General features: G+C 34.6%; 1 long non-coding RNA gene and 1 pseudogene across 2 annotated transcripts; both read right to left on the bottom strand.

Moving 5' to 3' along the window:
- Positions 1-19,162: 19,162 nt before the first annotated feature.
- Positions 19,163-19,920, bottom strand: LOC696268 (putative ribosome biogenesis protein RLP24 pseudogene; annotated as a pseudogene).
- Positions 19,921-44,455: 24,535 nt separating this feature from the next.
- Positions 44,456-131,361, bottom strand: LOC144341324 (uncharacterized). Of its 2 annotated transcripts, none has more exons than XR_013418184.1 (5): positions 131,107-131,361; positions 129,175-129,309; positions 63,426-63,585; positions 62,810-62,927; positions 44,456-48,653 (listed from the first exon to the last, which is right to left on the bottom strand). It is a non-coding gene; the product is annotated as an uncharacterized LOC144341324 (long non-coding RNA). The 2 variants fall into 2 exon arrangements; XR_013418185.1 differs by having other exon boundaries at positions 63,426-63,572.
- Between the last annotated feature and the right edge of the window lie 12,818 nt (positions 131,362-144,179).

The raw sequence follows: 144,179 nt of genomic DNA, 5'->3' as shown, positions 1-144,179 counted from the left end.
ATCAGTGAAATGATATATTAATCTGTGACACCTCAAGGAATTAAGGAACTCACATTGAAAATTTATACAGCCTTTTAATAAATAAATACATACATAACATTGGGGGCTTTAGGAAGCTGTATGTTCAGCTAAGAGGGAGCATTTCTAATCTAGCTAGGAAACTGAGGAATCATAAATGAAACGACAGACTTCTTGTATCTGTGGGCATGTATAACTGGCGGAGCTCAGAACGATTGTTTGCATTCTAGTTTCAAGGGAGGCTGTGCTTTGTAAGCTGGAGAGGCAGATACACTCACCTGAGACTAAATCAGAATTGAGAAATATGAAGAAACTGTTCTTTTGAGGAGCTTCCTATGTTTTTGGTAGTGTCTGCTTTTCAGGGGTGTTAGTAGATGCATGGTGGAGTTCCTGGGGCAGAAATGGCATGGATGGTAGTGGCTGTTGCAGTCATGTGAAGACTGTGACTTTTCAAACTTGGTGTTGAGTGTACCAGTGGTAGCAGCTGTATCATTAGGCCAGTTCTGCAGAATGGTTTTTAGTGTTGTTCCTAGAAGCTCAAATATCTTCTGTTCCTAGAAACTTCTGTTCCTAGAAGTCTCAAATATCTTTCTCGAGCTCCCTGATTATTGTGTGAGCCATTAACTAGATGACCATATAATTACTCATCCACCAGGACAGTTTTGAGAGTGAAAATAAGATGGCATTGTGCATTAACCTCAAGACAACAACCTTAAAAACAAGAATGACCCAACTATACAATCACTTTACCTATTGACTTTTAGTAAATTCAGTTTCTGCTTAAATATACCAGAATGTATTCATTTATATAACGAAGAACCTTTACCAGAACCAAAATGAATTGTGGTATATCCATGGTACAAAATGTTGTATAAACATTGCCTAGAATTAATAAGGCTAAAAAGATTTTCTTTGGAGGGATGTCCATGTTGCACTATTCAGTGATAAATGAGCACAAGTTTATAAGTTCATGTAGAATAACATGGTGGCCTTTTAGATTCGAATGTCCCCCAATTTTCTTCTAAGTTATTTGTAAATAAGGGACATATACACTCAAGACCAGAAAAATTAGCTCCGGATGCCAGCCAGAAGTAGAGGACTTGGGAAATGCATGGCACCAGAGATAGCGGCCCTGAAAAGTCAGTGCTTTCAGGGAATAAAGACACCTATGAAGATGAAGGGGTCCTTAGTGTCCTGAAGGGTGAAAGAAAATAAAAGGACAACTGAAGAGGATAATTCTACTGAGACAAGACAAAAACAAAGAATTAGAAGATGTTAAACAAAATAAAGAAGTGTCACATATTTAAAACAAACAAACAAATGAACATACACACACACACACACACAAACACACACACACACACACACACACAAAGCTGTCCTTTATGGACATAGTAGGGGAAGGAACCCTTTAAATCAACCACCAAGAAAACCACTTCCTCAGTGGCGGTTCCTCAAAAGTATATGCTGCAATTGCCGGTACAGGAAAATCCACACCAAACAAATCTGACAAGGAAAAGTAAAACCCATCAAAGCAAAACCCAGAATCCACAGGAAGATACTCTAAAAATAATAATAATAATAATAAAAGCTCTTTGCCAGGTGAAAGCACATCAGTTAAGGCAGGTCAAGAAGCAGAAGAAAAGCATAACAGAAAACTAAGGTTGAAATTAAGGGAAATTAAACAAAAAATTGCAAATGTGACATAACCATGTGAATCAGAAATTTTAAAAGTGAAAGCAAATGAACAAAGTAAAATGATTATAAAATGTAACTAGCTGATCTAAAAGAATATCTCAGAATGTATCTCATAAATGAAGACAGAATTATTAGTTATCTACAAAAGAATCATACAAATGAAAATACAGTGATAAATACACAGAGAATAAATGAGAAATCACAAGAAAATAAAACAGTAGCACTAATAATAATAATAATAATAAACGAATCAGTGAGAAAGTAATAGATGTAGAAGATAACAAAGATCCAGCATAAGATTTGTAGTATCTGAAGCAGAAAAACAACCAATGAAACCAAATTAATATTTCAAATTGGGGTTAAAACACGTGTTAAATAAGATAATACAATACGAAGATTCAAATTTGCCCACTATATTCCTGAGAATATTAAAACAAATTTTTTTTTTTTTTTTTGGAGACAGAGTCTCCCTTTGTCGCCCAGGCTGAAATGCAGTGGCAGGCTCATGGCTCAATCGCGGGGTTGAGGCTGCAGTGAGCCATGAGCCTGCCACCGCACTCCAGCCTGAGTGACACCTCAGTGCTGGGATTATAATTGTGAGCCACCGCGTTTGGTGACTGAAACAGGATTTTTTACTCTGAGACATGTCATTACTAAGCTTTCATCCCTTCCTTCAGGATAAAGACTAAATCACGTATTTTACATTCCAATTGCTCACTTCTAGTATATACAATAGCAATTTACTTACGTATATTAACCTCGTATCCTGTGATCTTGCTATAGTCACTTATTAGCTACAAGAGGGATTTCTGGGTCAATTCTTTGGAATTTTCTACATAGAAATGATGTCATCTATGAATAAAGACTGTTTCATCCCTTATTCCTAATCTTTAAAATGTTTATTTCTTTCACTTATCTATCTTACTAGCTAAGACTTCCTATACAATATCGCTTAAAGGTGATGAGAAATAACATCCCTGTATTGCTCCCAGTCCTGGAAGGAAAGTGTCCCGTGTGGCAACCAGGAGGCACAGACCGAACAGTTGACATGGAGTTAGTTTAAATTGAGATATACTGAAAGTAGAAAATACATACCAAATTTCGAAGACTTTGTATGAAAAAAAGAAAATAAAAAATCTCATGTATTTTTTTATAATGATTAATGTTAAAATGATATATTAACATAATTTTACTTGTTAGCTTTTAATGTAGGCTAGTTAACACTGAACATTATATATGTATAACAGTTACATAATGGCCAGGCACAGTGGCTCAAACCTGTCATTCTGGCACCTTGGGAGGCCAAAGTGATCACTTGAGCCCAGGAGTTTGAGACCAGCCTGGGTAACATGGGAAAACCCCATCTCTACTAAAAGTACACAAATTAGTTGGATGTGGTGGTGCATGCCTTGGTCCCAACTACTCGGGAGGCTGAGGCAGGAGGATCATTTGAGCCCAGGGATTCAAGGTTGCAGTGAGCTGTGATTACAGCAACCCACTCCAGTCTGGGCAAAAGAGCAAGACCCTGTCTCAAAGAGAAAAGAAAAGAAAAGAAAACCAAACCAAAAACATATAGATATGGCTCTCATTTTATTTTTAGTGGTTAGTGCTAAAATCCTACTTCCTAGAAAGTTGATGTGATAGCTCAATTTGGCCTATGAGAACAAAAGTCACGTCCTAAGCTTGGATAAACGATGAGCTAGAAGGACCTTTGTTCCTAACACTTTGAGGAACGGTGCCTTACTGAACTTACATTAATGAAACTAAAATTCAATTCTATTTGTGTCACATTTATTTTCAACTTTCTGTCATAGAAGTATCTCATTTTTATAATTGTATGTGAATGAATGTATGCATGTATACGTAGGTAAGTAAAATATAGTCACCCAAATCCTATGTTGGTGAGGTGAGTTTTCCTTTTGAGTATTCATGCTTTAAAAAAATATATGAACATCAATTCATTTGTTAAAAATGAAGGTCTGAATAGCAATAGAAAATCTTAAAAGTTTTGTAAATAACCTCAAAACAATGGGCTCTCCAATTTATTTTAAAACTGAGAACTGTTTAATTACCCATGATTTAAATGTCATTCTTGACAAACTGAGAGCAGTGTTGATAGCAGGATGGAATGAAATTACAGAACTGTGAAGGTATTTTCGGTATTTATTATAATTCTGACTCAGTTTTCGTTGAACGGATTCCTTTTTAAAAGATTCGAAATTACTCAAAACCCTATAATGCTATTTTAACAGTGTTTTCTTAAAGTAGTCTGGGAGACAGAAGAGGTCACTATGCTGAAACTCATAATGTTAAAAATAAAGGATCTATTATATTTTTTTCTTAGGGAAAAAAGCCTCTGAAAAGTCACATCATTATTAATAAAATGTCTAGCAGTCAAAAGCCATGCTATATTGAACAATTAATGGGTGTTTATAAAATTTCATGTTTGGAGAAAGTTTGCTTTTTCTGCACGGTAAAATTTATGACCAGATATGTTCAGCACTATAATAAACCTGCTTTAAAATTCCGGCACAAAATTGACATTCAACCATGTTCTAACAGTTCAGATACTGGCAAGGTCTACAAAGATGCCACTGAAAAATATATATAGTGCATAATTTTCATTTCTTTGCTGTCAGGGTAACATGTGTGCTTCATATGCTTTAGTGAAGTCTAGCAGTACAAATGTGTCAAAAAATCATAAAAATTTGTCTTCTATGACTAACATATAGGATTTAGGACCCTAGTCTTTTGGATATTTATCTCTAAGTAGGAAAAGAAGAATTTATTCTTGGACAAACATATATACTTTATGTTTAACACATTTTCCCTGTGGGATTTAATGAAACAACTTTAGCAGAAGTCACCATGTTCCTTGTAGAGTTTCTTTCCCCATTGCTGTAATGGCCTAAAAATTAGCATAAGGTTTTATGTTCAAGGATTTCAAAAATGGCATCCAACAAAAATTAAAAAGGTATTAATTAAACTTATGACCGAGGAAAGGAAACTATCTTCTACTAAATTTGCTTTATAACTCTATTAAGGTGTTTGCCATAGAAGATAAATAAAAGGAATTATTGTATTAGTCTGAATTCCTTTATTGCAAGTGGCAGATACCAAATCCCATTTACTTGAAGTAAAAATTTAGTAACTCCCATAAATGGGAAGTTGCAGATGAAGGCTGGTATGAGATAGATCAGATAGGACAAGAGTTCTGTCATTGATTCCTGTGGTTGCTCTGCTTATCTTTTCTTGTCTGTGTTGGACTTTATATTTCCGGCTCATTTTCTCCACATGGTAGGCAGAATCGTCATGGCCATAAAATGCTGCCAGCCTCGGAAGTCCAGTGGAAAGAGTCTATAACTAATAAAAGATATGGCCTCATTTGTTTTCTGAAATATGAAGGCATCTGCTATCTCAGTTTGTGATGTTTTAGAGCATGATACCCCTGCAATTAGGCCTTTGCTCTAAAACTGTGATGGAAAAAAACAGCGAAGCCCTGATGCCACAGCTTGCAGGACAAAGACTTTCTCAAGAAAAATAGGCACTGTTTTTTTCTTCCCTCTTGACTAATGAGCTTCTGCTGAGGCTCATACTCCTTACTAAATTTCTCATATCTTTGGTCTGTGTTGTTAAATGTATTATTAGTAAGAAACTACAATATACAAACATATTTGTAGTTATATAGTTCTTCTTGGGAAATATGTTTACCTAGGTTATCTTCATACAAAAATATCATATGAGTTATTAAGGGATCATTCTGTTTCCTTTCTCTTTATTTTGTTCCTACTTTTTCATAATTTTTATACTCATTCTTGTCTTTTGCCACTTTCTTTTTTCTTTCTCTTTCAAAATTTATTAAAACTAGTCCAGGTCACTTATCATTTTTAAAATAGATATTTTCTAGCAAATACATTGTAAAACATACTTCTATAAAATGAATACTATGTGTCATTTTATGAAATGACTTCATAAAAATAAAACTCCTGTTTTATTTTTTATATATTATATATATTATGATTAAGGATATGCTAATCTGGAAAAAACATCACTTGTAGTTAACATTAAATTGCATTTAAGAACGTAACAAATAATTTCATGCTTACTTTTTTAAAGTAACTGAAAAAGTCAAATACAGTTTCCAATCCTTTGTATTTGGATATCTAAATGTTCGTTTTGCATCATTGAATTAGTTCTTATCTTGAGCTCAGTGTGGGAATATTTAACACTCTTGTGGTATCGATTTTTATATTTTTAAGGAAATACACAATATGGAGGGTAAGTGAGAATAGATATGATAAAAGAAATGAGTACAAGAAACAAAATCTTTATTTTTATTCAACTATTTAGAGTAATATTTCCAAAAGGAAGATTCCCATGACCTTTACAGGGGTCTTCAAGGTCAAAACTATTTTTATATATAGTATTACTAAGATGTTATTTGTCTTCTTCATGCTCATTCTCACATGACTGTATGGTGAAGTGTTTCAGAGGCTGATATATGATAACATAATTGCTCTGATGGCATAGAATGTGTGCTCATATGCTCCTGTGTCTTCAGAATTTTTCTAAGGTGGTAGGTAAGGTAGGTAAGGTAAAATATGTGTATTTTCAGAGATTAACTTGGTTTGTTCTTGGTACTTTGATCTAGCTGGCCTTAGTTATACTTTTTCTAATCTCTGTGTTCTCATATAATCCCCTCAAAAATCGTAATTTTGAAATCCTGAAGTTTTCCTTATGCCTATGTTGAAACACAATAATTAATTATTAATCGTATTTGGTTATCTTGTTTTGCAGTATATTTAAATTTTTTCTAAATTTATCTAAAACAGTTATCTTAGAACTTTGGAATATTTTATTTAAATAAAATATTGCCATATATTTGTCTTATATTGAATAATAGATCATTTACTTAACACAAGGGAGATTAGAAGACACATTTTATCAACACATAACTGTTCCAGCTACCTCTAAAGATGCTGAAAAAGGTGAAACTTTAACATCAGAGAGATATCAAACTCATAGGAGGGAGAAAATGATTCAAAAGAAACTAGTGAAACTATAAATAAGAAATAAAAATATGATGAAATTTTTATTTCATTTGGGATTATAGATACTAATACTTCAGCTTATTGTGTTTTATGCAACAGAATATTTTTGAATAGTGTTACAATGTCAGTTATAATGTGATGCAATATTAAAATCAAACATTTATAATTTAAGGAAAAAAATTTAATATTTTAAACAGACATGATAAACTCCTGCTACAGAATTTCAAACTAGAAAAGAACAACTAAAGACTCTTAGAGACTAACTTATTGTAGTATGTTGGCTGGAGACCTGTACACAATAGTTAAAAGACTAAAAAAAAAAAAAAAAAAAAAAAAAAAAAAAAAGCTTTGTACAGTTGACATTAATGAATGCCTTCTTGATGAAGAGTCAGTAAAAAGAATTACAAAGTTCCACTTTCTGATGATTCAGTAACTCATTGAATTAAAGATTCATCTATGAACATGAAGACTGTCTCACTTGCAGAATTGTAACTACAAATGAATAAATCTCCAAATGTGGCTGGGCTTTATTATCAACACCAGCTAATCACTGAATGTGATTCTTTATGTAAATGTTTGATAACAAACATAAAAGGAGCAAATAGCTAAAGTGTTAAATAACCTTTTTGACTCTCGTGGCTTATCCTGCAATAACTGTGTTGATATGTACACTGATAGGACAAATGCAATGGTAGGTGAACTGTAGGTGCTTCAGTGTAATTCAAGGCATTAGCCAAACACTATACTCACTATACTGTTTTATCACCATACATTCACAGAAAAATAAGAATTCATTTCCTTTAAGGATGTCCCTGATGATGCAATTAAACCATATTAACTTTGCTACCTCTCAAACCTTGAGTATAGACTTTTTAATATCCTGTTTGAAAAATGGGAACAATATAAAACACTTTGCCACATACCAAAATACAATAGTTGTCTTATAGAAAAAACCTTGTTTAATTGAGGTGTGAGCAATAGTAGTAGATACTTTTTGTGTGGAGCACATTTTTATACCTAAATGAATGGATGACAGAAAGCTATGATTATTCAAACTTGAGCATTTGGCAGACATTTCTTCAAGAAATATCGATATTACATTTACCTGTGACTCCTCAGAATTTCTTTGCATGGTTCATAAATTTGCCACATACAGATGAAACTTCTTATCTTTCCATGTAAGACTCCCTTCATGCACCATCAGTCATCACACTCACCTCTGCTCATCATATTATCACTTTCTCAAGTTCATGTAGATTTCAAACTAAGTAAAATAAGATCCACACCATCAATAACTTGATCTTTTAGCTTTAATAAATAGCCAACAACACAAAATTATTTTGTTCATGATCATTTATAGACATGAAATGAGAAAACAGCATCAGTGCTCCAACTGATAAACAAGTAAGTGGACCAATATTTGTTTACATGGGATCTTATACTTTCTCAAACAACTCTCTAGAGCCTAACGGCAAAAAGAACAACAATAATTATATGTGGTTGTTAAAGCATTTACTTTAAGAGGAAGGTACAAACAGGGAAAATGACTTCTGTTAGTCATGCCTTTGTTAGTTATTTCATATCACTGACTCCCTAAGAAGACCTCAGGTGACAGCTGTCTAACTGGTATGTGAGCAGAGTTCCTTTTACAAATCCCCCCCTCATTCTAGTTGGGCTACAGCAGTCTCAAAATATGTGGATGTCAGAAAATGATCACCATGTGAAGTTTTGAGTGGTCTTTGTAGAAAAAAAAATGAATATATTCAATATGATACTCAAAATAAACATTGAAACATGGCAAAGTTGGCATGATGTTGATTTAGCTTTTAGTATTGTTTTGATAAAGGCTATTATCAAACCCACAAATTGCAATTAAATTTAAACTAGATCCAGCTATTTTTTTTTTGCAGCAGAAGCAACTCTAATAATTCTATGGATATGTATGGTAGAAAGTTCTTTTTAAAAAATGTTATTCTATAACAATGCCTCATTAAAATCACATCTAAAAATGATTTGTTGCAATTTTAGAAATCTGGAAGAGAGTAAAATTTTTTGCAGTGGAGGTTTTAGTTTATGAACATCTATTCAAGGAACTGAGATAGAGACATAGTGTATGTCTTCAATGATAATAGTAGGCGAGGATTGCAGGAAGATTGTTATAACTGTTCACTTAGAATATTCTTATTAACTTGAATAATCTCCTATTGCCTAGAAAACATCATTTCTAGCTGTGCAGACTGTAACCTGTATGACAAATGACCTATGAGGTTTCAGAGATAAAATGAAGTTATGTGATTAATTGCATATTCACATAGTCTTATCATTTTACAGTAAAGCAAAATGATGTTTGTGATTGAGTGGAATGGTAGGATGTAGAGGCCACCATCCAACAATTATGGACATGTAGTATGTGTCAGAAACTTTTTATGCATTATCTCATTAAATCTTCACACAATTGAGGCAATTTGATCATCTGTACCTTTCTTAACTTATCCATGTATTCACTGTGTGACATTTAACAAATTATTAAACTTCTTTGGACTATTGTTTATTTGAAAATTTGGGAGTAATTTAGAATCACCAGGATGATTAACACTAGTCAACCAAATTACCTAAAAAATAGTAATAATTGAGCAATCTTAAAATAACTTTAAAAAACTAGTATGTTTAGAATTCTCTACGAGATAAAGCAGAATCTAGGCCCCCTAAATGAGAATAGGATATTATTGAGCAAGATTAGGAAAATAAAATTTGAAAATTTGAGACAAAGTAAAGAAATAACTATAAATTTCACAAAAACATTATAAAAATAGAAAGGAATAACTCTAATGTCATAGAAAAGGCCACAGAAAACATCAAAAGTATGTTAGGATATAGAAGACAGATTAAAAGCCCAATTACATAAATAGCATTTAAAGAAAAGTGAATAGTTCAAGACTATTAAGAATTCCAAACATGATGAAGCCTGAAATGTTTCCAGACCTAAAGAAAGTTATGTGACATCATATTGACAGAACAGAATAAATGAAACTGTAAAATCTACACCAAAATAGTTCTTTAAAGTTAAGTTAATGAGGATGAGAGTACCAATTGAAAAACGAGCAAAGTACATGAACCAAAAGAAGAATAAGCATATACAATAAACCACTGTCAGTCTCACCAGTTTTTAATAAAAAGAGATTAAAACATTACTGAGATAATTTTTAAACTAATTGATAGATTAAAAATATCATTATGATATCCAATACTCATGAATGTGTTGGGAAGTTGGTTACTCTCATAGATGTAATTAAGGATGTTACTTGGTTCTATCTAATAAAATCTTTGTGAATCATCATATAAGAAAAGAATCTGAAAAGTGTAATATATATATTCATTGTATTTCTGTAATAGGGAATAATTACAAATAATAAAAGTACAACTATAAAGAAATGCATTAAAATTAAATAAATTATGGTATATCTACATAACTGAAAAAAATTAACATTGAAAACAACCCAAAAGAATATTCACTGACATGATAAAATCATCAGGATACACTATTTAAAAGCAATTTACAAAATCTAATGTATGTGTGATACTAATCTGTAATTTATTTAAATACATATGTGTGTATGTGAATCTGTGTGTGTGTGGTGTGTTCATATGTGTATAGCTCTATGTATGCACATTTAAGAATGGGTACTCTGTTTTTCAGGAAAATATACTGAGATGGGAAAGGTCAAAGTGTTCATATCCTTCTAGATTTGCTTTTATAAAGGACCAGATTTAATAAATAACAATTATTTCTTCCAATGCTCTTATAACTGATGTTATATCTGAGCTATTAGCAAATGAACAATTCGAATGTGGACAATTAAAAGATGATACTTGAACATATGTCCTTACTCAGCTATTTTGGATTCATTATCAACAAGAAATATATTCTCTGGATTAAAAATATTACAGCAGAATGCTTTTAATAAACTCAGAATGGTCTGTGCTTAATCATTTTGCTCAGTCTTCACATATTCAGGATTTATTTCCATTTCTGATTACAAAAAAGGCACTTCTTTTCCCTGATTAAAGGAATAAGAAAGAAAAAGGGAAAAACAGAGGAGGAGGGGATGAGTGGTGAGTTAAAGGACAGATTGAGTGTATGTATTTTAATCTGGCAGTTGTCTTGTGTAATTTTTTTTGCCAAAAGACTGCTAATTTCATACAAAAATTTAAATATTGTAGCAGTCACCCAACTTAAACATTTGGCAAATAGTTATCCTATTTTAAAAATGGAAAATATTTCTCAAGTGCTTCTGTTTTCAAAATACTGTCTCACGCTATTCTTTATGTTTGTTTAATCATTCTTTTGGAGGAAATTCTTCTCTAAATTTGGGATAAGAGGGAGATATATATAAATGTATATATTTATATATACATTTATATATATTCACACATACATACACACGTACATTTTTTCCTATCACATTCAATCAAGACTATCTCAGTTTAATCAATTAAAGGTGAAAGAGCCTTTTTGCCTTCCTTCCTTCTTTCCTTCCTTCCTTCCTTCCTTCCTTCCTTTCTCTCTTTCTCTCTCTCTCTCTCTCTCTTTCTCTCTTTCTCTCTTTCTCTCTTTCTCTCTTTCTCTCTTTCTCTCTTTCTCTCTTTCTCTCTTTCTCTCTTTCTTTCTTTCTTTCTTTCTTTCTTTCTTTCTTTCTTTCTCTTTCTCTCTCTCTCTCTGTCTTTTTTTTTTTTATGGATTATACCCACAATCTTTTAAAACACATTTTAAATGTGTTTTTAGGAGTTGTACAGAAAGGAACATCACATTCCTGGAGTGTGAAGTACATTTTTAACAGGAAAATTTGAAAAAAAATTGTACAATTTCTTTTATGTTTGCCTAAATTTGAAACACAAACAAACCAACAACAACAACAAAAAAAACCACAAAACCCACTTTTCACAGATACAGATGTGAATCATTCCAAGGGAATATTTGCTAGATTCACAGGGCTTCAGGCACCATATTCTCAATCCCATGAGTGTCTTTTGTTATATCTTCTGCTCTCAAGCTCACATTTGGGGGAGAAATTTTTTTTTAAATGAAAAACGAAGTTTGAGTGTAAAAGTTACACAATCTGCTCTGCTCCATTTGACCATATTATTTTCGAATCTAAAATAGTTTCCAGAATTTCTATGAAAAACCTTCTAAAATTCTGACTTTATATAGTTAATATGGAATGGTGGACCTGTTTGTTATTTTTCATTTAAACAAATGGACATATCACTTAGTTTAAGAAAAAAGAAAATATTATGTAAAAGTTTACTAAAACTTGGATTCATTATAACTTAACATGTTAGGAAAAGGAAATGATATGATAGATATGTAAAAAAGAGGCAGTTGGATTTTTTTTTTTTTACTCAGAATCTCATGCCCTCCACAAAATATATAATTTTGAGAAGTATCCAAGTAATTCCTTCCAGCACTAAAATATACTATTGTTGGTTTAGCTCATTTAGAAACTGTGCTAATAATCTCAATTAGCTATTTCACCAATACTAGTCAGAAGGATGATTTAGTTCTCATTTATCCCTGCACTAGAATGACAGCTCATCAAAAATATCAACTGACCATAAATCTTTGAAAGAAGAATGATTGCATTCTAATGTAGTAAGGAGCCAATACTCCTTATTTAAGCTTCAGGGATCTTCATTTGCATTGACCATTCCAAGGCTATGGGAGGAACTCCATAATATAGTCTTTTGGTCATGTACTTCTGTAATATTTAGAAAAGCAGACAATTCAACTGCAATCAATTAAGACTGCTGTCTCCTTTCACTCTGCCCTTCCCTCTGTCAGAGTTGACATTAGAGGATGGGAATTTAGTGTGTCTTGCTAGGGAAAAGTTGAGTTGGATACAATCATTTTTTGTTTGTTTATTTGTTTAATGGGCATGTTTAAGTAGTTTTCAGTCATTTCTGTGTATGGTTAAATTATTGCTAGTTTTTCCAATTTCATGACCCGAAGACAGAGAGACCAGAGTTCCATTATATGATGATATAAACATGTTCTTGGCACCCAGTACCAAAATTATGTGGGTAATAGAAGACAGAAAAAAATGTTTTATATGCATGGAGGGAGACCGTAGTCTCTAGAAAAATCTTTCAAATTGTATGCAAAAGACTCATATACAATAGGCAGTTGATACAGTTTTTCTGTAATGTGACAGGAATCCTAAAATGTCATATAATGATGCCAATAATGGTAACTGAAATGTAATTTTCTATGGTATCAATAATAATAAACAATCTATCAGACATTCTAGGGAAAGGAATATCTTTCCATCTCTCTATAGTAAATATTATAAAATTATTTTATGTGAAGAAACAAAGGGCTTATATCTTAACAATTTTTAAAATGCATTACAGAGGTAGATTCAGAAATTATTTAATAAAAATAACTATGTGATTTATTGGAATACTTTGTTGTAGGGATATTTTTCAACTTTTTGACTTTTATGATTTTCATTTTAAATTAATATATTCTTTTACACCTGATGTGGTTTGGCTCTGTGTCCCCACCCAAAGCTCATCCTGAATTGTAATCCCCACATGTCATGGGAGGGACCTGGTGGGATGTAACTAGATCATGGGGCTGGTTTTCCTCATGCTGTTCTCATGATAATGAGAGAGTTCTCACAAGATTTGATGTTTTAAAAGTGGCAATTTCTCTCGCGCGCCCTCTCTCTCTACTCTGACACCTGTGAAGAAGGGACTTGATTCTCCTTCACCTTCTGCCATGATTGTGAGTTTCCTGAAGCCTCCCCAGCCATGAAGAACAGTGAGTCAATTAAACCTCTTTATTTATAAATTACTCAGTCTTGGTTAGTAACTTTATAGCAGTGTGAGACAAAACTAACACAACATCTAATTTTGTAGTTATAACTTTGTATTCATTTTGCTAAAAAGGATTATAATATGTTATGATCTTTGGATCACACAGAAACTAGATTCTTCTTGAATATTTTAAGGCAGTACTCACTACTAGATCTGGAAGTTAATCTAATAAACTCCAACTTAATGGTTGCAGTTTTCCAGAGATGCCTCAGATCTCACATACAAGCAAGAAACAAATTTAGTGCAACACTCTTTGTTTACTTCCATTGAATTACAACTCAAGTTTTCTTTTGAAGAAATGCTTTCATGGCTTAAGTAAAGTATGGAAGTACTTGTTCAACAGTCAGCGTATGATCAGAAAAAACATGAAAGTACTTGTATTAGTTTTCAATTGCTGCTATAAAAAATTTCCACAAACAAGAACAAAAGCCAACACCCACTTTTTATTACATGGTTTCTGTAAGTTTTGAGATACAGTTGTGGTTAATCGGTGGCAAAAGACAAATGAAGGTTTAAGTGGCCTAGGCTCTTATCTAAAGGTTTTTGAAGGGAATCTGCTTCCAAGGTCATTACATTTATTGGCAGGATTCAGTTCCATAAGGTTGTAAGACTCAAATTCCCATTACCTTGGATGCTGTTGACTAGGTGTTGTTCTCAGCTTTTAGAGGCAGCCCACATTCCTGGACTCCTAACTATATCCTCTATCTTCAAAACCAGCAATGGTGGCTGGACTCCTCATATTTTAAATATTTTTGACCTCTTCTTCCATCTCATCTCTCTGCTTTTCTCTTCCACCACAGCTCACTGACTGACCTTTCTGTCTTATTTTTCTACATTTAAGTGCTCGTGCAATTACACTGGCTCCTTCTGGGTGATACAGAATAAACTGCATATTATAAGGTCAGATGACTATTAACTTTAATTCCATCTGCCAAGTCCTTTTGCAGTAATACGTAGATAGGTGTTTAATTGAACAAAGAGTTTGAAGTCTTTGAGGAGGAACATTTTTAGAATTCTGGCTACCATAGTAGTGATTTAGTCCAAACATTTGATGTTAAAATTTGGGTAGTTTAGGTTAAAGTGGTTTATCCAGGGTTTTATCCACAGTTTTTAAATAATATTAATAGATAAATAAGACTACTTTTTAAAAATTTTCTTCTTTAAAAAAGGGATACGGGTGCAGAATGTTCAGGTTTGTTACATAGGTATACATGTGCCACAGTGGATTGCTACACCTATTGACCTGTCCTCTAAGTTCCCTCCCCTCACCCCCCACCTGCCAACAGGCCCTGGTATGTATTGTTTCCCTCTCCGTGTCCATGTGTTCTCATTGTCCAACTCCTACTTATGAGTGAGAACATACAGAGTTTGGTTTTCTATTTCTGTGTTAGTTTGCTGAGGATGATGGCTTCCAGGTTCATCCATGTGCCTACAAATGACATTATCTCATTCCTGTTTATGGCTGCATAGTATTCCATGGCGTATATGAACCACATTTTCTTTATCCAGCCTATCATTGATAAGCATTTGGGTTGGTTCCATGTCTTTGCTATTGTAAATAGTGCTGCAATAAATGTATGTGTGCATGTCTTTATAGTAGAATGATTTATATTCTTTTGGGTACTTACCCAGTAAGGAGATTACTGGGTCAAATGGTATTTCTGGTTCTAGATCCTGGAGGAATTGCCACACTGTCTTCCACAATGGTTGAACTAATTTACATTCCCACCAACAGTGTAAAAGCATTCCTATTTCTCCACAAACTCACCTGCATCTATTGTTTCCTGACTTTTTAATAATCGCCATTCTGACTGGCATGAGATGGTATCTCACTGCAGTTTTGATTTACATTTTTCTGATGATGAGTGATGTTGACCTCTTTTTCATATGTTTATTGGCTGCATAAATGTCTTCTTTTGAGAAGCATCTGTTTATATCCTTTGCTCACTTTTTGATGGGGTTGTTTTTTTTCTTTTAAATTTGTTTAAGTTCTTTGTAAATTCTGGATGTTAGAAACTTGTCAGATGGGTAGATTGCAAAATTTTTCTCCCATTCTGTAGGTTGTCTGTTCACTCTGATGATAGTTTCTTTTGCTGTGCAGAAGGTATTTAGTTTAATTAGATCCCATTTGTCAATTTTGGCTTTTGTTGCAGTTGCTTTTGGTGTTTTAGTCATGAAATTTTTGCCCATGTCTATGTCCTGAATGGTATTGCCTAGGTTTTCTTGTAGAGTTTTCATGGTTTTAGGTTTTAGATTTAAGTCTTTAATTCATGCTAAGTTATTTTTTGTATAAGATGTAAGGAAGAGGTCCAGATTCAGTTTTCTGCATGTAGTTAGACAGTTTTTCCAGCACCATTTACTGAATAGGAGATTCTTTCCCCATTGCTTGTTTTTGTCAGGTTTGTTGAAAATCAGATGGTTGTAGATGTGTGGTGTTATTTCTGCTCCATTGGTCTATATGTCTGTTTAGATACCAGTACCATACTGTTTTGGTTACTGTAGCCTAGTAGTATAGTTTGAAGTCAGGTAGCATGATGCCTCCAACTTTGTTGTTTTTTCTTAGGATTGTCTTGGGTATACAGGGTCTTCTTTGATGCCATATGAAATTCAAAATAGTTTTTTTCTAATTCTGTGAAGAAGATCAATGGTTGGTTGATGGGAATAGCATTGAATCTATAAATTACTTTGGCAGTATGGCCAATTTTGTGATATTGATTCTTCCTATCCATGAGAATAGAATGTATTCCCATTTGTTTGTATCCTCTTTTATTTCCTTGAGCTGTGGTTTGTAGTTCTTCTTGAAGAGGCCCTTCACATCTGTTGTTAGCTGTATTCCTAGGTATTTTATTCTCTTTATAGTGATTGTGAACAGGAGTTCATTCATGATTTGGCTCTCTGCTTATCTATTATTGGTTTAAAGGAATGTTTGTGATTTTTGCACATTGATTTTGTATCCTGATACTTTGCTGAAATTGCTTATCAGTTTAAGGAGTTTTTGGGTTGAGATGATGGGGTTTTCTAAATATAGAATCATCTTGTCTCCAAACTGACACAATTAGACTTCCTCTCTTCCTACTCGAGTATCATTTATTTCTTTTTTCTTGCCTGATTGCCCTGGCCAGAACTTCCAATACTATGTTGAATAGGAATGGTGACAAAGGGCATCCTTGTCTTATGCCGATTTTCAAAAGGAATGCTTCCAGCTTTTGCCCATTCAATATGATATTGACTGTGGGTTTGTCATAAATAGTTCTTATTATTTGGAGATATGTTCAACCAATACCTAGTTTATTGAGAGTTTTTAACACGAAGGGATGTTGAATTTTATCAAAGGCCTTTTCCACATCTATTGAGATAATCATGTGGTTTTTGTCGTTAGTTCTGTTTATGTGATGGGTTACATTTGTTGATTTGCATATGTTGAACCAACCTTGCATCCCAGGGATGAAGCTGACTTAATCCAGGTGGATAAGGGTTTTGATGTGCTGCTTGATTTGGTTTGCTAGTATTTTATTGAGGATTTTCACGTCAGTGTTCATCAGGGATATTGGCCTGACGTTTCTGTTTTTTGTTGTGTCTCTTCCTGGTTTTGGTATCAAGATGATGCTGGCTTCATAAAATGAGTTAAGGAAGAGTCTCTCCCTTTCAGTTGTTTGGAATAGTTTCAGAAGGAATGGTACCAGCTCCTCTTTGTATTTCTGATAGAATTTGTCTGTGAATCTGTCTGGTCCTGGGCTTATTTTGGTTGGTAAGCTATTAATTACTGCCTCAATTTCAGAACTTGCTATTGGTCTATTCAGGGATTCGACTTCTTCCTGGTTTAGTCTGGGAGGGTGTATGTGTCCAGGAATTTTTCAATTTCTTCTAGATTTTCTAGTTTATTTGCATAGAGGTGTTTATAGTATTTTCTAATGGTAGTTTGTGTTTCTGTGGGGTCAGTGGTGATATTCCCTTTATCATTTTTTATTGTGTCTATTTGATTCTTCTCTTTTCTTCTTTATTAGTCTAGCTAGCAGTCTATCTATTTTGTTATTTTTTTCAAAAAAAAAAAAAACACCTCCTGGATTCATTGATTTTTTGGAGGGTTTTTTGTGTGTGTCTCTATCTCCTTCAATTCTTCTCTGACCTTAGTTATTTCCTGTCTTCTGTTGCATTTTGGATTCATTTGCTCTTGCCTCTGTTTATCTTTTAATTGTGATGTTAGGGTGTTGAGATCTTTCTAGCTTTCAGATGTGGGCATTTAGTGCTATAAACTTCCCTCTTAACACTGCTTTAGCTCTGTCCCAGAGATTCTAGTACATTGTCTCTTTGTTCTCATTGGTTTCAAATAACTTCTTGATGTCTGCCTTAATGTCTGCCTTACTTTCATTATTTACCCAGGAGTCATTCAGTATCAGGTGGTTAATTTTCCATGAAATTTTGTGGCTTTGAGTGAGTTTCTTAATCCTGAGTTCTAATTTGATTGCATTGCGGTTTGAGATACTGTTTGTTATTATTTCTGTTCTTTTGCATTTGCTGAGGAGTGTTTTACTTTCAGTTATGTGGTTGATTATATAATATGTGACACTTGGCACTGGAAAGAATGTATATTCTGTTGATTTGGGGTAGAGAGCTCTGTAGATGTCTACTAGGTCCACTTGATCCAGAGCTGAGTTCAAGTCGTGAATGTTCTAGTTAATTTTCTGTCTCGCTGATCTAATACTGACAGTGGGGTGTTAAAGTCTCCCACCATTATTGTGTGGAAGTCTAAGTCTCTTTGTAGGTCTCTAAGAACTCATTTTATGAATCTGGGTGCTCCTGTGTTGGGTGTATATATTTAAATTGGATATCTCTTTTTGCTGAATTGTTCCCCTTACCAGTATGTAATGTCCTTCTCTGTCTTTTTTTTTTTATTATTATTTTCACTTTTTAAATGGTTTTATTTTATGTACAAATAATGAACATATGTTGTACCCACAAATTCTACTTTGCAAAAACAGGAGCTTTTTAAAAGAAAGCCACATAATAACTTTTAAAAGGCGCTGGGATTCCTCTGCTTCTAGATCATTGTTGGGCTAGAAAAATAAAGTTTGTTCTACCAGGAATCACAAGTTAGAACTGAATATTTTCCAAAGTGAAAATTCTAGAGTGCAGTGTCACTCCAGCCAAAGATTATTCAGTTCTCATCCCCAACATCCACAACTACCTATCAGAAGGGTTAAACCAGGTCAAAACAGTCCAGCATAATTTAGGCTTTATCAAACAATGTCGTTATGCTCTTCTAAGGTGCAAATAAACCAATACAGGAAATACTAAAATAAAAATAATATCTGACACTGCCATACAAATTGTTAGTTCCTTTTTGTATCCCCCCCATCTATAACATTAACAAAGGGAATATTTTACTGCCTAGAATATTTTATTTTATACATCACTAGCCATGCATTTTTGCCATTAGTTACTATGCAAATGATGCCTAGTGCCATTATCCAAATGGCATCACCATTTTACATCCACAATTCACTTATATAGTTATAAGTAGAATTTTCATGATTTACTTAAGTACATCTATCAGTGAAGATTTAACACTGAGATGCAATCTAACATCCGTAATATCTGATGTTATGTAGATGGCAATGTAGGAAAGATGTGTTTTAATCACTTTTCATTTAAGTGATCTTATGTAAAAAATAAAATAATTTAGCAGTTCCAAGTATCCAAAGGGCATTTTCAAATGTACACAAAAGAAATGGTTACAGAGATTTTTAAGGAGCATCTTCCACGTCCATATCCTCTTGTAATTGCTGTACCATTTTCTCTTCCAACTGCTTCCCTTTGCCTGCAAGAGGGGCTCGGATAAGATGGATGTTTTGTTTGACTTCTTTGATATCCTGAACTTTCTGTAGCTCTTTATTTTTCTTCAATCTGTTCATTATAAATTTAGCTTGGCGTTTCTGTTTGATCTCTTCAACTCTCTTCATTGTATCAATAGTCTTATTCCATAGCTCTCGCTGGTATTTGATAGGTTCATTTCTACATTTTTCAAATTGAAATGAATTATCTACTGTAAGCTCTTTACCAGCTGCTTTCTGGAATGCTTTGGTCCACCTAACTTTGTGAGGATTGTGCTTCTTTTTAAACTTTTTATGACATTTAGATTTGCAAAATCTGAACACCTTGCAATCGTTGCGGAAGAACGTCATGCCGTGTCCAGGGTATATGGGCCCCGAACAGAAATAACACTTCTCAATACGCATCTTGAACCCGTGTGGGACCCCACCAAACAAACGCCAAGCTTGAGAGGAAGTGACACCTCCTTTGTCTATTTTGACCTTTGTTGGTTTAAGGTCTATTTTTTCAGAGACTAAGATTGCAACCTCTGCTTTTTTTTTGCTTTCCATTTTATTGGTAAATTTTCCTCCATCCCTTTATTTTGAGCCTATGTGTGTCTTTGCAAGTGAGATGGCTCTCCTGAATACAGCACACTGATGGGTCTTGTCTCTTCAGTTTGCCAGTCTGTGTCTTTTAATTGGGGCATTTAGCCCATTTACATTTAAGGTTAGTATTGTTATATGTGAATTGATCCTGTTATCATGCTGTTATTTGGTTATTTTGCACACTGGTTGATGTAATTTCTTCGTTGTATCTTTGTTCTTCATATTTTGGTATGTTTTTGCAGTGGCTGATACTGGTTTTTCCTTTCCATATTTAGAGCTTCTTTCTGGAGCCCTCATAGGGCAGGCCTGGTGGTAACAAAATCCCTCAGCATTTGCTTGTCTGGAAAGGATTTTATTGCTCCATCACTTATGAAGCTTAGATTGGATGATATGAAATTCTGGGTTGAAAATTCTTTTCTTTAAGGATGTTGAATATTGGCCCCCAATCTCTTCTGACTTGTAGAGTTTCTGCTGAGAAGCCCACTGTTAGTTTGATGGGCTTCCCTTTGTAGGTGACATAACCTTTCTCTTTGGCTGCCCTTAATAGTTTTTCCTTCATTTTGACCTTGGAGAATCTGATGACTATGTGTCTTGGGGTTGATCTTCTCATGGAGTAGCTTAATGGTGTTCTCTGTATTTCCTGAATTTGCATGTTGGCCTGTCTTGCCAGGTTGGGAAAGTTCTCCTGGATAATGTTTTGAAGTGTGTTTTCCATCTTGTTTCCCTTCTCCTCATCTTTTTCTGGTACTCCACTCAATCATAAGTTCAGTCTTTTTATGAAGTCCCGTATTTCTTGGAGACTTTGTTCATTTTTTTTCATTCTTTTTTCTCTAGTCTTGTGTGCATGCCTTATTTCAGCAAGGTGGCCTTCAAAACTCTGATATACTTTCTTCTGTTTAGTCAAATTGGCTATTGATAATTGTGTATGCTTTATGAAGTTCTCGTGCTGTGTTTTTCAGCTCCATCACGTTGCTTATGTTTCTCACTAAACTGGTTATTCTAGTTAGCAATTCCTCTAACCTTTTATCAAGGTTCTTATCTTCTTTGCATTGGGTTAGAACCTGTTCCTTTAGCTCAGCATAGTTTTTATTACCCATCTTCTGAAGCCTATTTCTGTCAATTCGTTCATCTGTTCCTCTGTCCAGTTCTGTACCCTTAATGGAGAGACATTGCGATCATTTGGAAAAGAAAAGGCACTCTGGCCTTTTGGGTTTTCAGGAGTTTTTTTGTCGATTCTTTCTCATCTTGAGTTTATCTGGTTTTGTTCTTTGAGGCTGTTGACTCTCGGATGGGGATTTTGTGGGGGCTTTGTGTTGTTGTTGTTGTTGATGCTGTTGTTGCTTTCTGCTTTTGTTGTTTCTCTTTCAATGGTCAGGTCCCCCTTCTGTATGGCTGCTGCAGTTTGCTAGGGGTTCACTTCAGGCCCTATTCATCTATTTGCTCCCGCAACTGGAGATGTCACTCAAGGAAGATGGACAACCACAAAGATGGGTGACTACTCCTTCTTCTGAGACCTCTGAGCTCGAGGGGCACCAACCTGATGCCAGTAAAATCATTCCTGTATAGAGTGTCTGACAACTCCTGTTGGAGGGTCTCACCCAGTTGAGTGACACGAGGAACAGGACCCATTTAACAAAGCACTTTTTTCTTTGGTGAAGGGGATATGCCTCACTCTGGGGAAACCCACTTGTCTGCACTGCCTGGATTCCTCAGAACTACCAAGAGGAAAGGTTAAGTCTGTTGGTCTGCAGAGACTGTGTCCATCCCTCCCCCAGGGGCTTAGGCCCAGGGAGATTCAGATTCTGTCCATGAGCCTCTGGCTGGAGTTACTGGAGTTCCTGCAATAAAGACCCATCCAATGAGGAAGGATGGGTCAGGGTCAGGCCTGAAGAGCAGATGTGTTGGGCTGCGGGGGACAAGTCTTGGGACCAAGCCATTCAGCCTCTCCTGCTCCACCAGGGGAAAAGCGCAGCCTAGAGCCATAGAGATGGATGCCGCCCTTTCCCCACCCAAGTAGCTTAGTGTGTTAGGTAGTTGCTAGTCCTACTGCTGGCTGCTACCCCTCCTGCAAGGAGCTTAAACAGCTTAGACAGCAGATGGCCGCAATTGTGGTTCTGGTCGCCCCTCCCCCTGGGAGTTCAGTGGGCTTAAGCAGATCCCAACTGAGAGGCTGTTGAGAATCTGCTCTTGAGAAAGGCTATCTTTTGCTTTGTGATATGTTTAGCATTCCTAGGCTCTGCTCACGACATGCTAATAGCACATCCAACAAACTGTGACAACCAAAAATGTCTCCAGAGATTGTAAAAGATCCTGTGGAAGGGTTGGGGGCTAGTAGAGAACCACTGATTTATACAGAAAAGTGCACAAGCTGTAAATTAACAGCATTGATTAATTTTCATAATGTCAGTCCAGCACTGTAATGGATACACAGATCAAGAAATAAAACGTTGTGAGCATCCCACCAAGCTGCTCCTTGCCCCATTCACCTTATTACCTCCCATAAAGATAAACACTTTTGTGGATTTTAAGACTATAGATTGGTTTTCTATTTTTGAACTACATGTATAAATGAAATTACACAAAATGTGCTTGTGTTGTTTTCAATCACCATTATTCTTTTGAGATCTATTCATGAGCATAATGATAATTCTTCTATTTTTATTGCCATATGTCATAATTTATTTACCTATTTTTCTGTTGAGGGACATTTTATCTTTCCTAGGTTCATTTGCGGGAATATTTTAATTGAATTCAATTTCCTCTATTCAGATTTTTCACTTCTTGTGTCACTTTTCTTAGATTGAATTTTAAGGAATTTGTATGTTTTATATAATTTTCCAAGAGTATTGGCAGAACATTTTTCAAAATATTATCTTAGTGGCTTTTAATTATTGTAGAATCTATAATTATTTTACCCCCTTTCATTTCTGGTATTAGTAAATTGTGCTTTTTTCATCTCTCTTGAATAATTATGGGTTATCATTTTATTATTCTTTTCAAAAATCACCATCAGGCAATATATATTTGCTATCTATAACTTCACTTTTTTCTCTTCTTAATTTTCCTTATGTTTATTTTGCTGTTCTTTTCCTAACTTTATGATATTATATAATGTATATGAAATCTATATATCACTGAACTTCAACCTTTTTTAAAAAAAATTTCTATTATATACTTTTATTGGTTACAGATTTCTTTGTAGGCCAACTTTAGCTTTATCTTACAAATTTGTTATTTCATATTCATTATAATTAAACTCAGTATTTTTAATTTTTCTCATAATATATTCTTTAACCATATGACTATTAAATAAAATGTATTTCCAAATATTTGGGAATATTCTAATTTTGGACATTTATTATTAACTTTAATTTTACTGAAATAAGACAGCATATCTTACTGAAGTTGCTAGAATTTTCATTAGATTTTCTGTATATTCTGGCATATATTGGATTTTTGGAAAATTTTGATGTGCAGTTGTAAAATGTATGTTCTATTGTGGTTGGCTGCATTGTTTTACAAATGTCAATTACCTAAGATTAGTTAATTCTGTTGCTCAGATCTTTTTTCTTAGTGACATTTTTTGCCTAGTTTTATCAGTATTGAAAGAAATATGGAAGTATTTCACCTAGATTATGAACTTGTCTATTATTCCTTTTAGTTCTGATATTTTTAGCATTATGTAATTTTTAGCTATGCTTTTAACTATATATACATTTATGATGGTTATATTTGCTGGGTGAATTGACCTTCTAGTCATTATGAAATTATCATCTTTAAATCTGACAATACTTTTTAAGTCTATTTTTTTCTGACATTAACACATCAGCAAGAGTTTTATTTTGATTTGTAATTCATTTTTTCTCTGTACTTTTATTTCAATGCTTCTTCATTCTTATATTGGTTATAGATTTCTTGGAACATTGTATAATTAGACTTTTTATTTTAATTGAGTCTGAAGTTTTTGTCTTTTATATTGAATATTTAGCCTACTTACATTTAGTGTAATTATTGACATATTTGGTTTCATATCTCAAACTCACTATTTATTTTCCATTTATCCATCTCTTTATAGTCTCTTTTCTTGTTTTATAATTTATTTTCTTTCCCTTTAGCATGTTAAATTATTTCACTACAGATTAAAATGCATCAATTATACATTACTGTCTATTTTACATTAGAACTTATACTATGTATCAAAAAATAACACAATTAGAATATATTAATTCTACTTATTGCCATTTCAGTATTTGTGTTCTTGTTATATGAATTTTAATTCTTCACATAATTTGGACCAATATATTATTAAAAATATTATTTTGTATAGTCAATTTCTATGCATATTTACTCATTTACTTACTTTATACATTGCTTTTCATTTTTTTCTGTATTTCCATGCTTATTTCCAGCACTATTTCTCTTATGCTTAGAGATTTTCACTAAGTTTATTTTTGTGTATGTGTGCGTGATGGTAGGTAGAGGGGGTGTTCTGGTGACAAATTATCTAAATTTTTGTTTGTCTGGCAAAGTCTTTACCTTGATTTCATATTTAAATGACAGTTTCACCAGACGTAGAATTGTAGGTTGGCAGCTGTTTTTCCTTAGTACTTTCAAGATGGCATTGCTTTATCTTCCAGCCTCCATCGTTTCTACTAGAATTGAACCGGTTGTTAGTCTTACAGATGCTGTTTTGAAGATAATACGTCTTTTTCTCTCCAAGATCTTTGGCTCTTCTACTTTCTTATCTCTGAAAATCCTGATTGCCTAAGCAGCTCTGAACTACAATATTGTCTTTCTAGCTTCTTGAGATTTCCAAATATACACTAATTTTTCTGCCTTTTAGTTTAGTCACCTGAACAGATTATCTGTTTCTTATCCATCACCAAAAAGATTAGCAAAACTTCAGGGGAAAAGATTATCTTCAAAGGTCAGTTTCTTATATTGTAATTCCTTTGTCTTTGAATTAATGGACTCTCAAGTATTGGTTGCCTCTGTAGTTTTCAGGTATCTTTTAATATCTTTTATCTGGACTTTTAGTTGTAGTAGTTGGAGTGTCTGCTTCTTCAGTATTCCTAATACTTAAACTTTTGAATTAAAAAATGTTTTGTTGATTGAAAAAAATTACTTCTGTTTTTGTTTTTGTTTTGTTTCTGAGACAGAGTTTCACTCCTATTGCCCAGACTGGAGTACAATGGCGCAATCTCAGCTTACCACAACCTCCGCCTCCCAGGTTCAAGTGATTCTCCTACCTCAGTCTCCTGAGTAGCTGGAATTACAGGCATGCACCACCATGCCTGACTAATTTTTTGTATTTTTAGTAGAGATGGGGTTTTGCCATGTAGGTCAGGCTGGTCTTGAACTCCCGACCTCAGGTGATCCATCTGCCTTGGCCTCCCAAAGTGCTGGGATTACAGGCATGAGCCACCACACCAGGCCTACTTCTCTTTTTAATTTCCTGATAGCATTTCCGAATTTAGGAGCTTAAGATGTCAGTTGGAGATAACATAAGTGTGAATTATAGTGTCTTCTTACATCAAAACTTTAGGGCCTGTAGTACTCATTTGAGGCCAGGCTTTAGAGTAGTTACACATACATAATCAAAAGTCTTAAGACAACAAAGTGACTTAAGACAACAAAGATTTATTTCTCAACATATAAAGTGTGCTGTGTATGTGTATACCCTCCAGGCTGTCTCCAAGACATGACTCTGGAAGCGAGGGTGCTCTATGCTGTGATGCTATCAAATCTTTACGGATTTTTCCAGGATCCTCAAAGTAGGTGATGATAAAGGGTGAACCCTCACATTTTCTCTTAACTTCTCTGGCAGTGCCATGTGAAACGTGCACTTTCAGCACATTAGCAAGAACTACACACATGGTCATAGGCTAACTGCAAGGGAGGTTGGAAAATATAAGGAAGCACATAAAATATTTGGCATTAGTATCTGTGCCAAAGTAATCATCTATGATACGTTGGCAGTAAAATGTTAGTGGTATTTCTAATAGATCAGACAAAACAATAATAAATCTGTGTGGTCATTTATTTTTAGGGGGAATATTTTTATCAAACAAAGGGAAGACATTTAAATCTTTATTCCCCAAAATGTTGTTTCTCAGATTGCATATTGAGCATTTATAATCTGATAGAACCATAGCAATTGAATTTCTATAGCAGTAACTTATTCTTAGACAGGTAGTAAATGTGATAATACCTGGCTATTCCATTTTCTTAAGCTTTTCTAAATTTTTTTTTTTTTTATTTTGGAGAGACAGGGTCTTGCTTTGTTGCCTAGGCTGGTCTCAAACTCTTGGCTTCAAGTGATCTTCTGGCCTCAACCTCCCAAAGTGCTGGTATTACAGGCATGAGCCATTGCGTCTGGCCCCTTACCCAATTCTTTAATAAGCTATGGAGAAAAACGATTTGGTATTTTTGATGTTGCTTTCATATGGAGAAAATTGAAGGTGAGTAGAAGTACAAATTGAGGAAATGACATAAAATTATTTATAGTCTCCTAAGTAATTTTGAGAAGAATAATTTGAAAACTACTAGTCTGTTGAAATACAAATAAATATTTGAAAATCAGCATAGAAACAATTTCTATTTTATTCAGTTTTATGTGTCATGAGCTTCAGGAGTTAAGTAGTCAAAAACATGCCATTCATAAGTCACCCTTGTTTCTGCAGAAAAATTTTAAAAGTAATAAAACAAACAAAAAAGCACAGAAAAGCACACAATAACATGTCATTCATTGAAACATACTAGTGCTTCAAAGATAAGGAAAATGAGAAAAATTAATGTAATCATTCATATGCTGCAGTAACTTTATGCATAAATAAAGTCAATGCTTAATCAAGAGTAGATAGGGCTAGCGACTTGTTTGAAATTGTCTTTCAAATGTTGGTAATAAATTTTTACTAATTTATTCATGCATATATTGATACCACATGACTACCCTTATGAACAGAAGAATACTTTTCTAACCCATCTCTTGGTTTAAAGAAGTTTATTTTGAGTTATAAGAGAGAAAAATTATCTAATGTTTATATCGATAAAAGGTATGACCTTTGCAATATTAATATCATATTTTAGCCTAAATCTGTTGGACCCATCCAATGCTTCTATTTATATATTGCAATTAGGAATATTCTCACCTTTTAACAAAGGAATGGGGAATATAATATTCTGGAACTTTTCCCAAAGTCCTTTAATGAGTAAATATTTAAGACATACATATTTTCTGGGTAATGCAAATTACAGAGCTCATTTGATTTAAAATTTTTCAACCAGTGCATTTCACTTTGTATTATGTGGATAAAAACACTAATTGCAATCACAGAAATTGGTTAGAACAATGTTACTTATTAAAAAAGACTGTTAAAAATGATGCTCTTAGAAAATATTTGGCTGGGTGCGGTGGCTCACGCCTGTAATCCCAGCACTTTGGGAGGCCGGGGCGGGTGGATCACAAGGTCAGGAGATCGAGACCATCCTGGCTAACACGGTGAAACCCTGTCTCTACTAAAAATACAAAAATTAGCTGGGCGTGGTGGTGGGTGCCTGTAGTCCCAGCTACTCGGGAGGCTGAGGCAGGAGAATGACATGAACCTGGGAGGCGGAGTGCAGTGAGCTGAGACTGTGCCACTGCACTCCAGCCTGTGTGACAAATATATATATATTTGAAAGACTCTATACAAATTATTTAGCAAATACATGTATGTATATGTCTGTGCATGTATATATGTACATATTCATATAAAAGCAAGAGTAAGCATACATACTTTTAAAATAGAGGTATCAGATATAAATAAGTGAGAAATCTAGGAGTTCAAGTTTGCTAACAGATTTGTAGTTGAATAATTATTTGTTTGCAAAGTCTGTATTATGCTCCTCCTCACGTGTGTGCATACAAGTATGTGTTTCCAACTCCCAAAACAAATCTACAAATGTTAAAGATAAGATGATATAAAAACTTCATACATTGTTTTATGAAAACTGTGAAAATCTTTTAAGACTCATGAGAATAAATCTCCTGTTAAAATGAGACTGGCACTAGAAAATGTAAGGGGATGATCAGGGTCGTAATTGAAAAAGTGTAATAAAAGTGACATGTCATTTTTTATGCCATAATATAGGATTCTTATATACCCCTACTCCCACAAAAACATAAAACCCACTTAGTTCAGAATATTCTACCATTTCTTAATTGTTACTCTGGTCACATTTCCCACCCTTAATCCTATTCTTTGAATCTTAAAAAAAAAATCTGCCGAACACTAATTATTTAACCTTGCCTCCTACCTACTTTCCCTCTTTATTCTGAGGTTTCTTAAGGGCTATAATGAGCTGTCCCCACACAAACAGGCCAAATTAGTGGATAATTACTGCTGGGCCCATGAATGTTCTCACTCCTCCTTTCTTACAGTTTCACAACATTACCAGAATGGTCTGTCGCCTCCCTACCAATTAGGAACAATTACTACTTTATAACATTAGTGGTGGCAGGCTTATTATGTTCAAGGATATGTAAAAGCAAGGTAAGGGTAGGAGAGAAATGCAAGGCCAAAAGGGGTCACTGTCACATGAAGGACTTCAAAAGTTTGATACTTTTAACTTCATTTTTTTAGGAATACAGCTGGAAAGATTTATATTAACTCTATTAAATGAAAGTGAACATCATATATTGCCAAGGTTGTGTTTTTCTCCTTTTCTCCTTTTGTTCAGGATATCTCATTTTGATGGCTTGAGTTTTCAAAATCATGGAAATGACTCTAGATCCTTCTATGGGAGCAAAAGGGGTTATTTTTTTTTTTTTTTGGTTTCCTAGTAAACATGTGCGTGTGTGTGCGCGCGCACACACTCACACACACGTGGAGAGTATGGTCTTGGCATCTGATGCCATTGAAAAGTAAGGTACTGTGATCCAGAAGTGTAGGTCACAAACATTCCTTTTCAATCTGTATTTAAAGAGGAAATTGTAGGTCAAGATAAACCTGCATCAAATCTTCAGAATGAAGTGTTTTGAAAGATTTTTAAGACTGCTCAATGGGTACTAAACTACAGTTGTATAGGAAGAATAAGTTCCGGTGTTCTGTCGCACAGTAGGGTGACTATGGTTAACAATATTGTATTGTATATTTCAAAACAGCTATAAGAGAGGATTTTGAATGTTCTCACCACAAATAAATGACAAATGCATCAGAATATGAATATGCTAAATAGCTTGGTTTGAATTGTATACAATGTATACATGTATTGAAACATCACACTGTACCCATAAATATGTACAATTACTATATGTCAACTATAAACAAAAGTTTTAAAATGTCTACTATACATGCAGTTGACTTTTCTCTTTCTGGAGAGATGGAGCATAAAAAACCTGTTCATAAATTATTTCTTTTTTAATGCAATATTCTTATTACTTCTGTAAAACATTTGTTTGAGGTTGTGAGTGATATTTATTTGGCAGTAAGAGGAATAGAAATGAAGTCAGGGTTTTCCCTATCAGCAAAAATAAATAAATAAAATAAAAGGCTTGCGTGGTGCTGGGTATGGGTGCTCTCTTTCATTCAGGGTATATGCCAGAAATTCACTGAAGTGTGATGCATGTTAATGCATCTGGCCTTACTTTCCCTTTTGGCACTTGGTTCCTGTTAAGGTCTCTGCTCCATGGTCAGAGAACACAATCCTAAACCTTTCTTTTGATGGCATCTTAATTAATGTAGCTGATTCATGCTTCAAAAAAAGGAGGAATGTGGAAACCCTCACAGGATGGAGAAGAAATCATCCAACTTGAATATTTATTTCAAGTAAAACAAGAAACTATTCTAGATACCCCTGACAGGAGAAAATTTTTAGATGAAATCGGTAACCAACTTTGACAGTAGTGTCAGAAAGCATGACAATAGAGAGACTGTTATTATTATTATTATTATGGAATAAAAAGACTACTGTTGTCAAAGTTGGAATTGTCATTTTAGGTGAGTGGTAAGAATGAAAAATGCATTTCAGAGAGTTAATAAAGGATTAGCTTGAAAGAAAGTGAAACCTGAGGTTATGAGCCACACATATGAAAGGTTTGATAAAATAAATAAAAATCTTTAAGAGTACTAAATAAAATAATTTTGCAGAATGAGGTTTTGTATATTTGAAGGCAGAAAAGGAGAAACTAAATAAAGAAGAAGGATAAAGACTTATAAAGGTATGCAATCTAAGGTGTGTATTACCTTCCACAATTGGAATGTATTTACATACACACATTCTTTTATACTGGTTAAAAAGTGATAAAAAAATGAGAACAATAATAGAAGTATCTTGAGATAAGAGGACATAAATTGAGTGGGCTGTTTCTTTTCAGTGAATTACAAAGCAAAAACTGTGTCTCATTTAGAAAATTGAAGCACATTCTGGAGAAAAAAAGGGAGAAAAAAATGTTGCATAAAGGATGTAGCCTTGACTGACAAGCAACTTAAAAAAATCGAGATCAATAGTAACTCTCTGGTTGCCTGGAACTAATAGACAATTCAGTTGTTCAATAAAAACATCAAACATTATGTTCTTGTAATGCATTGCAAATAATTAGTAGATTGACTGCATTTTTTGATTGTGTGTGTGCATCAAATGCCCATGATCACAATATTGTCTCTCTAGATAGAACCAAAGTTGATCAAATCAAATGTTCATTATGTTGTAGTTATTAAACAAGTTCTATACATTACCTAACAATACAATACTTATTTTTCATGGAAACTCAGTTTCTTAGATACTAAAAGTTTCCATTTCCGCCAACATTTAATCTTTTAATAGTTCCTTAATATTAAAATCATTTTTTATGGTATTTGTATCAAAGAAATACAAACTTATGTTCACACAAAAGCCTGATCGTTAATGTTCATAATGTTAATAATGCAACTTTTTCATAATAGCCTCAAATGGGAAACAACCCAAATGTCCTCCCATGTGTTAATAAACAGACACATTCATGCCTTGGAATATTATTGAGCAATAAAAAGGAACCACTATTGCTACACCCAATAACTTGGATGAATCTCAAGAGTATTACATTGAATTAAAAAAAAGTCAATCTCAAATGTTTACCTAGCATGTGATTTCATTTATATTACCTTTTCAAATGACATAAAATGCAGAATAGATTGGTGGTTGCTTGGGATTAAGGAGTTAAGGGGAAAAGGATATGGCTATGGCAATAAATAGTAGCACGAGGAGTAGTTAGGACAGAACTGTTCTGTATTTTTATTATGGTAATAGTCATAGAAATGTGCAAATGTGATAATATTACAAAGAACCAAATGCACACACAAACCCAAACGAGTGCAGCCAGGCACAGTGGCATATGCCTGTAATCCTAGCAATTTGGGAGGCTGAGGCAGGAGGATCACTTGAGCCCAGGAGTTAGAGATCAGCCTGAGCAATGGTGACACCAATCTCTACAAAAAATTAGCCGTGCATGGTGGTGTGTGCCTTTGGTCCCAGCTAGTGGAGAGGCTGAGGTGGGAGGATTGCTTGAACCCAGGAGGTTGAGCCTGCAGTCAGCCATGATTGTACCACTGAACTCCAGCCTGGGCAACAGAGTGAGACCCTGTCTCAAAAAGAAATAAATAGAAAAAAGGCATCCAAATGGCCAAATAGGAACAGCTCCAGGCTACAGCTCTCAGCGTGAGTGACACAGAAGACGGGTGATTTCTGCATTTCCAACTGAGGCACTGGGTTCATCTCACTGGGGCGTGTCAGACAGTGGGTGCAATCGAAGCAGGGCATGGCATCACCTCACTGGAAAGTGAAAGGGGTAAGGGAATTCCCTTTCCTAGCCAAGGGAAACTGTGACACACAGCACCTGGAAAATCGGGTCACTCCTACCCTAACACTGCACTTTTCTAAAGGTTTTAGCAAACGGCACACCAGGAGAGTATTTCTCACACCTGGCTCCGAGGGTCCCACACCCACGGGGCCTCCCTCATTGCTAGCACAGCAGTCTGAGATCTAACTGCAAGGTGACAGTGAGGCTGGGGGAGGGGCGTCCACCATTGCTGAGGCTTGACTAGTTAAACAAAGTGGCCAGGAAGCTAGAACTGGGTGGAGTCCACCGCAGCTCAAGGAGGCCTGCCTGCCTCTGTAGATTCCACCTCTGGTGACAGGGCATAGCCAAACAAAAGGCAGCAGAAACCTCTGCAGATTTAAATGTCCCTGTCTGACAGCTTTGAAGAGAGTAGTGGTTCTCCCAGCATGGAGTTGGAGATCTGAGAATGGACAGACTGCCTCCTCAAGAGGGTCCATGACCCCCAAGTAGCCTAACTGGGAGACACCCCCAGTAGGGGCAGACTGACACTTCTGAGAGGAAGCTTCCAGAGGAACGATCAGGTAGCAATATTTGCTGTTCATCAATATTCACTCTTCTGCAGCCTCTGCTGCTGATACCCAGGCAAACAGGGTCTGGAGTGGACCTCCAGCAAAAACTCCAACAGACCTGTAGCTGAGGGTCCTGATTGTTAGAAGAAAAATTGACAAACAGAAAGGACATCCACACCAAAACTCCATCTGTATGTCACCATCATCAAAGACCAAAGGTAGATAAAACCACAAAGATGGGGAAAAAACAGAGCAGAAAAGCTGAAAATTCTAAAAATCGGAGTGCCTCTCCCCCTCCAAAGGAATGCAGCTCCTTGCCAGCAATGAAACAAAGCTGGACGGAGAATGACTTTGACGAGTGGAGAGAAGAAGGCTTCAGATGATCAAACTTCTCCGGGCTAAAGGAGGAAGTTCGAACCCTTTGCAAAGAAGCTAAAAACCTTCAACAAAGATTAGACGAATGGCTAACTAGAATAACCAACGTAGAAAAGTCCTTAAATGACCTGATAGAGCTGAAAACCATGACATGAGAACTACGTGACAAATGCACAAGCTTCAGTAACCGATTTGATCAACTGGAAGAAAGAGTGTCAGTGATTGAAGATCAAATGAATGAAATGAAGTGAGAAGAGAAGTTTAGAGAAAAAACAGTAAAAAGAAATGAACAAAGCCTCCAAGAAATATGGGACTATGTGAATAGACCAAATCTACTTCTGATTGGTGTACCTGAAAGTGATGGGGAGAATGGAACCAAGTTGGAAAACACTGCAGGATATTATCCGGGAGAACTTCCCCAACCTAACAAGGCAGGCCAACATTCAAATTCAGGAAACACAGAGAACGTCACAAAGATACTCCTCGAGAAGAACAACTCCAAGACACATAATTATCAGATTCAACAAAGTTGAAATGAAGGAAAAAATGTTAAGGGCAGCCAGAGAGAAAGGTCGGGTTACACACAAAGGGAAGCCCATCAGACTAACAGAAGATCTCTAGGCAGAAACTCTACAAGCCAGAAACTCTACAAGAGAGTTGGGGCCAATATTCAACATTCTTAAAGAAAAGAATTTTCAATCCAGAATTTCATATTCAGCCAAACTAAGTTTCATAAGTGAAGGAGAAATAAAATCCTTTACAGACAAGCAAATGCTGAGAGATTTTGTCACCACCAGGCCTGCCCTGCAAGAGCTCCTGAAGGAAGCACTAAACATGGAAAGGAAAAACGGGTACAAGCCACTGCAAAAACATGCCAAAATATAAAGCCAATCTATGATAGGAAAAAACTGCATCAACTAACAAGCAAAATAACCAGCTAACATCATAATGACAGCATCAAATTCACACATAACAATATTAACCTTAAATGTAAATGGGCTAAATGTTCCAATTAAAACACACAGACTAGCAAATTGGATAAAGAATTAAGACCCATCAGTGTGCTATATTCAGGAGACCCATCTCACGTGCAGAGACACACATAAACTCAAAATAAGAGGATGGAGGAAGACCTACCAAGCAAATGAAAACAAAAGAAGCAGGGGTTGCAATCTACTCTCTGATAAAACAGACTTTAAACCAACAAAGATCAAAAGAGACAAAGAAGGCCATTACATAATGGTAAAGGGATCAATTCAACAAAAAGAGCTAACTATCCTAAATATGTATGTGCCCAATACAGGAGAACCCAGATTCATAAAGCAAGTCCTTAGAGACTTACAAAGACACTTAGACTCCCATACAATAACAATGGGAGACTTTAACACCCCACTGTCAACATTACACCGATCAACAAGACAGAAAGTTAACAAGGATATCCAGGAATTGAACTCAGCTCTGCACCAAGCAGACCTAATAGACATCTACAGAACTCTCCACCCCAAATCAACACAATATACATTCTTCTCAGCACCACATCACACTTAATCCAAGAGTGACCACATAGTTGGAAGTAAAGCACTCCTCAGCAAATGTAAAAGCACAGAAATTATAACAAACTGTCTCTCAGACCACAGTGCAATCAAACTAGAACTCAGGATTAAGAAACTCACTCAAAACCGCTCACCTACATGGAAACTGAACAACCTGCTCCTGAATGATTACTGGGTACATAACGAAATGAAGGCAGAAATAAAGATGTTCTTTGAAACCAATGAGAACAAAGATACAACATGCCAGAATCTATCGGACACATTTAAAGCAGTGTGTAGAGGGAAATTTATAGCACTAAATGCCCACAAGAGAAAGCTGGGAAGATCTAAAACTGACACCCTAATATCAGAATTAAAAGAACTGGAGAAGCAAGAGCAAACACATTCAAAAACTAGCAAAAGGCAAGAAATAACTAAGATCAGAGCAGAACTGAAGGAGAAAGAGGTACAAAAAAACATTCAAAAAAATCAATGAATCCAGGAGCTGGTTTTCTGAAAAGATCAAAAAAATTGATAGACCACTAGCAAAACTAATAAAGAAGAGAAGAGAGAAGAATCAAATAGATGCAAGAAAAAATGATAAAGGGGATATCACCACTGACCCCACAGAAATACAAACTACCATCAGAGAATAACATAAACACCTCTACACAAATAAACAAGAAAACCCAGAAGAAATGGATAAATTCCTGGACATATACAGTCTCTCTAGACTAAACCAGGAAGATGTTGAATCCCTGTATCGACCAATAACAGGTTCTAAAATTGAGACAATAATTAATAGCCTACCAACCAAAAAAAGTCCAGGACCAGACAGATTCACAGCTGCATTCTACCAGAGGTACAAGGAAGAGCTGGTACCTTTCCTTCTGAAACTATTCCAATCAATAGAAAAAGAGGAATCCTCCCTAACTCATTTTATGAGGCTAACATCATCCCGATACCAAAACCTGGCAGAGACACAACAAAAAAAGAGAAATTTAGACCAATATCCCTGATGAACATCAGTGTAAAAATCCTCAATAAAATACTGGCAAACTGAATCCAGCAGCACATCAAAAAGCTTATCCACCATGATCAAGTGGGCTTCATCCCTGGGATGCAAGGCTGGTTCAACATATGCAAATCAATAAATGTAATCCAGGATATAAACAGAACCAAAGACAAAAACCATATGATATCTCAATAGATGCAGAAAAAGCCTTTGACAAAATTCAACAGCTCTTCATGCTAAAAGCTCTCAATAAATTCAGTATTGATGGAATGTATCTCAAAATAATAAGAGCTATTTATGACAAACCCACAGCCAATATCATACTGAATGGGCAAAAACTGGAATCATTCCCTTTGAAAACTGGCACAAGGCAGGGATGCCCTCTCTCACCACTCCTATTCAACATAGTGTTGGAAGTTCTGGCCAGAGTAATTAGGCAGGAGAAAGAAATAAAGAAACGGTATTCAGTTAGGAAAAGAGGAAGTCAAATTGCTCTGTTTGCAAATGACATGACTGTATATTTAGAAAACCCCATCGTCTCAGCCTAAAATCTCCTTAAGCTGATAAGCAACTTCAGCAAAGTCTCAGGATGCAAAATCAATGTGCAAAAATTACTAGCATTCTTATACACCAATAACACACAAACAGAGAGCCAAATCATGAGTGAGCTCCCATTCACAATTGCTTCAAAGAGAATGAAATACCTAGGAATCCAACTTACAAGGTATGTGAAGGATGTCTTCAAGGAGAACTACAAACCACTGCTCAACAAAATAAAAGAGGACACAAACAAATGGAAGAACATTCCATGCTCAAGGATAGGAAGAATTAATATCGTGAATATGGCCATATTGCCCAAGGTAATTTATAGATTCAGTGCCATCCCCATTAAGCTACCAATGACTTTCTTCACAGAATTGGAAAAAACTACTTTAAAGTTCATATGGAACCTAAAAAGAGCCCACATTGCGAAAACAATCCTAAGCCAAAAGAACAAAGCTGGAGGCATCATGCTACCTGACTTCAAACCATACTACAAGGCTACAGTAACCAAAACAGCATGGTACTGGTAGCAAAACAGAGATATTGACCAATGGAACAGAACAGATCCCTCAGAAATAATACCACCACACATCTACAACCATCTGATCTTTGAAAAACCTGACAAAAAAAGAAATGGGGAAAGGATTCCCTATTTAATAAATGGTTCTGAGAAAACTGGCTAGCCATATGTAGAAAGCTGAAACTGCATCCCTACCTTACACCTTATGCAAAAATTACTTCAAAATGGATTGGAGACTTAAATGTTAGACCTAAAACCATAAAAGCCCTAGAAGAAAACCCAGGCAATACCATTCAGGACATAGGCACGGACAAAGACTTCATGTCTAAAACACCAAAAGCAATGGCAACAAAAGCCAAAATTGACAAATGGGATCTAATTAAACTAAAGAGCTTCTGCACAGCAAAATAAACTACCATCAGAGTGAACAGGCAACCTACAGAATGGGAGAAAATTTTTGCAATCTACTTATCTGACAAAGGGCTAATATCCAGAACCTACAAAGAACTCAAACAAATTTACAAGAAAAAAACAAACAACCCCATCAAAAAGTGGGCAAAGGATATGAACAGACATTTCTCAAAAGAAGACATTTATGCAGCCAACAGACACATGAAAAAATGCCCATCCTCACTGGCCATCAGAGAAATGCAAATCAAAACCACAATGAAATACCATCTCACACCAGTTAGAATGGCAATCATTAAAAAGTCAGGAAACAACAGGTGCTGGAGAGGATGTGGAGAAATAGGAACACCTTTACACTGTTGGTAGGACTGTAAACTAGTTCAACCATTGTGGAAGACAGTGTGGTGATTCCTCAAGGATCTAGAACTAGAAATACCATTTGACCCAGCCATCCCATTACTGGGTATATACCCAAAGAATTATAAATCATGCTGCTATAAAGACACATGCACATGTATGTTTATTGTGGCACTATTCACAATAGCAAAGACTTGGAACCAACCCAAATATCCATCAATGACAGACTGGATTGAGAAAATGTGGCACAGATACACCATGGAATACTATGCAGTCATAAAAAAGGATGAGTTCATATCCTTTGTAGTGACATGGATGCCACTGGAAACCATCATTCTTAGCAAACTATCGCAAGAACAGAAAACCAAACACCACATGTTCTCACTCTTAGGTGGGAATTGAACAATGAGAATATCTGGACACAGGAAGGGGAACATCACACACCAGGGCCTGTTGTGGGGTTGGGGGAGGTGGGAGGGATAGCATTAGGAGATATATCTAACGTAAATGAGGAGTTAATGCGTGCAGCAAACCAACATGGCACATGTATGCATATGTAACAAACCTGCACGTTGTGCACATGTACCCTTGAACTTAAAGTATAAAAATAATAATAATAAATAAATAAAGTGCATGTAAACTGGTGCGATCCGAATAGGGTTGATGGATTTCATTGATATAAATTTTCAAGTTGTAAAACTGTGCTATAGTTATACAAAATATTACCACATAATGATGCATAGACTTTTTCTGTCATATTTCTTATAAAGGTATATAAATCTATAATTATCTCAAAATTAAAATATTAAAAAATAAATATACTGTTCATATTCAAGAGCAAAAGAGGTAAATTCTAGTTTAGAGACTAGGCCAAGACTAATGGAGAGAGTGTTATTTGTGCTACCACTAGAAGTTGAATATGATCTTCGTAAGTGGAGAATGTGTAGGGCAAAATATTTCAGTAATGAGAAGAGAACAGACCAAAGTCCTGCATTAGCAATAGTTGTTCATTATTTTAATAATTATATATTGAGAATTACTAGATGTCATGCATTTTGTGCAGGATATTGAGAATATAAAGTAAGCAAAACTATATTTCCATGAAAATTGTATATTCCTAGAATGTATATTCATGGAAATTTCCTATTGCTAGTTTAATATAATCCTGTATTTTACAAATGTATGTAACATTTTCACTCAAAGTATTATGGAGAACAATCTGGAAGAGAACAATTTTCAAAGATTTGTAATCATGTAGCCAGAGAAACTTTTAATAAATTTAACTTTAATGAAAAAAAAATGGCATGTAGAATAATAAATACAATTAAATGTCAGAAGTTTGTGTTATTGACCCATGTTGCCTAGGCTGGAGTGCAGTGGCACCATCTTGGCTCACTGCAACCTCTGTCTCCTGGGTTCAGGAAATTCTCGTGCCTTAGCTGCCAGAGTAGTTGAGATTACAGGTATGTGTCGCCATGCATGGCAGATTTTTGTATATTTTAGTAGAAATGGGGTTTCACTGTGTTGGCCAGGCTGGTCTCAAACTCCCGGCCTCAAGTGATCCACCTGCCTCAGCTTCCCAAAGTGCTGGGATTACAAGTGTGAGCTACCACATCTGGCTGAATTCCTGGAACTTCAGTGAAAAGACTGACTGCTTTGTAAATCTGCTAACCCACGTAGAACAGAAACTAATTAAATACCAAGAAGATACTTTGCCAGTTTTCATGCTAAATCAGCCAATACTGAAATTGTTTAGATATACAATTTGAATGAACTCCATGGTCTAAGTTAAATTGTCTATGATAAGCCATCAGTTATCAGTGCTATGTACCTAAATTGGGGAAACAACTGGTATTCAAAAAGACATAAGTCCAATGTCAAGCATGGAGAACCAGGATGGCTGCCTTATCCTTCCTGAGTTCTGCATTCCATGACTCATCATAAAAATGATAAAATGACCCAAATTACATGTATATTGCTGTGATAGCTTATAAACTGCTAAAATAGTGTATGACCAATGTTCGGTTTGTCAAACCAATATTCCTGGGAAGACAAAGCTTCAGGTACATTCCATAATGTGATAGGCCCCTTAAACATTTATAGAGGGATATCATTCAGTTGTCATTTTCAACACATGTTTTCTGGTTCTATAAAAGATTTTCCATTCAAGGGAGCTGATGTTATAACAGTAGCTTATTATGCCACTGTGTATTTTCAGCAGGTACAGAAAGCTCTTCATGGTTCACTGAATGAGGACAATCAACCCCTTCATAATCCAAAACCCAAAGACTGAATTTTCTGAGAACACCAGAGAAAGACTGCTCCTGCCATCCACATTGCAGCAAAACTTCAGGACCTTGAACCTTGGGTTAATAATCTTACAACTCAGAAGCATCCCACCATACTCTCGAAACTGGACACCCTTGGGAACCCTTAAGGTAAAGCTAACCAGGGAGGATTTTCTTCCCAGAAGATGGCATCCTTTTTCCCAAGATCACAGAAGCTTTTCCCAAGATCACAGATCAAGATTTCTCTAGTACCATGAGACTCTTATCTTTGAATTTTTTCCCTTTGCTTATAAACAATAGAAGTAAAAATGGAATCTGTTGTGTGCACTCATGGGGTATACTTTTATTTGTGAAGGATGCTGCATCCAGACTTATACATGGATAACAGATACAGTTTCGGTCTGTGTCCCTACCCAAAACTCATGTTGAATTGTAATCCCCAGTGTTGGTGGGGCCTGGTGGGAGGTGATTGGATCATGGGTGTGGTTTCTAATGGTTTAACATGATCCCTTTAGTACTGTCTTGTGATAGAGTTCTCATGAGGTCTGGTTGTTTAAAAGTGTGTGGCACCTTCCCTTTCACTCTTTCTCCTGCTCTGACACGTGCAGATGTGCCTGCTTTTCCTTCAACTTCTGCCATGACTGTAATTTTCCTGAGGCCTCTCCAGCCATGCTTCCTGTACAACCTGTAGAACTGTGAGTCAATTAAACCACTTTCTTTTATAAAGTACCCAGTCTCAGGTACTTCCTTATAACAATACAAGAAAGGACTAATACAATAAACTTATGCCTTGATAGATGGAAGATGAAGGCCCAATGTAGGTGAGAAATTTTAATGGTACGTACATTGCTCTATAATCAGTCAGAAAGAACATTTATCCACTCCTCTCAACCTACATGTGGGTTAAAAAGAACATTGCCAGAAGGTCATTACTCTTCTAGAAGGGCATCATTTGTTAGGTCCTTTTTTCCATAAGTAAAGGAGGCAATGATTAGAAATTCGTTCCTCACCACAGGCTCCATAGAAGATTCTCCTGTAAAAGCTGTGATTACACAACAGAATTTAAATTCTCTCACGAAAGTGATGCTAAATAATAGAATTGCCCTAGATTACTTCCTGGCTAAACAGAGGAGTAACCATGCAGCTGCTGGCACTTGTTGCCCATGGAGAAATATATCACATTTGGTATTACAGAGATTAAATAGTAAGGGATTAATGAAGAGACTGCTTAGTTAAAGCAAGTAGACTCTTTATCTAGCTCATTCTTTGATCTACTGATTTTAGTTTGTTTGCTTTATGGAGGCCCTGGGTAAGGAGCATACTCCAAACTCTTGTTATTATCTTCCTGATAGTCATAATAGTAGTCTCCCTGGTACACTGTGGTCTCTGAAAAGGTTTAAAAGTTTGCATGCAGCCATCTCTAGAATATCAAATGGTCTCGCTTCAACTATAATGACTAGAGTGAAAAAATGTGTGACCATGAGGGCACCATAACCTGTAAATGACATTCTGAGGCTGGAAACCCAAAATGATGGTAACTGAGAGTGGCACTAAGGCCATAAGTTTTGGTCGCACTCTCACTTAAGGAGAACTTAACTAAAGGGGGGACATTTTTTAAAGAAAATTATTGGAGGCCATTGTTTTGGACTGAGCTCACGCAGTAGGCCCCAAAAGACCAGATCAAACCAAAATGGATTCACTTATGCTAAATGTGACATAGTCAAACTAAGACTCTAGGAAAATACATAGATACGAGAAAAGACCAAGTTTTGTGGGTTTTTTTACTGGAACTCTTTTAAAAAAATGACCTGAAGTCCTTGTTCTCATCTTACAGAACCCATAGTTCTATTTTCCAGTGGGTTTCAAAAGCAAATAAGTACAGTTACAATGATGATAGTGCCATCAATGACTAAACTTTTGGTCATCCTCTCAATTTTGAGTCAGAAAGAACATCCTCTCAATTTTGAGAGGATGACCAAAAGGAGGGAATTATTAAATTAAGTTTAGTCTAAAACTGCCTCCTTACATATTTTAACTTTGGCCTAAAAGTTTCTCTGTACATCCTCAATCATAGCCTAAATAGAAGTGTAAACACACTATACTGTACTGTTGTGCCAATCACTGAATTTTGGCCAATCAAATATGGCCAACTGTTTAAATCATGTTCAAATAAGACAAACACCAAGCTATAACCAATCCATCAGTTTCTGTACCTCACTTCTGATTTGTGTACATCACTTTCCTTTTTCTGTCCATAAATCTTCTACCACATGGCTGCACCAGAGTCTCTGAGTCTACCCTGGTGTGGGAGGCTGCCTGAACTGCAAATCACTCTTTGCTCAATTAAACTCTTTAATTGGGCTGAGGTTTTTCTTTTAACATAAGGAAACTTTTTGTATAATTTAAAAATCTTAAAATTATTTTTAATGTTCCTCTGATGTTTGGGTCATTTCCAATTACTAGAGGGTTATGATATGGGAACACATGTTTTAAAAAAATTGTGGAATGTTTTCAGCTATCAAATGCTAACATCTGATAGATAGTTCAGGATTTATTGCTTCCTAGACTTTCACTAAAATTTAAGGTTATAATTCTGTATATAAAATGTGCTAAAGAAGATGTGTTTTTATTAAGGAAAGGAATAATTTTGTCTAATTCAGAAATTATCTGTTTATTCAAATTATGAATTAAGATTTCTTTTGCAATAAAGTAAAATGACTGGTTATCAAAAGAAGAGAGAGAATTTAGGACAAAATAGAAAGTCAAAGCAGGTCATAGATGATCTGTGTAAGTCATATGCACATTTATTCCTGTTTCTCTCTGTGTTTATCTTCATGTACATTCAGAGAAAATAGGAACTTGAAAAGGTTTAGTTAATAAAACATTCTTTAAGACAAGATAGAAAACTGGAAAAATTCAACTAATTAACATTGGTCATAATCAAAGCTCCTAATATTGATAAAATTAAAATATGAAATAATGTAAAGAAATATGCTGGTGTTTGAAAATTCCTTGCTAGTATAGGTAAGCACAAAGCCAGATTTACCATGGAAACACATTTCACATAGTTGCTTTCATTGTTTTGATTCATACTGTATTTGCTATTCTGCATAGATGGTACTAGCACTAAAATGTTTACTGGTTATGTGCTTAAAGTAAACTTCTTAATTGCACAAAATGTATGTGGTATTGGTATACTTAAAGATGTTAATTTATATATCAGGAACAAAATATTCATCTTTTTTTGTATTTTCTTTTTTAGACTCTGGGTAACACTGTAGCCTCTAAGGTAAACTGAGTAGGAGAAAAATTTGGTTTTCTGTTTATTTGATTTTTGCTTTTAATTTTCATTTATTTACTCTTTGATCTCCTTTGGGTTTTACTTATATATACATATATAAAACCACTATTTTTTTTTTTTTACTTTCTGATGGAAGGCTTGTATTTGGTTCCATGAATTGTCATTTGTTTCCTACACATTTCCAACAACTCATCATTTGCTCTATTTATGCAACATTCCCAAGCTACCTTTGTCAAGCCTCCAAAAAAATGATACAACACACCAGCTATTTAAAATTGGATTGGTTTTGCTTACCTCTGATGACCTAGAGAGCTATAAATGCTTTCAGGTTCTTGGAAAAGAAAATAGGCTTATCCTCATAAGTTCTGAACAGAAATAGTACATATATTTTACAGAACAGAAATAGTACACATATTTTATTTTTTGGAAAAGTAGGTGAGAGTAGAAATGTTTAAATGGTGTTTATTTCCAAGGTAATTTAATTCAATCAGCAATTTGAATTGGATTCAGATCTTCTCCTTTAGATAATGAGGAAAAACTGTTATGGTTACAATGTTGTAATATTCAGGAAAGATAGGCCTTATCCTTAAGAATATTGTATTCTTATATGACTGAAGAGAGTGACTGTGTTGCAGAAGAAAACTATAGAACCAGATTAACCATTAATTCACGGGTGGCCACATTTGGAGTTGTCCACAACACCTCTCTTCATCATAAAGCAGTCAGAGAAATTGATACCAGATTCTCCATGATTGAGGAATTAATAAATAGAAAAGGAGAGACTGAAATCAGCCCAATTGTCCTGTAGAAGTAAACTTTACAATTCCTTCTGAATAAACATAGAAATTGACCTTCCCAGTATTAAAAATTGAGACAGTTTCATTTGTCTAATCCGAGTTCCTTTCTCAGGAAAACAGCCATCAGTCCTCCCAGATGGTATAACTTGGCAAATCACTGAAACTAGACAGTAAGTCACCAGATCCCTCAACTGTCATAATTGTTCAATCAATTATCTGCTTCCTGTTGACCAACATGTATGTCTTCCTTATCCCTCCCTAACTGCTGTTTTCCCACACATAGTTACATTTCTTCACTGCATTATAAACCCCTAATTTCAGTCAGTTAGGAGATTTGAAATTGTTCTCCCATCTAATCTGTAGCACCTGATTAAAGCCTTCTTCCCAGGCAATACTCATTGTCTCAGTGATTAGCTTTCTGTGTGGCAAGCAGCAGGGCCTGGAACAACCCCCTGGTGTTTCAGTAACCATGCTACTTCAAAGTGCCTCAGAATATAAACACAATCAAAGTATGGGAAATGTGTGATTGGTTGATATTATGTTTTTGTTACCTGAAGACATAAATGGCAATGTTATACAGATACCAGATTTGATCATTTAAAAAATTAAAAAAAGAAATATATATATATATATATATATTTGCACCAGAGTAGGATTAGGAGGGGGAATTAAAGTGGTGTCTAACCTCAATTCTCCCTCTTTATCTATATATAAATTTATAATTTAAATAATTTTTCATAAAATTAATATACTTATTAAAGTAAATAATTATAATTATAAAATATGATTTATAAAATTATCTAAATTAATATAATTTTATATTTATATAAATATATTCCTCTCATATAAATATAAAATTATATATATTTTTATTTTTGTACACTTCAGCTGAGATTTTGGAATGTTCTTGAAGAACAGATCATTTTAGAACTAAAATCTACAGGGGATGGAGACCAACTGCACTTCACTGCTGGTATAAGAACAAAGGGTGAGGTGAAGGCTCTCCCATGACACAAACTCTAATTGCAGAACTTGGACTCCAGCTCCTGACAGAACAAAGGCCAGTGCTCCCATTGTCACGCAGCACATAAATTTTACATTTTCAGGATGAGGGTCTTTTTCCTAAAGTCTAATACCCAGCCCAGTCAGATCCCTGTGCACTATCCAGAATATAATGGGTCTGGTTATACTCTCTCATTTATTTGACAGATTTGTATCTTTTACTTTAATTATTGATGATTGCCTGAAGTATGCCTAGAATTGTTAAGTACTTTGGAAGCTAAATTTAGAAAAGCCCCAGTATCCTCTTTTATAGCCATTTGTTTCCCCAACATAGGCTATATACTGTAGTGAGTAGTTCTTGGTTCAGTCTCAAAATCCTCTAGTTTCCTGCTCTGCGCATGTTGATTTGTTTCCAGTTTGTCCCTTGACTGTTCCAAGGGTGGTCTATATGCAAAATCCTGCACATGAAACTCATGTATAAGAAAGTGTATTTTTCCTTGAAAAAAATTTGCACTTGTTCTGAGAACGGAAATAGGAAAGGAATTGGGACTGAGAGAAGGTCAGAAGTTTCTTCATTCTGGGGGCAGGAAAATGTGAAAGAGGATTCTGGAAGCAAATGTAGCTGAGACTGGACACCACCTCAATTTCCCCTCCTAGTCCTACTCTGGTGCTAAAGGCCTACTTTGGGAAAAATAGTTCAGCAGGGCTCACCCCTGCTGCCAATACCTGAGATCCTGGGATCCCTGAGCAGAGGGCAACAGAAGAAAGTGAATGCCTGGGGACTTTACTCACTTTGTCTTGTGACTTTAAGCAGTTAATTACAGAAAAATTTAAAGCACTAATGGAGGAGAAAAAAATGATTGCTACCATAAATTGTATGTTACGAACATCATCTGTCTCATAAGAAATTGGTCAATTTGTAATAATATTATTTGGCATTATTATTCTAAGTTCACATGGGAAGAAATTGAAACCTAGAGCTATTAAGCTACTTGCCCAAATTTGCCCAGTAGATATGGGCCAGGGTCAGGGCATGGATTTAGTTTCTTCAATTCCAATCCACGTTCTTAATTCTCATATTATTCTGCCACCCGAGGAAAGTGGCAACAGGCCTCAATTTCCACAACTGTCAAAGGGGGTGATCGGACTTTAAATGCTTTAGTGTCCCTAGCACTAATATGAATTTTTCTGGAGATGTACAGCAACATTATTCCCATATAAAACACCTGCAAAAGCACTATTTGTGAGCTTGCCATATGTTTTCAGCAGAAAGTTTATATTTATTTCCCCATGGAGTAATGTACTAAGAAACGTTTTGTAGGTTGGTGTTTATGATAAAGTATTTCATATAATTTTACCTTTTCAATATGTCACATTAAATCTTGAGAAAGTAATGGATAAAAAGAGAACAAATATCTCGTAAGGAGACTAAATTGAATTACCTTCTGTTCTAGGTTATGCACATGACTAAAAAGAAAACTATGATTGTTATTCCAAAACACACGAGAGTTCAAGAAGATTTTCAAGCATCTAAATGATGCATGCTAGTGATTACTATAAGACTTAAAAATGAAATAAAATTTACAAAAGTTTGAAGAAATAAGTTGATAAGTAATTTTCAAATTTTCAACCCCACAAATGTTACAATATTTATAACACTTCAGTAGTGTTTTTATTTTTTACATTCATTTTTAAGATCTAGAATCCACATTTAGAGTATCACAGTATCACAAGTGTCATCATTTTATTTGGTTTAAATGACTTCCCTGGATTTTTTATATTCTTCCCTCACTCTACCCGAAATTTTCCAAGAAAAAACAAAGTTGAATATGGAGCCAGATAGATGCCAAGGCACTAAATTTGATCTGTATTGTTTTCAATAATAATCAATACTTTTGCTTGGGCAACAAGTTTTACCTGGGTGTAGAAAGAGAGCACTGAAGAGATGCGATTCATCATTTGAAATCAGATCAACCATTCTGTTCTTCTTTGGGCCATTTAATCTTACCCTGTGCAATCATGTTATCTGCTAACACTCAGGTAATAACAAGAGTCCTCTGATAACTTTTAGTAACAAATTACCAAACTCTCTGTTCACTGATTAAAATATATGGCACCAATGCTGTCTAATAGAAATTTTTAGTATCTACACTATCCAATAAAGTAGCTGCATGTAGTTATTGAGTATTTGAAATTTGGCTAGTGTGACTGATAAACTGGATTTTTAACCTTGTTTAATTTTAATTATTTTAATTAAATTTAAGTGGTTGCATGCTGCTAGTGGCTACTGAATTGGCTAGTTCTGGCTCAGACCAGAGTGATCTTTAAAACGTCCAAAATGTCAAAAGTCAAACTCACAGAGGCAGACAGCAGAATGGTGGTTGACAGGGGTGGTGGGGAGCACAGAATGTCTCAGGAAATTTGGTCAAAGTGTACAAACTTTATTATAAGATGAATAACTTCTAGGCATCGAATGTATAGAATAGTGACCATAGTTATTAATACTATGTTGTTTACTTGAACTTTGTTAAGATAGCAGATTATAAGTGTCCTCAACTCTCACTCCTGCCCCACACTCCACCATGGTAACTATGGGTGGCGAAGGATATGTTAATTATACTGTGGTAGTCAGTATATAATGTACACACATATTAAATCATCATGTGTGTACTTTGATTATATATAATTTTCATTTGTTGATTAAATATTTTAAAATTTAAAAAGAGCCTCTCAGCCGAGTGCAGTGGCTCTCGCCTGTAATCCCAGCACTTTGAGAGGCCAAGATGGGCTGATCACCTGAGGTCAGGAGTTTGAAACCAGCCTGGCCAACATGGGAAAGCCCCATCTCTGCTGTCTCTACTCAAAATAAAAAAATTAGCCAGGTGTGGTGGCGGGCACCTGTAATCCCAACTACTCAGGGACTCTGAGGCACGAGAATTGCTTGAACCCAGGAAGCAGAGGTTGCAGTGAGCCGATATTACACCACTGCACTCCAGCCTGGGTGACAGAGGGAAACTCCATCTCAAAACAAAACAAAACAAACAACAACAAAAAAACAAAGAGCCACTCCTCTCTCACTACAGGACCCTTTGAGCTTGGAAGCCTGTGGCAAGGATGGAGACTGTGGTCAGATTCTCTTTCATCCTGTCACTTGGCTGGATTTGATCTCCTTTGCATACCACCCAAGAGACTCAGCTTCAGCGATGAGTGGGCATGAAAGTCTGACTGGTGGGGAGACAAGTACATGAACAAGGACAGGCACCAATAGAGCATTTGTTTATGATGGATTCCTTCGGGATTGGTTATGATTCATGTGCCCAACTTTTTTTTTGGAGTGCTACTGGAAACCTTCTGCAGTAGTCCTCAAATTTAAGCAATACTTTTCCTTCAGCTAGCCACTTGTGTTCCTTCTCTCTCCTTTTGCAATCCTGTAGTCTTCCTCTGTCTTTTGTGTGTGTGTTGGCAGGTGTGTGCGTGGGAGGGGTGTTCACCTTGACTCTCCAGGCAATCTTTGTGTAGAGAATTTGAGTTGGTTCTGAGCTTATGCTCTCAAACTTCACCATGGTTCATGAGAAACAGTTGTGCACTCTCTTTCCTCTCTCAAGTAAAATACAGTTCTCTGTTCCATTTGTTCAACTTCTTCAAGAAAAACATTCAGGCATCCTTGTCCTTATCTCAAATGGAAATGTAGAAAGCTTCTGGAGCTTCCAGATTTTTTTCTTTCTCTTTCATCTCCCTACTGGCGAGTTCATGCACTTCTCACATAGACATATTTTAAAGCATGGAGCCAGCCCTAAGCTCTGAGTACCACAGATGCCCAGGACCAAAAGTCAAACTCATCTATTGTGAGAGAGAGGACATCTTACCTCTCCTGGAGGGTAAGGTTGAGATGAAACTGACAGCTCTTTGATGAAACTCTCCCACTGACATCCAACACCTATTCTTGGCCCCTCCACTTCTTTATAGGTTGGAGGTAAATGATCAGCTCAGCTAAGGATCTAGGCCATTTTCTTTGCAAGTCCTACCTAAATGATCCAGACCTTCTCTTCAGAATGTTGGAGCAGTTGACATAGTATCTCAAAGGCCTCAGCTGAAACAGAAAGAGAAAAGATCCAACTTAAAATTGTGTTACCTATATATGCAGTTACACAATACATTCTTTATCCTAAGAATTTTCTATGTATTATTTCATAACAACATTATATGGAATATTATTAATATAACCTAGTCACAAATGAGGAATCTAGGTAAGATAAACTAGGTAACTTGCCAAGGCCATATAGTTTAGAAAGAAGTGGCAGATCTGGGATTAAAATCTGCAACCCTAATTTTTCTTTTCTTTCTCAAAATTCAATCTGTTGAACTATCATTCCTAGGTTAGTTATTTTAGGCATCAAATGCTAAAACCACAAAGAAGTAAGTTGTGTCTGAAGTTGTTAACACGGTGTATATGTGTGTGTGTGTGTGTGTGTGTGTATGTATACGTATTTACATACAGATGGAAATACATGTACATATATGTACAAATAAATATGCATATATGTATTTCCTTTTTTCTAAGTCACAGTCTTTCCTCCTATATTTCCACATATTATAAATGTGAGTCCTTCTTAGAATCAGTGTACACTCTTCCTTAAAAAAATAGTGCCTCTTTTCTCCAAAACTATCATAAATAAATTAATGTTATATTTGACAATTTCTCATCTTAGAATCCAAAACATATCAGGATCAATGAATCACTCAAAGAGAGACTCTATGAATACAAGTGTGCATTGACCCATTCTTGATGCAAAAAAAATATCAAGGATCAAGAGGAGATAATTAACATTAAACACACTCTTACGAGCGTCAGTGGCCAATTGAATGCATTCTTAGGGTTAGATCAATTTAAAACACAACAAAAACCCTTAAAGGTTTCTTTTGAAATATGTTATCTTTGAACACATAGCTTTGCAGAGTTTGAAAGAGAAAAGAATATAAAACTAGTTCTTGTTAGTGTAAAAGTAGTGTATTCTGCTCATTAGCCATTGATTAATTCAACAAATACTGCAGTTAAATGTATGATACTATGCAAGTCAGAACCAATAGTCTTAAAGATTGGGCAAGGAAAAAAAAATTCAAGCTTTTCAGCAGGCCCGTATGAAAATCGACATGCTTAACCAGAAAAGAGACATGTGAACAACTCCTTATATTTTTGATATTTATTTTAATTTTACCCAAATACAGTTACAAGTTCATTAATTTTATCTTAACTAGTTGGCTTTAAGAATATAAACAATGCAAGACCCCCTTTATTTTAAAGGTGTGGGTACTGCACTATTGCTACAAGCAAAAATAAATCTACATACACACACTTAAAGGTTGATACTATAAACATGTCACGATGTATGAAGCTGATTTCACATCTCTATCATGAGCACATCTTGTTCTATGAGTATGATAAATTTATTAGGTGTGTGCACATGGAACTTTATAAGTGAAATAATGAAGTGCCTCATTTTACATATGAGATCTAAGGAAGTTACATGATTCTCCTGAGTGCTAGTGCCAGTGAGTAGCAGAACAAAACAGATGCATTTAGGATTCTTTTTACATACACAGAGAGAGCATTTTGAGATACATAGGAAGAGAAATGATTCTTAGTTTCTGGAGTAGTCTCGATCTATAACCTTATATCACTTATGTTATACTTCCTTTGGCAGAACATAACTTAAGTACTTAACATAGCCAAACACATACAAATGCATTTAGATAGTGAACAAAAAGTTGTATTCTGGGAGTGAATATGATTAATGGGTATTTGTAAAGAATCATCTATACATCAGATGCTTTTACATATGAGAGATACATACATGCTCATCAGCACAATACAATTATAACTCTCCTTCTCACATTCTTACTTCCCTCCTTCTAGGTCAACTGATACTTATACTAAAATCATTGTTTTTAATTTGATCTAACCAAGCCCCAGCCTTCATTCAGTGTTCTAACCTCTTAGAACACCCAATTAAGAGAGCATTGATTTTCTTCTCCAAGATGGTTCTCTCTGTTTCTCCCATACACAAAATTTACTATGGGTACCTAGGATGTGAGCCTTTTCCTGACATATCTCTTTACTTCTTGAGGTTTGCAGCTGAGAGAGATTTCAGTCTGTTTAGTGAATAGCACTTGGGGATGTAGGGCAATTGGGAGGTAATCACAACTTTTTCTACCACTTTTACTCTGCTGAATATTCTCATTTTCTTCCTAGTCAAAGAAATGCGTAAAATATAAGCTCTCCAGCAATACTCAAAAAGTGTGTTCTGACATTTGGAGACTTTCTCTAATAAGATGGTGAAGGAGATAAGAGGTTTGTGAGAATTGCACTTGCTTCATATTACATGCTTTCAAAAAATTATTCAAAATTGCTAAAAATATAATATCCTTGAACCTAGTTTATATAATTTAGATGTTTTGTCCCCTCCAAAGCGAATGTTAAAAAGTGACCTCCAATATTGGCAGTGGCCCTAGTGGGAGGTGTTGGCACTGTGGGAACAGATTTCTCGTAAATGGCTTGGTGATGTTCTTGCAGTAATGAGTGAGCTCTCACTCTATGCTCATGTGAGATCAGTTTATTCTAAAGAGTCTGGTACCTCCCCTCTCTCTCCCTCTTGTTCCATCTCTTGCCATGTGATACACTGGCTCCCCCTTGCCTCCTATAGATATAGAAGACCCCAGAGGCAAAGAGAACGTTGGGTTGAAGGAACTCAGACACTTTCCTCATTGCTAGATAGCAGAGCGGGTGTCTGAGATGAGGTAGAGAGATTAGCAGTGCTTATTCTGTTCAGGGAAATAAAGAACTATCAAAGGGTTCTATGCAAGAGGTGGTATGTTCATATTTGCCTTTCAAAATATTACTCTATCTTCATAAAGGGGATGGAGGAATGGTAACATTAAGGGAAGAGACCTACTGTAAGTAATTGCAGTCATCCAAGTGAACTATGATGGGGCCCTGAACAAAATTAGGGATAGTGAAGATGGGGGCCAACAGAATAGATTTGAAAGATCCTTTAGGGTGGAATTAGAAGTATTTTGTAGTTGAAGGGAAGTAAAGTATGTGGGCAAAGGAGCGAAGGATAACATCAGATGTCTAGCTTGTTCAGGAGTTTAGTAGGGAGAAATGCAGGTTTTGGAAAAATGGGAGGTAGTTAGCTAAATTATAGTATATTAAATTTAATGAAACTATGGAACATCTAAGAAGCATGGAGGAGGCAATTCAGTAAATGGGTCTGAACCTTTGGAGAAATGTGGGTGACCTTTGTCTAGAATACCCATCTCAGACCTCACTATTTAAAATTCAAATTTTGTATTACCTCTTTAATCCCTGGGTTAACTCCATTTTATGTTTTCCATAGGAGGGATGTTTGTCACAGCTCTTATCATCTTTTTGAATTATTTATTTTCTCTTATCATAAAGTTAATATCCTCCAGGAAGAGAGAAATAATTGTTTCTCCATCCTGGTCAGTTTCTTGAAGACAGTAACAGTGCCTTCTTTCTTGGGCCATCCTTGATGTTGGGAACAATTCTAGACACATAGTAGGCAACCATAATAAATGTTCATTGAATTGAAAATTTACTGATTAAAGCAAAGATTTGTTTTGTTATATAAGCAATAGAAATTAGGTTGGAGCCAGATTGTTCAGGGTCTTATATGCTAAGTCAAGACTTTGAATTTATCGTTTTCATTTTGACTACCACTCTAATTGTTAATGTGTGAAGGAGTTATTTTATAATGATTTATGTGCAGTTTACTGGACATTTATTCCTATAGTCATGAATGTCAGATATGAATTATGTGTAACCTTGGGAGTTACCATGTTCCATATTCGAATGGCTAATGATAAGACAAGGCACTGGATTTCTTTTTTCCTTTTTTTATCTTTCTTTCTTTCTTTCTTTCTTTTTTTTTTTTTTTTTTTTTGCTAAGCTAATGTCACCTTTCTCAGCCTCTTTGACAAGGGTACAGAAATAAAAGAACCTTGTCATTGTCTCGGTACTCTGGAAAACTAGGCTCTATTTTGGATTAGCCAATTAATTTATACAAACACATTCTCTCTTTCTCTCTCTGTCTCTCTCTGTCTCTCTCTGTCTCTCTCTCTCTCTCTCTCTCACACACACACACACACACACACACACACACATACATCTTAATCACGTCATCAATAAAATTGGGTGGTTGGGTTAAATTATACCTAAAATGTAATAGGATTAAGCTACTGACTATATCCTTCTGAGTCATATCCTGTTATCTTTTGGTCATATATTAAATTCCCTATGTTTAAACTTGCCTAATAGTAACATACCTATTTTAGATAGGCTTTTAAATCACAAACAAACTGAACTCCTGCAGTAAAATCTTCAGTAAAAGCATTAATTATAATGATTACTTATCAAACTTATAACAGATGTGTTTTAAATGACCTGCTTTGTACTTTTATCTTAAAAATTCTGTTAATATTATTCTGAGTAAGACAAGGGTTTATAGTTCTAATTGAGAAATTCACAATGATTATGAGGTAATTTGATAGAATGCCAAATGAATATTAATTTTGATGCTTGTGAAATGTATTATTTCCATGTTTAATTGAAAGAATGATAACAGACCATTGTAGCAATCCCATTATTTTAAGTGGCATGCATTATGAATTAATCAAATGGATGATAATAATTTGTTACTATCTACAGCACCACTCTGGTATGTAAAACTATAAAATGGTTTCATTTCAGCATTCCTACAATAAAAAGAACTTTAGTAGTCTTTTTTATTATTGAAATAGTTCTTGTTTATGGAAACCATACACAAATGTAAACGTAGACAATAATATCAAGTATTTTATTATCACAAGTTCCCAAATTATTTTCACATTTAGTTTAGAAATTAATGTTAGTCTATACTAATACTAAGGTATGATATAACTGTCCAAACAGTAGCACCTGGCCACACGTGAAATGTGGCAAGCATTACTGAAGAACTACATTTTTAATTTTATTAAACGTAGGCTCTTTTTGTTGATTAATTTATCTGGAAATGTAATTAGCTACCTATGTCCGGTGGTTACTATATTGGCCAGCACAAATCCACAGATTTAGAACCATATTTCCAAAATATATGATCACTATTTTCACAGCACTTGTTTTATATACAAATTCTAAAATTCTTAATTTTTAAAAGGAAATTTCAAAAAATAATTTTTTTCAAAACAAGGTATCACTCTGTTGCCCAGGTTGTATTCCAGTGGCATGATCATGGCTCAGTGCAACCTCAATTTCTGGGGCTCGAGAGATTCCCCCACCTCAGCCTCCTCAGTGGCTAGGATCACAGGTATACACCACCATACCCAGGTAATTATCATTATTTTCTTTGTTAGAGATGGGGTCTCCTATGTTGCCCAGGCTAGTCTTCAACTCCTGGGCTCAAACAATCTTTCTGCCTTGTCCTCCTAAAGTGCTGGAATTATAGGCGTGAGCCACTATGCCTAGCCTTACATATTTTTTCAAGTAATAGAAATGTTTATAAACCGAAATATACATTTTTTAGCTTTTAATTCCATCACGCATTCTTAAAATTCTATGTCTTAACTCGAGTCAGCATCTGAAAGATGAAGGATATATTTGATTTACAGTCTTTGTATTTGTGTTCATTGTCTTTTAGCAGCATTAATATGCAAATTTACTATACGTTTAGCATGATCATTCCTTGATATTTAAGTATTTTCTCAAGCCTCCTAATTGTTAAGATTAAATACCAGGCCCTCCTCACTCTGGCAAAGTAACTTTAATTCACTTAGAAACACACACACACATACACACACACACACACACACACACAGCTATTATACTGAGAGTAGTTTACACATTATAGTCAACTGAAGCAGGCTGAAATCCCCTCCAAAACAGAAAGCTAAGTAAATTCCTTCCATGCCATGCCTTTAGACAGCATTCTCAGAAGCTAAGGAACACTGCCAGCTTCCTCTCCTACCTAGAATAAAGCACACAATGTATTTTGGTAGTTATTCCACAAACAAATGCCTGATTATCCTTTGCAGTTCTCAGAGCCTGAATATCAATGCTGCATAAAGGATGAAAATGTCTGCTCTTCATATTTTGTTCTTATAAAATAACATTTCAAATTATTACCCTTTAAAATTTTCCCAAATGACCACTCAGGACAGCCTCTTCCTTTTGCACCAATAGAGGCAAGAAAGGCTGTGACAGCCTGGCTGTGGCAAAAGAGGATGAGACTTCTAAAGATTGAATCATTCTAATTGCCTAAAGTAGTGAAACTGGGAACAACTCCACAAACGAAAAATGGAAGAGTTTTCCTAAATCATTGCTTTGATCCTGTTATCCCTTTGCTCAAGAAGTTTCAGTTGCCCCTTCCTTCTTTGCTTAGGACTATGGTCTTGATAATTTTTGATCATTCAATTCCAGTTTGGGGGAAATATATATATATATATATACACACACACACACACATATATATTAAACATGCATCCAGATGTATAATTCTCTCTAAATTATATATGTGTAGCTACTGGGTATGTGCAGTTAATACAAAGTTTTATTTGTTTATCATATGATTGTTATATTGAGGAAAATAAATGTTAAAAACTTGTTTTTACGATTGTTTCCTCAATGGTTCATCATTTGCAAATAGAAAACAACTCATTTTTTGGAGATGACTGACTCAGAGAATAAACTTTAAACCCCACATTCTTGCTTTCTAGGACCAGAATGGGGGTTCTTCTTTTTCTTTCCTACTAATTTTCCATACTACTTCTGTCCATAATCCCTTTGTACTACACCAACTAGTTTCCAATTCTTTTAGTTTGAGTTGAATTTCTTTTGTATAGTTTTTCTTCAACATTTTAATGGTTATTATAGCCTTAAGAGAAAAGTATATAGAAAAATTATTGAATATCTTTAATGAATTAATTGTGTTGCAAAGATAATTCAGAGCTCTCCAAGAAGCTTACTTGGCTACATTTATGGATATATTTAATGTACTTCTAAATATTCTCTCTCTTGAGAATTTTGCCTCTGACCTTCAAAAAATAATCTTTCTTCTTCAGCAATCCTCTTTCTCTTTCCTCTCTTTTTCTTCCATTCTTTATTCCTTAATTCAAACATATGCACATCCATGCAGTTAAAATTTAAAGGTAAACATTCTACTAGTACTTATATAAGTCAGGCTGAGTCATTAAATGCCAACTAGATTGGCTTGGCAGAGTCTCACATAATAGAATCACAAAAATGTATGCAATAGAAAAAGTAATATGTGGCATTTTGAAAATATTATGCAATAAACACTACACTGTAAGTTTTGTTTGCTTATCATGTGACATTTATGTTTAGGAAAAGAAATATGAGCTGTTTTTAGATATTTTACTGATTTAGCTTTGAAACAAAAGATCTTCTACTAGAAATAATTTCAATGTTCTTAATCATTTACTTTCCTTTTTTCAGGAATCTCTGCAGTCAGCAGTCTGTTGTCCATTGCCTGAAAAGCACTGTTTTATATATTTTGCTCAGATTTCTAGTTATTTAAGGTAGGAGGGTAAATCTCATTCCTGTTTTTCAATCATGGCTGGTAGCAGAAGTTCCTGACTTATTTCTGCATTTGTTTCAGTTTAAAAAAAAAATGAAGAGAATAAATCCCAATTCACAAAGAACTGTAGTTATAGAATTATTGTATTAGTCCATTCTTGCACTGCTATAAAGAACTACCTGAGACTGGGTAATTTATAAATAAAAGAGGTTTAATTGGTGCATGGTTCCACAAGCTGTACATGAAGCATGGCTGGGGAGGCCTCACGAAACTTAGAATCAAGGCTTAGGGTGAGGGGAAAGCAAGCATGTCCTACATGGCTGGAGCAGGAGGAAGAGAGCATATGGGGAGGTGCTACACACTTTTAATCAACCAGATCTCCTGAGAACTCACTCAATATCACAAGAACAGCAAGGGAGCAATCCTCTCCCATGATCCAATTACCTCTCACCAGGCCCCTTCTCTAACACTGGAGATTACAATTCTACATGAGATTTGGGCAGGGACACAAATCCAAATCATATCATTTTAATCCTGGCCCCTCCCAAATCTCATGTCCTTCTCATGTTGCAAAATACAATCATCCCTTCTCAACAGTCCCCCAAGTCTTAACTCATTTCAGCATTGACTCAAAAGTCCATGGTCCAAAGTCTGATGAGACGAGGCAAGTCCCTTTCACCTATGAGAGAGTCAGCCTGTTCTTTGAAGCTTTGAGGCCAGGCATTGACCTCTCTTTATTAGTGAAAGTTCTTGATGGCATTATCTTCTAATTGAAGGCTCTTTTGTCTACATAGAAAATCTATTGTTTAATGTAGGTACATTCATCAAAGATTTTAACTGGATGTTCTGGATAGGTTGCTGCAGTTTCTGTATCAGCACTTGCTTCTTCACCTTGCACTTTCATGTTTTGGAGATGGCTTCTTTCTTTAAGCCTCATGAACCAACCTCTGCTAGCTTCAAATTTTTCTTCGTCAGCTTCCTCATCTCTTTCTTTCAGCATTCATGGAACTGAAGAGAGTTAGAGTCTTATTCTGGATTAGGCTTTGGATTAAGGAAATCTGGCTTGTTAGACCTTCTATCTAGACCATTCAAACTTTCTTCACATCAGCAATAGGAGTTTTTCACTTTCTTGTCATTTGTGTGCTTGCTGGAGGAGCACTTTTAGTTTTCTTCAATACATTTTCCTTTGCATTCACCAATTGATTGGTTGGCACAAGGGACCTAGCTTTCGGCCTATATTGGTTTTTGATATGCCCTCCTCACTAAGCTTAATAATTTATAGCTTTTGCTTTAAAGTGAGAGAGATGAGATTCTTCCTTCCATTTGAATGTTTAGAGCTCATTGTAGGGTTATTAGTTAACCTAATTTCCATAATATTGTGTCTTAGGTAATCGGGAGGTCTAAGGAGATGGAGAGAGATGGGAATGTCCAATTGGAGCAGTCAGAATACACAGAACATTTACTGTGTAAGTTTGCCATCTTATATGTCCTGCTGGCACAGTTCGGGTGCCCCAGTACAATTACAATACAATACAATTACAAAACAACATGAAAGATCACTGATGACAGTTAACTATAACAGATATATTAATAATAAAAAGTTTGAAGTACTGTGGGAATTACCAAATGTGACACAGAGACACAAAGTGAGGACATGCTATTAGAAAAAGAGCAGTGATAGACTTGCTAGAAGCAGAATTTCTATAATTTCTATAAACCTTCAATTTGTAAAAAACATAATACAAAGTACAATAAAATAAAGTGCAATGAAATGAGGTATGTCTATATTTTTATATTACATACTAAGCACTTGGTGGGGTGCGTGTCACACAGGAAATAGTCATGTATTATTGGGGAATAAATGAGCAAAATAATCACATAAAATATACTTTTGCTGTTTGTTATGGTTTATATTACCTTTACTTTTTCAATATTAGAACTATCACAGACAGAAATTCTGGCCATTTTTCTAAACTGAAAGTACTTGGAGGGGAAAAACATTCCTATTATATTTTTGAATCATTGAATTTCTGTCTTCACCAGTATATAGAAAGTATTTAGATTGGTGCAAAAGTAATTGTGGTTTTTGCCCACGGAAGTAAGGCCAAAAATTGCAATTACTTTTGCACCAACCTAATACATATAAAATATGTTACAATCGAATGGTATCCAAGTATCTCACTCTGCAGATGAGGTAACTCGGGCCAGGGAATACAAACTAGTTGCAATTATACTAGGTTGCCTGAGTCCTGTTCCAGCTCCCACTCACTCATTCAGCAAAGAATTATGAACTCCTATTTTCTGCCTACTCTTTTCAAAGTTAAAATTATTGACAATCCTGTAATGGGTAATTGCTGGTCATGGTTTGATAGTCTGGATTGACCTTTCAAATTTAAAGAAAACACTGTACAGAACTACATTCAGTATCATACTCAGCATGCTGAGTAATTTTGCTTGGGTTGATTAGGTTTAATATTTTAGAATAAAAGACATTTCTAATGAAGCCTACATTAAGTAAACCCTCGTTGGGTCAAATTTTATTAAGTTTATGTTAATTAAGACCTTTATTGGAATACCACCTTATTCTTTTTTTTTTTTTTTTTTTTCTTTTTTTTTTTGAGACAGAGTCTCGCTCTGTTGCCCGGGCTGGAGTGCAGTGGCCGGATCTCAGCTCACTGCAAGCTCCGCCTCCCGGGTTCACGCCATTCTCCTGCCTCAACCTCCAGAGTAGCTGGGACTACAGGCGCCCGCCACCTCGCCCGGCTAGTTTTTTGTATTTTTTAGTAGAGACGGGGTTTCACCATGTTAGCCAGGATGGTCTCGATCTCCTGACCTCGTGATCCGCCCGTCTCAGCCTCCCAAAGTGCTGGGATTACAGGCTTGAGCCACCGCGCCCGGCTCCACCTTATTCCTAAAATAATTATTTTTAGAAGCATGAGAAAACGGTTTCCGGCAACTTTTTAAGAAGAAAATGTCTCCGTTAATGAAACTTACCTCTTTCTAGATCTTTTTGAGAAAATATGTCTCCTACAACAAAGATTAACTTAAGTAGTAACAATTAATAAACTAAATTTTAAAAAGTGGTGGCAGAGGCCTTAGAAACGTAAAGAAAACTCTAGAAAAGCTTGTATACCAAATAAATTAGGAAGCTGCATTGCTGACAGAGGCAACAGCTGGATAGGAGTCCAAAGGGAAGGAGGCTTGGTCCTATTATTGGCTACTATTGATCTAATGACTTAATATTGGCTTGGGAATTGATGTTTGTGATTGACCATTGATCTTTTCACTTCACAGTGGATTCTTGAGAGTAATATATGGTTCTTAATCATCTGAGTATTCATAATATCTGGCTTTGCATTAATACATAAACAACTTAATGAATGAATAAATGAATGGATGGACAACAATATGAAAATGCATAGTTTTTTTTCCTATAGGAGTAGTTAAATTTTGAGTCAGCTTCCATTATGTACATACTCAACCTGAATAGTAGTTTCAGTAACATGTTAAAAGTAAATGTTGGCCAGACGAGATGGCTCAAGCCTATAATCCCAGCACTTTGGGAGGCCAAAGTGATTATTGTATCACTTATTTGTGATTATTGTATCACAGCCTTACAAATATTCAATTGTTTGTGTAGATGAAAATAAGAATCAAAGGGGTAACAGCCTTATTTGCAACATTTTAGATTTTTATTAGGAGGAAATATTACTGTATTCCTTATGCAATTAACATCAATTCAAATGCTTTAAAATGAGAATTATTAGTAGAATGGAAAATTATAACAAACCTTCAATGTACAAGAGGAAAAGAGATAGGTTTTAGGTAAATTATTTATTTTTTCCTAATGAGAGCAAAATTAATTGTTTTAACAATGATTAAATCAGGATATAGATGAATAGCACTAAATTCTAAATAGAATTGGGGTGAGTAACAATGTTACTCTTGGGAACCGACCTAGAGGTAGGCCAGGGATTGCAGTTTCTGTTACTCTGTTCCTGTTCATTGTCATTTGAATGCCCCCTCCTCTCCAAATAGGCACATACTTATGTTTTCAACTGTGAAACTATTAATAGTTTTTACATAATCTTAATGAGGTACATACGCCTAGAGGTGGCCAAAGAGTTTTGAATTACATGTCTTAACTAATAAACGAAACGAAAACATTTGACACAGCATAACCCTTTAGTAACACGCGAGTCATCCATGTTTGGACAAATCTCAGAAAACTGGCATCCAGCTACTTCCACCTACAAAAAGAGACAGGATGGAAAAAGAAAAAAAAAGCTCTGCTGGGCACTGCATTAGCCCAACTCATCCTGAAATTAATATTTATTATCACTGTCCCAAATAATTCTTAAAACTCTGATTCTTAATATATAACTCTATTAGAAGGCAATCAAAATGAAGTAAAATGATTTAACTCCACCAGCAATGGTCCTCTGTCTGTGGTCACTGGTTATCATTCTGGATGTACTATTTATCCAAGAGTAATTTCTAAATTGACTATCATATGCACAGCTTGGGGGCTTGCATGCTTGAGGCTTGAGGGAGAGTGGATACTGATGTGTGTGTGTGGGTAGGGGCATGGAATTCTAAGTATATAGTTCATTAATCTATTTTCTTCAACTTTCTGTTAACAATTCTATCATAATTTAATGCAGATGCAAATAATTCCTTTAAAAAATGAGAATGCCAGTTTTGAGCTCATGCAATATCAGGGATCTGGCATCTGAACAGGAGGCTTTCTACCACCAGTTTATTGCTCTCCTATAATCAGTCTACCTCCATCAGCAAGTCTTTTTAGAGAGTCAGTGACCCATTGATAGGTGCACTCATGGTGTACACAGCACTATTGTTTAACACTGTGAAATGCTGCCTGCCAGACGGTGCCATAGGGAAACAGCATCACTGGCAGGTGGCTGGTTTGCCTTGATGTTTCGATACCTATTTCTGGCGAAGATTCTTTCCCCTTTCTATTTTGCTATTTTCTCTCTTACAAAAAGCTGTCTTCCCAAGAGCCTTCCACCCATGTCATGAACCGGAGTTCATTTCTGTCAGTTCTCAGGTTGATCACCCATCACAGAGTAATGTCCAAACATGAGAAATTGTGATAATTAAACTTCTTTTTTTTTTCTTTGCACAGAATAACTAATTGTAAAAATTGGCAGTCAGCCTGCCATTTGAAAGTGAAGAAAACATCTTGTTTTAACATCTGAGCAGGGATTTTTTTTGTAATCTGTAAACAATTGGACCATATGTAGTGTGATGGGAAACATGAAGGCTGTGATAGAACATCATTGAAGGAACCTTGTGTTTAATCGCTGTTCTTTGATTCACTGAAATAGAAATTAGCTTTTTAGTTCTGGGTTTTATCATGATTTTAAAGAGACAGTTTTTATTAAAAGATCAGACCATACTGACAATTTACCAAGTGATGACCAAGAGAGGAAAGGGAATTTCAATTTTTTAAATGTAAATATGTTTTAAAGACACCTAAACAGGTAACAGATGTAGCCATGGGCTTTTACAGCCTTTGTTTTGGCCAGCAATTCACTTCAGGGATACAAAGAATCTTCACACAATATGGTTCAACTCTTAGAAGGTGAATTTTTTTTCCTAAATAAATTCTGTGGATGAAACTGAAGTCAAGCAAAATTACCACCACTGATTAAGTTAAAACTTAAAAAAGTAAGATATGCTCTCTCCTAATTTTGCTGTATTTTCCAGCTCATTATGTATATAGCATGGACAAATTAACTATGGTGTTAAAAAAGGGTGACTGTTGAAATCCAGAATAACTGTTGAAATACTTGTATCTTATGATACATAATTATATGTATCATTATCTTATGATACATAAGGTATATATGGTATTACAGATACCATGATTACACTTCTTTACATTCAGTTGATGATGCTAAAGAAAAATAACATGACCAAGTGAATTTTGAAATAATTACAAGGGGAACCATCTGTATCATTGTATAAAAAGGAAAACCTTTGAAGCAGAAACAGAGCTAGATTCTCTGCCTGACTCACCATTAGCTGGACTTCAAGTTTGCTGACTAACTTTATCTTTCTGTGCCTTGGTGTCCTTTTCCCTAAAATTGGCTGATTAGATCAGGTCAGTGATTTTTTAAAAGAAGAGGAATTGAGACCAATCAGAATCACCTGAAGAACTTTTGCAAAACATTGCTGGGGGAGAATGCCTCATTTCACTTCTTATTTTTTTCCTTATCTCTCCCCAGAGTCATGCAGGGTGAGCCATTCTTGCCGCTGAGAAGTATGTCATATCTGAGAACAACTGACCCAGATAATTGCTCAGAAAGAGTATATTTGAGATTATTGAAGACTTAAAAGCATCTCATTATTAAATGTGCTATATCATGTTTTTCACTTTAGGCTCCAAGTGTTTTTGACTTGATAAAGTTTTGTTGTGTTAATTTTCATCACTTTAATCTTTTATTGGATCATTTTCCCACATTAAATTTAAATAGGAAGAACATATGTACTGATGTTTTGCCATAAACTCTGATGTGCCTCAACTGGCTTCCAACTTCAGTCTATTCTGGAAGGCTGTACTTACAGGTCTCAGCCAGCAAGCTGAAACTGACAAAGGAGCGTTCCACTTCTCTGCTGTAAAAGTTGTACTTACCTTGTTTTCATGAAACCAACCTCCGTTTCCAAGGAAACAAGAACAAAAAGGCAGTTGGCAGCTAGCATCTGGGACTTAGAAGAACTCTCACATGTCAATTTCAACTGCTGGCTGCCGGCTGAAACATAAAGATGTGGGGTATTAAAATCACCTTCAGACTTGTAACATACAACAGAACATTAAGTTTTTTTCCTAGTGTTTAAATAATCAAGTTTAATAGCAAACCATTTAAAATATCTTTTGAAATACTATAACAGATATTATAATCATTAAAAATAATTTAATACAAAAACTTAAGTTTTATTTAAAAACAGTAGGCACATATATTACAGAGATATTTTCTCAGTTTTACACCATAAATTTTTGCACTTTCTCCCTTTTACTTAATCATTTTACTTTCTCCTTTTTTATAATGATTCATATGGTGCCAACTCCTTACTCCTTTTTCTTGTTTTATGATTCATGCAAAATATCCAGATATTGTCTGTTTTATCCATAAAGCTTTGTGGCCATGTTTAGTGTTTTAATAAAGCATTTTAATGATGAAACATGAAAATTCACATTGTAAGTTTTCTCTTAAAAATAGAATTTCATGATTCTAGGCTTGGATACCCACATTAACACAATCTGCTTCTTCCGAATAGCACTTGTTCGTTTCACATGAGTATGCACTTCAGAGTTCACTGCGGTCCTCATCATTCCATGCAGTTTCCAGGCCGTCTGTTTCATGGCTTTTAGATATGTTTGAGTTTTTAGACTCTCGCTAAAAGACAAACCTGGTTGGTATGCATGATTTGCACAGGAATGGGATAAGATACATTTTGTCTGGAAAACAGAAACTTGTGAACATTCTTTAGACACATGTATTTCTATGAAATGATGAATAATTTCTAAGAAAATGGAATTTCAAATTGATACTTATACTCTATCTTGGTTTATATTATTTTACATTATCCTACTATTTAATTACCAGCTTTAAGTTAAAAATGTAGGTCTTTTAGAATTTCCCTCTTTTGACTGTTTTGTCACTTTGCAGTATACTAATGTCCTTTGAAATCCAGGATGCTTGTGAATAGATATTCGTAGGTGAAATATTATGAAAAATTGTACAGGAAGTAATTTATCTGATTTGTGACATGGACTTATTTCATTACATTTTATCAGTACCCCATTCGTAATGGGCTCTAAGGATAAATTTGTACAATTTTGGAAAGTGTCATGTTAGACTTCTGCAATTAAATATGCTTGCTTTTTACAAAATACAAATATGATCAATAGTAAGATAATAAACTTAGGAAGGAACATTTTTATTGTAACTTCACCTAATTTCTGTATTCCTAAATCTGTACTTGTAACAATCTTTTATTGTATTTTCTTTTCTTGGTGCAACATTCCAGTAATTTACATTTTTCACTTGTAAATTCAGATAATGTTTAATATTTTCACATGTTTGGGGAGTAGGCATATGAGATGCTCATGATCAACATCTTTTGCTACTGTTGGAAAGTCAATTTAGGGGGCCAGGTGCAGTGGCTTATACCTGTAATCCCAGCACTTTAGGAGGCAGAGGTGGGGGATCACGAGGTCAGGAGATTGAGACCAGCCTGGCCACCATGGTAAAACCTCGTCTACTGAAAATACAAAAATTAGCTGGGCATGGTGGCTTGCGCCTATAGTCCCAGCTACTTGGGAGGCTGAGGTAGGAGAATCGCTTGAACCCAGGAGGCGAAGGTTGTAGTGAGCCGAGATTGTGCCACTGCACTCCAGCTTGGGCAACAAGAGTGAAACTCAGTCTCAAAAAAAAAAAAAAAAAAGGTATACTTAGGGGAAACACCATGAGCACTTGCTTCAAGGCCATAATAAAGACTACTCAAGAAATAACTGCAAAGAATTGATAATGTTATAAGTGATAAAATTTATCTCCTAAGTTTGAGAAACCTCCAAAGTTGAAAAATATTGCAAACTTTACTCCAAAATACAGTCAAATTAAAAAATAAAACCTAATCCCAATATTACTGTGTTTAGATATTTTAGCTGATATATAAATTACTTACCATAAAATTCACCATTTAAAAATGTACAATTTGTGGTTTCAGTATATTCACAATGTTATATAACCATCACCTCTAGCTGAAGGATTTTTTTTTTTTGTAACCCTAAAAATAAAACCCTTACTCATTATCAGCTACTCTCCATTCCCTTCCTCCATTCTCTGGCAACAGTTTACTTATTTTCTTTCTCTATGTATTTGCCTATTCTGGATATTTCATGTAAATGAATGATATTTCATGTAAATGAAAGGTAGTATGTGACCTTTTGCATTTGGCTTCTTTCATTAAGCACGGTATTTTCAAGGTTCATCCATGTTGCAGCATATAGTATATCAGTACTTTGTTCCTTTTTATGTTGCATAAAATCCCATTTCATGAATGTAATAAATTATATTTGTCCTTTCATCTGTTGATAGAATTTTCTGTTGTTTCTAATTTTTGGCTATTATGAATAATGTTGATATGAACATTCACGTACATTTTGGTGTGAACATATGTTTTTGATTCTCTTGGGTATACACATAGGATTCGATTGCTGGACCATATGGTAATTCCAAAATATTATTTTAATTGAAATAATACAAACAATTTTTTGTAATGTTGGAAATGAGACAGAAGGTAGAAGAGTATACAATTTTACCCAAAAAAAATGCTCTTAAAAGCTTATTAATAACAACAAAACTCAAACAAACACCTGTCAAGTATAGTTGTTTGTAGAGTGATGCTTCTCTTTGTTTGTTTGCATTTTTGATCCTATTTATATATAAGATTTTAGTAACAAGCGATTTAGCATCATATATTACTCAGAAATCAGATGTGTTAATTTCATATTAAGTTTTGAAAATATAAAAATATAGGCTCAAAATATTTAGATAAATTAGAAGCAGAGACATTATGAAGCCTAGTAGTATTATACACTAGTATCTAGAGTCAAAGGTCATAATTAACATCTAACATAAGAAGGAAATTATTTTATTTTAAATACAGAAACCAAAGGTATAAAGTGTTCATAAGAAAACACTTCTCATTTTCTTCTACTACTCATTGTCAGCACACATGGTTATTGTGAAAATGCTTCAAATCTATTTCATTGAAATAGAAAATTTAGCCTAGTTTTTGTACTGATTTGTTTATTTTTCTGTAATAATAATAATATGTACCTGAGATTGGATTTTCAGACTTCTCTCTCTCTCTCTCTCTCTCTGTGGTTGTGTGTGTGTGTGTGTGTGTGTGTGTGTGTATGGATATAAAGTATGAGTTTATACTTTAGAGTACATACACAAACATACGACTATAATATGAGTATTTGTATTAATATTATTCAAATATATATCTCCAAATAATCTTCAGGGAATATGTTTTTAGAATATCCCTTGTTCAATAACCCAGATTCTAAACATTGGCTGTGTTAATTTTAGCACTGATCACTATTACTACAACTTTTTTTTCTCACTTAGTTATTTTAGTATTACCTTAATAGAGACTCTCACTTTTCCTAGATCTGAGAGTTCCTCCTTTGTCTGAGATATCATCTTAGTTCACTTTAATAATAGCTATACTCTAGACATCCCTTTAAAATAAAGTATGCTCTCCACCTTGGTATTTTCGAATTACTGTTGTTGTTACTATTATAATTTCTACTTCGACTACACTTATTACTACTTTTGCAAGGAAGCAAGAGGTTGCCAATCCCACCTATGGGTCCTAAGATGTGTAATTCTGTATGCAACCTGATTTGCTTCCCTGGCCACATATATTCTTTTTATTGGAATTTGGGACCTGAATTCGGCATATGTTTATTCCATGTGAGTACAGATTCTGTAAGATTACAGGGACTCGTGGCTTGAGGATGCCTTTTTGGAACAGCCATCACTACCAAGTGGACAGTTGCTCAGAGAACTACAAAGATAAACAATTATGCTGATCACAAAAGGAAGATCAAGTGAGTAGTGGACTAACAAATAGAAAGTTCCCGTGAGTACTGATATTGCATTTCATTTATGAAAGACACTGCTGTCTTCACTAACAAAGACTGTATCCTGTGTTTTTTCTTTGTTTTAACTTAAATTACTTTGCACTGATTTCTGTTTCTTGAGGTTAAATATTCCTTAAGACTACACTTAATGGAGCTCAATTATACTTTTACAATTTGTGAGTTAATTGGTTTACTCTTGGTTAAATTTCTATTTTCTTTATAAATTTTCAAAGCTTTATCAACAGTTTGTTTTCACAAGGGACTTTTGGGGTTCATTAAACTGTTTTATATCTTGATTATGGTAGTGGTTATGGTTATATAATTCTATGCATTTGCCTAAATTTATAGAACTGTATGCTAAAAATAGTTAATTTTACTGTATGCAAATTTAATTTAATTTTTTTTTTTTTTTTTTTTGAGATGGAGTCTCACTCTTTTGCCTAGGCTGGAGTGCAGCGGTGCAGTCTCAGCTCATCACAACCTCCGTCTCCCCAGTTCAAGCAATCCTCCTGCCTCAGCCTCCCAAGTAGTTGGGACTACAGGTGCACACCATCATGCCAGGCTAATTTTTGTATTTTTAGTAGAGACTGGATTTCACTATTTGGCCAGGCTGGTCCTGAACTCCTGACCTCATGATCCGCCTGTTTTGGCCTCCCAAAGTTGTAAATCCCAAAGGAATTACAGGCGTGAGCCACATAAAAGTATTCTTAAAGTATGCTTTTTAAAAAGATAATTGAATATACTATCATATAATTTTGATGTCGCTATCAGATATCTGATAGATCAAGGAAATATGAAATCAGAATTATCAATATAATTATCACTTTTTTGTTTTAGGATATAAGCGTCATGAAAACAGGCCATTGTCTTTATGCTTTGTTCTGATACTTAGCTCATTATAGACACTCAAGAAATGTCATTGAATGAATGAATGAATTAATTCTTGAACATTATAGGATATGTAATAATGGCTGCCAAATATTAAATGCCCAATTTCATCAGTCAAAATATCAAACACACTTTTGATTAATATACACAATTTTTTTACCACATATTTTAAACTGTAAAGACACACAGTAGGTATCAATACCAGTTTCCATTTATTTATTTTGGACCTTTAAGATTCACCATATCATCTCTCTCAAAACCCTGGGCTCAGATGATCCGCCAACCTTGGCCTCCCAGAGTGTTGGAATTGCAGGTGTGAGCCACCATGCAGGCTGTTGTGTAAAAGTAAAACAAACGAACAAACAAAAGATTCTGACCACAATTCCTCACAATGTGGCTTAGAAAATCACTCTTATCCAGCATGTACTTTCTTGTCACCATATTTTCCTTGTTATTCATTCAACACATGCTAACTAGTTTGTAACTATGCATCAGATAATGCACTGGTCCCATAGGATGTGGAATACAATGGAATGTCAAGTTCATGCTTCAGAAATCTTGATACTGTGAGTTAAGTTTTGTCTAAGTACTACTTCAGTTATATTCATTTGAATAATATCCATGTACCCCCTTGTTTATTCCTCACCATAAAGCTATAAAGTAAATATACATATAGACCTTATAAATGAAAAGGTAGAATAATTCATGTTCAGATGACAAATGCCCTGACTCCCAAACCCATTCTAATATGAAGGAACTCATTCAAAATGTCTCTGGCTGTGATCTGTTGTTGTTGTCATTTCTTTTTAAGATTATCCCTGCCAAAATGACTTCATCTTTCCTTAGTCTAAGCTCTCATTTTACTTATTCTTTAGCTTAATTAAACATTACATTATATTTACTAAATGTCTACCATGTGCAGGAACATAGTATTCTCCATGGTACGCAGATTGACTTGTCATCATTAACTCATTTAGTAATAGATTATATGTTCCCAACAAAATAAAGTGGAAAATAGAGATTTTCCATACACTCCCTTCCCCACACATGCATAACCTCCCTTATTATCAATATCTCCCATCAGAGTGGCACATTTGTTACAAATGATGATGAAGCCACACTGACACTTCATTATCACCCATAGTCCATAGTTTACATTAGGTTTCACTCGTGGTGTTGTACCTTCCATGGGTTTGGACAAATCTATAATAACATGTATCTACCGTGAGAGTATCATACAGAGTAGTTTCACTGTCTTAAAACGCCTCTGTGCTCCTCCTGTTCATCCATCACTCTCCACTAACCTCTGGCAACTACTGATATTTTTTTACTGCCTTCATGGTTTTGTCTTTTCCAGAATATCATGTATTTGGAATCATACAGTACATAACCTTTTTAGATTCACTTTTTAAATTTAATAATATGCATTTAAGTTTCCTCCATGTCTTTTCATGGCTTAATAGCTCATTTCTTTTTAGTGTTGAATAATATTCCATTGTCTGGATGTGCCTAGATCCCGTTTATGTATCTATTCTCTTACTGAGGGACTCCTTGGTTGCTTCCAAGTTTTGGTAATTAAGAATAAAGCTGCAAGGCCGGGCGCAGTGGCTCAAGCCTGTAATCCCAGCACTTTGGGAGGCCGAGACGGGCGGATCACGAGGTCAGGAGATCAAGACCATCCTGGCTAACACGGTGAAACCCCGTCTCTACTAAAAAGTACAAAAAACTAGCCGGGCGAGGTGGCGGGCGCCTGTAGTCCCAGCTACTCGGGAGGCTGAGGCAGGAGAATGGCGTAAACCTGAGAGGTGGAGCTTGCGGTGAGCTGAGATCTGGCCACTGCACTCCAACCTGGGCGACAGAGCGAGACTCCGTCTCAAAAAAAAAAAAAAAAAAAAAAAAAAGAATAAAGCTGCATTTTTAAAGTAAATACTTTCTCTCATTGCCTTAAGCAAATGGTTACATATATTGTTTAAAATATTTCAATATATAGACAGAAATATTTCAACCTCCAATCTATAATAAATAGGTGTGTTACAGAACACAAAGAAAGAGAATACCAGCCAGAGTGTTTACAATATGAGCTCCTTAAAGCACATTTGTGTCTGATCATCGACCACTTTGCCTTTGAACTGATATCAGATAAATACATATAAAGATTCCTGGATACACACTCTTCTAGCTACACATTGTTATGTCAACCAGCCTTCCCAACCTGGTAACTTCTTGGCATCCACATGAGTTACTAAGGTCACTTATTTTAGCATATTAAGTAAAAAAAGAAAAAATAAAGTCTTTCAGCAAAGAAGCTTCAATTAATTTAAAACACACAATAATGGGCTCTAAAATAACAACTGCATTTTAACCAGTAAGTTCATTAAACATTTTCCCAAACTCATAACCATTATTTTGCTTAGTCAGATGTTTTCTCAAAGGAGAGTTCATTCATTTTAACTGCTTAAAATACATGATGAATGAAGCAATTTGCTTTTTTATTTACATTTTACCACTGATAATATTTTATTAAAAACACCACTACAAAAGAGCACACTGTGACTTTAATCAGTGCTTATTTTCTAGGGCAAGGCTTTGTTTTACATTTAAAACTTTAGAGTTATGTTTGTGAATTACACATAATAAGATGTTCCTAGAAATTACCAGAATATCCTATGTTAAAATTAATATATGTCCATTGTTTAATATAAACATAAGAATAAATACAAATTAGTTATGTCTGTCACATAATATTTTTTAAGAGGCAACTGAAAATTGCAATATTTGGAATAAAGATAAATTATATTGTGTTGAAATGAGATAGTATAGCAATGAATTTTTTCTTATTTTTTCAAGTTTAAGAACAGATAAATAAAAACAGAACATCTGAGATTTCTAAAGCACCATTATCAGTATAGTTCTTATTTTCCCCAAAATAACAGTAATTGTATTTTTTTGTTTTTATTCAGGAGAGTGTAAAAAACACATTAATACTGGCCATTATTGCCTAATCAATTCATATGTACATACAATTCCTGTTACCACCCAAAAACCCAAAATCTGAGAAATACATATTTTATTATTACTTGTAAATTATTGAAAAAGATAGATGAGTAAAAAACTAGACAAAGACAAACCAGGGTATTGTGAATGTAAGTTTTTTTAAATCACATTTTGACTGTAGCTCATATTCGTTGTTTTTATGTTAGCCTTAATTTCCTATTAATTTGAAATTTCTTAGATGATTTTCTTGGATCTTCCAAGTAGATAATTTTATTATCTGTAATGATGAAAGTTACATTATTTTAAATATTGTACCTCTTATTTCTTTAACTTCTCTTGCTGGTGAGGTAAGCCCTTAGTTCAATCCTGAATGGTAGTTTTGAAGTGGGCAGCCCTATCTTGTTCCTGAATTTAATGGTAATGCTTGTAATGTATTTTAATTAAAATGACACATGCTGAACATTTCTGGTGAATAGCTTTTAAGTCAAGAAAATTTTATTTTTATCACTAGTTAGGAGTTTTTTTAAAAAATAAAGAATAAGTATTGAGTTTTATCAACTTCTTTGTAAGATTTATTAAGGTGATCATAATTGTTCTTTAATCCATTCATATGAGTAATTATATTAATAAATTTTCCGATACTAAACTGAGATCATGCTATGATAATGGTCATAATGTATGATTCTTTTAATAAACAAGAGTATAATTTTAATAACACTATTTTACTAGATAATGTTGTGTTAAGGATTTTCACATCTGTCTTCATATAAAATTAACTTTCTTTAAGTATTTTTCTCACCCAACTTTTAAATTACTATTATGATAGTTTCAGAAAATTTGCAGAATAACCTCTCCTATCTAGGTCTCTCTCCTTCTCTATTTCTCTCTCTTATTTATTCTCTGTTCTAGAAAATGTACTTAACAGAAAATTATTTATTCATTGACATTTTGCTAGAACTAAGCCATTGGGCTTGGTGTTGTTGATAAGGATATATCCCTGTCTTCTATCTATTGTTGGCTATAACTGTTGGCCTATTTGGAATTTGTATTGGTGTACTGAATTGGTGATTTCAGGTTTCCTAGAAAATAATTCATTTTAACCATATGTTGAAATAAATTTATAGAAAGCTGTCTGTATTAACCTTACACTTTTTGAAATATCTGAAACTATACTTATACATCCCTGTTTTCCACAGATCATTTGGTCAGACTTTCCAAAGGTTTATCCTGTTCAGTGGTCTTTTAGGGGAACCATCTTCTTGTTTTATTAATAAATTCTAATGTGTATTCTGTTTTTTCTTTTATGTACTTCTAATTTATTTCTTACTTTTGAGTTTTTCTAGCATTGTTAATAAACTCTTAGTTCATTTGAAAGAAATTCTTAGTTTTTAAATATTTCTGAAATTACATATTTTCTTTAAGTCTCAATTTGACCACACATCACAGATTTCAATTAATGATATTCTCAATTGTCAGTTGTTTCCCAGTAGTTTGTAATTTTAGTTTCGATTTTCCATATAATTCACAAATTAGCTACATTGTTTTTAACACGAAAACATTTGTGGGGCAGTAATATACAATTTTTGCTAATTACTAATTTTGCACATGTATTAATTAAATATAATGGGTTAAATGCTAATTTTTAGAATTTATCAACATTTTCTTTGTAGTCCATAGAAGCCCAAATGTGTGAAATTTCAAGATATTTGTGAAATATTTTATTAATACATCTAAATATATATACACACAAATATATATTTATATATTAGGTTGGTACAAAAGTAATTGCAGGTTTTGCCATTTATATATATATGGAGTAAAGTACTCTTTACTAACTTTAGCTTGTTAATTGTCCTATTTAAATACTGCATGTACTTACTTTTTTCTACTCAAACTGTCCATTTCTGAGTGTATGTCCAATTTCATTGTTTATTTTTCATCTCTCTTTGTAATTCTGTCAAGCCTAAATTGTATGTTTTAAAGGCGTTGTAAGCATATTAAAGTTTATTTATTTTCATATATTCCTGGTGAATTTTAACTTTTATAAAGAGACCCCAAAAAGTTGACGATATAATTCTAGTCTGAGTCCAGAGTTCTGCCAGCCAGGTGAGCCGATAGCGTATTTTCCAGTCTGAAAGCTGGAAGGCTCAAGACCTGAGAAGAACTAATGCTTCATTTTGAGTCTGAAGGCAGGAGAAAACCAACGTTCCTTGGTGAATTTTAACTTTTATAAATATGAAATATGTATCTTTATTTATATTTGTGATATGGCCTTTATTTTTATTTTCTGATGAATATTTTTGCACCATCTTGATTTTTGTTAACATAGTGCCTTATAAGTCTTTTCTGATCCTATTTTCCCAACTCTCCAATGTTATTGTTTTTAGTATGTATATGTGCCTTCTTGTGATCAGTATAAGTTTGGGATTTCTCCCTACTCTGAGTTCCTTTTCATTTTGAGGTGGGATAATACTTTAGTTTGAAGATCCCAGTTTCTCCACAGTGCCTATTTCTGTTCACATCTGTTGGCATTATGTCACAATCCAAACTCTAATTTATAAAATAACTGGTTGATTCCATGTGTGTGTTATGTATTGTATTAGTTAGGGTTCTCCAGAAAAACGTAAGCAATAAAATGTGTGTGTGTGTGTGTGTGTGTGTGTGTGTGTGTGTGTGTGTGTGTGTGTAGAGAGAGAGAAAGAGAAAGAGAGAGAGAGAGAAATTAATTATAATAAATTGGTTCACATGATCATGGGTATCAAGAGGTCACAGACCTGTAGTCATCAAGCTGGAGACCCCCAAAAGCTGATGGTGTAGTTCCAGTCTGAGTCCAAAGTCTCTAGAGCCAGGAGAGCCAGGAGAGCCACAGTCTGAAAGCTAGAAAGGCTGAAAACTCAGGAAGAACTGATGTTTCATGTTGAGCAGAAGCAGGAAAAAAAAACAATGTCCCAGCTCAAAGCAGTCAGATGGAAGTTCTCCCTTACTTGTCGAGGGATTAGATATTTGGTGTTTTTGTATTATTCAGGCCTTCATCTGTTTGGGCCATCCACATTTTGGACAGCAATCTGCGGTACTAAGTCTACTGATTCGAATGTTAAGCTCATCCAGAAACACCCTCACAGACATACCCAGCATAATGTTTGGCCAAAATATCTGAGTATCCCTTGGCTCAGTCAAGTTGATAAATAAAATTAACAATTACTTGTACTGTTATAGTTCTCTGGGGATTTATTATATAAGTATTTTATACTGACATAAATATAAGACTTTAAGAAGTCTTATCACACTAACTTTATTTCTTTAGGTTTGGTTCTTCTGTTTGTTAAACTTGTGTCTCTGTGTATTTCATAAGCTGGATGGATTTTTTTAAAATGATGCTGTTTGTTTTAGAGTTGACCTTTACTTCAGATTTCCTGCTATCCTATGTGTGACAATTGTGTCCATTTAAGATATACCGCTTTCAGTAATTGTTGGCAATCTGGTGAGAAGGTTTCTGGGCGAGAGCACTCCGACTTCATCCTGGCTCTTATTGGCCTTCCCAGGGCCCAGCCCTGAGTGTTGAACTGCTTGGCTATCATTACTCTAGTCGTCACCAGTTCACATTACCTACCATCCCAGTTCTCACCCCTCTTTTATACATGGACTGATTGCCTTTATACATCCTGCTTCCTCTTATAGAAGTCCTCTTCTATGCAGGTTTTGAACTTTGTTTCTGCCCTCCAGTCTGATTATGTCTACCTTCTATCTTTTTTGATTCTGCATAATTTCTTGCATTTTGTGAGAATTTCTCGTTTTCTATTGATAATGTGACAGAGATGGCCCACTCACAAAATATAAAGTTGTTGCTGAGGAGCAGCTTCCACTCAGGGAGTCTATTACCAAAACACTTTTCATCTAGGTAGGCCTGTGTTTATGTTCTTGCCAAAGCAATGTTAACAGAAATGATGTGCTTGAAGATGGTTGTGAAGCAAATACATCTTCTGCATCCTCTCTTTCTGCACATAACAGCTGGCCTGTAGGGAATGGCAAAGCCACAAGGCTAAAGGAGTCAAATTGCCTGAATTATCTTAAGAGAAAATGCCACAAACCAGCCAGGAACATTACATTTTACTGTTACATGGACAAGAAATAAAACTTCAATTGCATGAAGCCAATGAAATATTACATTTTTTTAAATGACACAGCTGAGAAATTACCCTAAATCATATTAGTTTTACAGATATGATTTCTATGAAAACATATTTTCAGCATTTCCTACTGACTTTCAATGGAATGTTTACCTACTTAATTTTATATATTCATTGAATATTAGGCAATTCTTTCATATACAGATCCACTTTAAATATCTAAAGTAATAGCTTCATAATTATTTAACCTTTGAATATTTATAGATAATAGTCAAACATTTATAATGGGTTTTCAGTATCTGGTGGCCATTTTCGAGGTATGTAGGAAATAGCTTTTAATAAGAATATAGATTTTAAGATTTCTATTGTCATAAATAACTTTCTAAGATGTTTATAACTACAAAGTGTCTCAGTTGAACAGATGTTACAACACCCTCCTTTGACACACACAATCTCTATACACACACTATTTTTTAAAGAGGTGTATATTTACTTGTTTTTTTTCAGATGGAGTCTTGCTCTGTCGCCCAGGCTGGACCGCAATGGCACGATCTCAGCTCACTGCAACCTCTTGCCTCCCAGGTTCAAGTGATTATCCTTCCTCAGCCTCCTGAGTAGCTGGGACTACAGGCGCCTGCCATCACGTCTGGCTAATTTTTTATATTTTTAGTAGAGATGAGTTTCACTGTGTTATCCAGGATGGTCTTGATCTCCTGACCTCGTGATCCGCCAGCCTCAGCCTCCTAAAGTGTTGGGATTACAGGCGTGAGCCACCGCACCCAGCCTACATTTTCTTTCTAAACCTCTCAACATTCTTGTTGTATTTACACAGGCCCCAAATTAATCTCATGGGGTTCCTTATATCATATACCACCACTCAACGTCACAGAAATGTATCACTTGCCTCAAGAATAAAAACCATAGGAATTCCTACAGAGGACATACTGGATTAACAAAAGTATTTGAGATACAGCAAAGGTATAGAATTACATACATGAATTTATACGAATTTTGTAGATGAGAAGGCGATTTGAACTAGTTATATATAAGAACAAAATATGTGGATAAGAATATGTTCACCCTTTAAAAAAATTCCTCAAATCTACACAAATTTTGTCTTTGCCCTCAAGTTACACATAGTTTAGGGAGTGATGTATTTCCATGTATAAGGAAGTTTTGAATTGTGAAATTTATATTTCCTATAAAGAAAATATTTTTGTTACGGAGGCTCACTTTCAAAATATATTTATGATATGCTACTAATAGCGCTATTTCATCAGTCATTAATCTCCTATTACGGTGCTTTCAATGGTTAAATTCAGTTGAAAATTAAAAATTAAATCTCTTTGGGACTTCTAGTGAAATGGTAGTGATAGTATCTTCCAGACTTGGGGAACAGAACTCTGATGAGAAGAGATAGAATTATACCGCTGTTTCTGGGTACTAAAAATTTAATTCTTATTTTTCTTCAGAAATACATGAAGTATTTTTAGTGTTCTAAACAAGTATCAAAGTTGCCTTTGCATTCCATGACTCTCATCTTTACTTAACACTGGGAGTCATTATATCATGATTAACTATATGGCTAAACTTTGAATTTTGAGAAGGAAGAAACAACTCTACATGAGACTCACTGTCTTAATATACACTTATCTTAGAAGAAAGAAAGCAAAATTAACTGGAGTAAAATACCAGCATATCCCATCAAGTAGAGATGTGGAAAGGCAAAAATCAATTCCTCTCTTAGGATGGAGTAAGAGTGCTTCCAGGGAACACTTGTGTCTTCTATATCCAGATTATTACCTTCTCCAAGACATCACCTGCAGTCCCTCATCCTATAGTGAAAATAAACACCGAAGCCCCCTCACCCTCTGCAATCCTGATTCCTGATGGGAGGGAGAAGGGAACCACATCACCTGAGTCAGTGGTTACAGTTTAGATTACTTTGCCTCAGGATTTGGATTGTTTTTCATACTTCCTTGTCACTATCTACAGGTTACATAGTGTTCAGAAGGTACAGAAGAGTGACTTTATATTTTAGTGTTTGCAAATCATAATGAACACTACGTGAAAGATGAAGGTAATCTGTTTGTGTTTGTGGTTGCCTCTATTCAGCATTTCTTGCATTCGTTGGTATGCCAATAACACTTCATGATTCCAGCGTTCATCCAGTTGATGTTCTTGGAATCTGTGCCAAGGATACTTATTTACTGTTGCTCATACACACAGTGATTTCTATTTATTTTTATAAGTGAGCAATACAAACTCAGAAATGTATTGTTCTATTTACCTAGTAATTTATTCACTCAGCCAATTTCTCACAGTGTTAGTTAAGGTAATGTGTGCTGCCATAATAGATAAACTATGGAATCCCTATGGCATAGCACAATAGAAGTATCTCATTCAATAAGTTTAGTGTAGGGCTTCAGAAGAAAGTGTTTCTTCTGATGTTAATTTCCTTGTCATCTGCCACCTGACTGCTAAAACAATACAACCTATTTTAGGCTTTTTGTTATAACCTAAGGTATCATTTTCAATAATAATAACAATAAGAATGCTAGCTGCTATAATACATAAACTCAAGGTCCTATGGCTTAATATAATACCAGAAGCTTGTAGAAATTAATAGAATATATAAATATATATTGTTCCCTCACACAACAGTCTCACGCTTATTCTTCGTGGCTTGACTTCTACGTAGTGATTTTGTTATCTTGCATCTTTTAGATTCAAGATTATTGACTTTTGGAATATCTGGAGTCAAGATTATTATAGAAAGGAAAAAGAGGAGAGCCAGCAGACTCACTTTTTAAACCCATTAGCTCAGAATGAACACACATTGCTAATGTTGATTTTCCATTGACAAAAATTACGTACATATCCCACGTGTTGTATGCAAAATTCTGCTGCCAACCATAAGATGGTCAGAGCCTCTGAATTAGTGTACATGGTCAAAGGAACTTTGCAGATGTTATTAAGGGCCTAAATATAAAGGAGATTATTCTGGCTTATCCAGGTGAATCCAATCTAATCATTTCTTTATATAGGAGAACTCTCCTGGCATGGTCAGAGGGAGGCATGACTATAGAAGACTGGCCAGAAAGACTCAATGTCGCTGGCTTGGAACATGGAGGAAGGAGGTCTCAAGCTTAAGAAATGCAGGAAGCCTCTAGCAGCTAAAAAAAAGAAAAAAGGAGTGATATGGGTCGCGCACGGTGGCTCACGCCTGTAATCCCAGCACTTTGGGAGGCCGAGGTGGGTGACCTGAGGTCAGGAGTTTGAAACCAGCCTGGCCAACATAGTGAAACCCCGTCTCTACTGAAAAAAATACAAAAATGAGCCAGGTGTGGTGGCGCATGCCTATAGTCCCAGCTACTCGGGAGGCTGAAGCAGGAGAATTGCTTGAACCCAGGAGGCAGAGGTAGCAGTGAGACAAGATCATGCCACTGCACTCCAGCCTGGGCAACAGAGTGAGACTTTGTCTCAAAAAAAAAAAAAAAAAAAAAAAGGAGGGATATGGATTCTCCTTAAGTTTCAAGAAATGAATAGAATTCAATCAGACTCTTTGATTTTAGCTCTGTGAACCCATAAAAGAACCGTAAAGATAATAAATTTGTGTTGTTTTATAACAGTGAGTGTATGCTAATTTATTAAAGCAGAAATAGAAAACTAAATAGAACACAGATATTCTAAACCTTGCTACTACTGGTATTTTGGGAAAGAAAATTCTTTGTTGTAGGAACTTACTGTGTGCACTATAGAATGTTTAGCAGTATCACTGGTCTATACTCACTAGATGCCAGTAGCGACCCATCTTCCTCCAAGTTGTGACAACTAAAAATGTTTCCAGAGATTGCCAAATATCCATTGGGTTGAAATTACTAATGATTAAGAACCATTACAAGCAGTGGATGGGGCAAGGGAAGTGGTCCATGGTCACGCACTTACCCATCACTCTACAATAACTCTATACTATGGAAGGGTCAGGAACTTTTGGTGATCATCTCCACCATACTCTTAGAGCAGATATTTAAAGATAGCCTGCATTAGGGCTACCAGCCTATGTTCTTCATGATTTTGGGTTTACACTGGTGAACAACATAGCTTCTGTTCCCATTGAGCTTGAGATCTATGGAGAACATAGGAAACAAACAAACAAACAAACAAACACAAGTTTATAGAGAAAACTACAAAAAGTGGTAAGTGCTATGAGTGAAATGGAAAGAGTGCAGTTATAGAGATTTTTCAGGGGGACCCGCATTAGCCAGAATGATAAACCTGAGATGAAACATTTTGTCAGGGGTCTTATATAAGAAACAAGTCAGGAGAATTACTGGTGAGGAGAGTGAAAGAATAGTGTTTCAGAGTAACAGCATGGGAAAAACTTTGAACTGAAAAAAGGAAAAAAGTTTGGCTTGCGTACAGCAGTGTGGGTAAGTGAATCTTTTTTTTTTTTTTTTTTTGAGATGTACTCCACCGTGGCCCAGGTTGGAGTACAGTGGCACGACCTCAGCTCACTGCAGTCTCCTGCCTCAGCTTCCAGAATAGCTGGGACTACAGGATCCCACCACCATGCCCGGCTAATATTTTGTATTTTTTGTAGAGACGGGTTTCACCGTGTTAGCCAGGATAGTCTCCATCTCCTGACCTCGTGATCGGCCTGCTTTGGCCTCCCAAAGTGCTGGGGGTTAAGTGAAACTTATTTAACAAAAGGAAGAATTACATGTTTGAGATACGAAAATCAGGTCAACTCCAGATAATAGAAGGCTTTGAAAATGTTAAGTGGGGTGTGGCAGACATGTAGATGTCCACCCAAATCCCTTTCAAGGAAGGGCTTGGTCCAGCTATTTGGAGTGGTGTCCACAGCGAGCTTTCAGCTGCCAGCCCCTTCTTCAGGAATTGCCTCAGCTGCAGAGCCGCACTGCACCCAAGAGCGTGCCTATCTGGGCCCCCTTCATCCAATAACTGAAGAAAGAAGATGTCAAAGGCCAATCATTTCGATTTTTGTCTCTTCTCTCTCTCTCTTTTTTTTTTTTTTTAACTTTTCCAAGGTGATCCTGAAAGAATTTTGATGTAGTATATTTTCATATGCGTTCATTGCTAAACAAATTCTCCTGAAAGCATTTTGTTCTAGACCATGATCCTCAAAGTGTAGTCACTGGATTAGTAGCATTATTATCACATGGAAACTTATAAAACTACAGTTTCATGAGCCCTAGTCTACACTTACTGAATCAAAATCTCTGGTGGTAGGGCTGCTGTAGTAATCTGCGTTAACATACCCATTAGGTATTTCCAATGTTGTTAAAAGTTTGAGAACCACTGGGACAAGCTTGAATTACTAATGTATCTTCATCTATTTCTGAAACAACCAGTGAACCATATAAATTTTTCTAAAACTGAGGCCTATGGGACTCTTGTTAGTAAGAAAAATGTGGATCAAACATTTTGATAAATGAATTCCTTACTCTTCTTCTCGAAAGTGATATAATGTAAAAGATTGAACAATAGTTGCCTGTTAGTGGAAAAACTACAAATAACCAAAAAATTCCATTACCCAAATACATTCCCAGGTAAGTGTATTGAATTGAGAAATATTCAAGTGCTTCACAGGTACTCTGATTTCTAGAAATACAGGATCTGTATTTTCTAAATATCACTTCTGGCAGCAAGAGAGGATGAATAGATAGATATCAGAAAATTCAAATAATATAAATATATAAGTAAGCTTAGGAGAAAAAAAAGACAGATGAAAAACTGAATTAGTAGTAGTATCAACAGCATTAGCGTTTACCCAATTGGTTTTATAAAGCCCAATAGTATGTCTTTCATAACATAAACAATGTTTTTAAGACTTCCTGGGGATTAATTTTTAGTTTTTTCATCTTCTATAAAGCCAATTGACACTAAAATAATTTATCATCTTATAAAGAGAGGTATACCTTGCTTTCATCCCATTCACTTGAAGGTATTTTCAGATTGTGGAGCAGTTCCTAACTTCCCAATTTGTCAGTATATTATAAAGAACATACAACCATACAACCCTACTCTTCACCACTAATGCATACATACCACGTCAAATTAATATAAATATCAGGATTTAAAAAGTAGACCATTGAAGAAGTATGCTGGAAACAGTATAAATGTAGATCTCAAACAGGAAGCTAAAATTCTAATGCTGTTGTGTTGAACAAGTCAACCAAATACACCAAGTCTCAGAAGCCTCTACTGCAAAATACATATCATAATATCTATTTTGTAAAGATTTTGTGAGGATTGAATAAATGTACACAGAAGGTAATAAATGTTAATTAATATCTATAATAGGGAGGGTGATAGTTGAAACAAACTGCCAACTACAGGAGGTAAACCATTAAATATATATTTCTCATTTCTTTCTGATATGTTTAGAGCTTTCCTCCAAAGAAGTGACTCAGAAATCCAAATTACTCCTATACTATGGCCCCACATTTATTTATCTGGCAGAAATGGGGACTCTCTTTAGTGGTAGTCTCTACCTATGTAAGTATCTACTTCGACCCAGAAGAGACACACATCAATTCATCTCATATGAATTTGGTAAGAACTAGTCACATGACAAAGTTTAAATGCAGAGTGTACAGAATGTTTCTGGCTTGACAGCTAAGCATGAATGAGTAGGAGTCAGCTAGCCATCACTGACACAATTTAGCACTTACTTTTTCCTTTTACTCAGTTTTCTTGGCCATGAAAGGAGAATATTGCATTGAATAGTGACAAAATTAAAATTCTATGTTTTTTTCCCTAAAGAAATAAAGTTTACAATTTGCTCCAACTCTTCATTATTTTTATTTCATTTTCTAATTTTTATTCTTTCTTTCCAGCTCCTGGGACCAGCCTGCATTCTATTTTCTTTCTGTAACCTTGGAAGCTAATTATCAATTAACCCATACAATTATCAGAAGTAGGCAAAGTGTTCACATAGCACAACGGAACATATTTTATTAGACTGTACAAGACCTAAAGTTATATTAGAATAAAAACATTTATTTTTAAAGTTTTTTATTAATGTAACAAGTACTAACATTTACTGAGAGATTATTCATAGGCAGCAGAGTGTATCTGAAAAGTCTTAATTCAAACCAGGTAAGTGATCACCTGCTTCCAAAAATGAATCCTAAAAAAAAGTTCATCTCCAAGCAGAATATGGAAGGGAAATTTAACTATAAAATGGTATCATAAAAATATTTTTGAGTAACATACATTATGCAATGTGGGGGCACTTTATTTTCTAAAATAAAGATAGCATTTAAATATTATTATTTATTTGGAAGGAAACTATTCAGAAGGACACTAAAGAGCAAAGATCCTGGATACTTTGACATTTTAATTTGAAAACTTCAAAAATCTGTTTTTATGTAATGGTGTCCCCAAAATGTAAGGTAGTACAGACTAGAAAAAAAAAATACTCAAACAAGCCCAATAAATTAAAATTATGCAATTTTAAAAGTCAATTATCTGGGTATACTTTTTCTGGTGATTAATTACAGTATTTTGTCAAATACAAAACAAAAAATTAACATGACAAGTCTTGAAGAAATTAAGATTCAAACACTATTATAAAAACTATTTCTGGAATCTCAGTCCAAGTAATTAACTGCTGGAAAACACACACACACACAGTCATGCGCGTCTGTGTGAAGAGACCACCAAACAGGCTTTGTGTAAGCAACATGGCTGTTTATGTCACCTGGGTGCAGGCGGGCTGAGTCCGAAAAGAGAGTCAGGGAAGGGAGATAGGGGTGGGGCCGTTTTATAGGATTTGGGTAGGTAAAGGAAACTTACAGTCAAAGCGGGGTTGTTCTCTGGTGGGCAAGAGTGGGGGTCACAAGGTGCTCAGTGGGGAAGCTTTTTGAGCCAAGATGAGCCAGGAAAAGGAATTTCACAAGATAATATCATCGTTTAAGGCAAGGACCGGCCATTTTCACTTCTTTTGTGGTGGAATGTCATCGGTTAAGGCGAGGCAGGGCATTTGCACTTCTTTTGTGATTCTTCAGTTACTTCAGGCCATCTGGGCCTATAGATGCAAGTCACAGGGGATGCGATGGCTTGGCTTGGGCTCAGAGGCCTGACACACACACACACACACACACACACACACACAGAGCACCATACAACCACATAAATCACATAGGGTGAATCATGCCAAACAAAGATGAAGACTGATTTAAACAAGAATCAGAACATTAAATGTAAATTGTATGTTGTGTTGATATTTAAAAGGTCTTAGCAGTCCCACATGCAGGTTAAATCCTCATCTGTAGCATGAAGGAGCACAATTATTTACTTATAAACTGTCTGCTTACATACAAAGATCACATAAGTAAATTTCTGCATTATGCTGCAAATGTCATGCAAGAAATACAACTGTCTGATTGATATGCAAAATGTTTGCCAGGATGGTGACAGCCAAAGTAAGTTCAAAGTCACAGGAAATGTTGTCATCAGCCTAGTGTAAAAATGTACAATTACTTGCTATTCTCTTTCTGTTTAAAGGTGACTACTACTATCTTTTCCCTAGGCTACTTGTTCACTGTAGCTTATTATCATTACAAAGTATTAAAATGGATTAGCTTCTTCATATTGTGTTCATATTGGGAAGGGCATTTTTAGACAGCTCACTGAAATGATTTTTGAAAAAAGCATTTATTTCTCCACTAAAAATTACCAAGCAGCTTGTTTTTGAGAATAAAAATCTCTAAACTGCATGCTTGCAAATTCCTCTTTCCTGAAAATTCACTTAATATAAAGAAATCAGAGAGAAGTGAGCAGTATCTAATTAATATCTTCTAATGCCCAACTAATGTCAAGCATGACTCCAATTTATAACTGAACTATATTTTTACATTGAAAAATTCAATTACATTTACTGACAGACTTTGAAATGCCACATTATTTATATTGGCAAACTTTGCAGGCTCTCAGTATATTTATTAACATTCTTTCCACAGAATAAAGCATATATACAATACAGATCACTGCATTCTTCATTTTTTAATCTTTCAAAGTGATATGTATATCTACCAGAGCAGCAAGGGGCTGCTTCAGCCTAAGAGAGCCAAAAGACCAAATAGAGGCAGACGTAATAATATGCCCTTCCTTTTCATTCTCCAGGCAAAGCAAGGTAACCTTGACATTTCAGTATCCTCTCTGGCTCCTGTTTCCCTTTCTCATACTCTTTCTTGGGTGCTTGCCCCCAGTCCCTCTCCGGTTCATCCCTGTTCATACATGCGTTCAGTACAACCACAGGGCCCCTCCGTGCACACATCAACAATTTTGAGCTGTGAAGAGGTTCAATTGCCACATTGGTGACTCAGTTGCAATGCACAAATCATTTACTGGAATAGCTTGAGGACATGACAATGACAGAGAGACATCTGTTGGGTAGATAGGAGGGGAAAAAGGGGTTATTCACAGCTGGTGCATTAGTCCTGCTAGCCACTAGGCCACCACAGTGTCCTCGGTCGTCCGCTTCCTTTCTCGACTTGCTGCCTGCGCCCTGCTGTCAGCTGCCAAAAGATATCTGTTCTCACCCTTTGCTGAATGAAAAGGTGCTAATGCATGACTTCAGGATATGTCAGAACATACAGTACTTACAAGTGTTTGGAGATGCAGGCAACCTGATCATGGGGAAAGGAAATGAGTAACTAAAGAGTGATTTTCTTGTAAAGGAGAGGAAAAAAAATAGTCAAGAATAGTCAAGGGCTTTTCCTTTTTTTTTTTTTTTTTTTTTTTTAAACTATACACTGGGGGCTGGGGCGATTGGGAAGTAATCTTCTTTAGCTTCAAGCCGTCTCCCCACTTCTCTCTCCCTCCTCAAGATATCCAATATATTTTGTAACCATACTAACCAAAGAAAAAACATTTTCTGCAAAATGGTCTTGGTTTATATTTTTGTAATCTGATCTTGGCAAATATACCAATTGGCATAAAAGATAAATAATTCAAAGTTATTATAGAATTACTTTAGGAATACTAGTTGACAATTTTTTCTTCCTTTTATATTCTAAAGAGGAAGGGATAAAATTAGAACGAGATTGAAACAGATATTCTACTTTCCCCGTGGTAATAGCTGTAATCAGATGACTCATTGCCATATATTACTCAAATGTTTATCTCTCCTCATATAACACCTAGAATGTAGAATTCATTCATTCACTTCTAAGAAAAAGGAATTCCTTTTGGTACTGATGAAACCTGAACAACTCCTTTAACATCCAGAATTCACATCCAAATCTTCAGCTGGTTTTTGAAATCTGATAGTCCAGATGAGATTGGAGGTTTATCATAAAACAAACAAACAAGATCTAAGTTACAATGCTGGATCAAGGCTACAAACAATCACAAATATGCTACTAGGAGAGCAACATTTCACACAAAAACGTCACAGATCTAAAATGCAAAACACAATTAAAAATATATGTAGCATAAGTGAGAAAATTTTATATTGGGAAACAATGCCTGTCATATATAGCACCACATAAAGGGTAATCCCCAAGAGTCTCTGCTCTCAGGCCTTGAAACACAATTGTCAAACATCATCTCAATTTACTGATTAGCTTTTACCAATTTTCATAACATTCTTACAGCTTAATTGGTAGAAAGAAAAAACAAGTGTGAATAGTTTAATTAAGAAGTTATATCATCAAGTAAACTGAGGTCAGATGATCCTTTTTAAATTAAATAATATGGTCATCTGCATACCTTCAATTTTACAGGGAAAAACATAAGATTTGCTTCTTTTAAAATGATAAACTTAACTAAAATCAAAGGAATCTTCTTGCAAGAGTGTAATCCGCTAGTTTTGAACCTTAAAAAGAAGTGTAATTTTCATGTATAGAAAGCCACATTTTAGTCCTATTTTTGGAAGTTTAGCAAAGCCATCAAATGTATTCAATTTTTTATTTTGATTTTTTATCTATGTATTTCTAATTTATTATTTTACATTTTTAATTTTAATTTTTTAACAGAAAAATTGAAAAATGATAATAAATATGAGACTAGTGTGCATCTGTACGTCATGCAAAGATGGGATTAAACTATGCAAAGAAATGTTAATCTATAGGAGGACTTATAAAAAACAACAAAATAGCTGTTTTAACAGTTTCAATATAATAGGAAATTGGCTAAATTGCTCTTGTTATTGTGGTTGTTAGAAATGCCTTTGAAACACATTATCCAAGATTCTTGCAACCAAAATAATGAATTCACTTTCACCAAATACCTTTGTTTATTAGGAAAATTTCTAATAGAAAAATAAGTTCTTTGTAGAAAACTGAAAATTTATTTATATCAGCAATACATTCCGTGATGCTTCGAACAGAAGAAAAATTTAAATTGTTTTGTTACATTAATATTATTGTATTACAAATTAACCATATTTTGATGAATAAATGCAATAAAATGTGTCCTTTCTTTTTAGTTTTTTGTTTGTTTGTTTGTTTTTGTTTTTTTGAGACATGGTCTCACTCAGTCACCCAGACTGGAGTGCAGTGGCTAGATCATGGCTTGCTACAGCCTCCTTGACCTCCTAGACTCAAGAGAGCCTCCCACCTTACCTTCCCAAGTAGCTGGGACCATAGGTGAGAGGATAATTAAACACCAGGCCTGGATAAGTTTTTTAAAAATCTTTTTGTAGAGGTGGTATATCCCTATGTAGTTCAGGTTGGTCTCGACTCCTGGGCTCAAGTGATTCTCCCATCTCAGCCTCTTGAAGTGCTGGGATTACAGGAATGAGCCACTGCACCCAGCCAAGAAATTTTATCTAGAGAAATGTGAAATACAAAAGCAGAGCCTTATCTAAAATATGCAGTATTGTTATATGTAAATATATTATATGTTATATAAAAATCCAGTATTATTAGTGCTCTTTATTATGCTTGTTAAAATGACTGACAGTTTTTATATGTAGAAATTTGATTTAATGTAATGATTAACCTTTTATTAGCTTCAGCTTTCTATCTGTAAATTTTGTCTTATTTTGAATTAATAATTCTTTTGATGATGAATACTATCAATTCTTTTCCAGTTTTGCTTGCTATATGAAAAAAATAAAATCATTATTAATGTGATAAAATCTTAGTTTGCAAATATGTCAATGTCAGATGACTTTGTGGAATAAATACTTCATATTTATTTTTTATTATAAATTATAAATTACTTATGTATAAGTATAATATTACAATTATACTTTATATTTTTGCTGTATTTATACTTTTCTTTCCTAAAAACAAATTTTTTTTGTTATTATATCTAGTATACAACATGATTTCATTAAATAGAATGTTAATTGCTTTTGGAAAAAAATCATGTCTGGGTTAAAATTATATCTGGCTATGACACATACTTGTACCTAAAAGATTGGTAAGTAATAATATTTTCTTACTTAATTATTGGATATTACCACAACAATGAGACATGATAAACCAAAGAAGATAGTTAAGGCAATTAGTAGAGATAATTTAATCTCTTTCCAAAAGCTACTATAAAGCAAAAGGATATCAGTATTATATCAATAAAATATATGAGTTTCCAAACTGTCCACTTCTTGTTTGCCTACTATGATTCTTTGGTTTTATCATTCTTATCCACTCTTAAAAATAAACTAGGAGAAAATATAGATAACTTAATATAGATATCTTGTAGGACATTGAAACACACACCCATTTGAATATATAAAAGAACACCGATAAGCTTAAATGAGGGAAAGAAACTCCTTTGCAATAATTTAGAAAAAATGCATGTTGAGCACTGTTCTTGGCTCTATGTATGTTCATAAAAACCCAGGCTTAGATAAAAGTTAAGACATAAAAGAAATGAATCACACAATTTTCTTATTACATTATTTCCTTATAGTTGATGACTATGTCTATATAATGGGTATAGTTTCGTGCCCACAAATTATACATTCAAATTTTGACAACATGATCTTCTATAATTGAAATAATCATAAATGATTTTCTTTTATGTCATTGCTTTCTGAATGGTGAATGGTGAAGCTCCACATTGAGACGTTTCAATCCCATATGTACAGCATGGCTCCTCATATATGGCAAGTAAGGGGCTAAAATTTCAGCCTGCCTTTCTTCTTACTGAATATAGAGCTTGCAGGCTAAAAAGTCTTAGTGTTGGATAAACTAATTTTTTGATGCATTTAGATTCTAGCTATATTATTTTATAGTTATTTGTAGTCCCCATAAAACCTTTCCCCTGCCTTGAATAGAATAGGTTTTGAATAAATATTTGTCAAAGAAGTCTATGACAAATATTTATTCAAAATATTTGAAGCCTATGCAAAGAGGCCTAGTCTCCAAAAGTTAAGAGACAGTTATAACCGTCAACTGAATTCAATTGTTCCTTTACACTATTTACTCTAACGTCAGATATTTTTCAAGTTTAAACATTAAGCCCAAACATTACACAGGTGGATTTACGGTGTGACAGACTTAATCTCATTTCAAGAAAAGCAACAGATTGATCACATCTCTATGTTATTTTATGGAGATTGCATATGCTGTTGATTTTGTGTTTATTTGAAACAACAGTGGAGGGAAAGGACAGCAAAGTCCTTGCTATTATTCACTCATAATATTAACTTCATGGCTAAATCTGTGGCTGACAATTTTCTGAAATAAAATATGGGATACACTAGTATTTAAATGACAAACTAATGAACTAATGTTCCTATGGCACAAAGAATCTCTGGCTTCATATATTCAACAAAGGGTACAAATAATCTTGAACTTATCTCTAACTCTTGCCTTGACTCTTTGCAAGAAACAAAGAGTTATGTGGCAATATGCTTTGGGAGATTGAAAAGCATCTTGATTTTCCTATCAATAGATACAAAAAGTGTGTTTTTTCAAATGGCATGCAATATGAATAGAAACTTTTGTAATTGTCAAGTGGCACCATTCTTTAGTTTGGGTATGGCATATGTACTGCAATCATCATTCAAGTTAATGTAATTCATCCTACTAAAGATTTCATGAATGATGTGATTTATATTGTTTTCTAAATACTAGTATCTTCTGAACATCTATTACCCTTTAAAATTTCCACAAATTTTATTTCCAATCAATAATCACTTAGTTAATAAATTTCCTTGATTACTAAAACTTAGATTGATTTTATCATGACAGAATCTTTACCATAAGGCAGAACTCAGAATATCTTATAAAGAAAATGTAAACTGCTAGACACAAATTTCCACTTCAGAGTAGCAGCTTTTAAATACAAAAGTCTGGTTTCCTTGCAATATTTGTATATATTTTTAAAATTTTAAGATCTGAATTGTATCTTAGAAATTTTAAGATATGAATTATCTCCTCTCAACTCTACAAAATTATTGAAACATTTTGGTGTGTACTATAAGAAGTACACGATGTTAATACCTCACCTCTCATTGCAAAGCATGCAAAACATCATGAGTAACTTTGTGGTTTAATGTGACACAATGAAATGATGATTAAGCCACCTGCCATAAAAATCTCATACAATTTTCCTACTAATATGGCATTTAAAATGCATATAAACTGTACCTACAGACTTCTAATATTGTCACTTACTAATAAGAAGAAAAAACAATCTTATTTATGTAGGTTATTCAGGAAGTTATCTACAGACAAGATTAAATTGTAGTAAAACAATTTTCCATCAACTTTTAAGAAGTCCTCTTGGTGTAGTAGAGGTACACAACTCTATCTATAAGAATTTGAGTTAATACAAAATTCATAGTTAACTATATCAGTATTTTTATCAATGCAATTTTGAGAATATTTAAATAGCCAAAACTAATCACTGAAACCAGAGAATTAGAACATAGGCATTGAAACTAGAAAGAAAGTTTTGCTATTTAATTTTAGTAAGTTATATGGGAGAAATGATAACAGAACATCCAAGAAAAGAAATACATGATGTATAATTTTGAGTGTTGTGAAATAGTAACCATATAAAGTCAGACATTTGAAGTAAAATGATTAATGTCAAGCACTATTATCATCCAATCTACTGGACAAAATTGTGAAGGAAATCTATTCATTCGTCCATATATTAAATCATCTTATATAGATTTTTTTCTTAATGAAAACAAAAATATAATGCTTCCTATTCTTTGATATGAAAAGAGTTTTAGGTGCAAATATAAAGCTGAGAACCATACCATAAGAGCACAAGTTCAGATATCACAGGTGAATAAGAAAACCGACAGAGTGTTTTCGAGTATGCCTGTTTTTCTTGATCTATTCATCATAAAATGTGCTACTGCAATAGCCCTTTCTAAAGAAAACTGTCCCACCCGAAGCCCTTGCTAGAGGGGTAGGCCAGCCTAGCCATGTGACCTCAGCCTTTCTCCTGAGTCATAGCTGCTTAGACCAGCAGGTTGTATGAGCTGATTGAAGAGAAGTTAGGAAGTATAAGGATAATTGGACAGTTTGTGAGAGACAGGTAAATTGCTGTCCGCAAATACAGAGTACAGGTCATAGTAGTTTCTAAATAAGCTAAAACTGAGAGGGAACTGAAGCCATGAGCTAGAGAAAACATGTAGACTACAGGGAAAAGAAACCACTTGGCATGGGGAAGAGTAGACACATAAAAGTAAACACTAACAGAGTTAGCCAAACCTCATCAAAGATAAACCATTAGTGTGATGATTCACGAACTCCTGTGTTGAGACCCAGGAAAGAGTCCTGGATCCAGTCTCAGATGTAGTAATGCCTGGTCCTGCTGTATTTTTGTCCTTCCCATGGGATCTCTGGTCCGTTTGTGACAATATCTGTATCCTCTTTTATTGAAAAATCTGGTAAGCCCTATCTCTATGTATCCAAAAGAATCTCACTAAAATGCCTGTTCAGTGCCATCCTGAACATTAGCTTTGAATATCCTTCTAAGTTTTCTTTTCTTCCCTATCTTACTATACATTCACGTTTTTTCTATAAAAGTTTATATGCAGATCCTACAGTCTCCATATATATAATGCATTCTGCCCTCTAACTTTCCCTGTGTTCAGTGACAGGATAGGGGAAATTGTTCCACTTTGAGTCATTAAAGGAGACATTTTATTCTGCTAAGCATGCTGACATTCTTTCCCTTTCCTTCCTGTGTACCTTCTCCTCTTGATCCTTTTATCTGAACTATTCATTCTCCTTGCTCACAGTCGACCTGATTTCCTTTTTATATGCAAGGTTCAAGTTAACTGAGAATGAAACTAATGAATTAGCATGCTTGATTTTCCATCTTTAGTGTCTCCCAACAAAATATAAGTGGCGTTGATATATGAAGAGGTAGATATATTAACCACCTTTATGTGCTGTTGAATCCTTTTATATTAATTACTGCTCCACCTTATGTTTTATTCATGTATGAAAGTTGTTTGCATTAGCACATATTTCCCAATAACATTATAAATAATGAAGGATGGAAACGCTTTATTATGCCAAATCAAATCTATTGCTGCATTAACTTATTTTTGTTCGAAAGTTAGTAGTTAATAGTAATAGTTATATACTCTAGCTCTTTTCAAAGTGAAAACATACAAATATGTACTAAAAATGTTCAAAATGTTTTTGCAAAGTATCAAAATTATGAATTTAATTTATAATTCTGAAAGCCAATCAATAGTCTTATCAGAAACACTTTTAGAATTTGTGACTCTGAGATGTGCCAATATTTTTCAGATTATAATTGATTAAGGAGGTAATGTACAGACAAGTGCTCTATCAACTTTATAGTGCTATCAAAATATAAAAGATCAAGCTATATCTCTTTTTCTGAACATATGACTATAAAAGCACAAAATAAATACCCAAGACTTCAGAAACAAACATAATATCTTGAATGTTCCTTTTTAGAGAAAAAGAATGACTAGTATTCTCACAATCCTGTAATCTTCATATTTTTTAATATTCAGACTTGTAACACACACTGTGTGTTTCTTCATAAGTTCTGATTAACAACTTAATCGAACAGTGCCTTTCTAGATATGTGTAAATTGTGGGGTGATGAGAAGGTAATACCCTACCATTAGTGGGTCTTCCCATACTCTTTCATAGCATTGAAAGTAAGATTGATATATTTACTTGTATGAATGCTTGCCAGGGAACTCAGTCTAGATATTTGGAAATATTTATATATGATTTGGAGACTTTACTGAAGATACACCTGGTCACTACAGTGTTCCATGACAAATATCACAGATGTATAATAGTGGGGATCATCATGTTGGAAGGGAAGAGCAGTAGTTGCTGTTTTGTGCTACATTAATCTTGAAATTTGTTTTAATCAACTGACCTTAGTCTAGATTTCTGAGGGTTAGTTTTCCTTGGGCTTGGACAACAATCTGACTTCCTGTTGTTGGAAGAGACATGAGAAATGATCAAAAGAAAACAGTAGCAGACTAGTTTGACCAAGCTATACCCAGGTTATGATGGAAGACTAGCAGTCCTCTTTGGGTTACAAAGAAACATCTGTTTGGGGGAAACTTTATAAACGTTGTAAGATATTATAAAATGATAAGGGATATTTATATAAAAGACAAGACATTTTATGTGAAGGGAAATAGACTTTGATCTGTGTTCATAATCTGGATTCAGGCATGCACAGATAAAACTGACAGGTACTATATGAGGGAGTAGCAGAGGAAACTTAACTGTAGGGAGGGAGAAAATCCCTGCCGATATGGAGGGTGGGCATGGCTGAGAAAGTCAGAGGTCCTTAAAAGTAATGTAAGAGTTGTGTTGGGTCAGTCCCACACCTAGTACCCTTCTCCCTGGTAAAGAGAGACTGAGTTAAGAATTTAAAATTTTTGTCATACAGGCTGGACCTGTGAAGCAGAGGCAGTGTCCTATAAGAAAAAGACTAGTCATTGGGAAGGAAGAATCCCAGAAAGCTGTTCTTTACGGTTTTGTTTCTTGTTTAAAATCGAGAACTAAAAATCCAGTCCCAGGGTGAATACATAGTCAAAGCAAACATGGGAAGTTCAGAAATTATGCAGTAAACCTTCAGAGCCTATTAAGAATCTAATCTTTCTCCAAGTAATGTTGGGGTCAGGCAGCTAAGTGTGACCTAGCCTTTGGTTTAATTACATTTTGATGTCTCAGGACCTCTGAACAAATTCTGATCTGCCATGCTTTCTCCATATCCCTTTATGTCTCTCCAGGATGACTAAACTATGCATAATAAAATGTCATTATACTTGAATTACAAAAATTGGAAAGGTTCACAATACTAAGTGTTGGCAAAGATATAAAACAACTCAAAATTGAATACTTTCCTGGGAGATTGCAAAGTGGGTCAGTTATCTTGAAAAACAGTTTGATAGTTTTGTTTTAATAAAGTTAACCATATACTTACCATACAATCTATTCATCCTAATTCTAGACTTTTCCCAAGATACATGAAAACACATGTTTACACAAATACCTGTAAGCAAATATTCATAATAGCATTATTCTAAAACTGGAAGAAACCAAAATGTTTATGAACTGATGACTGAATAAGCAAGTAATGGAGTATTTGTACAATGGAATACTACTCAAAATAAAAAGGACACATTAAAACAATGTGTACAACAATGCGGATGAGCCTCATAAACAGGACGCTGTATAAAAGAAGCCCTCCATAATTCCTTACACGTTAAGGTATACCATCTTAGAAATAGTACAGCTATAAAGGCCAATTCTTACATGTCCTTAAACTGCCCTTTTAACATTATGTTTATACCTTCCTCTGACACCAGATTCTAAGCTTTTCCATTTATTCTACTTTTGCCAATCTTTCTCTCCTGGATCAATATCTATCATCTTTTAAAATTAAGCCCAAATGCAACATCCGGTCTTTCCTCATTCGCCCACATTTCTTTACTCTCATTATTAACCTCTACAGCACCATTATAGCATCAGCACTGGATAGGCAGGCTCAATTCTTGGCAACAAACATTTCATTGTGATAATTTGCACTCTCCGAGAAAGGACTCCTCAAGATCAAGATCTTCATTTGCTTTTTCTGTGTATTTCCTGGTTCAGAGTGTCCTGCACAGAGTTAGCATTCCAATTAATGTTGAATGTGTTATGTTGAATCTGTTATGTGCTTTTGTGATTACTCAAAAAGACAACAATATGAACCAGATACATATAAAACAATAAAGTTTTACGGTGATTATTATTTTTGTTTTTCTGTATTGATCCTAGTATGTAGCAGGGCTATTATGAAAGGTGAGCTAACATTAATTTTTCTTCTAATGTTAAGAATGGTGCCCTTCACATTACAGGCTATTCCAAAGTTGCAGAGAAAAAAACAGGTCATTGAAACTTTCTAGAAAATAGCAGATAGTTTATTTAATTACTTTAGTTTTCCTTTAGCTATTATTTCTTAAATGTAATTGAAAAATGAGTTAGCTCATATACTTTTGAGAATATATATAAGCTATTGTACTCAAATGTATTAAGTAACAAGAGAAAAATAAGTAAAAGCAAATGAACTTAATTCTAATACTGACAGAAATATTGGAAAGTGGAAATAAAGTTTTTTTGTCTAAACCCTTATAAAAACTTTAGTTTAACTTAGATTTGTTAAACCTATTTAGATTTAACAAATTTAACAAATCTGACTTAGATTTCTTAAATGTATTTTTACTGAAAAATACATTCAGTAAGGCTGATTGACATAATCAACTCTAGCATGTAGATACGGAGAAGAAATGGATTTATCATTGATTTAGAAGGCTGCCTGGTATTATAGATTTACTAACAAAAAGTACAAACAATGCCTATAAAAACACTTAGATGTTTGATGTTTGAATAGTTGCTCAAAATAAAAGATTCAGTAATAAAGTCAGCTCAGAAGACTCACTAAAATATGAAGAGTAAACAGTCTGACCTGAGAGCAGTAGATTGATGATTTTATGAATAGTTTTGATGCCGAGGTACGATGCACCTTTTATGCTCAACTTTAAAATATGAGAGAAAAAGTAATTAACAAAATAATGTTCACGGAAGCCTGAAGCAGAATAATACCCTTAATAAGTACAAATTCTAGAACTGCAAAACAAGATAATGCTTGAGAATGTGATGGGTGGGATCCAGCACTTTGAATATACATTAAAATAGAATTAAAATCTTTAGTATAAATTTGTCTTAAGATATCAAATGTGTCTGATACTGACTAATATCTATTATATACAATTTCTTAAGACCAAGGTCTTATATATTTCTGTCTTAAAGAGTCTCGCAGAGTATTTTGCTGGTAATAATCACTTGATAAGTGTTTACTAAATAAATTATCCAGTTGTACTGAAATTTGGTTGTTTGAATCATGCTGGAAATAAATGGGTTATCTCACAGATTGAAAATATTTTGTTGTAGAAAATTATCTACTATAATATGGCCTATAGCATTTTGTTACAATAAGTCTCCTGAAAACATTATTTTAAAGGTCTACGTTTATTTAGGCCACAATAGAGTAATTCTCTGCACTACTGTTTCCATGTGAGAAGTTAGAAGATTAATTATATGTAATAAGAGATTGGTGAAGAATAAAAGGAAATTGGAGTAATTTAAATGAAGACTGAAACCCTAAAACCATCCTTAATAGTACTTTAAAATATATAAAGGTAGAAAATGGTGATTTTGTTAATTCTACAGTGAAAAAGTAACATGACTAACTTATAATATACTGGATGTAAGAAATATATTTCTTATTATAAGTCACAAGTTGCCAGCAAAATGAATTCTGCAATTAATATCTGAGTTATTCGTAATAAAGATGTTTATGTTTTGTTATTATGGAAGCAGTGTCTTTTCATGTTATAGTTCATGAACATTGCAGCTTCTATTTAAAGCCATGAGGCCAAGCTATCAAGTCTATCCTGTATTGACTCAGCAAGCCACTATCAGCAAAAAGATACTTCTCTTGCAAGTCTGGCGCTCAGTTATTGTGGCTCAGCATGAGAGTCCTGCTGCCTGCACTAAGAAGCTCCAGCTAGACCCTGAGAAGCTCCAGCGACACCCTCTTCCCACCTGTAGCTACTTCTAGGTCTGTTCCTCCCACATCCTTGAACAACAGTACACTACTTCCATGGACCAGAGTCAGCCACACCCTGTGAAAACATGCATAGCCCAGCTCCCTGCAGAAGCTATGCTCTTTCTGAAGAGGTCTGAAGCACAGCATATAAATAAAGGGATTTTACCAGTTCTTAGCTCCTTTGCTGTCCTCTCCTCTTTGGCCTAGATATAATAATTGCCCTTTGGAATCTGCTACATCTCTGGACCTCCAGTGTCCTTTTCCCTCCTCTCATCAATTAACCAACTTCTATCGGAACACAATCCTCTCTATTAATTTTTTTTCTATTAGCAAACCAGTGTGGTTTGAGTCATCTGATTGAACTCTAACTGATACAAATATTTAATAACTGGCTTCGGTTTGCTAAAAACTTTCTGCAATGTAATTCAATTTGTTGATGGAGTGTCACCCTACATCAACCTGTATCTTCCATTGACGTACCTGAATTGATGAGTTACATGGCAATGCTTAATTACCAATACTCGTCTCTATAAGAATCACAAAAACAGGAAACATCAGACCTTAAAAAAAAAAGACTCTTTTCTAACTTCATTGCATTATATCATCCTGAAGATACAAGAACTGAGAAAACACTTTGTACTTTTTAAAATGTGGCTATCATTTCTATAGCACCCTTTCTTACACGCCCACTTACCAACTATTGGTCAAATTCTTTCTTTGGAACCAACATTTGGAGTCTCTTATTCACAGTATACATAGAAAATGATTACTTTCTGCTTGCTACCTTAGCAGAATAATTGGAACAAATACATTTTAAGACTCACTCCAAGTGGTTCATTTGCAAGTATAAGTAAGTTGCTCGATGGATTTGGAAGTGTATCTTTTGTATGGCCAACTGTTCTTTTCTTAAAGTTAGTAAAGTTTCACAACTTTGAGGTTTGTGAAAAGGGAAAACTGTAATTTTAGCAGACAGTGTTGTTCTTAGGCGTGGACAAACTTGGGTTCTTGCCCAGCTTCCCAACTGTAGGATTGTGCTGCTCTGGAGCTTGCCAGGGCCTCTGTTTTCTGCTAATAGACCACAAGTTTTCTTGTGGGTTTTCTATTGTAAAGGATGATAAAAACAGATTCTTACAGAAAACTCAGTTGAAATGTACAGTGCTTATACCAGAAACACTGAAAAAAATGTCTTATTTTAGTATTCATGGCATTTCTCTTTTTTTCCTTTTTGGCAGAAAACAGAGGCACAGGCTGGCTCGGCTGGCACCTCAGCTCAAAAAAAAAAAAAAAAATAGACAAAAAAGAAAAAAAAAAAAAAGAAAAATCAGAAGAAAGGAAAATCGAGGCACAGATGGCGCCAAACATTCTCAAAGGCTCCATCATGAAAAGTTCTGAGAATACTCAGGGATTAGGCAGTCATCCTTTTAATGAAAGGTTTTTCAAAGATCTCTTCCTTCATTTAGGTTAGGGAAAGGAGACAGGTTGGGAAAAGACTACTTAAAAAAGAAGATTAAATCATTCAAAATGAAAAGAGGAAAAGGACTTCATAAAAAAAATTTTGGCAAGCTGAAATTCCCTGGATAATTACTATAAGGGAAGAGTGAAAAATAGTCCTGGCCTTGGCCCATTTTCACTTCTTTTAGGTAGAACTTCACCAAAGTATATATGAAAATGACAGCTATATCAAGCAATGTCATTAGATACTCTAGATACATGAACACCAGAAAGGAATATATTAATCATTCTTAAGGCCCAATCTAAGAAGCAATGATGCCATGATACTCAGATAGTTATATGAACGGCTCCCTTGCCTTGCTCAACAACATTGAATAGTAGAGAATAAAAGGTTTTAGTCATGATTCTGAAAAAACGTACATTCCAATTTCAAATAATTGCAAGCAGCAAAGGAAATAGAGTATATCTACTCATAAGCTTTTACTAAATTATTACACAATGGTAAGATTAAGGCTTACTTCCTAGTAATTTAGTAACTATATCACCTACAAAAAATAAATAACAGCAAGTAATATTTAATTGATGTAGAGTATGTATTCTCAACTTTAAGAGCCCCTTGAAATCCATTCATTCTGAAAGTGAGAATGAATTTGTGATTTTCCACAATAAGTGCTCCAAAGAGATAGCTTTCTTTTCAAGAAAACAGTTTTAAAAGGCTGATTAGAAAACATCAAAGGGCTGCTGGGACAGATCATATTTAATGCAAGTGAATCAGGCTCAGTGAATACATTCTATTTCTTTAAAATATCATCCATCTAGATACCTTTCTGCTCTCTGCCTAAATCTTTCATCTGAGTCCAGCACTCCAAAGCAATGTTTATTTCCTTCACACATCATCCCCAAGATCCAGCCCTCAGAATCTCTCTGTCTAGCCTTTTGAAGGAAACATTTCTTTCAAAAATCAGGATCTAAAATTTCCTATTTAGGCCCCCATTTCTTCAGGAGTCTGTTAAAGCAATAATACCTGTGATACAAGCCTCCCTGACTAAATACATCCTGCTGACTTGATACTGCTCATATTCACCTTCTCAAAGGCGCACTGGAGATACTTTATTTACAAACATGTTTTTTGCTGAGGGAATCCCAAGCCCTGCGGATAATGATGGGGGAGATTTGGGGAAAGGTAGGACCTTGTATCAATCTCAGATTATATCATTTTGGGTCATAATCTAAATATATATATATATGATGACCACATAGGTCCCAGGAATAAATTATGAAGTGTGGGATAAGAAGAATGTAGTCAATGATAAAATTAACACGGTGTCAAAGAGTGCAGCTTCTGTTCCACTGAGATTATCATTACCATACAGAATATGGAGAAAGTGTTAACAGAGATTTCTGGTTATCAAAATAAGGTAGAAACCTAGATTTTTATATGAATCTTCCGGTTTTTAATTTGACTCCCAAAAAATTGTATATAGAATGGTCAAAACATTACTAAAAACTGAACACAACTTTTGACCGTCGTTCTTTTAGGGGAGCTGCCAAAATGAAAGGCATTTCTCTGATAAAAGATTAAGGATCTGAATATTGCATGGGAGGAGGGGAGACTGGTTGGTAGGCATAAAGGAAGAGCTCCTAAACCTCAAAGTCAAGGAAAATCGATGAAGTCTGTGTGCTACTCTGTACAGCTGATACCATTTAGTAAATGTAACAAGTCTCCAAATAACTTAGAAGCAAAAGGTTAATTACGAATTAAAATATTTTGATATAAATAATAATCAAGTAGATTAAGATTTTTCTTAAAGCTAAAGAACTTCTACGCAAGTGATCCTTCCTTTTACTTCTTCCTGACTGATCATGTCTGCCTATTGGCAGAGACAGAAAAACTAACATAAAAGAATAAAAGTTTATTTGTTGTTTTTGCCTGTTTGTTGCAGCAACAAAGTGGAGAGTCTAACAGGCCAAATTTGCCATTTTCAAGTATTTGCGTGGCTTACCAAGGTGTATAGTGAAGATGTCTGTGGCCCAGAGTTGCTTTTTATCTTAATGCTTTCTTTTTCATATCAAATTAAATTTTAACATTTGCTATTCTAGTTTCTATTCTAGTAGTATCAAACAAGGAGGCAATAAGTGGCAAGACTGAGGTAAAATAAAAAGGGTTAAATACAGAGATCATCAGAAAATAGCATGAACACATTATCCAACATTAGGCAAGAAAATTAATTATTTAATGTCAGTGTCTATTAACCTAACCGTTAAAATAGGACCAAAATATACATAAAAATGAAATAAAACAATTAGGTAACACTTTAAATGGCTCATTATTATTAATTCATTTAGTATTCATTGTAACTGTGCTGGTCATAATGAATTCATTTGATATTAATGGGAATGTTCAGCAGCAATTTCATTATAATGCAGTTTTAATTCATGTGCTGTTAAAGTAAAGCAATACCAAAATTTTACTTATTTTTTGAATACTGTACATGATTTTTAACTGTTAGAAACATTATGACATTGATTATATTTTTTAAATTGAGGTGAATAGCCCAGATTTAGGACAAATTACAACGTCTGCCTTGAGCTATACTAATGATACTGAAGTTGATAGAGGTTTGTGTAATTAAAATGTTCTATGACATTTGGAAAATGTAAAGGTTAATGGATACTATGAAATTTGTCATACATCAATATTTACTAATATTTAACTGCTTCATGCAACAAAAACTTTTCAGCATTTTGCTATTTATATGGCAATAACAAAGATCTTTTGGACTTTGCATCCTCTGTTTTTGTTGGGAATAAATTATATACATTGGGCATTTCATTGGAAAAGATTGTGATTTTAACCACCTCCAAAAGTATTACCCACACTTAAAAAGTAGAGTTGATCTTGTGAGAAAAAAAGTCATCCTTTTTATTGGAGGGTTCTAAATTATTTATGAAAAATATTGTTTCCTACGTAAAATGTATTTATAGAATTGCAACCAAAAGTTTTAATTTAAAACTTCAAAATGGCAGCAGAAATGTACTCAGTAGCATGTTTACTATTACTTTCTATACTATTATTTCTTTCAGGGGGCAGCCTGTAAACCATTTTGCTAAACCATGTGGGAACCAATGACAAGAGACAACCAACCAAAATCCACAGTCCAATTAACAGGTCCACGAAAAGAGCATAATTGCCTTGGGCAATTATTCAGCAAGGCCTCAGAAAGTAGCTGACCTTGAAATTTCTTAGTTGAAACGTTATGCTTTAATACATTGTTCACAGACTGGGTGGCCCAGAGGTATATTATATATAATTTTGGTATTCATTGTTATGAAAATAATGAATTAGAATAAGTTTATCTTAAACAGCAATAGAGACTGCTTTCTGTCTCTTCAGCCTTGACTAGGAATTAAAAATTATTTAGAAGCAGATTTTATAAATTTAATCCATGTTGCTAATTTTCTTGCTATTTAAAATAATTCAGAAAATAAATTAATAAAAATATCATGAAAGGAATAAAATAATTCATTCAAATATTATGAATTAATAGTATTTAAGAAATAGATTTACCCTACTGTGTGGAATAAAGTACTGGGCAAAATATGTGAAATAACAGTTTCATATCAAAGTAGACTTTAGTTTACAGCTATTTCACCTGATTCCTGAGGCCATAATAGACCTCTGAGTATTCCACCTGATGCCTGTTAATAATTTATTTTCTTTCTCTTAGAGACCATAGTCCTGGTTGCCTATCAAAACTTTTCTACCATGGCTGGTCTGGAGAAAATGCATTCTTAGCACTTTGTCCTAGACAGTTGTTCCCTCTTATTATGCAATTATTTTCCCAGCCTTTGTAGTTTCCTTGGACACATACACTGATTAGTACTTAGAAGAAGGCTAATGGGGACCCTCTGTATATTCCTAAGACTCTCTCTCTCTCTCTCTCTCTCTCTCTCTCTCTTTCTGTGCACTCCTCTCCTCTCTAGTACTTTGCTTTGTGAACTCTAGCTACCTTGGTGTCTCCAAACTTTTTGTCCTCAGGAATCAGGCAAAATAACCCTAAACTAAAGTCTGCTTTGATATGAATTAATGAAGCCTAAAAGCAAGTTTTAAGGGATAAACCTATTTCCAAGAAACTTAACTGTGACTAAGAAAAAAAGTTTAGTGATATTTATAGAAACGTTTATAAAGTATCTAAGAAGATAGAATTTATAATGTATAAACCATAAATGATAAAATTAGTAGACAAAACCATTAAAACAGCTACTATAACCATGTTTCATATGCTTAAGAAGATAGAGAAAAGATTGAATATGTTAAGAAGAATTATGGAAAATTAAAGAGAGATACAAATCAAACAAATATTACAATTTCTAAAGTGAGAAATACACTAAGGTTAGCAGAAAATTAGATATTGCAGAAGAAAATAATAGCTTGAGGAAATAGCAATGTCAATTATTCAAAATTAAAAGAAACAAAAAGAAAAATACTGAAAAAAAAATCAGTCTCAGTGAGCTGTGGGATACTTTAAATCTGTTTAATATGCATGGAATTTGGATTCCCAGAGGAAAGTAGAAAGGGAAGGAATACAAAAAATGTTTAAATACTTTTCCAAATTAGAAGAATAGTATAGCCACACAAATATAAGAAATTCAACGAACTCCACAAAATCATGAAAAAAGTCACACTAAGGCACATTCATTAAAACCATTGATAAAGAGTACATCTTAAAAGTAGACACACAACAAAGACATTATGTACAAAGTAACAGATTTTTGTCAGAAACAGTGCAAGCTAGAAGGTAGTAGAAAAATATTTTATAATTCTGAAGCAAAACACACCCTGAAATCTGTACCCATCAAAGGCATCTTTCAGAAACAAAAGTAAAATAAAGGTTCACACATACAAAATATTTAAAAATTATAGAAAGTATATTGACTTCCACCATGTAAAATCTTAAAAAAGTATTTTATCAAATGGAATATAATACTAGATTGTAAGCTGGATCCATACAAATAATAAAGAACCCTGGAAATGGCATGCATGTTAGTAAATATGAAATGTTTCATCTTATTTTTCATCTCTATAAAATAATAGACTTCACATTGTCTAACTTTCTTGTAGATTCTGGATATTAGACCTTTGTCAGATGCATAGTTTTTGGAAATTTTCACTCATTCTGTAGGTTGCCTGTTTACACTCTTCAGGTTCTTTTGCTGTGCAGAAGCTCTTTAGTTTAACTAGGTCCCATTCATCAATTTGTGTTTTAGTTGCAGCTGCTTTTGAGGACTTAGTCATAAATTCTTTCCCAAGGCTGATGTCCGGAACTGTGTTTCTTATTTTATTTTATTTTATTTTTTCTAGGATTCTTATAGTTTAGGGCCTTGCGTTTAAATCTTTAATCCATCTTGAGTTAATTTTTGAGTGTAGTGAAAGATAGTGGTCCAGTTTTATCTTCTGCATGTGGATAGCTAACTATCCCAGCACCATTTATTGAATAGGAAGTCCCCTCTCCAGTGCTTATTTCTGCTGACTTTGTCAAAGATCAAATGGCTGTAGGTGTGTGGTATTATTTCTGGGCTCTCTATTCTGTTCCATTGGTCTTTATGTCTGTTTTTGTACCCATATCATCTAGTTTGCGTTACTGTAGCCTTATAGCATAGTTTGAAGTAAGGTAATGCGATGCCTCTGGCTTTGTTCTTTTTGCTTAGGATTGCTTTGGCTATTTGGGTTCTTTTCTGATTTCGTATAAATTTTAGAATTTTTTTCCAATGCTATGAAAAATCATGTTGGTAGTTAGATAGGAATATTGTTGAATCTGTATATTGCCTTGGGTGGTATGGCCATTTTAATGATAGTGATTCTTCCAATCCATAAATATGTAATGTTTTTCCATTCGTTTGTGTCATCTATTATTTCTTTCAATAGTGTTTTGTAGTTCTCCTTGTACATATCTTTTACCCCTTTGGTCAGATGTATTCCTAGGTATTTTATCCTGTTGTGGTGATTGTAAATGAGACTGTGTTCTTGATTGAACTCTCAACTAATAAATAACCCCATTAAAAAATGAGCAAAAGACAAGAACAGACACTTCTCAAAGGAAGACATACAAGAGGCCAACAAACATGACAAACATGCTCTGCATCACTAATCATCAGAGAAACAGAAATCAAAACTGTAATGAATAGCATCTCACACCAGAATGGCTATTATTAAAAAGTCAAAAAACAACAGATGTTGGTAAAGTTGCAGAGAAAAGCAAATGCTTATACACAGTTGGTGAGAATGTAAATTAGTTCAACCACTGTGGAAAGCAGTTTGGAGATTTCTTAAAGAATTTAAAATATAACTCTGTCTAGAGTTCGTTCTTGCCAGTGGGTTCGTGGTCTTGCTGACTTCAAGAATGGAGCTGTAGACCTTCGCAGTGAATGTTACAGTTCTTAAATATGGCACGGACCCAGAGTGAGCAGTAGCAAGGTTTACTGTAAAGAGCGAAACAACAAAGCTTCCACGGTATGTAACTGGACCAAGCTGGTTGCTGCTGCTGGCTCGGGTGGCCAGCTTTTATTCCCTAATTTGTCCCCGCCCATGTTCCATTTTTGTCTTATCAGAGTGCCCTTTTTTCAGTCCTCCCTGTGATTGGCTACCTCTAGGATCCTACTGATAGGTGTGTTTTACAGAGTGCTGACTGGTGCATTTTTACACAGAGCTGATTGGTGCATTTATGCGCCCCTTTTAAGACAGAAAAATTCTCGAGGTCCCCACTGGACCCAGAAAGTCCAGCTGGCTTCACCTCTCAGAAATACCATTTGATCCAACCATTCCACTGCTGGGTATATAACCAAAGAAAAACTGCCAAGTAATTCTACCACAATAACACACGCACACAGGCATGTTCATCACAGCACTGTAAACAATGACAAACCATGGACCCAACCTAGGTGACCATCAGTGGTGGATTGGATTTTTAAATCTGTGGTGCTTATATACCATAAACTATGCAGCCATAAAAAGAACAAAATCCTGTGCTTTGTAGCAACATGGATTCAATGGAGGCCATCATTCTAAATGAATTGATATAGGAACACAAAACCAAATACCATATATTTTCGTTTAGTAGTAGCTAAACATTGGGTACTCATGAACGTAGAGATGGTAGCAATAGACATTGGGAATTACTATATTGGGGAAGCAGAGATGGGGAAAAGTGTGAAAAACTAACTGTTGAGTACTATGCTGAGTACCTAGGTGATGGTATCACTCATACTCCAAACCTTAGCACCATACAATATACCTAGGTAACAAACCTGCATATACACACTGTTAACTAAAATAAATGTTGAAAAAAAATATTTCTTTTATATTTTATTTATTTATTTATTTTGAGACAGAGTCTTGCTCTGTCACCCAGACTGGAATGCAGCGGGGCAATCTCAGCTGACGGCAACCTCCGCCTCCTGGGTTCAAACAATTCTCCTGCCTCAGCCTCTCGAGTAGCTGGGACTATAGGTGTGTGCCACCACACCCGCAAAATTAATTTTGTATTTTTAGTATAGATGAGGTTTCACTGTGTTAGACAGGATGGTCTCAATCTCCTGACCTTGTTATCCGCCCACCTTGGCCTCCCAAAGTGAAAACTAGATTTCTTAAAGCAAAATAATAGCAATTAATTTTGCAATCAATAGCAAGTATAGAAATAAATGTTTGACAATAACAACATTAAAGATGGGGGTAAGTAAATAGGAAGTACAGTATTTTCAGTATCTTACATATAAAGTAGTGAAATATCAATTAACGCTATAAAGTGATAAACTAAGAATCTATACCCTGAAGAATCCACTTTAAAAGAAAACAAAAGAGTTATAGCTGATTAAAAAAAAAAAAGATTTAAAACAAAACTTTAAAAGTGATTGGAAAGAATATTGAAAAAGGGGAAAAGGTAACAAAGAACAGATGGGAAAAATAAACAAGTATGTTGGTGTGTTCAATCTCAATAATATCAATAGTCACATTAAATGAAAATTGCCTACAAACCCCAACTAAAAGGCAAAGACTGTCAGACTTGATTTTTAAAAAAGACCCAACCATATTACCAAATAGATTAAATGTAAATGACGTTAAAATGATAACTCTATGCTAACACTAATAATCAAAAAGAAGCTGGAATAACAACATAACTATTAGACAAGGCAGATTGCAAAGCAAACGATATTACCATAATGATAAAGGGGTCAATTTATCAAAATGACAAGAAAAATCCTATACATTCATGTAGTTAATATAGATTTCAAATACATAAAATATAAACCGATAAATCTTTAATATATCTGGGAAACTCCAAATATTTAAAAACTATATCATATATAATTATTTGTCAATATTTCAAAAAAGTATTTGCAAAGGATATAATGTTAAACTAAGTTTAATTGGTGGGCCAAAGTAGAAATAAAAAGTGATATTCAAAAGTATTTTCAACTGAATGAGAATAAAAACAATATATGAAATTTGTGAGATACTCCTAGAGCAATAATTAGAGTGCATTTTTTGCTCTAGATGCTTATATTAAAAAGGAAAAAAGGTCTCAAATCAACTACCTCAGCTTCCACTTTAAGAATAAAATAAAAGAGAAAAAATGAAATCCAAAGTATGTAGGTGAAAATAAATTTAAAGTTGGAAATCAGAAAAACAGAAAAAAAGCAGTGAAACTACTAAATCTTGTTCTTTCACAAATTTATTAAAATTTACAAATCTCTCTTCAGACTTATCAAGACAAAAAAAGAAAACAAATTACTAATATTTGAAAGAAAGACATAGCATAACTAGAGATCTGAACGATATTTAAAGCCAAGTAGAGATTATAAACAACTGAATACTATAGTGTCTTAGTAAAGGTATCAATTCCACATAAACTCTTTGAGAAAACTAAAAAGAAAGTTAGCATTACCCTGATACCAAAACCAAGCAAAGACAATCAAAAAGAAATTGTAGGCAAATATAGTCAATGAATGTGGATATAAAAAGTATTAATAAAATGTAAGTACATTAAGTTCAACATTTTATAAAAAGACTAGTACTTTATGATCAAGTCAGGTTTATTTGAGAAATGCAAAACTGATTTAACAGCTAAAAGTTGTCAATATTACATACTCTATGTAAAGGCTAAAAAAAGATAAATAATATGATTCTATCAATATATGCGAAAATTTAAACAAAAACCATAATCCCTTCCTGTGAAAAACTCTCCTCTGAGAAAACTAGGACTACAAAGTTACATTTTTAAGCAGATGAACCTTGAAACCTACAGTTAATATCACAGTTAATGGTAAAAGAGTGAATGCTTCTCCTATAAGATCATGAACAACACAAAGATAGATGCTTGCACCACTTATATTAAACATTCGGTTCTTTATAAATCTTGTTCCCCATTTGCTATTAATTAAATAATACATTTTAAGCACCAGTGATGAAAAAAAGTTGTATTAGCTAATCTAGAGGTCATTTTACAAGAGTAAAACTAGTGTAAACTATTATTATTTTTGAGGCAAGAGTCCTCAAAAACCTAAAAACTTCCGGTATGCTTAGGTATTTAATCGCAGGACTTAACACAAGGAGGGCTTACGAGAACAAAAGCAGGATGGAGCAAGCATAGCTGCTGTTATATAATTCTCAATGTTTTTTCATTATCAGCAGGATACTAATGGTAGGACGTATCCTTCTGTTTCTCCCTTGTTACAGCCCATTCTGCAAATATTCCCCTTGACTTAACAGCCAAAACAGGAAGATTTATTCCATCCTCCTTAAATTCACTAAGGTTTCCCTACTCATAAAATGGCACCACTATCCATCCAATTAGTTGCTTACCCCAAAACCTGTTGTTATCCTTTCATTTTTAAACTTTTCTTCACATCTGATATTTTGTTCAATAGTTAAGTACCATCTACAAGAAAAATTAATCCTGAGTCCATTAGTTATCATTTTCAATATAATCCTAGTCCTAGATATTATTAACTCTTGCCTGAACTACTGCGGCAGCCTTCTCTCTGTTTTCACTGCGATGCATTGTCAATTTGCAATAACCCTCCCTAGAAGCAGTCTTGAGTGATTTTCTAAATTACAAGTTGGATCGTATCATGCATCTGCTTAAATCCCATCAATGCTCCCCATCTCCACCAGAATAAACTTTAAACTCCTTACCATGGGCTGCAAGGCTGTACAAGATTCAGACTTGTCCCTGTTCCTTAGACTTCAGGCTTCATCTTTCTTTTCTTTTCTCTTCTCTTTTCCCATTGCTCATCCACATAGGCTTTCCTTCTCTCTTATGAACACTTATGTTCTTGTCCATCTCATAGCTTTTGCATTTTGTGTCTCTTCTGCTTGGAAAGTTCTTCTCTGCATCTTCACATGACTACATCCAGTCTTACTTAACCACTTCCTCTATGAGACCTTTCTTGAATACCCTAACTCAAGCACTATCTCTCACTCCAGCTGTCACTTTCTATCACATTATCATCTATTTAATACTACTTAAAGGGCAAGATCTTAATGTCTCTTACCCAACAGCACCTACAACAGCAACTGGCAATTGGTAAACCCTCAATAAAATGTATTCATTGAGTGATCAAGTAACTTAGTGACTCAGGAAAATGTAAGAATTCTATGAGGTGTAAAATAAGCTATGTTCTCAGTAAAAGGCAGTAAACAACTGGCAGAAGTAAGAAAAATGAATTTCAAGTGTACAGTCTCTTTATTCTTAAATAAAAAGCAGAGTACACTTTTTGGTAATGATATATTATATGATTATATGAGGGTCTTGCTCTCTAAAAACAGCCTTCTTCCTTCCTGACTTACAGATTGTAAGTCTGTGTTTTTAAAGTCATAATTCTCTGTAAGAAGATGAATTGCATGCATGACTGTTTTACTGTTGTTCACTTTTGCATCTATCAACCTGAGGAGAAATGTCTTAGAGACAGAATAAACTGGTTTTAATCTCTTATTGATTGTTGCTTGTATTTTTGACTCCATGGACAGTATTCTGCAATGGATTAACATGAATAAGGTCAGTATTGGCTCCTGGTTGTTGTTTTTCATTCAGGATCTGCACCTTAACACCACCTTAAGAGGAAGGGTCAGTGAGAATGATCTACAGGCAAATCAAATAAAGTAGATTTGTATCTTCCATCCTCCTTCTATTAACATGTTTTAATGACAATATCTCATGGACACAGCCAGGTCATTTATTAAGTGAAGCTGCTACTATATAACTTAAAATAATTGGAAGCCAAAAACATCATTTATGTGAAATATCTTTGTGTTCCGTTTACATGGATAACAAAGTACCTTGCATGAAGGTGAGTTAGCCTCCTTCTCCTCTCCCCCAGCACTTCGGAAACTAGTGAAGTGAGGTCATAAGTGAGTTAGCAAACAGCCAAATCTCCAATTAAGGACATCTACATGTAATCTCCCATTGAGATCTGCAATATAACAGTAATTTATTATGAGAAAATCTAAATAATTCCATTGTGCCTCCTCTTACTGGAGTAGTATTTCAAAGCAGTGAACAGCCTAGAGCTGCATTTCCAAATATGCAAATATTAATAGGTATGACTAAGGCATGGAGTTCAAAGTCCAAAATAAATTGCTTTAACCTTACTACCACACATGGTTTCTCAACTTCAGCAATATTGACTAAAATGTCACCTCTACAAAGAAGATCTCTCTGACCATCATATGTAAATTAGACCCTCTTCACTCTATTCTCTTTACACTGTTCTTTTTTCGTCCTCATTGTACTTATCACTGCCTATCTTAAATCATGTATGGCCTCGGTTTTCTTTTACCTGTCTACCCCACCCTATTAGTCAGGGTTCTCTAAAGGAAAAAGATAGATGTACATATAAGGGGAAGTTTATTAAGGAGTATTGATTCACATGATCATGAAGTGAAGTTCCACACTAGGCAATTCTGCAAGCTGAGGAGGAGGGAAGCCAGTCCAAGTTCCAAAACCTCAAAAATAGGGAAGCTGACAGAGCAGCCTTCAGTCTGTGGCTGAAGGCTCAAAAATCCCTGGCAAACCACCGGTCTAAGCCCAAGAGTCCAAAAGCTGAAGAACTTGGAATCTAATATTCAACAGCAGAAAGCATCCAGCATGGGAAAAAGATGAAGGCCAGAAGACTCAGCAAGTCAAGTCCTTCCACACCTGTCTCTCTGCTTTATTCTAGCCATGCTGGCAGTTGATTAGATGATGCCCACCCAGATCGATGTGGGTCTGCCTCTCCCAGTCCACTGACTCAAATGTTAATCTCCTTTAGCAACACCCTTAGAGACACACCGAGGAACAATACATTGCATCCTTCAATCCAATCAAGTTGACACTCAGTATTAACCATATCAATATTAACTACACCCTCTAAAATGTAAGTTGCTTTTAGACAGTTACTGATTTATTTACAACTCTAACCTCAGTGCCAAGAATAGTAGATCCTGAATGTCCATTGAATAGTAGATCCTGAACATATATTTATTGAGTCAATAAATAATTTCATATGAGTGGAATTCAATCCTCTGCTGCTACAGAGAACAAAAAAGAACATTTGATCTATTACATGTGAATATGATTTTATTGTCATAAAACAAGAGTGATCTCAAAAGTTAAATGGCTCTATTCTCTAATTACTACTAGAAAGAGTGATTCAAAATCAATTGCCTCAAAATCCAAATTGATATTTTTGGTAGGCGTCTTTGGACATAATGTTTGAAAGGATATTAATGAAATAAACTAATTCAGTTACTTAGCAAAACATTTTGCAATGAATTTGTTTTGGGAAGTTCCATGCAAAATTACATGTGTGAGTGGAAATACCATATGTGTGCTTTGCAGAAATTATTTTTCAATAAACAAAGTTAGAGCCCCATATTATAGGTTTTCCAGGTTAAAAGCAGCATAGATTATGTGGTATAGACTCTTATCTGACCATTTATTGGGACAACTCCTTGTGAGCTATTAGAATCTGACCATTACATTTCCCTTGACATGTTTCCACGTAGAGGTGGACTGACTTGCCATATATACATGTATCCAGTTCTGAGAATTTCCAGTCAAGCAAGTTGCGTTTTCTCATTTTTCCCTTTTAAATAATCTTTACATCTGTTTATTAAACAAAGGAACCCTCTCCCTCCTCTGAATCTTACTGTGGTATGCTAAAAATGGTAGAAAAACTGTTGGAGCAGCTTAAAAGGGATAGGTAATAGGGAAAGAAACTGAATGACTTCAGTAACTGTCACATCCTTTTGTTGCTCTTTTAGTTTCCAATTATTTGCATTTTATAAAAGTAAAAAAGGACCCACTTATAGATCACCTAAATTAGGGGTTGTAATCCTAATTTCAGACAAAACAGATGTAAAACCAAACCAATAAAGATTCAAAAAAGACAAAGACGGTCATTACATAATGGTAAAGGGTTCAATTCAATGAGAGGACCTAATTATCCTAAATATATATGCACCCCACATAGGAGTACCCAAACTCATAAAGCAAGTTCTTAGATCTCAACTAAGAGACATAGACTCCCACACAATAACAGTAGGAGAATTTGACTATACTAAAAAGATCATTGAAGCAGAAAACTAACAAAGATACTCAGTATCTGAACTCAATATTGGACAAAATAGATCTGCTAGATCTCTAAAGAACTTTCCATTCCCCCCCCAAAAAAAAAAAAAAAAAAATCAGAGGATACATTCTTCTCATTGCCACTTGGCACATACTCTAAAACTGACAACATAATTGGACATAGAACAATCCTCAACAAAAGTGAAATAACTGAAATCATACCAAGCATACTTTCAGACCACAGTGCAATAAAAATAGAAGTCAAGACAAAGAGCATTGATCAAAACCATGCAATTAAATAAAAATTAAACAACATGCTTCTGAATTATTTGCGGGTAAATAAAGAAATGAACATAGACATTAAAAATTTCTTTGAAACTAATGAGAAAAAAGAATCTGGGACACTGCTAAGGTAGTGTTAAGAGGGAAATTCATAGCACTCAATGCCCACATCAAAAAGTTAGAAAGATCTCAAATTAACAGCCTAACATCATAACTGAAGGAATTTGAGAAACAAGAACAAATCAACCCCAAAGCTAGCAGAAGACAAGAAATAACCAAAATCAGAGCTGAACCAAAGGAAACTGAGACATAAAGAACCATTCAAAAGATTAATGAATCAGACAGATAGGCAACTAGTTAGATTAATAAAGAAGAAAAGAGAGAAAATCCAAATAAACATTAGAAATGTTGAAGGGAATGTTAGCACTGACCCTACAAAAATAAAAGTAGCCATCAGAAACTACTATGAAACCTCTATGCACACAAACTAGAAAACCTATGTTTTCATTCATTTTCACACTGTTGATAAAGACATACCCCAAACAGGGCAATTTACAAAAGAAAGAGGTTTAATGGACTTACGGTTCCACATGGCTGGGGAGACCTCACAATTATGATGAAAGGCAAGGGGAGCAAGTTATATCTTACGTGGATGGCGGTAGGCAAGAGAAAGCTAGTGCAGAGAAACTCTGCCTTATAAGGCCATCAGATCTCATGCTACTTATTCACTATCATGAAAGCTGCATGGAAAAGACCTGCCCCCATGATTCCACTACCTCCCACCAGGTCCCTCCCACAACACATGGGAATTCAAGATGAGATTTTTGTAAGGACAAAGCCAAACCATATCATTTCATGCTTGGCCTCTCCCAAATCTCATGTCCTCACATTTCAAAACCAATCATGCCTTCCCAACAATTCCACAAAGTCTTAACTCATTTCAGCATTAATTCAAAAGTCCACAGTCCAAAGTCTCATCCTAGACAAGGCAAGTTCCTTTGACCTATGAGCCTGTTAAATCAAAAGCAAGCTAGTTGCTTTTTATATATAGTGGGAGTACAAGCATTGGGTGAATACAGCCATTCCAAATGGAAGAAATTGGCCAAAACAAAAGGGATACAGACTCCATAAAAGTCCAAAATCCAGTGGGGCAGTCAAATCTGAAAGCTCCAAAATGATCTCCTTTGACTCCAGGTCTAACATCTAGGTCATGCTAATGCAAGAGGTGGGTTTCCATGGTCTTGGGCAACTATAACCTTGTGGCTTTGAATGGGACAGCCTCCCTCTTGACTGCTTTCACAGGCTGGCATTGAATGTCTGCAGCTTTTCCAGGCACACGGTGCAAGCTGTCAATGGATTTACCATTCTGAGGTCTGGAGGATGGTGGCCCTCTTCTCACAACTCCACAAGGTGGTACCCCACTACAGACTCTGTGTGGGATATCTGACCCCACATTTCCCTTCTGCACTGCCCTAGCAGAGGTTCTCCATTTGAGCCCCATCCCTGCAGCAAACTTCTGCCTGGACATCTAGGCAATTCCATACATCCTCTGAAATCTAGGCAGAAGTTTCCAAACCCCAATTCTTGACTTCTGTGCACTGGCAGGCTCAGCATCATGTGGAAGTTGCCAAGGCTTCAGGATTTCACCCTCCTTAGCCAAAGCCCAAGTTCTATATTGGCCCTTTTGGTCATGGCTGGAACAGCTGGGATGCAGGGCACCAAGTCAATAGGCTGTACACAGCATGTGGACCCTGGGCCCAGTCCAAAAAAACCACCTTTTCTTCCTACGCCTCTGTGCCTGTGATGGAAGGGGCTGCCATGAAAATCTCTGACAATCCCGGGAGACATTTTCCCCATTATCTTGGTGATTAACATTTGGTTCCTTGTTTCTTATGCAAATTTCTGCATTCGGCTTGACTTTCTCCTCAGAAAATGAGATTTTCTTTCCTATTACATTGTCAAGCTGCATATTTTCCAAACTTTTATGCTCTCTTTCCCTTTTAAAACTAAATACCTTTAACAGCACCCAAGTCACATCTTGAATGCATTACTGCTTAGAGATTTCTCCTGCCAGATACCCTAAATCATCTCTCTCAAGTTCAAATTTCCACAGATCTCTAGCAAAAGGGCAAAATGCTGCATTCCCTTTGCTAAAACATAACATGAATCACTTTTGCTCCAGTTCCCAACAAGTTCATTATCTTCATCTGAGACTACCTCAGTCTGGATTTCATTATCCACATCATTATCAGAATTTTTGTCAAAGCCATTCAGGAAGTCTCTAGGCAGTTCCAAACTTTCCCACATTTTCCTGTCTTCTTATGGGCCCTCTAAACTGTTCCAACCTCTTCCTGTTACCCAGTTCCAAAGTCACTACCACATTTGAGGGTATTTTTTCAGCAGTGCCCTACTCTCTTGGTACCAATTTACTGTATTAGTCTATTTTCATGCAGCTGATAAAGACACACCCAAGCCTGGACAACTTACAAAAGAAAGGAGTTTAATGGACTTACAGTTCCACATGGCTGGGGAGGCCTCACAATCATGGTGGAAGACTAGGAGGAGCAAGTTACATCTTACGTGGATGGCAGCAGGCAAAGAGAGTTTGGGCAGAGAAACTCCATCTTATAAGGCCATCAGATCTTGTGAGACTTATTCACTATCACAAGAACAGCACAGAAAAGACCTGCCCCCATGATTCAGTTACCTACCACTGGGTCCATCCTACAACATTTGGGAACTCAAGATGAGATTTGGGTGGGGACACAGTCAAACCATATCAGACTGGAAGAGATGGATAAATTCCTGGACATGTATACCCTCCCAAGACAGAACCAGGAAGAAATTGATTTCCCGAACAGACCAATAATGAGCTCTGAAATTGAATCAGTAATAAATAGCCTACCAACAGGGAAAAAAAATCTCAGGACTTGATGGATTCACAGCTGAATTCTACCAATTATGTACAATGAGCAGCTGATACTTTTCGTACAAAAACTATTCCAAAAATTAAGGAGTAGTAACTTTTTCTCAACTCATTCTATGAGGCCAGCATCATCCTGATACCAAAACGTAGCAGAGACACAACAAAAAAGAACCCTTCAGGTCAATATCCTTAATTTACTTTGATACAAAAATCCTCAACAAAATACTTGCAAATTGAATCCAGCCACAAACCAAAAACCTAATTCAGCAGCAAACCAACAGCCTAACCCACCATCATCAAGTAGGCTTCATCCTCAGGCTGCAAGATTGGTTCAACATGCAATTCAACAAGTGTTATTCATCACACAAACAAAACTAAAGACAAACACCCCACCACCATATCTCAATCAATCCAGAAAAAGACTTTTGATACTTTTCAATACCCCTTAATGTTAAAACCTCTTAATTAACTAGGTATTGAAGAAACATACCTCAAAATAATAAGAGTCATCTATTTCAAACCCACAACCAACATCATACTGATTGGGCAAAAGCTGAAAGCATTCCCCTTCAAAACCTGCACAAGATAAGGATATCCTCTTTCACTGCTCCTATTCAACATAGTAGTGGAAGTCCTAGCCAGAGCAATCAAGCAATGGAAAGAAATAAAGGGCATCCAAAAAGGAAGAGAGGAAGTCAACTATCTCTATTTGCAGACAATATGATCCTTTATCTAGAAAATCCCATAGTCTCTGCCCAAAAGCTCCTTGATCTGATAAACAACTTCAGCTAAGTTTCAGGATACAAAATCAATGTACAAAACTCACTAACATTTTTATACACCAATAAAAGCCCAGGTGAAAGCCAAATAAGAAAGGCAATCCCATTTATAATTGCCACAAATGAACAAAATACATGGAAATATAGCTAACCAGGGAGGTGAAAGATCTCTACAATGAGAATTACAAAACACTGCTCAAAGAAGTCAGAAATGACACAAGTGGAAAAACATTCCATACTCATGGATAGGAAGAATCAATATCATTAAAATGGCCATAGTGCTCAAAACAATTTACATATTCACTGCTATTCCTATGAAACTACCAACGACATTTTTCACACAACAAGAAAAAAGCTAATTTAAATTTCATGTGGAACCAAAAAAGTGCCCAAATAGCCAAAGCAATTGTAAGCAAGAAGAACAAAGCTGGAGGCATCACATTACCTGACTTAGAACTGTATTACTATACTATACTACCAATGACATTTTTCACAGAACAAGAAAAAAGCTATTTTAAAATTCAAATGGAACCAAAAAAGTGCCCTAATAGCCAAAGCAATTGTAACCAAAAAGAGCAAAGCTGGACATGTCACGTTACCTGAGTTAAAACTATACTACAGGTGCACAGTAACCAAAACGGCATAGAACTGGTATAAAACCAGACGCACAGACAAATGGAACAGAATAGAGAGCCCAGAAATAAGGCCACACACCTACAATCACCTGATTTTTTTGACAAAGCTGACAAAAATAATCAATGGGGAAAGATGTTCTGTTCAGTAAATGGTGCTGGGATAACTGGCTAGCCATATGTAGAAGACTGAAGTTAGACCCCTTATTTACTCCATATACAAAAATCAACTCAATATGGATTAAAACTTAAAATGTAAAACCCAAAACTATAAAAACTCTGGAAGGAAACCTAGGGAATACCATCCTGGATGTAAGAAAGGACAAAGATTTCATGACAAACACACCAATTGCAACAAAAGCAAAAATTGACAAGTGAAATATCATTAAAATTAAGAGATTCTGCACAGCAAAAGAAACTATCAATGGAGTAAATAGACAACCTCCAGAATGGGAGACAATGTTTGCAAACTGTGCATCTGAGAAAGGTTTAATATCCAGCATCTGTAAAGAACTTAAACAAATTTACAGGAGAAAAACAACCCCATTAAAAAGTGGGCAAAGGACATGAACAGACACTTCTCAAAAGAAGACATACATATAGCCCACAAGCATATGAAAGAAGCTCAATATCACTAATCATTAGGGAAATGCAAATCAAAACCATAATGAGATACCATCTCACATCAGTCAGAATGGCTATTAGTAAAAAGTCAAAAAATAACAGATACTAGCAAACTTATAGAGAAATCTTCAACCATTGTGGAAAGCAGTATGGTGATTCCTCGAAGAGCTAAAAGCAGAACTACCATTCAACCCAGCAATCCCATTACTGTGTATGTACCCAGAGAAATATAAATCATTCTACCACAAAGACACATACACAAGAATATCCATTACTGTACTAATCACAATATCAAAGACATACAATCAACCTAAATGTCCATCAATGGTGGATTAGATAAAGAATATGTGTTAGATACACACTGTGAAATATTATGCAGCCATAATAAAGAATGAGATCACGTATTTTGCAAGAACATGGATGCAGCTATAGGCTCTTATCTTTAGCAAAATAACACAAAGGAACAGAAAACCAAATACTGCATGTACTCCCTTATAAGTGGAAGCTAAATGATGAAAACTTATAAACAAAAAGAATAAAACAACAGACACTGGGATCTACTTGAGGGTAGAGGGTAGAGGGTGGAGGGTGTATAGTAAAAGTTAAAATGACAATAACAAAAAGAAATAATGGCAGAACCTTCCTTACTGTGTTGCAGGAAATGTATATTTAGATTCAATGACTCCAAATATCTCAAGTAAAATAGATCTAAAGAAGTTGTCACCAAGACAGATAATAATCAATTTGTCAAAAGTCAAAGACAAACAGAATTTTAAGAGCAGTAAGATAAAAGCAACTAATCATATACAAGAGAGCTTTTGTAAGACTATAAATAAATTTCTCAGCAGACATCTTATAAAGATTGTGATGATCTTTTTGAAGTATTAAAAGTAAAAAATAAGCCTGCCAGCTAAGAATACTACACTCATCCAAACTTACCTTTGAAAATAGTGGTGAGAAAAACTGTTTCTTATAAACATAAGCTAAGGGAGTCTACCACTAGATCTACATTATAAGAAATGCCAAAGGGAATCTTTCAAGTTGAAACAAAAAGACAGTAAACATAAAAACAAAAGCACACAAAAATATAAAGCCCACTGACAAAGATATATATATGTGTGTGTGTATGCATGTATACATACAAATAAGGAAAGACATAATACTGAAATATATTGGTGCAATATTCACTTTAAATTCTGGTATAAAAGTTAACAGAAAAAATATTAAACATTATAACTATGTAAATTGTTAATGAACACACAACATAAAAAGATGTAATTGTGACATCAGTAATACACAGTGTGGGTATAAAAGAGGTCAAAGTATAGAGGTTTTGCATGCAATTGAAGTTAAGTATAAGTTGTTTTATGTAAACTGCACGTAAGCATTTCATAAATGTCTATAGAAAATCACAAAAAATTAAGAAAGATATCAAAGCATATCACTACAAAAAAAAAATACAAAAAAAAGATAGCAAGAGAGGAAAAGAGAGATGGGTTAAACAATGCCCCCAAGAAACATAGAGTGGCTGAGTAGGTTGTTTTTTTAAAGAGAGCCAACTCTGTTCTGTCTAAAAGAGACCCACTTTACCTGTAAAGACACAGATATGCTGAAAGTGAATAATGGAAAAGAGATATTCTATGCAAATTATTACCAAAAGAAAGCAGCGGTGGCCATATTTATATTAGACAAAATAGACTTGAAGTCAAAATGTGCACAAGAGACAAAAAAGGACACTACATATTCAGAACATAGTCAATTCTCCAGGATAATATGACAATTATAAATATATGTGCACGCAGCATCAGAGCACTTGAATATGTGAAACAAACATTGCCCTAACTGAAGGAAAAAATACAAAGCCACACCATAATAGTAGGAGATTTCAATACCCAACTTTCAGTAGTATGTACAATATTAATATGTAAGGTTAAGAAGGAAACAAGAGACTTGAACAACACTAAAGACAAAACGGACATAACAGACATACGCAGAATATCCTACCCAATAGCAACGGATCGCACGTTCTTCTCAAGTACACGAAGAATCTTCTGCAGAATAGATTACATGTTAGGTAACAACAAGTCTTAACAAACTGAAAAAGAATTTATCCTTTTTCTGTTTTGAAACAGGATCTCATATTATTCTACAGGAGCGCTATCGTGGCTCACTGCAACCTTGACCTCTCATACTCAACTGATCCACCTGCTTCAGCCTCTGGAGTAGCTGGGGCTACAGGTGCATGCCACCATTACCTGAGAATTTTTTTATGTGTATTTCATGTAGAGACAGGATATCTCCACGTTGCCCACGATGGTCTCAAACTCCTGGGCTCAAATGATCCACCCACCTCAGCCTCCCAAAGGGCTGCAGTTACAGGTGTGAGCCACCACACCCACCCAGAGAATTGAAACTATACTAGGTATCTTTTCCAAACACAATGGAATGCAACTAGAAATCAATAGCAGATGGAAAAACACACAATTCACAAATATGTGGAAATTGAACACATTCTCAATAACAAATGGGTCAAAGAAAACATAAAAAAGGAAATAAGAAAACATCTTGAGACAAATGGAAATGAAAACAAATATATCAAGCATATATAATTCAGTAAAAGTAGTACTAATAGAGAAGTTCACAATGATTAAATGCTTACATTTAGATAATAGGAAGATCTTAAAGAAGCAACCTAATTCTGTACCTCAAGGAATTAAAGAAGAACAAACTAATTCCAAAGATAGCAGAGGAAAGAAAATGATAAATGTTAGAGCATAAATGAAATAGAGACTAGAAAAATAATAGAAAAAATTAAACTAAGAGTTGGCATTTTGAAATGATCAACAAAGTTTATAAATCTTCAGTTAAACTTAAAAAAAGAGAAACTATTCAAATAAATAAATTATCAGTAATGAAAGAGGAGACATTTCAAATGATGCAATGAGAAATAATAAAATAATCATAAGAGACTGCAAGACAATGAATCAGTAATCAAAAACCTCCCAAGAAACCTCCAGGACCAGATGGCTTCATTGGTGAGTTCCACCAAACATTTAAAGAATAATTAACACCAAACTTTTCTAAACTTGTCCGAAAAATTGAAAGTGAAAAGACACTTTCGTACTCATTTAATGAGGCCAGCTTCATCTGATACTAAAGCCAGACAAAGATACCACAAGGAAAGAAAACTGTAGGCCATTATTACTGATGAATACAACTGTAAAAAGTCTTCACAAAATATACCAAACTGAATCTAACAGTACACAAAAAGATAATATACCATGACCAGGTCGGATTTATTCTTGGGGTGCAAAGGTAATTCAAAATACCAATATCAATTAATGTGATACATCACACTAACAGAATAAAGGGTAAAAATCACATGATCATCTCCTTAGACACAAAAATAAAGTTTGACAAATTTCAGCACCTTTTCAATAAAAAAGGCTCAATGAACTAAGAGTAGAGGGAAAGTACCTCAAATAATAAAGGCCACATATGAAAATCCCTCAGTTACCATCATGCTCAATGGTTAAAAAAATTATAAGGGAAGAAATATAATTATTGGTTTGCAGATAACATGATCTTTTATGTATAAAGTGCCTAAAAATGTAACAACAACAAAACTCTTAGAAATAACAAACAAATTCAATAGAGTTGCAGAATACAAAATAAATACATTAAAATGTGGTTGTATACACTAAAAATGAACAGTTTAAGAAGGAAATCAAGAAGAAAATCCCATTTACAATAGCATCTAAAAGAATAAAATGTTTAGAAATAAACTTAAGGGGCAAAAGACTTGTATGCTGAAAACTACAAAACGTTGAACAAAATTAAAGACAATACATATTGGAAAGACAATACATACAGTGGAGGGACATTGTATGTTTATTAATTTAAAGACATTATTGAGATGTCTAAACTACCCAATGTGATCTACAAATTAAATAGAATTCCTATCAAAGTTTCAATGGCATTTTTTTTAACAAAAACAGAGAAAACAATCATAAAATTCATATGGAATCCCAGCAGACTCTGAATAGCAAAAACAATCTAGAAAAAGAGCAAAGTTAAAGGCTTTAAAATTCCTGGTTTCAAAACACATTAAAAATCTACTGTAGTCAAACTGTATGATGCTGCCATAGAGACAGACATATCCATAGAACAGCATAGAGAGTCCAGAAATAAATTAATTCGTGCACAGTCAACTGATCTTTGGCAAGGATGCCAAGAATACACAATTGGGAAAAGAGAGTCTCTCCAATAAATGGTGTTAGGAAAACTGGATATCCACATGCAAAAGAATGAAATTGGACCTTTATCTTATACCATACACAAAAATAAACTCAAGATGGATTAAACACTTAAATGTAACACCGAAAATTGAAAAACTTCTAGAACACAGGGAAGAAGATCCTTAATACTGGTCTTACCAATGATTTCTTAGATATAATGCTAAAAAATGTAGAAAACAAAAGCAAAAATAGAAAAGCCTGACTATGTCAAATTAAAAAGCACCTGCATAGCTGAATATCTGTATGAATACAAGTATTAACCTAGGCTACGCATTTCATACAGCAAGTCAATACAGTGCACGTGGGAACAAAACTATCTCTATTACCCAAATGAAAATACTTCTATTTTATTTTAAGAGTTTTATGCATAGTAAGCACACTCAACTTTTTCTTGTTTAGAGCAGTTACAAAATATTTTTTGACAGGTGATCATCCACAAGTGTCAACCTAGCCAATTAAACAACTATTTGCTAAACTAAACTGTGTAATCATTCAGAAGTTTTTTTGGACTGTGGACTATAAGCTTAACTCTTCTGATCTAAGTTATGAATTTTGTATGAGCATTTCAGTGCTTAATACATCTCATGAGCTTCAAGCTCATATTTTCCAAAGATTTCTCAATATCATTTATTGATAGTCTATAGATATCTTAAATTCTATATTTTCAATATTAAATTCTATATACCAAATATTGTATTGCTTTTACTTCTAGTAACATTAATTGCTTCTCTCCATTTCCCTTCTCTATACCCTTGCTGTTATTGCCAGAGTGGTCCTTCTTTAATTTTACCTGAATTATTCTAATACTCTTTCAACAAAATAATAGAAATCATTTCTGAGTCTTTTTCCTCTATTTCTTTACAATTGAAAGATATACATGCTGCCATAAATGCTAGTGGATCACTAAAACAACAATTCTCAATAAAGGGTTACCTCACCGAGGGATGTAAGGAATACATCAAATATCCACACATGGGGTTTGCGTATAGTTTTTAAAAGTAGTACTTTGATCTTCAGAAACATCCCCTATTATCTTAAGGGAACAAAAAATCTCAACATGCAATGGCTTAAATAAACGGCAATTTATTTTTAATTAGTTTTTTAACAAGAATTCTGGAGTAGGACTGCTGTAGACAACTAAAATATGTCAGCTGATTATAATTTTCTGGGATATTCTGGACACAACATGGCTATGCAATTCTAGGAGTCACCTCTTTATTCAAGACAGAAAGAAGGAGTAAGAAGTACAAACAGTATGCCCCTCTAATCAGGAAAGTTCTCCCAGAACTTCTGGGCAGACTAATGCTTACATCTTATTAGCCTGAACAGCCACATACACAATCCTCCTTGCAAGAGAGACAAGTATTATTTTTTCACCCACCACAATAGAGAAAAAGAAAAAGAAAAGGTGATTGAGCTAGCCAATTCCTGGTGTCTGCCATGTCACCCTAGAAAAGTGTGTCCAACCTGTGTTGAGAATTACTGTATGAAGGTCCTCACTCTAATCCCTCTATTCTCCCTCTTTGACACCAAAGTCCCCCTTTCTTAAAAAAATGTGACCATGCACAACCTTGTCTAAAATATTTGGTGGATTCTTCCCTTCTACATTAACAGCAGCTTGGTCCCCTATTGTGTTAATAGTATAATGATGTGAGATAATTGAATGAACAATTTTGTGAACAACTTACTAAATCAATTTGGGGAAAATGAAAGTTGTAATAATCCCATTTTCATTGGTTATTTTTATATTATTTCTTAATTTACTTAAGAAAAAGACAGCATAGATGGAAGGCAAGGAATTACACTATTCTTTGGCTCTGCTTGTGTATTGTGTCATGTATGTAGCTATCATCTGTCCTATGTACTACAGAGAAACACATGTTGAAAACTGTTGACTTGCATGATAAGATCCAAAACTATTCTTGTGAACCAAAAGATTATTTGAGGTCTGAGCATCACAAATATTTTGAACAACCCTGCTCCTGCAATTAATCATCAGGTTTTAAAATTATGCAATGCATCTTGGTCTTTATGGCTTTATTTTCTGTTTTTATGCATTTTTCCCTCTCTAGCATGGCATTTTCAAAATCTTGTTTTATCATTTTGAAGAATGCCTCTGAGTCATTCTTAAAACTTAAGTCAAACATAATTTCTTTCACAAAGTTCTTGACCTCCCAGTCATATGTAAATTCTTTTCTCCCTGTAGCTCCCAGGGTGTCTTATTCATACTGCTATAAAGGTCGTGATTGTTTTATTTTATGTCTCTCCTCTTTTGACTCTGCAACCTTGTGAAAGTCACAAGTTGTGCTCTATTAATCTTCATATTTTTAACCACTGATATTTTTGGCACATAATACACATTCATTCATTTACTTATCCAGGAAACATCTATTAAGTCAAAATAGACAATCTTCATTGGGCATGAACAACCTGCACAAGTACTCAGCCCTAATAAGCAGTAGACACAGCTGAATTATGCTTAGGTCTAGTTTTAAATTGCTCTTACATTTCTATTTAAAATGACCAGAATTTGAAATGGTCAGAATCAGAAGCAGCAAAAGTCTCTCTAAATATTAGCTGCCAATGTAAATCAGAAAACAATATTCAGAGTGTAATCATTGAAAAGAAAGGCCTGTTTGTAATCAGCTTTTTTAAACACTTCCCCCCAAATTAAAGCTATGGTTTATATCTATATTATTATTTTAATATTGCAAGATTGGCTCTTTGGATAAGGAATCTTCAAAATATGATTTTTCAAAGATCACCTTGTTTTGAAACTAAGGTTTTCAGATGAGTGTATCATAATGATGAAAATTGTCTTAAAAACATACAACATACATTCCAAATTTGTCAAGAGGGCTCAAAAGCTGCAGAAGCTAGGCAATCTCAAGCTATCTTCACAGAATCAAATGAAATATAGCTAGTTATTGTTTTGCTGACATCCAATACATTAAGAAGTATAATGTATAAATATTGAGTTTGGGTGGAAAGTTTCAGCTCCTGAAGGAAATTCCGACATGACCAAGGGATTCAAGGATAAACCTGTGGAAACTCTGAACTGCTCAAATTTTAACAGTCCTAACCTCACTGAACACACACACACACACACAAACACACACACACAGAGACACATGCACTCACGCATACATGCACACACACACACTTCTGCTTTCTAAGCCTTGTTCTCCTTGCTGCTATTTTTTTTTTTTTTTTTTTCCATCTTATAGCCCTGTATGTCCAGGTCATTTCTAGATCTCACAAAAGAAGAAGACAAGGTAATCTCTTCTTCCATTCCCACAACAAGGGAGTAGTTACTAGACATCAGCATTATCCCCCGTTAAAATTCTAATGAGGCAGCAGTGATAATGAGCTAACTTGCCTGAATTTCCTACAGCAATGATGTGAAGTCAGTAGCTCAACTGAGAGAACACTTTGTGCAGTTATCCTCTTTATTGTTCATCAAAATATATGGTTTGGTTGAGAGGTTCATGTAACTGAGGAACCAGTTCATTTCAATGACAAGCCACTATATTAATCACACTTAAAGTTGAATATATTCTGTAGTTTAACTTTTAGGAGGTCAGTTTGCAGGTCAGTTTATTTTGTGGCTGAATTTGTTTTGTATTTTATTTCTTGCCCTCAGCATCTGCTAAATAGCTCTAAATCTTTAAGTGTCTTATGAAGTTTTCTAAAGTATTTTTTAGAGACTTAGAGTTTGCTTAGAAATTTAATTAAAATATTGTCCTCTGGATCAAAACATGGGTGAATTTATATTTTATTAATAAAGGAATGAAATGTGGAACTAGTTGTACCAGATTAATTGTACAATATAACATTACTATGAATAGAATTAATTTAGAAGACTTTAAAAAATAGGGTACTATTATATGTTCATAATCCAGTATACTATATAATTTACGAGGCTGCTTCAGACTTTAGAACATATAAAACTACATTAAAGTCATCGTTCTCTGAAATATTTATTAAAAACCATACCGTCTAGTGCACAAGTTAATAAAAATAATTATGTGATATTTCTTATTAAAATGGTCAATAGATATGTGAGATATAGTATTTTTTCACATAGCTATTCTGCTCTCCATTTCCCAAACTATGGTGCTAAAATGTTTTGATTGGGCAGAAAAAGAGTTCTATCCCAGAGACTATCCATCAAACATATGTTGGTAAATGGGGAATAAGAAGCAGGGGAGATATGGAATATACGTAATTTTTAAATTTATCACTCCTGTGATTTGTCCTTATATATGTATCACCTATCCAAGATTTCCTGCAAGGTCTATCAACCTGCTTGGTCTCTTTTGTTATCTTGTGAAGTAGTGCTCAAATAAAAAACCCATCGCCTTTTATTTTCATTCAGCTTCTGGATGCTTTCCACCAACTTTCATTGCCTTTAGATTATACCTCCCAAAAAGGCATTAACATTTAAATTTTGCTTCATGCTTATTTTCTAGGAAATGTAAGCCAAAACAATTAGTACCAGAAATGGCATGACTTTTTTTTTTTTTTTTTTTTTTTTAATAATGTTAAAGGCTTTGGGGAAAAAGAAGAAACAGAAAGCTAAAAATTGTTACCTTAATACATAATCTGAAAAGCAAAGTGCTCCTCGAGCAGTGTTTTCCTACGGCTGTCATCTCACATCCACAGGAAAGAATGTGTTGAAAATCAAGCCCAGAATCTGTTTTTGAGTGTAACTGAATTGCATATGAAACTAATTGCTTACCATAAGACATTCACATGTGATGCACCACAACAGTTAAATCTAATATTAAATAAATGAGCTGAGCAAAGTTTCAGGATACAAAATCATTGTGCAAAATATTTTTTTCTATACATTAGCCATGAACAATACAAAAATTTAAATTAAGGAAACCATAACATTTATAATATAATCAAAAATAAAATTCTTATGTATAAATAAACAAAAGGAGTATAAGACATGTACACTGAAAGTACCAAATAGCATTAAAATAAAATAAAGAAGTCCTAAATAAATAGAAAGGAATTCCATGTTCATGGATTAAAGACATGTTAAGATATAATACTCCCAAACTTCATCCACATATTTAACAAAATCTCGTCAAGTCCCAAATGCATTATTTGCATAAATTAACATACTGATGCAAAAATTTAAATATAAAAGAAATGAGAATGATCTAAACAATCTTGGAAAGTAACAAGTTTGAAAACATATACTGACCAATTTCAAAGCTTATTATAAAACTACTGTAATCAAGACTTTGTGGTACTTGCAAAGGATAGATATATAAATCAATGAAATAGAAATGTAAGTACAGTAATAAACCCACACACTTATGGTTAATTGCATTTTAACAAGAGTGTCAAGAAAATTTTATGAGGAAAGAAGAGATTTTTTGACATATGGTGCCTCAAACATCTGCATATCTACATGAAAAAGAAGGAAGTTTTAATCTTTCTTCACATCATATATAAAAATGAACTCCAAATAAATCAAATAACTAAAAATAAGCATTAAAACTATAAAACTCTAGAAGAAATCATCAGTATAATTATTCATGACATTTATTCTAGAAATGCATTTTAAAAAATAATACCAAAAGCACAAGAAATCAAAGAAAAAATAGCTAATTTGGACTTCATCAAATTTAAAAACATTTTCACTTCAGAGTAGAATATCAAGGTAGTGAAAAGGTAAAACACAAATGGGAGAAAATATTTGTAGATCACATATCTGGTGAAGGTCTAATATCCAGAATATATGAAGAACCATTAGCTAGAGCTCAACAGAAAGATCAAATAATTCTGTAAAAAAAAAATGGGCAAAAGATTTGAATAGAGATTTTTCTAAAGAAGATGTACAAATGGACAATATATTCCACATCATTGGCCAACAGGAAAATGAAATGCATTAGGAAAAGCCACAATGAGATAACCACTTCACATACACTAGGAGGTTTCTAATCAAAAGAACAGACAATAAGAAGTGTTGGCAGAGATTTGGAAAAATATGAGCCCTCATACTTTTGCTGGTTAGAATATAAAATAGTGTAGCTACTTTGAAAAACAGTTCAGCAGTACCTTAAAAAGTTAAGCATAAAGTTACCATATGATCTACAGATTATACTGCTATGTATATATCCAAGATAATTGAGAACACATGTCCACACACAAACTTGTTTGAAAGTTAATAGCAGCACTATTCATAAAAGCCAAAACGTGTAAACAATCTAAATGTTCATCACAGCACTATTCAAAAACGCCAAAAAGCACAAACAATCTAAATGTTCATTATCTGATGAAGGAATAAATAAAAGGTATATAGTATATACATGCAATAAAACATTATTCAGCAACAAGAGAAAGAAAGAAATAAAGTAGGACTGGGTGCAGTGGCTCACTCCTGCAACCCCAGCACTTTGGGAGGCCGAGGAGGGAGGATCACGAAGTCATGAGTTCGAGACCAGCCTGATCAACAAGGTGAAACCCCGTCTCTACTAAAAAAAAAATACAAAAAAAATTAGCCAGGTATGGTGGCAGGCATCTGTAATCCCAGCTACTTGGGAGGCTGAGGCAGAGAATTGCTTGAACCCAGGAGGCGGAGGTTGTGGTGAGCCGAGATTGTGCCACTGCACTTAGCCTGGGCAATGGAGCGAGACTGTCTCAGAAAAAAAAAAAAAAAAAAAAAAAAGAAAGTAGTGATTCACACTAAAATGTAGATAACCCTTTAAAATATTATGCTAAGTGAAAAATGTCAGATACAAAAAGGTACATATTGCATGATATTTTTATGTGAAATGTTTAGAAAAGGCAAATGCATAGATACAGAAAGTAGATTACCTCTTCAAAGGTCTGGAAGGGATAGGAGTGATTGCTAAAAGGTATGATTTTTTTGCTGGGCTGAGAATATTCTGAAATTTGATAGTTGTGACAACTATACCACCTTGCAAATATACAAAAAGTACTGAATGCTTTACTTCAAACAGGTGAATATTTTAGTAGCTAAATTACATCTTTAAAAAAATACACTAAACACACATACTGTAGCCATTGGAGCTATTACTAAAAGAAGTCAGCAAGAACACTACTATGAGAGTTTCGGGGAAAATGTACCTAATCAGCAAATTACTAACGCTCTGGACCATTTTGAATTAACCCTATAAGGAGGAAGCAAATAATGCCCAGTTGGAGGGAAATTTGTAGATTAAAATCACTCACTTCTCTTTGCTAAACTAGCTGAGTAATTCTTAAATAAAGAAGGAGTTAATCTGCTTCAGCTAATCTATAAAACTGTATTTGGCATTGATACATGTAAAAATACAAAATAACCATGTATTAAATACTAAGTGACAAGAGATTAATACAACTTAGCTCTATTTTTCAATGACCCTATAGCCTAGAAGTTAAGGTAGATATTATTTAAGGCATGAATATTCTATGCCTTTGCAAACTTATGTGCGTGTTTGTCATCATACTCCAACTTAACAGCAAAACCCTAAAGAGCCAACAAGTAATTAAAGTTGCAGCAGGTATGAACTAAGCGTTGAGTTTCAGTAACAGAATCTATTCAGCCTCTCAGAATGAAAGAGAAACAGGCTATCAAATAAATCTGGTAATAACCAATATTTAGATGCTTAATGATGGCTTAGCTGAAAATGTGGAGAACGAGATAGTGGAGGAAAGATGTGTCATGAATTCTGAGGATCCGAAGCAGAATTCCAGTGTTTAGGAGTGCCTAAGAGCAAACATGGACAAAATGATCCCCAAAATAAGGAAGGCCCAGAGGTAAGGCAATGACTCAGAGATGAGAAGTCAACAGGGTTACACAGCTACTTGAGTCTGCATGTAAGGTCAAATAGGGCTAGTATTAATCTAATTCTTCTAAGTTACTAGTGTTCAGCTGCATAAGGAATCACATCTTATTCACTCCTTGTCACTCCTACACCAAGTGGGAAGCTTGGCACATAGCGGGCACTAAATAAATATTTATTTAATAAATGAAAGAATGAATGTAATGACTCCAGCTGTGATAGTTAGAGGGACATGGGGCAAAAAGCTAGGTCAACCATGATACTTGACTATCTTTGTGCAGTCAGGCCTTTTAATGACATTAATAGCTTTCATGAGGTCAATAAACATAGTGTGGGAAATTATTCTTTAATTTCTGCAATTTACTACCAAGAATCAAGTCATTCAATTACCCTTCAATGTGGCCTCAGGCTTCTCTGTAATTCGAGAAGTATAGTTAACAAAGAGCATCCAAAGCTAATACAAGTAATCTGGCCAGGATTCTTTCTTCAATGCAGCATTCTAAATACAGCTTACCTACATGCATAGGCTATCAAAATATCAAAAGACTCATTGAAAAGTATTTGATCTGCAAAGGCGAAAATCATCCTAATTTGTTAAGTCAAATTCCTTACATTTCAAAATTATAGCAATTGTGAGTTTCCATATATTTACTTGGGTGTTTATTAAAGTTCTTCTATCGTATTGATGATATCATCTATACTTTAAAATCATAAGACCCACATATGCTTCCTTAGTTGTGGAAGCTATCTAAAGACGATGAGATGACCTGTGTTGTTTTGGACTGCAGTTTGCAGTTCATCTAGGTTTTATTATCACAACCTAAGCTACTTAGCCTTTAGGGTCTTGGACACAGTTAAAAGGCATTACCTGATTATTGGTAAGACACTCTTAGATATTTTGACCAAAGTTCTTTGGTGAATTGGTTATACTGATGTAAGAAAATCCATTGCAGTTATGACTACTGAGGAAATGATATATTGGTGCCCACTTGCTGTGTAATACCTGTAATAAATAGGAGATAATAAAGTTTAGTTATTTTCATTTTCAGTTAGAATTTATTCCTCTAATAAGCTATTTAAAGAACAAGAAATTGAATAATTTTTTGATATTTTAAAATTGTTCCTACACAGAAAATCAACACATATTCATGTATTCATTCAACAAATTTGTGTTAAGTGTTGACTAAGTGGCAGGCACTTAGTGGCATATATAGGAATGGAAAAAGGGCATATTATTGAAAATTGTATATTTTCAACAATGTTTGAGATCTGTTAAACATCATGGATGTTAAGAACATGTTGAAAAGATTTGAAAGAAAGACTATGTAAGAAAAACTCAGATTTATCATATATTTTATAGCAGCGATATTTTATAAGGCATATAGATAATCAACATTTTAAAAAGATTTTCTTTATTAATGTCTTATTTCCTGACTATACTTCTCTACCTTTTTCCCCATTTCCCAGTACTCTCCTAGGTTTGTTCCTCCTTATATTAAAACCTGGATGATAGCTTTTGAGAGGTTTTCCCATATCCCTACTCAAAAGTAAGTACCATAAATATTAAAATAACTATTTATGGCATGGCATGTTAGTTGAGGTATAGTCATAGTATCATCTGTTGCCAGAGCTTTAATCAAGTTCTCTCTCTGCATTATCTGTGCATTAACAAATTCAGAAATCTCAGAACAGAAATCACTCCAATAACTCAAATACAGTTTATGAGTAAGTGTATTTTATGTAATATATGTATGGTGCTATCAATATAGTACAAACCAATAAAAGTCTTGAAAAAAACTTAGTTTACCACTTAAAGGAAGCTTTCAGTGAATCCTTTTGTAAAGATAAAAATCGCTGACATTTAATCATGTGTGTAAATATAGATTTTCTTTTATTAGGTTTGCTTTATTATGATTTGTTCTCTCAACTCACAAGTTCCCCAAACTTTTGAATCTGTATTTACTGTTATTTTTATATAAAAAGGCAGCAAAATACATGTGAAAGAGCACTGAATATAAGAGTCAGAATTGTATATTTGTGTGAACTTGAGTGTGTCTTTTATTTCTCTGGACCTAGTCCAAAGGAATTATATTAGATGCATGTTCACCTTCCAATTCTAAAATTTGATGATATGTTGTGATGCAACAGCTACGTCTGTTATGTTAGAAGCTTTTAATCGGTACCTACAGTACAAAAATAGAATTGACTAAAAGTAATCATCTGGTGCTTTTCTTCTTGATGTGATGTAAGCTATTCTTAGGACACATTCTAGTCTCCGTCATATGCATAATTCTAAATAAGAGTTTTCTGACTGTTCAGATATTCAAAGAGCTTCAGTAATTTGTGGACTGTGGAATTCTACCTGGACCACAAGTTAGTGACCGATATTCTGATCTACCCTTTGAGGACTTTACAATGAACTCAATTAAGCTTATTTTCTCTTATATCATTAAAATGGATTGTAAGACCAAAGTTTAACTTGAAAGGTGACTATATGCTCTTTTAAACAGAAAGCAATATTTTATTTTAATTGTTGGAACATTTGTCATGTTTCTATTCCTATTGATTTTTTACATCATTACCATTGAATAATGTTTCCAACAATTATCCTATAAGTTTAAACATAAAACTTGAGAGTTCATAGGTACATCGAGGATGCCATAGCACTGATCTTGATATAGAATTACAGCCATGGACAATTTTACATGAGAGAGTTTATAAAGAATTCTTAGCAGATCAATTATGTTAGAAGCTATCACAACAAACAAACAAACAACTCGACAAGGCTTGAGACAATTACCTGATTCTTACCAATGGGAGGTACAATCATTTCAGGGAACATGGTGTGCCCCCGTCTCCATTTGCAACTGAAAATGCACACTTTTCTTCCTCTCCGTGTTTCTTCCCATTTAGGAGAAAGAAAACTACATAGCTTGTTGTATCTCACTGCCCTCGTTTAGGGCCTTCTTGCCTCTTTAAAATGTAAACCTCCTAATCCAGAAAAGGGATTGTCTTTTCTAGCATCCCAAACTTAGCTCAATAGCTGGCACATTGCAGGCACTCAACCAATGTTTGCGAATGTTTTTAATCCATAAATGGGAAAACTGAGGCCCAGAGATAAGTCAAGTGTCTTGTCTAAAGCCACTCAGCTTATTTGCTGGCAGAACTGTGAGTCCTCACTCTTGTAAGTCTAATAATTTTTCCACAGAACCACACCACATAAGGCAATGCAGTGAGCCTATGTACATTCTGGTTATTTCAATTATGCTTTTGTCCTCTATCTGCTTTATAACAATATTCTGAACAGACTTGCTCCTTGAACTCCTGAAAACCAAAACTTGCACTCATCCATGAATACACCACCTTTGCCCCTACTCTATGCTCTGCTTGTTTTGCGCATTTTGGAATCTTGCCTGTGCTTTCAGAGCTAAGAAATCTCCCCATTGTGATTGCCTGAGTGTCTGCCTGATGGTCATTAGCCACATAATCCCAAAGCAGCCAGAAAGCAAAATTTCACTTACCACGTATTTTATCTTTATTGATACACAGTGTGATTATACCTCTGAAGAGTTAATGCTCCAGAAATATTAGGTATGTTCATATGAGATCCATGAGCCATTTCAGATGATAAAAAAAGTACCACTTTATGGAATTCGAACCAGTCCATTAACTTTGCATTGCATAAAACTATCAGGTTAGGATTTTTAATTGAATGGGCTTGAACTTTCTTAGTGGCTATTTCTTCCTTTCTATATTAAAATCTCAGCCTTATTGCTGCTGAGTATATAAACAAGCATATACATATACAAACACTCCACTTAATTAAAACCAGAAAGCCCATTCACTTAATTAGTTAGTGTGCGTGAAGCACCCTTTGGAAAAGATGCTACTAACTTTTGCCACTTTAGAAAAGCAATTTAACAAATATTAGTGACTCTCGTTGGCTCGGTGCAAATTGTGTTCAGAAATGTGCCAGTGTTTACACGCACACACACTTCAGATGCCTCAACAAGACATTAAACAAATTCAAGCCTATATCATCAGAAATATTTTATCATTTGTAGAAAAATTAAACTAGTGAAGAACTTCTTGATTTTTCTTTTTACTTTTTCTCTACAGTTTAATAATCAAAACTGTTGGCTACTGAACACTAAGTATTCTTCTAAAATGATTCATGTGAGCTATCTTCTGACAATAATAACAAAAGCATTATAAGAGAGTGTAACTATTGCCTCCACATATAGATGAGGAAACTGAGGCACATGTAGGTTAAATAACTTGGCCAATGGTGAAGCTTGAATTTGAATCCAGGAAACCTTGATTCCAAAGTTGGCGCATTTAATCATTGAACTGTACAGCTCTGTTAATCAAAACAAGTGTAAACTTTGTATTTTATTTGAAAACATATTTGCCTAACTATTCTCAGGTATCTATGAATACTCTAGGTATCTTTCATTGTTCAAATGTAAACCTTTCTGTGATTTCAATTCTATTGGACATTGCATAACACATCTAAAATAATTATTTAGTCTCTCATGCATTGATTTACCATGCTCATCTGCAATAAGGGAAACTTTTCCCTAAAATGACTTAAATCATCTCTCTTACTGCTCATTACTTTGATTTTAATGACTCGAATATTATTTTTGATTTCCTCAATATTTTAATACTACCTCAGTTTGGGAACCTCCTCTAAATTATTAGAAAATTCATAGACTAGGTATCTGAAATACAGATTTACAGCTTTAGTATGAGCTAAAGCTACGTAATACAATTGTTGGAACCACGTTTAGGAATTTATAAACTACTGTATCACTCAAAGCTTAAGCTGAATAGCGATCTGATTTTCAAGCCCATCTGGAATTAGAAACTGAAATCCAGAAGAAATGGATGAGTAAAGTGGAAGTGACCCCTTAGTACTAAAGAAGGAAGCTTGGACACACAAAAATTCACACAGATTTGTGTTATTACAATGTTTAATGATAAATATTCAAAATAAGGACACACATTATCAATAAAGAGCAAAAATGTGTTTAATTATAGCAGTCTTGAAGGTTATGAATAATACAAATTACAAAAATGATGATAAAAAATAAGAAATAAAAATTCTTGGCAAGGGTGTGAAGAGACAACCCTTGCACAATGTTGGTGGGAATGTAAATTGGTTCCACCATTACAGAAAACTGTATGGAGGTCCATCAGAATAGAGCTATCATACAATCCAGAATTCCACTTGTTGGTAAAGATCAAAAGGAAATACATCACTCCTGCTTATGAGCTGGTTGTTTGGAACTATTTTTTTGTTGAGTTATTAAATGGCATGTTCTCTTTTGCTCATTTGTCTGCCCAGTTTTAATTGCTCTGTCAATTTCTGAATCTCCTCTGGAATTTTGTCAAAAATACTAGGAGTAGAGTGAAAAAAACCTATAGCCAAATTCTAATGAATAAGAATTAAGTATCTACGATGATAAAACCTTTCTAAGTATTATTGGGGGTTTACTAATTGTGATAAAACAGGTAGTATATATACATTAAAGCAGTGCAAGCAACAAGGAAATGCATCATCTTCCTCTATAATTGATTAATTAATAGTGGATAGGGATCTGATTCTATTATTACCAAAGACAGAATTAAAGTAAGCATTCAATCTTTGAAAATAGGCTACTCATTACATTAATTTTCAGCATGTTATTAAAATATACACACATGATTAAATGTTTCAAGTCAATTTAACTGCTAATAAGGAAATGTTATAAAAGTAGAATAATGCTTCCCAAATGTCTGGGTAATACAAATATACTCAGAATGATGAAAAACAAAATGCAAAGAAATGATAAAAGGCAAGATGAAGAGTAAAGGGAATCAACTAAGATAATTTAAAGGAAAAATCTAGGAAAGGAGAAGTAGAAGAGAATACGATAAGTCAAAGATAATGAGAATGGAGAAGATAAATTAGCTGTAGAAAAAGATAGATTCTGAGATATGCATTTAGACTATTTATAATTCCATTTTGGGTGGATTCAAACGAATGGCAAATGTCCACTAAGTAACCTTGACTATTATAATATTTCAAATATAATAAGGTCAGGGAAATAGTGAGCCTGTCTTAATTTGTGTCTGTCTTAAAAATTTATGTTAATGTACAAACATAACAGGCATATATTAATGAGGTTTTCTTCTATACATTTTAAGTGTTCATAACTCTCTTATTACCTTGAGCTACCTATGTGTTTGAGGAGGATGGATTTAAATTTTTTAAACTGTAATGTAAATAATAGTAAAAAAAAATAATAGCAATAAGGAAATACCAAACAAGGTATTTTAAATACATTAAAATTACTCTATGCTAATGCAGTATCTTTAATGCTATGCATTAATGGATACAATAGGTTAGCTCATTTAGTATCTATTTCAACTTCTTTCTATTGTACTTTCTTGAAATACAGATGCTGACAAAGATTATATTTTCATATTTTCTTATAATTGGGATTCAAGATTTTATTTAGCTCCCATCCATTATATGTTCTCATGCATTCTTTGAATTTGGAATTGTACAAAGTGGGAAAAATCAAGGTGTGATGCATCCATTCTATTGAAGTATATTACCATCAATATGACTCTACAGTTAATGACCACTTGATTTAGAGACTTTCTTTTAGTAATAGCAGCAGTCTCCTGATTGTGGCATCATTCTGAGGTAAGCAACTTCATGATTTTGAACAATGGAACTGGATCTTGCAGTGTGACTCTGGAGGTTAAGTTGTTCCTGGAATTTTGGCCTGAAGCAAGCTCTATTGAGATATTTTCAGCCATTAAATATGTGGCAATGAATCATTTTCTTTGTAGGTTTGGAAAAGTTGTTTGTGTTGTCTATAACAAACATCTAACTAATAAACTATATGAAAAAGAAAGAATTAATACATATCCTCTGACAACCAAAGTAGGATTTTCAAGTTCATAGCTAAAAAATGGGCTTGAAAGCCAGGTCTTCCAAAAACAGAAAATAATATTCTAATTTATTTAGCTCTGAAAGTTAACAAGAAGCATACTAGACCACTTCTAAACAGGATGATGAAGAAGGGAAGGATCCAGTATCTAGATAGAATATTGAAAAAGGGCGAAATCCAATGTCTATTTCCACCATTATGATTGATGGCACAAGAAAGGTGATCCAGGTAAGAAAGGCAGAGGCTAAAATATATGTGTTTTGATATTCTTTCTCCATGGTTGGTCCCAGAATGGAGAGGTATATATCATCATGAAATGTCAAGGCAAGGCATTGCAACACTTCACATTTAAAATATTTGAAGGAGATTCCCTTGAAACTTGCCCTGTAACAGAATCTTGGGAGTAGCCATGTCAAATGGAGTTTCAGGGAAAAAGTGATTAAGCTAGAAGGCAGGTAGGAATGTTGCTTTCCTGAGCACCTCTTGAGCCCTGCATGGCATGATTGAGACTCAAATGCTCATTTATGTCATACAGTTGAACTATGTAAAGGAGATGAGCAGATAGTTAGAACGTCTACTGTTTGGACCACCACAGCAAAGCATGAGATGGTACTGGAGCAGAAGCTATGGTATAGATTGGCTGAGCTGTGAGCCAGGTAAAAAGAAAAAACATGGTGAATGCTGAGAGGAATTTCATATCCAATAAGATCCAAAGTGAAACCAACCAGCCTGCAGGCATGTATCCTAGCCAAACTAACAAATTAAAAATCCAAGGTTAGATCATTAGCACAATCGATTCAGCATCAGATACCAGGATGATGATCAGGGATGGTAAGTTCAGATCTCAGTTACCAATCCAGGGAGAAGCCCAGACTAGTTATTCCATGAGGGAAACCCTGATGATCTGGAGAACACATGGTGGACTTAAGGAGTGTATTTCCCTCTGGCCCCACAAGGTCATGAAAACTATCTCCAGGAACTACTGGAGAGGGGCAGAGAACTTGAAAACACTCAGCATTTCATATGAAGAGGATGAGCAGTTTCTCTAAGGGATTACTGAAATATTTAACCATATTGAACTATAATTTGAATTTTGATTTTTGTTACTTTTTCTTGCTTCACATTGGGGTAGGCTACTCGAGGAAAATATCATTTATAGAAAAAATTAAAAAACTGTTTTCTTTTACTATTAGATTGTAGCATAGGTTTATAATTATGTTGTATTCGGATATCAAAAACTTACTGATATATGACTAAATAAGATTGATTTTACTACTGTAATGATTACAAGTGAAACACAAATGATAAAAAAAGCTAGAATTCTAAATTACAGGATCTTTTCAGAAAACATGAAATGAGTGTAGCATAGTTACACTTTTATAGGTTCCTGTTTATGCCAACAAACAAAAAAACAAAGTAGATAAAGTGTAAACAACTTATTAAATTTTATTACCAGTGTTTTTGTGCACTTTTTTCTTTTTCTTTTTAAAATTAAATTTAATTTTTAACAATAAATTATACCATAATTGAATATTGTTATTGGTATCTATTGGTAAAAGATTATACCATAAATCAAATATTGCTATTGGTATAGAGTTCCATGAATATTAACATATATAGAATTAAACATCACCAAAATTGCAATTCAGAGAAGATTCATCACCTTTAAAAAAACATTCCTTGCTTTATTCCTTCATAATCCCGGCCAACTCCATGCACCTAACCCATATCAACCACTGATATGTTCACTAACACTATACTTCTGTCTTATAGAAAGTGTATTATGAATGGAATCTCACGGCATGTAACGATTTGAGTTCTTTCACTCAGCATAATGCATTCAAGATACATCCAAGTTGTTAGATGTATCCAAAGTTGACCTTTTAAAAAAATTGCTTCAATGAAGTATATTATAGGAACACAGATGCTGTAAACATCCTTGCTACAGATTTTTGTGTGAACATAATTTTTATTTCTAATTACATAAGAGTAATAGTCTTTGGTCATATGATGAAAGTATGTATAATTTTATAAGAAACTTCCAAACTGTTTTTCAGAGTGGCTCTATTAATTTGCATTTTCACCAAAAATGTGCACAAGTTACAGATGCTCCACCAACTTGTTAGTACTTGACATTATCAACATTTTGATTTTAACTACTCTAAAAGGTATGTAATAGTAATTCATTCTGGTTTTAATTTACATTTTCTTAATGACTAATTATGATGAACATTTTTCTATATGCTTATTTGTCGTTTTTATATCCTCTTTGGTGAAATGCCTATTCAAATAGTTTGCCCACTTTTAATTGGGTCACTGGTTTTTTAATTTTTAACTTAGTTCTTTATATACATATATGTGTGTGTATACATTTATGTGTATATATATATATGTGTGTGTGTGTATGTTTGTATTCCTTTTACATTTTATTTATATATTCCTTTAACAGATTTGTGATTTGTATTCTCTTAACCATTTTTTGTAAAAGCAAAAATTATCAACTTTGATGAACCTAATTGATCTTTTTTTCTTTTTATTCTTCTTCTAAGAACCCTTTGACTAACCCAGGTCACTAAGATTTTTTTTTTCCAAATATTTTATATATTTACATCTTGCATGTGTATCTATGTTTATTTTGTATACTTTTGTATAAAGCATGAAGATTAGGTTGAGGGTTTTTTCTTGCTTATTTGTTTTTTTTTGGTGCATGTATATCCAACTGTTCCAGAAACAGTTGTTGAAAAATTATTTCTCCATTTGCAGTTTTGTTGATAATCAATTGGCCATAATTGCATTGACCTATATCTGGTTTCTCTCTGCTACTTCATTGATCTATAATTCTGTCTCATCAGTGATACCACATTGTGTTGATGACTGTAGCTTTAAAGCAATTCTTAATGTTAGATTTGCTATAAGGATAGAGTAATTCTTATAAGGATAGAGTCTTCCTATCTGATATTTCATTGACATTGTTTTAGCTATCCTAGTTCATTTGCTCTCTTTATACAGCTTAGAATTATATAAAATTATAGGTTCTGGATATTAGCCCTTTGTCAGAGGAGTAGATTGCAAAAATTTTCTCCCATTCTGTAGGTTTCCTGTTCACTCTGATGGTAGTTTCTTCTGCTGTGTAAAAGAAAAGTTTAATTAGATCCCATTTGTCAATTTTGGTTTTTGTTGCTGTTGCTTTTGGTGTTTTAGACACAAAGTCCTTGCCCATGCCTATGTCCTGAATGGTATTACCTAGGTTTTCTTCTAGGGTTTTTATGGTATTAGGTCTAACATTTAAGTTTCTAATCCATCTGGAATTAATTTTCGTATAAGGAGTAAGGAAAGGATCCAGTTTCAGCTTTCTACTTATGGCTAGCCAATTTTCCCAGCACCATTTATTAAATAGGGAATCCTTTCCCCATTTCTTGTTTTTGTCAGGTTTGTCAAAGATCAGATGGCTGTAGATGTGTGGTATTATTTCTGAGGACTCTGTTCTGTTCCATTGGTCTATATCTCTGTTTTGGTACCAGTACCATGCTGTTTTGGTTACTGTAGCCTTGTAGTATAGTTTGAAGTCAGGTAGCGTGATGCCTCCAGCTTTGTTCTTTTGGCTTAGGATTGTCTTGGCAATGCGGGCTCTTTTTTGGTTCCATATAAACTTTAAAGCAGTTTTTTCCAATTCTGTGAAGAAAGTCATTGGTAGCTTAATGGGGATGGCATTGAATCTATAAATTACCTTGGGCAGTATGGCCATTTTCATGATATTGATTCTTCGTATCCATTAGCATGGTATGTTCTTCCATTTATTTGCGTCCTCTTTTATTTCACTGAGCCGTGGTTTGTAGTTCTCCTTGAAGAGGTCCTTTACATCCCTTGTAAGTTGGATTCCTAGGTATTTTATTCTCTTTGAAGCAATTGTGATGGAAGTTCATTCATGATTTGGCTCTCTGTTTGTCTGTTACTGGTGTCTAAGAATACTTGTGATTTTTGCACACTGATTTGGTATCCCGAGACTTTGCTGAAGTTGCTTAGCAGCTTAAGGAGATTTTGTGCTGAGATGATGGGGTTTTCTAAATATACAATCTTGTCATCTGCAAACAGGGACAATTTGACCTATTCTTTTCCTAACTGAATACCCTTTATTTATTTCTCTTTCCTGATTGCCTTAGCCAGAACTTCCAACACTATGTTGAATAGGAGTGGTGAGAGAGGGCATCCCTGTCTTGTGCCAGTTTTCAAGGGGAATGCTTCCAGTTTTTGCCCATTCAGTATGATATTGGCTGTGGGTTTGTCATAAATAGCTCTTATTATTTTGAGATATGTTTCATCAATACCGAATTTATTGAGAGTTTTCAGCATGAAGAGCTGTTGAATTTTGTCAAAAGCCTTTTCTGCATCTATTGAGATAATCATGTGGTTTTTCTCTTTGGTTCTATTTATACGTTTATTGATTTGCGTATGTTGAACCAGCCTTGCATCCCAGGGGTGAAGCCCACTTGATCATGGTGGATAAGATTTCTGATGTGCTGCTGGATTTGGGATTTCTGATGTGCTGCTGGATTTGGTTTGCCAGTATATTATTGAGGATTTTTGCATCGATGTTCATCAGGGATATTGGTCTAAAATTCTCTTTTTTTGTTGTGTCTCTGCCAGGCTCTGGTATCAGGATGATGTTGACCTGATAAAATGAGTTAGGGAGGATTCCTTCTTTTTCTATTGATTGGAATAGTTTCGGAAGGAAAGGTACCAGCTCCTCCTTGTACCTCTGGTAGAATTCAGCTGTGAATCCTTCTGGTCCTGGAGTTTTTTGGTTGGTAGGCTATTAATTATTGCCTCAATTTCAGAGCCTGCTATTGGTCTATTCAGGGATTCAACTTCTTCCTGGTTTAGTCTTAGGAGAGTGTAAGTGTCCAGGAAATTATCCATTTCTTCTAGATTTTCTAGTTTATTTGTATAGAGGTGTTTATACTATTCTCTGATGGTAGTTTGTATTTCTGTGGGGTCAGTGGTGATATCTGCTTTATCATTTTTTATTGCGTCTATTTGATTCTTCTCTCTTTTCTTCTTTATTAGTCTTGCTAGCGGTCTATCAAGTTTGTTGATCTTTTTAAAAAAAACCAGCTCCTGGATTCATTGATTTTTTGGAGGGTTTTTTGTGTGTCTATCTCCTTCAGTTCTGCTCTGATCTTAGTTATTTCTTGCCTTCTGCTAGCTTTTGAATGTGTTTGCTCTTGCTTCTCTAGTTCTTTTAATTGTGATGTTAGGGTGTCAATTTTAGATCTTTCCAACTTTCTCTTGTGGGCATGTAGTGCTATAAATTTCCTTCTACACACTGCTTTAAATGTGCCCCAGAGATTCTGGTATGTTGTATCTTTGTTCTCATTAGTTTCAAAGAACGTCTTTATTTCTGCCTTCATTTTGTTATGTACCCAGTAGTCATTCAGGAGCAGGTTGCTCAGTTTCCATGTAGTTGAGCGATTTTGATTGAGTTTCTTAGTCCTGAGTTCTAGTTTGATTGCACTGTGGTCTGAGAGACAGTTTGTTATAATTTCTGTTCTTTTACATTTGCCGAGGAGTGCTTTACTTCCAACTATGTGTCAATTTTGGAATAAGTGCAATGTGGTGCTGAGAAGAATGTATTTTCTGTTGATTTGGGGTGGAGAGTTTTGTAGATGTCTGTTAGATCCGCTTGGTACAGAGTTGAGTTCAATTCGTGGATATCCTTGTTAACTTTCTGTCTCATTGATCTGTCTAATGTTGACAGTGGGGTGTTGAAGTCTCCCATTATTATTGTATGAGAGTGTAAGTCACTTTTTAAGTCTCTAAGGGCTTGCTTTATGAATCTGGGTGCTCCTGTATTGGGCGCATATATATTTAGGATAGTTAGCTCTTCCTGTTGAATTGATCCCTTTACCATTATGTAATGGCCTTCTTTGTCTCTTTTGATCTTTGATGGTTTAAAGTCTGTTTTATCAGAGACTAGGATTGCAACCCCTGCTTTTTTTTGTTCTCCATTTGCTTGGCAGATCTTCCTCCATCCCTTTATTTTGAGCCTATGTGTGTCTCTGCATGCGAAATGGGCCTCCTGAATACAGCAAACTGATGGGTCTTGACTCTTTATCCCATTTGCCAGTCTGTGTCTTTTAATTGGACCATTTGGTCCATTTACATTTAAGGTTAATATTGTTATGTGTGAACTTACCAAGAACTCAAACAAATTTACAAGAAAAAAACAAATAACCCCATCAAAAGGTGGGCAAAGGATATGAACAGACATTTCTCAAAAGAAGATATGCATACAGCCAATAGGCACATGAAAAAATGCTCATCGTCACTGGCCATCAGAGAAATGCAAATCAAAATCACAATGAGATACCATCTCACACCAGTTAGAATGGCAATCATTAAAAAGTCAGGAAACAACAGGTGCTGGAGGGGATGTGGAGAAATAGGAACACTTTTACACTGTTGGTGGGATTGTAAACTAGTTCAACCATTATGGAAAACAGTATGGCGATTCCTCAAGGATCTAGAACTAGAGGTACCATATGACCCAGCCATCCCATTACTGGAGATATACCCAAAGGATTATAAATCATGCTGCTATAAAGACACATGCACACGTATGTTTATTGTGGCACTATTCACAATAGCAAAGACTTGGAATCAACCCAAATGTCCATCAGTGACACACTGGATTAAGAAAATGTGGCACATATACACCATGGAATACTATGCAACCATAAAAAAGGATGAGTTCGTGTCCTTTGTAGGGACACGGATGCAGCTCGAAACCATCATTGTCAGCAAACTATTTCAAGAACAGAAAATCAAACACTGCATGTCCTCACTCATATGTGGGAATTGAACAATGAGATCACTTGGACTCTGCAAGGGGAACATCACACACCGGGGCCTATTATGGTGAGGGGGGAAGGGGGAGGGGTGGCATTGGGAGTTATACCTGATGTAAATGACAAGTTGATGGGTGCTGACGAGTTGATGGGTGCAGCACACCAACATGGCACAAGTATACATATGTAACAAACATGCACGTTGTGCACATGTACCCTAGAACTTAAAGCATAAAAAAAAAAACCTAAAAAAGAAAAGAATTATCTAAAATTTAGAAAGAAAATTTTAGATTTACTGTAATTTTATTGAAATTCCAGTAAATCCAGAATCAATCTGGATGAAACTGAGATCTTTACTTTGTGGAGTCAACAAATCTCTGGGCATTTTATGTCTACTCAATTATTTAGGACTCTTTTTATTCTTTCATTAATATTTTGTATTTTTCCATATACCAATGCATGTTTTGTTAGATTTATATCTAAGCATTTATGAACTATTATAAATATCCTTTTTAAAACACTTTATTTTCCAATTATCCATTTCCACTATTAAAAAACTATGGTTCAGTTTGCATGGATCTTGTGACCTTATAAAACTCACTTATTAGTTTTAGGGTTTTTTTAATATTCCTACACATTTTATTTTCTTTCTTTTTATAACAGTTTTATTGAGGTATAAGTGATACACAAAGAACTTTACATACATAATGTGTACAATTTGATGAATTTGAACATATTCTAACATCCTTGATAGCATTACCAAAAGCAAGGTAATAAATACATCCAACAACTCTCAAAGTTTTCTTCTGTACTTTTGTTTTGTTTTTGTTTCAATGGTAAGAACACTTAACATGTAACCTTCTCTTTCCACAAATTTTGAGGTGTACAGTACTGTATTGTTAATCACAGTCACTGTCTATATTTCTAGAACTTATCTAACATCACTGAAATGTTATACCCATTGAATGATTCTCCATTTTTCTTACCCTGGAGATCCTGAAAATCATTACTGTCTTTTTTCCTCCTATGAATTGACTAGTATAGATACCTGCAATAAGTGGAATTTTACAATATATGTCCTTCTGTGAATGGTTTATTTCATTTAGTGTAATATCCTCCAGATTCATCCATAATGTCAAATGGCAGAATTTCTTTTTTATAAGGATGGAGAATATTCCTTTATTTGTGTATGCCACATTTGTAATCATTAATCTCTTAATGAACATGAGATTTTTTCATATATTGATGATTGTAAATAATGCTGCAATCAACATGGGCATGCAGATATCTCCTTGAGATTCTGATTTCAATATTTTTGGATATATAATCCAGAAAAGGAATTTCAACCCAATAATAATAACAAAATAGCCCAATTAAAAAGTGGGCAAAGGATTTATACAGATATTCTTTACAGAAGACACACTAATAGTCAACAGATAGATTAAAACATGTTCAACATCATTAATTATCAGGAACATGCAAATAAAAACTACAATAGGATATCTTCTCACACCTATTATAATGACTGTTATTTAAAAAAAAATAACAAGTGTTTCCAATGATGTGGTAAAATTGAAACCCTCATATACTCTTGTTGGGAATGTAAAATGAAACAACTACTGTATTAGTCCATTCTCACGTTGCTATAATGATACCACCTGAGACTGGGTAATTTATAAACAAAGGAGGTTTAATTGACTTACAGTTCCACATGGCCAGAGAGGCCTCAGGAAACGCAATCATGGTGGAAGCAGAAGGAGAAGCAAGTACCGTTACCACAAAGCTGTAGGAGAGCGAGACAGTGAGCAATGGGAAGTGCCACACTTCAAAACCATCTGATCTTGACATGAAGATTACAATTCAAGATGAGATTTGGGTGGAGACACAGAGCCAGATCATATCATTCCTCTTCTGGCCTTTCCCAAATTTCAAGTCTTTTTCACATTTAAAAACCAATCATGCCTTCCCAACAGTACCCCAAAGTCTTAACTCATTTCAGCATTAACCCAAAAGTCCAAGTCCAAAGTCTCATCTGAGACATGGCAACTCCCTTCCACCTATGAGCCTGTAAAATCAAAAGC

The sequence above is a fragment of the Macaca mulatta genome, chromosome 6 (genome assembly GCF_049350105.2).
Source record: "Macaca mulatta isolate MMU2019108-1 chromosome 6, T2T-MMU8v2.0, whole genome shotgun sequence".
In the NCBI taxonomy this organism is placed as follows: domain Eukaryota; kingdom Metazoa; phylum Chordata; class Mammalia; order Primates; family Cercopithecidae; genus Macaca; species Macaca mulatta.
This window is presented reverse-complemented; position numbering and strand designations above follow the sequence as displayed.